The 136,665-nt window shown below is 43.1% G+C and overlaps 3 protein-coding genes across 6 annotated transcripts; 2 read left to right on the top strand and 1 right to left on the bottom strand.

Annotated features, from left to right (window-relative positions):
* The first annotated feature begins 7,410 nt into the window (after nt 1–7,410).
* LOC307207676 (START domain-containing protein 10-like) lies at nt 7,411–26,459 on the top strand. Its single transcript, XM_079961771.1, has 7 exons — nt 7,411–7,606; nt 7,720–7,880; nt 17,413–17,560; nt 20,226–20,329; nt 21,198–21,315; nt 22,942–22,994; nt 25,677–26,459. The coding sequence occupies exons 2-7, from the start codon at nt 7,725–7,727 to the stop codon at nt 25,893–25,895; spliced, it is 798 nt and encodes a 265-aa protein (XP_079817897.1). The 5' UTR covers nt 7,411–7,606; nt 7,720–7,724; the 3' UTR covers nt 25,896–26,459.
* A 6,989-nt stretch (nt 26,460–33,448) lies between these two features.
* Nucleotides 33,449–112,059, top strand: LOC307207660 (growth hormone secretagogue receptor type 1-like; the record flags this gene model as incomplete). 2 transcript variants are annotated; one of them, XM_079961737.1, is made up of 2 exons in its annotated part: nt 33,449–34,202; nt 35,717–36,009. In XM_079961737.1, the coding sequence occupies 2 exons, from the start codon at nt 33,449–33,451 to the stop codon at nt 36,007–36,009; spliced, it is 1,047 nt and encodes a 348-aa protein (XP_079817863.1). The 2 variants fall into 2 exon arrangements, 1 of the variants encoding a protein (XP_079817863.1); XR_013834760.1 differs by lacking the exon at nt 35,717–36,009 and adding an exon at nt 111,794–112,059 and having other exon boundaries at nt 34,110–34,202.
* Nucleotides 45,398–99,436, bottom strand: FNDC3A (fibronectin type III domain containing 3A). 3 transcript variants are annotated; one of them, XM_079961617.1, is made up of 27 exons: nt 99,278–99,436; nt 91,528–91,593; nt 82,810–82,934; nt 79,458–79,533; nt 76,713–76,789; nt 73,748–73,982; nt 72,352–72,630; nt 70,086–70,141; nt 68,206–68,357; nt 67,644–67,703; nt 67,099–67,237; nt 65,105–65,158; nt 63,592–63,713; nt 63,329–63,503; nt 62,528–62,614; nt 61,458–61,596; nt 60,815–60,883; nt 60,261–60,379; nt 59,525–59,630; nt 58,477–58,652; nt 56,458–56,571; nt 55,100–55,249; nt 53,313–53,593; nt 51,923–52,135; nt 50,935–51,101; nt 50,020–50,141; nt 45,398–48,228 (listed from the first exon to the last, which is right to left on the bottom strand). In XM_079961617.1, the coding sequence occupies exons 3-27, from the start codon at nt 82,900–82,902 to the stop codon at nt 47,908–47,910; spliced, it is 3,582 nt and encodes a 1,193-aa protein (XP_079817743.1). In that variant the 5' UTR covers nt 82,903–82,934; nt 91,528–91,593; nt 99,278–99,436; the 3' UTR covers nt 45,398–47,907. The 3 variants fall into 3 exon arrangements, with proteins under 3 accessions (XP_079817743.1, XP_079817741.1, XP_079817742.1); XM_079961615.1 differs by having other exon boundaries at nt 82,810–82,950; XM_079961616.1 differs by lacking the exon at nt 91,528–91,593 and having other exon boundaries at nt 82,810–82,950.
* Nucleotides 112,060–136,665: the final 24,606 nt, after the last annotated feature.

The raw sequence follows: 136,665 nt of genomic DNA on the forward strand, positions 1-136,665 counted from the left end.
GCAGCACTACCGTGAGGATTGGGGCTCCAACCTAGATGCTGCCGTGCAAAGATTGAGAAAGGGCATGAGAGGAATCGGAGCCTTGTACTTCCCTTCTGCCACACAGCCAGGCTCAACCGTTTTTGCTCCATGGTCACAAGCTGCTCTTACATCAAGGAAATACCCTTTCACTCACTTGTGTGTTCTCTGAGTGGCCTTGATGATCTAATTCTCTACACTGCTGATAGAGAGGATGAGCAAGCAGGCAGAGATAGCTCAGTCTTTTCTACTGCACCAGGCTCAGTTTTTCTACTGCAATACCAAAGGTGAGAAAGAGCTCGTGCTCTTCTTCCTCTCCAGGGAGACAAGGAATCGGTGAACGATTTGAGAAATCGTGAACCAGGGGTCAAGTAAGGCTTACCTTAATGACAGATTAGCTACCACTCGACACGCTTTGCTTACTGTGGAACAGAATTTAACGTACATTTGCAATTCAGCTGATCAGTTTATTTGGGCAGATCCACCAATTTTTTAAAAAAGCTTAACCAAGCATAGTTTAAACCTGTTGCAGAAAAGAAGCGAGAGTAGAGGCAAACCCCTCCCCGCCATTTGTGTTCAATTGACTCTCATGTGACTGCGTATACGTGCAGTGCCAGGAAATAATTAAATAAGAATAATAATAATTAATAATTAATAATAATAGTTAAATAATACAACCCATATCCAGAAATGATGTATATATGTGTGCCACTGTTGCAGCAAGATCAAATGCAGGAGAAACTTCCTGCCGTCCTTGCATCGCAGCACAAAGGTGTGTGAATTTTTTCACCCATCGCTCGTCGCCCTTCCTTTGGATGCTTTGAGTGCTTAGTTTGTGTAAAATGTAGAAAATTCTAATGTGGCTATTGTGGTTAACTGCTTTTAATTGTTTTGGGGAGTGGAATGCCAATATAACTCATTGCTAAGGGTGCAAGTGACCCTAGGTACAACTCTGTATACGATAGGAATGAACGAGAAGTACAATTCAAATACAGTGGTATCTCTGGATACAAACGGGATCTGTTCCAGATCCCCATTCGCATCCTGAAGCGAACGTAACCCGCGCCTGCAAGTCTCTGCGTGCACGGGTTGCAATTTGCTGCTTCCGCGCATGCACATGACGTCATTTTGACCGTCTGCGCATGCACAATCAGCAAAACCTGGAAGTAATGCGTTCCGTTACTTCTGGGTCGCCACAGAGCGCAACCCGAAAGCACTCAACCTGAAGCATATTTAACCCGAGGTATGACTGTACATACAGTACATACATACTGCAAATTAAAATGCAAACCTCAAATAGCAACAGCCTATTTAAATAAATGGTAAAATCAAACCTGTCAAATGCTTACCTTAGCAGTTAAGGAGCTTGGGAAAACAGATATGTTTTTGCCTGTTGCCTTAATGATAGTAATAAGGTCTCCAGGTAAGCCTTTTTTCAGGGTGACATTCCAAAGAAGAGTTTTATCACCTGTGACTGCCTGCTGTTGTTAAAGGTTGCTGTATGTATATATTCTAGCTCTCACTGAGTTGCCCCCACCTTCCCTTCTAAAGTTTCCTTTCCCTCTGCTTTCACAATCATGTGCAAGCAGGAATTACTCTTCAAGCATCTTAGGTCCAAGCTATCTGAAAGCCCATATTTCCTCACAAGAACCTGCTCGGGTTCTGAGATTTTTAGGAGAGGCCCTTCTCTCAGTCCCACCACTTTCACAGGCACACTTGGTAGGGACATGGGAGAGGGCCTTCTCAGTGGCTGCTCCCCAACTTTGGAACTCCCTCCCTAGAGAAGCTAGATTGGCTCCCTCCTTGCTGTCCTTCTGCTGGCAGGTGAAGACTTTTTTGTTCCCACAGAAACTTTAGTAATTGACTTCTTTTAATGAAAGGGCTGGCTATTTTTATACCATTGGTCAGCCCATACACTGAGGTCCAGCACCGAGGGCCTTCTGGTGGTTCCCCCACTGCAAGAAGTGAGGTTACAGGGAACTAGGCAGAGGGCCTTCTCTGTAGTGGCTCCCACCCTGAGGAACGCCCTCCCATCAGATATCAAGGAAATACACAACTATCTGACTTTTAGAAGACATCTGTTTAGGGAAGGTTTTTTTTATGATAGACGTTTTATCGTGTGTGTGTTTTTAATAATTTTTTAATTTGTTTCCAATTACAATCCAATAATAGCCTTATTACAACAATACCAATTCATAGTAAAGGTAAAGGGACCCCTGACCGTTAAGTTCAGTCGTGATGCGGCACTCATCTCGCTTTATTGGCCGAGGGAGCCGGCATTTGTCCGCAGACAGCTTCCGGGTCATGTGGCCAGCATGACTAAGCCGCTTCTGGTGAACCAGAGCAGCGCACAGAAACGCCATTTACCTTCCCGCCGCAGCGCTACCTATTTATCTACTTGCACTTTGAGGTGCTTTTGAACTGCTAGGTTGGCAGGAGCAGGGACTGAGCAACGGGAGCTCACCCCGTCGTGAGGATTCAAACCGCCAACCTTCTGATCAGCGAGTCCTAGGCTCTGTGGTTTAACCCACAGCGCCACCCGTGTCCCTATAATAATAGCCTTATTACAACAATACCAATTCATAATGCAATTATTAATACCAATCATTCAAATACCGAATTATATAATTTAGATAAAGTGCCCCCTGCATGCTATATTTGATGATTTGATTAAATTCCAAGTCCTCTTAGTGTTATTCAGTTCACTTCATAAATAATAAAGGATGGGAAAGAGTCAGATCTTAGTTTCCATTGTAAACCTTTTACAAAATAGAGCTTCCCTCTGATAACAATAATGGTGCATTTGACGGCCTCTTGTCCACTTAAAAAGTTATACTATAATAAAAGTTTGGTTGCGAGGGTGCCACAAGACTTTATTGCATGTTCTAGGGATAAATTTTCCTTGCATTCTCTTTTTTCTCTCACCTGCACCCCATTTTCATGAAACAAACAAGCACCTGTATTTTGTAGTTGAGTAAGGGACACGGGTGGCGCTGTGGGTAAAACCTCAGCGCCAAGAACTTGCCAATCGTATGGTCAGCGGTTCGAATCCCCGCGGTGGAGTGAGCTCCCGTCATTCGGTCCCAGCTCCTGCCCACCTAGCAGTTTGAAAGCACCCTTAAGTGCAAGTAGATAAATAGGTACCGCTTTATATTGGGAAGGTAAACGGCGTTTCCGTGTGCTGCGCTGGTGCAGGCTCGCCAGAGCAGCTTCATCACGCTGGCCACGTGACCCGGAAGTGTCTCCGGACAACGCTGGCCCCCGGCCTCTTAAGCGAGATGGGCACGCAACCCTATAGTCAGACATGACTGGCCCGTACGGGCAGGGGTACCTTTACCTTTACCTTTAAGGGGGGCTTAGGGACGTGGGTGGCGCTGTGGGTTAAACCACAGAGCCTAGGACTTGCAGATCAGAAGGTCGGTGGTTCGAATCCCCGCAACGGGAAGAGCTCCTGTTGCTAGGTCCCTGCTCCTGCCAACCTAGCATTTCAAAAGCACGTCAAAGTGCAAGTAGATAAATAGGTACCGCTCCGGCGGGAAGGTAAACGGCGTTTCCGTGCACTGCTCTGGTTCGCCAGAAGCGACTTAGTCATGCTGGCCACATGACCCGGAAGCCGTACGCCGGCTCCCTCGGCCAATAAAGCGAGATGAGCGCCGCAACCCCAGAGTCGGTCACGACTGGACCTAGTGGTCAGGGGTCCCTTTACCTTTACCTATTTTGTTTGAGAGAGTGAAGTTGATGTTGTTCCATCTGTTTAGGTCTTTGTTAATTTGCTGCCAACAAGGGGTTGTAGTTGTGGCCCCTTTACCTTTAAGAGGGGCTTAAAGAAGTAAAAGTAGCAGGGTTAAGTCCCGGGAAACTGATAAATGCAAATGTTTACCGTATTTTTCACCCTATAGGACGCACTTTTCCCCCTCCAAAAATGAAGGGGAAATGTGTGTGCGTCCTATGGGGCGAATGCAGGCTTTCGCTGAAGCGACTTCGTGCTGGGCTCCCACGGCTTGCGGAGAGCTGCCTGTTCTGGGGGCTGGGGTCGGGGGAAGCTTGGGCTTCCCCTGCCCCAGCCCCGCATCTGAGGGGGAATAATTTTTTTCCCTTTATTCCCCCCCCCCCCAAAAAAAACTAGGTGCGCTCTAAGGACCGGTGCGCCCAATCGGGTGAAAAATACAGTACTTTTGCTTAAATTTGGGGTGGGTGGGTAAATTTCATGAAGAAAGGGGGGCTTTGGTGCCCCTCACCTCAACTCACTTTTTTTTTTGAAAGGGAAGAAAGGGAAGAAAAGCCTTTTATAGCAAGAACTCTTCAAGATACGAATCTCAGTTGGAGATTTAAAGGATGGATTGATTTCCCATATAAGGACTCAACAGCAAATGTTTTTGTTAACAATTAATTATCAATGTGGGACGCAGGTGGCGCTGTGGGTTAAAGCCTCAGCGCCTAGGACTTGCCGATCGAAAGGTCGGCGGTTCGAATCCCTGCGGCGGGGTGCGCTCCCGCTGCTCGGTCCCAGCGCCTGCCAACCTAGCAGTTCGAAAGCACCTCCGGGTGCAAGTAGATAAATAGGGACCGCTTACCAGCGGGAAGGTAAACGGCGTTTCCGTGTGCGGCTCTGGCTCGCCAGAGCAGCGATGTCACGCTGGCCACGTGACCCGGAAGTGTCTCCGGACAGCGCTGGCCCCTGGCCTCTTAAGTGAGATGGGCGCACAACCCCAGAGTCTGTCAAGACTGGCCCGTACGGGCAGGGGTACCTTTACCTTACCTTTAATTATCAATACCATTAAGAATCCAGCATGGCAGATGCCAAGGGTCCACATTATCTCTGCTTTGTTCTCGATTTTTTAGTCCCATTAGCAAGTTTGTTATGAACCAATGGAATTAACTTTGGCTTGCAAGAATTTAAAATTTCACTGTATGAAGATGATAATAGCATTACAGTGGTACCTCGGGTTACATACGCTTCAGGTTACATATGCTTCAGGTTACAGACTCCGCTAACCCAGAAAGAGTGCTTCAGGTTAAGAACTTTGCTTCAGGATAAGAACAGAAATCAGGCTCCGGCGGTGCGGCAGCAGCAGGAGGCCCCATTAGCTAAAGTGGTGCTTCAGGTTAAGAGCAGTTTCAGGTTAAGAACGGACCTCCGGAACGAATTAAGTACTTAACCTGAGGTACCACTGTATCTTTTACAAAACCAGAAACATCAATACAAAAAAAATGGCCTCTGGGAAAGCATCCGGTTACAAGATCCATACTACTAAATCAATTGGTTTCAGAATAAATATTGGCAACTCAGTTGATAAATACCTTCTACAAAGATTTTGGGTTTCAATTTAAAAATAGCCCAACAGAGTACTTAGGAACCAGATTCACAAACAACTGTCAATCATAACTGCAGAAACATAAGCACACAAAAAGATGAAGATACTAAAAAGTGGCAGACCCTACAACTTTCTTGGGTGGGTTAAAATATAAGCTATTTCTATGGTGTCTTTATTCAAAAATAGTATTTCCAGCATTTTCTCCAGGGACCTTGGAAATGGTTTTGCAGACAACCAATTTTGACAATGTATAGTTTTTTTTAAATTGAACACTTTGTTAAACTATAGCAGCTGATTTGTGCCAGCATCAAATTATTTCATATGAACAGGCAGCAATAATAATCATGTATGCCCACTATAATTCTTTTCCAACTGAGACATATAGGATAACAGTTCAAAGCTAAATAATCATGTTACCACATTAAAGACTTTTGAGCAAAATTATAAAACTTAAGTAATAACAAATATCTATTTAATATTTTTGATAAATGCAAAATTATCTCCCTGTCTTTCATTTGAACAGGACTTAGCAAATATTGGGTCAACAATCTTTGAAACAGAATGGACATGGGCATTTAAAAAATACTGGAGAAAAGTTTATTAGTGTGAGCCTGAAGGAGAATTATCTTAAGACAAATTTTCAATGGTACTTAGTTCTGCACAACATTAGTGATATCTTTGGCTGAAACATGCATTGTTGGAGGTATAGCAGAATTAAGATAGATTAGTACATATCTGCTGGAGTTGTAAACACACACACACACACACACACCTTTCAGGACAGAAGTACCCATACAAACAAGTACAGGCTACAATCTTCAAATAAATCCTAAAACGACTCTGCTTTTGATACAACTGATTAGTACACTGCTAACAGTGGCAAAACAGTATATTGCACGAAAATGGAAAAATGAAGGACCCTCCCCCACCATAACTGATTGGTTAAAGAGAAGCTGGTGAGCTATCTTGATGATAAAATTTACATGGGAGAAACCCAATACACAATGATAAAATTTTACTTCTCCCCATGTGACCCAACCCAGACATGTGATCATCACCCCAGGCCGCTCTATTTGCAGAATGGTCTCCCTAGGGAGACACTTCTGATGCCTTCGTTGCATGTATTTAGGTCCCAGGCAAATTTTTTCCAATATAACCAGGCCTTTAGCCTTTAACTACCCGTGTCCTTTTAGACGTGTGTGTGTGTGCATGCACGCTTTTAATGTATTTCTCTTTCCTCTTGGTTTTAATCTAGGGGTTTATCGCCTGTTTGTTGGGTTGTAAATCACTTTGGATTGCCCAGAGCAAAGTAAAGCTACTGACAAATTCAACAAATATTTATTTATTATTAATTTCATTTCTATACCGCTTTATATTTTTAAGAAAAATCTCAAAGCAGTATACAGCTTATTAAAACATCAATAAAACAGTCCAGAATCAAACATTTCTGAAGAAAGTCAAATATAGAGTATACGGTCAAAGAAACGTAATTAATAGAAAACTAAAGTATTAGCTTAAAGATTTCGAAATAAAACGTTACAAAGAAGGTCAACTACAGAATACATATTTAACACAAAGTTAACAACAAAAATATTAAATATTTCCAAAAAAACCCCAAAACTGCTAAGTGAAGTCAAATATAAAATACACATTTAAAACAGCGTAATTAACAAGAGAATAAAATATCCTAAGCATAGACTAATGATAACGAAGGAAACGAATTTATTGAGGGGTGGTGGGTGCTGGCTTTTTTGTGTGTTTTTTTGAATAATGTAAACGATGATTCCCCCCCCCAACCCCATTTTAAAGCTCTTCACCGCACTTTTAAGAGTTTTGTGTTAGATTTCTTGCTGCTGCGCTGCTGCCCTTTCCCCTTATTCATATTTTCTCCCCCCCTCCTCTTCCTCTCTTGACTAGTCAGCTTGTTTGACGCTCCAAGGCCTCGGCTGCAAAAGTGCAATAAAACGGTGCCGATTAAAAGTTAAATAAATAAAACAAGTAGTCTAAACAAGCCGACCCAACTTCGCCAATCGCTAGCTGGACACGGAGCGCTCCGAGCAAGCCGGCCACCTTCGTCCAATAGCAGCGTTGGGAAAGGGGACCGGTTGCCGGCCCCGGCCAATCAGCGCCCGCGAAAAGCAATTTAGAGCCGCTCACATACCCGCGACTCCGAGGGCTCTTCTCTTTCTTGCCGTGACTTTGCTTGCGACGACTTCTGAACGGGACACACTCCCCGAAGGCGCAGCAGTAACGCTTGACCATTGTGAACGCAGGTGAGTGGAGGGGGAGAGGGGAGCCGGGAGGGACCTTGGCTTAGCTGGGGATGGGGGGACCCCTACCTGCCGCGCCACCGCCGCCACCTGTTCTTTTTCCCCGTTCTGTTTAGGCAGGATGGAGCCCGTGACCCTCCCGGACGATGCAGCCTTTCGGGATTTCGTGGCGGAATGCGAGTCGCAAGACGGGTGGCTGAGCTGGTACGACCGCTCTGGGGTCTCCGTCTGGGAGCAGGTGGTTCCTCATGCGGACCTGGCGGTGTACCGCCTCAAGGTAGGGTGGACACGGAGTTGGGTATGGAAGGAACGATTCGGGACAGGGAGCGGACGGAGGCTCCTGGTCCCGGGAGTGGAGTTCTTTTCTCTCTCCCCCCTGCCCCTCTTCTACCTCTTTGCGCCACATGTGAATATTAAAATACGTGACTGCGGACCGTCGGGAAAGAGGTGCGCATTGGCCGGCGGGTGCTGGCCGGTGCAGAGAGAGAGAGAGAGAGAGAGAGAGAGAAGTTTTTTAGTACTGGGTTCTTGCACCTTTTAAGAATTGGGAAGAAGGGGTTTCGGAGGTGCAATCTCTGCGCCACATGTGAATGTTAAAATACGTGACTGCGGACCGTCGGGAAAGAGGTGCGCATTGGCCGGCGGGTGCTGGCCGGTGCAGAGAGAGAGAGAAGTTTTTTAGTACGGGGTTCTTGCACCTTTTAAGAATTGGGAAGAAGGGGTTTCGGAGGTGCAATCTCTGCGCCACATGTGAATGTTAAAATACGTGACTGCGGACCGTCGGGAAAGAGGTGCGCATTGGCCGGCGGGTGCTGGCCGGTGCAGAGAGAGAGAGAAGTTTTTTAGTACGGGGTTCTTGCACCTTTTAAGAATTGGGAAGAAGGGGTTTCGGAGGTGCAATCTCTGCGCCACATGTGAATGTTAAAATACGTGACTGCGGACCGTCGGGAAAGAGGTGCGCATTGGCGGCAGGTGCTTGCCGGTGCAGAGAGAGAGAGAGAGAGAGAGAGAGAAGTTTGTTAGTATGGGGTTCTTGCACCTTTTAAGAATTGGGAAGAAGGAGTTTCGGAGGTGCAATCTCTGCGCCACATATGAATGTTAAAATACGTGACTGCGGACCGTCGGGAAAGAGGTGCGCATTGGGGGCAGGTGCTTGCCGGTGCAGAGAGAGAGAGAGAGAGAGAGAGAGAAGTTTGTTAGTATGGGGTTCTTGCACCTTTTAAGAATTGGGAAGAAGGAGTTTCGGAGGTGCAATCTCTGCGCCACATGTGAATGTTAAAATACGTGACTGCGGACCGTCGGGAAAGAGGTGCGCATTGGCCGGCGGGTGCTGGCCGGTGCAGAGAGAGAGAGAAGTTTTTTAGTACGGGGTTCTTGCACCTTTTAAGAATTGGGAAGAAGGGGTTTCGGAGGTGCAATCTCTGCGCCACATGTGAATGTTAAAATACGTGACTGCGGACCGTCGGGAAAGAGGTGCGCATTGGCGGCAGGTGCTTGCCGGTGCAGAGAGAGAGAGAGAGAGAGAGAGAGAAGTTTTTTAGTACGGGGTTCTTGCACCTTTTAAGAATTGGGAAGAAGGAGTTTCGGAGAGAGAGAAGTTTTGAGAGAGAGAGAGAGATTTTTTAAAAACGGGGTTCTTGCACTTTTTAAGAATTGGGAAGAAGGAGTTTCGGAGGTGCAATCTTGATTTATATATGAAATGCCCAAAGCCTTAGAAGTGTGATTGACCTGCAGCAGGGAGGAAATAGTTAAATTTCTCCCTGCGGAGCTCCTCCGCACCACCACAAAAAAAAATAAATAAAAAAAAATTGCGTGGTATCTAGCTGAGCCATTTTGCACAAACTACTTCCCACAATTTATTTAAAGCACACTCCACCCGTCTCAAAACGAAAACTCTAGAATCCCAGGAATTGTAATTTACCTTTCACAAAGCCGCAGCTCCCAGCACCCTTAACAAACTACAGCTCCCGGAATTACTTTGAAGGTGGGGGAAGCGTGGTTTGAATGTATGGTGTTTACACAGCCTCACTTGAGGTTCCAGGTTCGTTGGTAAATATATTTTAATTCTGCTGTAAGTCTGTTATAATTTGGGTGTAGACCAGCAACCAAAATTCTAGTAGGGAAGAGCCACAGTTCAATGGTAGAGAATTTGCTTTGCATGCAGAAGGTTTTAGGCAGTGCTTTTTTTCCCTAATAAAATGTTTAGGGGTACTCTTATTTTCCTTCTCGTATTGAAATAATGCCCCTCAATGAGGCCAAAGTTAAGTTCACAAAATGTTTAGGGGTATTCATGTCCCTGCGTACCCCCAGAAAAAAAGCACTGGTTTTAGGTTCAATCCTCAGCATCTCTAGAAACTCTGGCAACTCGCTGCTCATCAGTGCGGACAACATTGAGTTAAGTGGACAAATTGTCTGGGTTTGGAGCAACTAGAGCAGGAGGTGGGGAAGAGCTTGATCCAGTCAAGATTAAGTACTCTTAGGTTTTTACTGGTTGCAACAAGATAAACTTCCTTTCTTTGGCCTTTGGTGATTTCTCCCTGCAGCAATGGTGTGGACACATTTCACAGAATCACAGACTTATTGAGTTGGAAGGGACCATGAGGGTCATCTAGCCCAACCCCCAGATATCTATTAAGCTTTCTTTATTTTATTTTTTATTGGCAGTAGTTCTATATGTATGCACTTTCCTTGTAGCTTTTTCTGCGTCGTCTTTCGTTTAAATGCATGCTGGGAGGGGGAGGGGGGAACAGGCTATAAATCGTTACTTTAAAAAGTAATAAAAAACATGTCCTTAATTCAGCAGGGCTGAAAAGTGACTGAGTCTTGATTAAAGTCATATAATGCTTAAATGTACATAAGCTTTTGCAGCGCTGTTTGTTGAATGCCACAGGCTTTTTCCAACGTTCCTGGGAGTTATTTGGGTTCAGGAGTTGACTCTGAGGATGTGTTGCCATTTGAGAGCTGGTCAAGAGTGGGGAATCTTTTTCAACCCAGGAAACCTTTTGAGGTCCACATGCCAGTGCCAGGTGGAGGCAGAGGCAAAAGTGGGTAGAGCAATGGTGCTGTAGAATAGATCACGTTGCTTTCTCTGTTCTCCATTCACACAACCAAGAGGCACCATCATCTCAATTCCAAGGCACACCCCATTCATGCAGGAAACACCCAGGATGTGAAGTGGCCAGTGAGGGGGTCAGCCCTGGGAAGAAGAGTGTGCGGCCAGGGCCTGAGGTCACCTAGCTAGCAGTGTGCATACAGTGGTACCTCGGCTTACATATGCTTCAGACTACATACGCTTCAGGTTACAGACTCCGCTAACCCAGAAATAGTGCTTCAGGTTAAGAACTTTGCTTCAGGATGAGAACAGAAATCGTGCTCCGGCAGCACAGCAGCAGCAGGAAGCCCCATTAGCTAAAGTGGTGCTTCATGTTGAGAACAGTTTCAGGTTAAGAACAGACCTCCAGAACAAATTAAGTACTTAACCCAAGGTACCACTGTACATGGTAACAACAAGGATGGAAAACTTGTGACCTTCCAGATGTTCTGGACTCCATCATCCTGGATCATTGGTTAGCTGGGGTGATGAAAGCTGGAGCCCAGCGACATCTGGAAGGCCAGGGGTATGCGGTCTTGGGTCCTGGTTCAAGTCTCCACCTGGCCATGAAGCTCACCTGTTGCATCACAGGAATTTTGTTGTGTTAAAGTGGGGGCAGGGAGGAGAACCACATACATATTATTATTTTTAAAACTGGGTACTCTCTTGTTAAAGATTAAAAAAAGAAGACTCTGGGCAATGCACAACATATTTAAGAGCCCAGGTTATAAACCCCATAAAAATACACAAAGCAACCCCCAACACCAGCAGGAAAGAACTTCAGCAGCATAGTTAGCAGCAGCCAACATCATTGACATCTGAAAAAGGCTCAACAAAAACAGTACCTTTTTGCAGGCATTCAGGAGTGACAAACAGGGAAACACAACTCCCTTGGTAAGAAATAAATCATGTACCCTTCCTGTATGCAGCTTTGTTTACAGGAAAGAGAGAGTGTATCCAAAAGGTGTTAATCAACGAGAGAAATGAAGGCTGGTATCTGGAATTGATGGAGATGAGGGGCCTGGAATGCTGTTTAATATGGCAGAAAACTTGGTAGGGGCTAAGCTCGATTGGAACTATTTTTCAGTTAGGATGTATAATCCAACTGCTGCCTGCGTAGCTGATAACTGAATTGCAGGATGCGATGAACTTTAGCATAGCTTGCGAAAGCTGCCTTCTCTTACAGATGTAATAACGGGCAGAGACTAAACAATAATAATGCCAATGTTTCATGACGTCTTGACCAAGTGTCAAAGATACATCAGCCCAGTAGCTGATGCGCTGATGCACCACTGTTTGCTCTTCTAGGAGAATAGCAATTTTCACAAGTGCTGCTTAATTCAGCTTTTGCCTTCCATGTAGGGCTGTGCACTGAATTCAGTAGGAAACCAAACTGAATCGGGTCCACCTGGAGTGATCTAGGGTTGTCACAAGAGGTTTGGTGGCAGGGAGGAGGGGGAGAAGGACACACACAAGTAGCCTGCATCATAGCTGCCAATGTTTCCCTTTTTAAAAGGGAAATTCCCTTATTCCAAATAGGATTCCTCGCAAGAAAAGGGAAAAGTTGGCAGCTATGACCTGCATGTCTTGCCTTCCCTCCCTGGCCAGATGCTTACACGTGGTTTAAAACTCTGACTAAGCATACAGTGTGTGGGGGAGGTGTGGTACTTCTTCCCCATCTCCACTTGACTTTGCATGGCCCCCAGATCAGTTCCAGGCTGGATTGGGCCCTTACTCAGATCCCAGAGAGGCCATGTACAGCCCTAATCTCTTGGATCTGCAGTAATTCCATTGTAAACTTTGAAAGGTTCGTATGAAGAGCAAAACAAAGTGTGGCTTGGAGACACAAGTCCATAGAGGAGAAAGTAAGACTTGGGTATGCTTAGCCTGGAGAAGTGATGTAATAGCATCAAATATTTGAAGGACTGTTATATAGAAGATGAAGCTGGTTTGCTTTCTGCTCCTGAAGGGTAGGACCCAAGCCAGTGATTCATGCATGGCCTGCTTTTGTGCTTCCCAAAGGAATCCATTGGGTCACTGTGAGAACAGGATGCTGGCCTATTGACCTGATCCTGCAGGCTGTTTTCATGTTTTTTTAGGGAGATTGTCCCAAGGGTGTGTACTGAAGATCACTTAATGTCTTGTATCTAGGACTTAATTTGCACTGGAGGATCAGCCCTGGACTCATGAAGCAGCAGTAAAATGAGTTTAGCTGAGTGCAGAGGTGCCATCTTACGAGGGTGACTCTGCACTCAGAGGAGGAGAAGGAGCCTTTACACATTTTGGACAGTGGCCCTCACCAGCCCAACCCCCCAAAACATAGTGAGGCCCCAAAACGGCTTGCCCCCCTGGAGCTGGTGCCCCTGGCTGAGTGTGTGCTCCCTTGCAACATTCAGCCTGCTGGAATTGTGATATGGAACTTTTGGTTGTTGCATTTTAACCCTGCTGCCCTTTTAAAGCAGAGGTGGGGAGTCTGTAACCCTCCAGGTGTTGTTGGACTCTTATCCAACATGGCCTGGGTTGGTGGAAGTTCTGGTCCAACAATATCTGGAGGGCCACAGTTTCCCATCCCTGCTTTTTAAAGGATGGCTGCTCCCCCTTCTTCTTCCAGCCTCACCAAAGGCCCTGTGAAGTAGTTAGGCTGAGAGGTGTAGACATCTGGCTCCTTTCACAGTTAGAGAACTCTTTGATAGAAGTCCTCCTCTTGATTTTTAGAAGACCAGAAGAGAGAGCGTATTATAGAATATCTGCTGAACTTCATCCCACTCACAGCAAATGCCCTGAGCTTTTTTGAGTACTAGTGTCAGATTCCGGTCCTATTGAGCTTGTGCATTTTTCAAATGTATTTATTTATTATGTTTATATGACATCTTTATCTTCTGAAGATCTCAAGGTGGTGTATATGGTTCTTCTGCTCCTCATTTCACCCTCACAACAACCCTGTGAGGTAGGTTAGGCTGAGAGACAATTGTTGGGCCATGATCACCTAGTGAGCTTCATGGCTGAGTGAGGATTTGAACCCTGGTCTCTCATTTCCTAGTCTGACACTCTAACCACTACACCATACTGCCTTACAGTTGAAAGTGCATTCCTTCAGGGCCTGTTGTGTTCAGGCAGGCAGCTACAGTGATCATAGGACAATTTTCATGCCTGTGGTGAACATTGTGTGGTGTGCACTGGGGAAGGTAGGCCAAGTAGAATGAACAAGTGTACCGTATTTTTCGCTCTATTGGACACACCGGACCACAGGACGCACCTAGTTTTTAGAGGGGGAAATCAAGGAAAAAAATATTATTTCCCCACCCCCCCCCCAGCCCCAAAGAGCAACGGACAGGCTGCGTGCTTCCTCTTTAGTCTTGAGCAGCATCTTTAGCCTTGCACAAAGGGAGGATGACCATGGAGCCCAAAAGAAAAAAGATAAATAAAGGCTGCCCACTTCCATGATGTCATTGTTTGTCTCTTTCTCATTTTTAACTGGGTGACAACAACAGGAAACCTCCTTTACATGGGATGTCAGACCAAAGAGCTTTTCAAATAATTGGTGGAGAATGTAGCAGTTACTCCCCACGTTCAGTTTGGCTGTTAATTTGCTAGCCAATGAAGAAGTTGGAGAATGACTCAGTGATTTACAAAGCAACCATGCCAGACTAGTGCTGGGCTCTGGTTTAATGCATTTGAAGGATGGGAAATAGGAAATAGTTGGCTTCTCACACTTTTTCCAAAAGCCAGCTAGAAGGGGGCATGGTAGGGAAATGGGGTTAAATGTGGCCCTCAATACCTCTGTATATTGCCCCCAGACTTTTTCCAGGTCATACCCCCTACATCTGTGTTTTGTTTCCTGACTGGAACCTGTCATTGATTGGCAATAATTTCTCTTGCTTGCAATAATGCCTCTTGCGTTTACATTAAATGGATGTAAAAACTTCTGACTTTCACTGTGCAAAGGAAAGCTGCCCCCTTTTGCTTCTGGCATGCAGCCCCTAGACGGTTGCTGGAAATTAGTATGGACCATACTGTGTAAGAGATATCTGCTTCCCACTTCCTTGCCTGCCTGAGTTAAAATGTCAGATGAAGACAAGGCAGATCTGGTTAAAATCTCTCCACACACCCCTAAAATACCCATTTGGTGACCACAGGTTTGTTGTTCTTCTCTCTGCTTGAGCTTGGTGGCTCTTTCAACAATTTGTGGAGGCTACCTCACAGGGTTGCTGTGTGGATTTTTTAAAAAAAGTCATGTATACATGTGCCCACTGGACCAGACGGGGGCAGAAGATAAATGGGTCCAGTGGGTGCATGTATACATGACTAACTTTTTTTTAAAAATCCACATAGCAACCCTGTGAGGTAGGCTCCACAAATTGCTCTTGGGCATTGCATTGAGGCATCTGGTTAGCCACTGTGGGACCAAGATGGTGTGCTACATGTACCTTTGGCCTGATCCAGGGGATTCTTCTTAATACATATACATGAACTTATGCAAATATTATGCAAATTGATCTCCACTTTAGCAAATGCACTTCCTCTTTTGGGGTGATGCCTGATTGGTCATTGACCTTCTAGTGGTGAGGGAAGAGCATACAAAATAATCAATAGTTTGCTGCCTTTTCATGACAAAGCCAGATCAGTGGCCAGAAGCAACTACCTACTCTCCCTAGTGCAGTGGTGGTGAACCTATGGCACTTCTGCCAGAGTGGGCACTCAGAGCCCTCTCTGTTGGCACATGCACCTTCGGCCCATCAGTGCTGTTGCTGTGTGTTGGCAAAGTGTGCAGCCGCTCCCCCCCCCCTAGTGTGTGTGTGAAATGCTCCTCAAGTGTGCGGTGACCGCATCAGCATCGGGGGGGGGGGAGTTTTGTAGGCGCCAGCATGCTGGTATGTGGCCATGCGGCCCCACCCCCTATGCTGGGTTTGGTTTAGTTGATGCCACAAGCAGCAGATAGTCAGCGGCGGAAGTGCCTTGTATTGTGTGGGCAGTCCAATACCAGAAAAATACAGTATATTTATTTGTATGTGTGCAAGCAGGCAGTCATTATTATGATTGGCACTTTGCAATAAATAAGTAGGTTTTGGGTTGCAGTTTGGGCACTTGGTCTCTAAAAGGTTCGCCACCAATTCCCTAGTGATAGAGCCGGTCTGGTAACAACTCTTCACCAAACTAGGCACTTTAATTTAATTTAATTTAATTTAATTTTAGCAGAGTGTGTGGGGGGGTGGATGACTAGGTGATTCCTGCCCTCTCCCCGCCCCCCATCTCTGGTAGTATTTGGTCATTGCATGATTATCTGATGTGTTAATGAGCATGTATTATCCTATTAGTGCAAAGGACCATAGCTCAGTTGTAAACAGTGTGCTTTACACGGAGAAAGTCCTTGGAACTTTTTGCAGTTAAAATAGTTGTCTATTTTAATATTTAGTATTTTTATTTTAAATAGTTGCCTACCTCATACACCTGTATAGTAGTGAGTTCATTCAGGTGCAGCAGAAGACAAAAGTGGTGTGTGTGTGTGTGTGTGTGTGTGTGTGTGTGTGCCCGTGTGCGCATCAGCATGTCTTATTGGGAGCCAGATGAGTAAAGCTTCTTACCAGGCACACTAGCTCTTGACAATTCATTTCAGTGGGTTTGTGAATGTGCAACGTCACGCACACATGTCCTAGTTCTTTGCCATGATGCTCATACCAAATAATCGCTTGCACACTGTGAAATTTGTATTTGCTTGATTGCAATTTAGTGGCAGATCTGTAATTGTAATGATAGAGATCAACTGATTGACAAAGGTTTTTGCCACCTCCCTGGAACTAGATGCAGGAGGCCTGCTGAGCCTCTTTCGGCAGGCGAAAAAGACAGTCGATGAGTGCCCTGTCTAAACCTACTGTAGCTCTTGTGCCCCACCAAATGCACCTTGTGAAAGGCGATGGAAGATGATGGAGGATAGGCTTCGGGTATTAAGCACTGGATCTGAGCTGCTTCATGTGGTTGAATGTTTGGAGGTTCTGATGTTGGCCTGCCTACTTAGATCAGGGGTGAAGGAACTATTTGCAGCCCAGCTTCTTCGAGTGAAAGGTGGGTGTGCTTCTGGTCCATCCCAGCCAGTTGAGACTACCTAGTTATGAGAACGACAGAGAAGCTGCTGTTCACAGCTGCTGCATCTGCTGTACTTCGCAGACATCCCAAAGAGTGTGGACCACCTGAGTGAAGCCTACAAACCACAATTTGGGTAACTGTGCTTTAGAACATTTTGCACCCAGGGTTCACCAGCTTTCACAGCTTCCCTAAATTGCTGGACAAACTATTCAAGCAGTAGAGTGGACTTCATTGACTAGGTGAGGTTGAGAAGCTTCTACCTCCTGAAACCAAGGTTCGTTCCTTGGTCCAGTGGTCATGTAAACACTACAACAGGTTTTATTTATATAAGCATGATTTCCCTTCTTTCTTCCTTGACAGGGTTCAAGGTGGTGTATGCAAAGCTCCCCGGTTGATATTCCATTCAAACACTGACCAAGCTGGTCTATCAAGCTCAGTATGGTCTACACTGAATGGCAGCATCTCTCCGGGGCTTCAGATGGGAGGCATTCCCAGCCTTACCTGGAGAGGCCAGGGACTGAACCTGTGACCTTTTGCACCCAAAGCAGACACTCGGCAAGATTGTTCCATTTTACACCATGATCTGAGGTTGTTCACTACTCTGGTGTTTTGACAGTGTTCTTCTTTCCATCTGCAGGGCATGATTGACATGCCAGGGGTCACCGCAGAGACCGTCTATGATGTCCTACATGACACCGAGTACCGCAGCATGTGGGACATAAACCTTGTTGAGACGCATCAGATCGCTCGTCTCACAGACAATGCTGATATTAGCTACTATGAATGTAAGTAAGGATGGGCACCCTAATACCACCACCAAACCACACAAACTAGTGCAGGTGTGGCCCACATTGCCATCTGGGCAATCTTCCAGAGGTCATGTGCCCATGAGGGTCACGGCCAGGGGCAAAATGGAGTGGAAGAGCAAATGTAAATTTCCCCTTTGCACAATAGGCTACTTCCTTCATATTTGCACTTCCCTCTTCTCCATCCAGCCAAGGAAGAGGCATTGCATTCCAGCCATGCAAACACACTCAAGGGGGTGTTGAAGTGACAAGGGTGAGGAGTGTGTCCCAGGGAGAATCATGGGGGCCTGTTAGAGGGGCCTAAAGGGCCACTGTTGGCATCTGGGCCTGGTGTTTCCCACCACTGAGTTATGGGGGTACCTGGCAAACACAATGAAGATTTGGTACCAAACTCAGAAAAAAATGCTGGTGGGTTCCTAAGCTTTAAAGTTCCTGGCTCCAAGGACCACAAACACCCACCCTCCTCCATCACTTGCCATGCTGTCTGCGGCTGGTGGGACAACATCTGGGCAGGCACAAGTCCCCCATCCCTGTTCCTACCTCTTCAGCAGCGAAAGTCTTGTGGCACATTTCTGATGGCATGGACTTATGTGGATCAGGAATTGTGGAATATCAGCCTGAGAAATGATAGCAGAGGAGTTCAGAGGGAAATGGAAACAGGATGATAACGCTGACGCTTAGGTGTATGTAAAATAATGGCACTGACCGTTGTGAAAGTAGTGTTTATAAAAACATCCTGGCATCAGATCAACCCTACTTTGTGAATTATCCCTGTAATTAAGGTGCCACAAACCTCTCTTTGCTGTTTCCACTGCAACAGATTAACCCTCTAGTTATGAGGTTTGCAAAGGTAATCTTGCAGGTATGTAAGCAGTGTGTGATGAAATTTCAAGACACTGGGAGGATTAGTAGTCTGGGGTGTGGGGTGCCTTCCTTTTCTGGGGCAGTACCTCATTCAGCCTCATGGACCAGCCTCCACTGCTTAAAGATCCACCTCAACTATGTTATGTGTTCATGATCCAGCTACCTTCCACCTGCTGTTGATTTGGTGGTGTTCTCTCTCTCTAAAAAAACCATCTATGGAACACCACACTACATGATAATAACCACATCCCGTGTGGTCCTTAGCCAGCAGCAAAACTATATCTGCTGAGCCGCTCTAGGTTGTTGTAATGAGAGTGTTATGGAGAGGACTATACAGCTTTGTCCAGGGCTGCGAAACCGTTTTCCACCCAAAGGACACATTCCCCTCCTGGAGAGCCTGCCCAGGGCTGAATGCAAGTGGTGGCTGAGGCCAGAGGCAAAATAAATGCAAAGGCAAAATTCACAAGGTAAGCTAGTTTCTTCGCACACACACTTCCCTTTCTATCCTCATCCCATCCAGGTAAGCAATAATCACGATCTGGGTTCAGGGACAGAAAAGAAGTCACAGAAGAATGCAAAGCCAGAGTGCTGAGTCAGAATGGGTGTGTGGCCTTTGGGGACTCCTGAGGTTCTCCATCCATGATTCAGTCTTTTAGCTCGTTAGTACTACCACCCTCATCATTGCCAGGCAGCCTAACTTGATAGGCTGATGAGACAACAATATCTGTGGACTCAAGGTGGTGGAAGAGAGCTGTGTTAGATGGATTGATCAGAAACATTCTGGCAGTGTTATGGCAGGCCCCTGGCTTGAGAGTTGGTCAGCGTTTGAAACAGGTATTCTGTTTTCTGTAAGAGAGAGAATGCCTTCCCCCGACGGTGCCTGATTTTTAGCTACCTGGCTGCCTTCTTTCTGGAGGTTAAATAGCCTTGGGGAGTAGCAATGGACACTGCTAAAAAAAACAACACAACTTGGTGGAAAGGAAGGTTCAGGCTCATAGAGCGGTATAGTCCACAACATATAGGGGTGTGAGAGATGCATTTGCCTTGCATCTCTCCCTGGGTCACCATTATAAGCTGGACCTGTTAAGACATAGTTGTAGCATAAAGAATTCCTGTTAAGGTTTCCAGCCAGCCATGCCTGATTTCAGGATACCCTGTTCCATTTCCCCTCTCCCTCCAACAGACTCTCAAGAGTCAGTACAGTATGCTCAGTCCTCAAAAGGCATTTGGCTTGCTTGTCCTTCTCCTTTCCCCTCTTCCTCCTGCCCCCCACTTTACTATTTCTGCAAATGTTGCCTGCTTCTGATACCTTCCTTTCATGCATAGGTGGTGTACTTTTTCCTCCAGGGGGCTCTGTGCTTGGATGAGGGGAATAGGATCTGTGTGCAAGGCCTCTTTTACTTGAGACAACCTGCTTGGACCTTTGACACATTCCCTGTGTTGCTTTGCCAAAGCAAATTAAGCTCTCACTTTTGTTTATGCGACACGGGTGTTCCCCCCCCCCCGCCATTCTAATTAAAAAGCTAAGGTGCCTGGGACTTGTAATTGCAACGGCAACAAATCACTCGCCTTACTGCTATTCAAAGCTTAATAGAAATTTAAAATGGAAATCTTATGAAATAGATTTATGAATGATATACAATGAATATGGAAAATGGAATATATAGGAATGAGTCCAGATTTAGATGAAATCATTAGCAACTGAATGTGAACAGCATGTTGTAGATGCAATGTTGAGCTGCCTTTCTCTCCCTACTCCCTACCATCTCCCTTGGATTAGGGAAATGCCCAAAGCCCTTGAGGAACAGAGATGTGGTGACTCTGAGATCGTGGAAAGTCCTGGATAAGGATTATATTATCATGAACTTCTCTGTTAAACATCCGGTAAGTGAGCAGGGGGGAAACTATGGGATTCAGGTGGGTAATGGATTGGGGGGTGGGTCTCCTCTCAGAGACCCACCATAGCATTTCATTAGGGAAATGGAGCTTCATCCACCTGCTTGATAAGTACGCCATGAGACCCACAATGGCTGAATATACTGTCATATACTAAGGGCTTGTTCACACTTCCACACTTGTCCCTTGCCTAGAAAGTGATTTTTTTATTCCACTTGTCCCATGCTTTTTAGGCACAGGGCTGAGTGGTTTTCTGTTTGCTCTCCCCGGGAAAACCCACTCTTTTGCGGTGAATCGGAGCAGGCATCAATCTTGTGGAAAACCCAGTTGCCATTTGTTCTGATTCAGTGCTAAACCATGAGTTTTCCCCAGGGGAAAGCAGTGGGTTAAATGGAAGTGTGGCTGAGCCCTGAGTCAGACCATTAGCTCCATTTAGCTCAATGACTACTAGCAGCAGCTCTTTGGGGTTTCAGGCAGGGCTTTCTCCCAGGCTCACCCTGGTGAGATTGAACCTGTGGCCTTCTGCTTTATTACAACGCTTAGTTCTCTGGATGATGGAGCTGAGACCCTTCACACGACTGACCTGTTGGTGGTAAAGTTGGCAGCCTCTTGGGATTTAGGGTCCAGTCCTTTGAAGCCTACCTTCTGTTATTGATGTGTTGATGTATATTATTGCTACTTCTGTATTTTGGTGTATTACAATGCACTTTCCATGGGCTTTGGCTGGCACACTAAACTGATTGTTGACTACCCCTTAGTTACCTGAGGGGAACTCAGTCTCAGGGAGGAGGGGAAGGGGAGGCCTCTATACCAGGAATTGGTCCATCAGCTGATTGCCTGGCTTTTTACTGTGCAGAAATACCCTCCACGCAAGGACACGGTGCGGGCTGCCTCGCGTTTGGCTGGATACCTGGTGCAACCAACTGGACACGACAGTTGCAAGCTGACTTACCTAGCACTGCTTGACCCTAAAGGTGAGACTATTTTAGAAGAGTCTAAAAAGCCTAGGACACAAATGTTCAAGGCCCTCTAGCAATTACGGTGGCTCCTTTGTCAGAAGTAATGTATTTCATGTTGACTCTGGAAGGGAATACTCAATTCTGACCAAACTAAGCCGCCTAGTTCCGGAGGCTTAGTTCCGGAAAGCTAAGGAACCAAGAAGACCAAAATTTCAATAAAGAATGGGAAAATTTTATAATCTATCTTGGAGACCACTGTAAACAGATGGAAACAGTAGCAGGAAAAGGTTTAATAAAAGGACCCATGGAGGGGAGGTGGGAAGTCTAGAGATTCAGAGGAATCTGTAAATGTGGATGTGAATGGTAGCATTGTTATAATATAACATACTTGTAAAATCAAATAAAAACTATTTCAAAAAATAGAGCAAAATATACATTTTGAATCTTCTAATACCTTTGCCATAGTAAGTTGTGCTGCAGTCATCAGGTGAGTAATAGGATCCTTTTGGGAAAGTTGTTGATTAATTTGAGTATTATTTTAACTTTTACCTTTACTATGATAGAAATGCTGTTTTAGGATCAAAGGAAGTACTGTATCTTGCTTTGTTATCAAACCTGCTTCATGAAAAGCATATATGCTTCACAAGGCATATAACTCTTTAAAGCTGAATTTGAATAAAAAAGAAGAAGAGAACTAATATTCTCTAGTCACAGTGAGCAACCTGATTTCTCAGTGGTGGCCAAAGTGTTAAGTGAGAAAAAACAAGTAGATTAAAAAAGAATAAAGGCTCTGTGTAGGAAATACAGTTAACTCGCATCTTCCAGGTTTGTGATTCTATGATTCTATCCTACACTTATTTTACTTACATGAATTCAGCTTTGTGTGGGTGCGCGAATAAATAAACAAATAGAGAGTGGAGGAAACCCACTCTCCATTTATTCCCCCCACAATGCAATGCTGTAATTGCAGGCTTACCCAGCTTTCAGAAGGTGGCGCAGGGGCTCTGGCAGCCCAGAGCCCTTGTGACGCCTTTCCAAAGCTGGGTAAGGGAGATGGCTGGGTTTGGGAAGGAGGCGTGAGGGTCCTGGCATGGTCCTAAAGCCATCCTACCTCCTTCCCAAAGCTCTGCAAGTGCTTACTAGGCTTTCAGAAGCAGGAGGGAGGACTCTAGGACCCACCCTGCCAGAGCCCTAGCTGCTGCTTCCCAGAGATAGGTAAACAGCCCTCCAAATTGGCGCTTCTGGGGTTACTGGCTTTAGTATTTTTTTGCATATACACATGGACCCCCAGAACCGAACCCTCACATAAAATGTGAGTTACCTGTTAACCATTTAAAAATGAATTGCAAACACTAGACAGGCTAGATGATTTTTCATCTACTGCAAATCAGTTTCCAAAATCTGCATTATGGGAGATTTGTTTGCCGCAGTCCATTGTCAGTAGCAATCATGTACCCGCTCATCTATCAAATAATCCTGGGAACCATTGTTAAGGGAACTGTAACCTCTCTGAGGAGAAAACTACAGTTCCCATGATTCTTTTTTTTTTTGTCGGGGGCATGTGCTTTAAATGTATGCTGTGTATGTGACCAAGATTAATTCCCCCCCATCTTTCCTGCCTCTCCCCCCTTTCCAAACTAGGATTTCTGCCCAAGTGGATTGTGAACAAAGCTGTTCAATTCCTGGGACCACAGGTGAGTGAGGCAGATTCATAGCTGAAGAGTTGGAAGGGACCACAAGGGTCATCTAGTCCAACCCCTTGCAGTGCAGGAATCTTTGGCCCAACCATGGGGCTCGAACCCACCACCTGAAATTAAGAGTCTCATGCTCTCCCATCTGAGCTATCTTGGGCCTCTAGTGATCTGGTTCCTCTTGCGAGGAGCATCAGTTGAGCTAGTGTAATACTAAGTGAGATGGATTTGCAGAAAGCCCTTTTTCTCTGCCCAGAGAGGGGTGTTCCCCCTGCATTGTTGGTTATGGAGCACAGTGGGCTAAGAGGCTGTGTAGTGGTTAAGAGCGATAGACTCGTAATCTGGGGAACCGGGTTCGCATCTCCACTCCTCCACATGCAGCTGCTGGGTGACCTAGGGCCAGTCACACTTCTCTGAAGTCTCTCAGCCCCGCTCACCTCACAGTGTTTGTTGTGGGGGAGGAAGGGAAAGGAGAATGTTAGCCACTTTGAGACTCCTTAAAGGGGGTGAAAGGCAGGATATCAAATCCAAACTCCCCTTCTTCTTCTTCTTCTTCTTCTTCTTCTTCTTCTTCTTCTTCTTCTTCTTCTTCTCCTCCTTCTCCTTCTTCTTCTTCTTCTTCTTCTTCTTCTTCTTCTTCTTCTTCTTCTTCTTCTTCTTGAGCTGTGAATCAGAAAGTCCTCAGTCTGAATGTTTCCTCTACCCTGATGAACCCACTAGGTGGTCTTAAGCAAGCCCCTGTTTTTCTGCCCTTCAACTGCCATATAGGAATAGTGATTTGGACCCACTTTTGTAGTAGAAGTGGAGGACCTTTTTTCAGCCTCAGGACCAGGTGCCCATGGTGGGCAGGTTCAGAGGCCAAAGGGGGTGGAGCAGTGAATGCAGATTTTAGCTTTGTATAGCAGGCTAGTTTACATAAACTCCCACTGCATTCTCCATCCAGGCAAGCAAGAGGCATTACCAAAGTTCAAAAACACAGGCAGAGGGCCTACCCGGTAGTGGTGCCCACCCTGTGGAACGCCCTCCCATCACATGTCAAGGAGATGAGCAAATAGACAACGTTTAGAAGACATCTGAAGGCAGCCCTGTATAGGGAAGCTTTTTAATGTGTAATGTTTTATGAAGTTCTATGTTGGAAGCCGCCTAGAGTGGCAACTCATTCAGATGGGTGGGGTACAGATAATAAATTAGTAGTAGTAGTAGCCATGCAAAAACATCCAAGGAGGGTACAGATCAGGGCTGGTGAAGGGTCTGAGCAGAGTCCCAAGGGCTTGGAGGGGAGGGACTGTGCCTGGCCCCCCAGGCCTGGGGTTTACCACCCCTGCTTTATAAGGTTATGTTAGGCAGGCTTAGCCAACATGGTGGCCTCCAGATGTTCTTGACTACAGCTCCCATTATCCCTGACCATTGGCCATGTTGGGTGGAGATGATAGGGCTTGGAGCCCAACAACTTCTGCAAGCCACTATGTTAGCTGCTCCTGTTGTAAGGATGCCAACCAGATAAGAGCTGTGTAGAACACTGCTGGAAAAACCCTCTTGCATTTGCTTCTGAGACATTTCCCATACCCTTCAAATTCTTGCTCTTGCAGACTCAAAAGGCTACAGTCTTCCTTTCTTTTCCTTTTTTGGCAGAAGGAAGGAGGATGGAAACAGATGGAAACTGAGTGTCTCAAGATACTAGATTTTTTATTTATTGCCCATCACCAGTTTACACACACCTTCGGGTATAGGGCAGCATAGAAATTAAATGAATAAATATTGTTTAGTTTTGTACTTTGTAGGTGACACAGTTTGGGTGCTGCCAAAGGTTGCTGTAAGAAGGGTGTAGCACACCTGGACAGCAGCTGGGCCCATTTCCCTGGCTATAGGGTAGCCTGCCTCTCCAGTGTTGCCCAGGTACTTGACTGGAGGCAAAACTACCCCAGAAGCCCAGGGGTTGCACACATTTCAAACTGGAATGGCATTCAGACCATCAATTTGTAGAAGAGCACATGATTTGCATGTCAAAGTTCAGAGGTTCAGTTCCAGGTGTCTCCAGGTAGAAAGATGCCTGCCCAGAGCGCTGGAGAGCCACTTCCAGTCATCGTCTACAATACTGAGCTTAGATGGACCAGCAATGTGATTATGTAGAAGACGGCTTTCTACATCCTTATTTAAATCTTCCATTAGTTCAGAACCAGGAAGGACTGGAACCTTGCTTTATTTTTAAGGGAAGGGTTTCCCAAACTTGGGTCTCCAGCTGTTTTTGGACTACAGTTCCCATCATCCTTAGCTAGCATGGCCAGTGATCAGGGAGGATGATAATCTTCAGCTGTTTTTGGACTACAGTTCCCATCATCCCTAGCTAGCATGACCAGTGGTTAGGGAGGATGGTAATTTTAGTCCCAACAGCAGCTAGAGACCCAAGTTTGGGGGAGCATTGCTCTAATTCCAGTGTTGTGTTGTGGATGGATGCCTCTTTAAGTCCTGAGTAGGGATTTGAGGCAGGTGATCTCACTCGGTACCTTTTAGTTGTCCAACTTGGTTCATGAACCTTCCTGTCCAGAGCACTTTGGGTGGGTTCCAGGTTCATGTGGGATTCTCTTGCCGTTGCTCTCATCACACAGAGAAGTCCAATGTGGGCATGTTTTGACCTTCTCTCTTCTCTCCACGCCCCCCCCCCCCCGTCCCGGCTTGCGGGATCAGGTGATGAGGAAGCTGCATAAAGCTTGCATGGAATACCCTGCCTGGAAGCAGGAGCACAACATGGATGTGAAGCCTTGGCTGCACCCCGAGCAGAGCCAGCTCCCCACCATGTTGGTGTCTGAGTTGGCTATTCAGCATGCCGCCTCCCTGGAGCACTTCGATGAGAGCAGCGTTAAAGAAGTCAAGGATCAGCAGGGAGAAGCCAGCGGGTCCGACTGACTGCATCACTTTGTGCTTTTTCACAGTTTGAGGACATTCTCTAGTCCGCCACTGTGCCTTTCTGAGAAATGATAAATTATTCCAGTTTATTTCATGTAGTAGCCAGCTTTTGGGGGTTATTCTCTCTCAAGCACCTGTTGCAAACTTGTGGTCAGAGGGGCAACTCTCTGTCAAGACCACCTCCCCATGTTCTTAGCTGTTCTGCCCAAGAAGGGGAGAAGGCTTTTAGCAGTGGAGCTGCAGTATTTAATCAGTGGTTTGTTTTTAGAAGACCTTTCGAACCAGGGAAATGCTGCATATTGTGCTTATTTTAGATCAAGAGAATAATATAATAATTGATGACTGGCTGTGCCAAATCTTGGATGAGCTTCAGGAAAATGATAGATATTTTTGAGATTCTATATTTAATGGTTTTATGGGGAGCTGTTGTTTTATTTCATCAGATTTATTTGTTGCCTATGAAACTTCTCTAGGTGACTTACATAAATTTGTCTTACTGTGTGTAATGCAATGATAAAACAACTTCTTCCCCCCTAATAAACAACTGCAAATAATAAAATGCAATTTGGTGGTACATGTGTATTATTTCAAAATATGGGAAGCCAGCTGCAGTCTTTTGTGGGGTGTGTGTGTGTGTGTGTGTGTGTGCCCTGGACACCTGTCCCAAAGTCCTGTCCTGACAGAACCGCTGGTGTTTCAGGGTGGGGGAGAGAACAGATTGAACTATGCCCCCACACGCAGATGCCTGCTTAACATTGTTTTTGCGCTCAGTGAGATGCACATTCAAAAGGGCAATTAGTCAATAATGCATGTGCCAACATACTTGCTACCATGCACACTGATTTGAATATGTGCTTTTCAGAGGAAAGAGTGAGAAGCAACCTGATTGAGGGGTAATTTAGGAAAGCAAGGTTAGCCAAGCCACTTAACAGACTTTATTTAGCCAAAAGTGACTGAATTTGTTAAATGGTTTTTTGTGTGTTTCACTTTGCAAGACGGCCTAAGAGTCCTGGCTCCTGATTTAACATATATACAGAGAGATTCATGAAGCAGCTTGCAAGGTTTACAAGATGGTAATCACAGGCCAAATTGCTATTTTTGTACACCACCTAGCGATGATTTGGAGGCTAGGCAGCATACAAAAATAGAGTTCATATTTTAATAGTAAGAAAAACAAGATTTCAAAACAATGTAATATTTTAAACAGCCAGATGAAATCACTGAAGCGAAGCACGTTCAATAAAACACAATAGCACAGCCAGATGAAAAGCAGTGTTCCAGAAGAAGAAGAAGAAGAAGAAGAAGAAGAAGAAGAAGAAGAAGAAGAAGAGGAGGAGGAGGAGGAGGAGGAGGAGGAGGAAGAAGAAGAAGAGGAGGAAAGTAAATGGGGCCTGGCAAAAAGATGTGTTCTTCAGCGGCTTTGTAGAAAGTGGACCTGATTTGGGGGAGGGGGGAATTGAGAGGCAGGGTGTCACCACAGAGAAGGCCGCCTCCTGAAACAAAATATACACCGGGAAGCTTAGTTTGGTTAGGATAGAACCCACACAAGCGACGCTGACACAAAACAAGTATTGCCACCCGACCTGACCCCCACTCACCACGCCCCCTCCACTTCTTCCCCCCTTTCTTCCTAATGTAACACTAATGTCTCAACAAGTGAAACTGATCTGTAGAAAATGTAACTTGAAAAAAGAGACATTGCACATACATTTGTAAACCAAGAAATCTTTAATAAAAATTTTTTAAAAAAAGAAAGAAAGAATTGGGTACAGTGGTACCTTGGTTCTCAAACTTAATCCGTTCCAGAAGTCCGTTGCAAAACCAAAGCATTCCAAAATCAAGGTTCATTTTCCCACAGAAAGTAATGCAAAATGGATTACCATAATCAGTTCTAGACTTTTAAAAACAACCCCTAAAACAGCAATGTAATATGAATTTTACTATCTAACGAGACCATTGATCCATAAAGTGAAAGCAATAAAGAATGTACTACAGTCACACAATCAGTAGCTGAACTGGGTTCCACACAGTCACAAAAACAAAACAAAAAGCGCCCACAAAAAGGTAAAATAAATAGCAAAAACAGACAGACCTCAGCGTAACACTAAAAACGGAAGTGTGGCCCTCAAAACGGAAGTGTGGCACTCAAAACAGAGGACGTTCAGCTTCCGAAAAAAGTTTGCAAACCAGAACACTTACTTCCAGTTTTGCAGTGTTTGGTTTCCAAGTTGTTTGAGTACCAAGGCGCTTGAGAACTAAGGTACCACTGTATACACTTCCTGAGTTATGAGCCACCATTGCCACTAGAGGGCTGTGAAAAATTATGTCCTAGGGTTTTTAGACTTTTGTACTACAGTGGTACCTCGGGTTACAGACGCTTCAGGTTACAGACTCCGCTAACCCAGAAATAGTACCTTGGGTTAAGAACTTTGCTTCAGGATGAGAACAGAAATCATGTGGTGGCAGCGTGGCGGCAGCGGGAGGCCCCATAAGCTAAAGTGGTACCTCAGGCTAAGAACAGACCTCTGGAACAAATTAAGTTCTTAACTACAATGAGGTAACACTGTATTTGAAACAAGAGGGGTGTGTTGGTTGCCAGATGTGAAATATATTGGCATTATTTTCAGCTCTCCCACTCAACTACTGGGTTAGGTGGTGGAGGTGATGCCACCTGTTTCGGAAAGAACTACCGTATTTTTTGCTCTATAAGACTCACTTTTTCTCTCCTAAAAAGTAAGAGGAAATGTGTGTGCATCTTATGGAGCAAATGCAGGCTGCGCAGCTATCACAGAAGCCAGAACAGCAAGAGGGATTGCTGCATTCACTGCGCAGCGATCCCTCTTGCTTTTCTGGCTTCTGAGATTCAGAATATTTTTTTTCTTGTTTTCCTGCTCCAAAAACTAGGTGCGTCTTGTCGTCTGGTGCGTCTTATAGAGCGAAAAATATGGTAATTCTTCTCACACACGACCTTTGTCTAGATGCCCACCTGCTCCCTCACGTTCAATATGTTTCCAAATTAACAAATTCCAAAAGATACCATAGGTCTCCAGAAGGCCCACCTCAAGAAAAACTAAGCCTGCAGTAGCTACCCCGGAAACTTCCTAATGCTTGGGGAAGTGGGAACGACACAGTAGTACTGCATGCTCCTGAAGTTAGTGTTATCTCCAGTTACGACTAGGGCTAAGTTCCCAACGAACATCAGGCAAGTACCTACAAGTACTGAAATACAGGAGCATGCTTAGAACTCATTGGTTCACTCAAGCTTTCCTTGAAGGGTAATCCAGCTAGATTCAGAAAAGGGCAACCAAAGCAATCAAGTGTGCGGAGTAACTCCTCAGTAGAGAGGCTGAAATATTTGGGCCTTTCCCTCCTATATGTAGTGCTTTTTTTGTGGGGGGACACAGGGGTATGCATCCCCCTAAACATTTTGTGAATCTAAGTTTGGCTTTATTGAGGGGCAGTTTCACAATATGAGTAGGAAAATGAGAGTACCCCTAAACATTTTTTTAGGGGAAAAAAGCACTGCCTATATGCATTGAAACGTAAGAATGTTGTCATGCTGCAGGTCACTTGGTCACAGACAGGTGACGCAGGAAGCATGATGATGTGGCATGATGAGAGGCTGGCGCAGACACTGGCCATCTTCCTCCATCCCTGGGGAAAGGGGAAGGTCTAAATCTTTCTCTCCTTTATCCCCCCCCCCCTTCCACTGCTACATAGCAGGTGAAGACATAGAAAGAAAGTCTTTCCCCACATTGTCCCACTGTTGCTGCTTCTGCTACCACCATTGCCAAAAGGGGATAAAGAAGATTAGGCTGTTGCTGCTGGTGGTGTAAAGGTAAAGGTAAAGGGACCCCTGACCATTAGGTCCAGTCGTGACTGACTCTGGGGTTGCGGCACTCATCTCCCTTTACTGGCCGAGGGAGCCGGTGTACAGCTTCCGGGTCATGTGGCCAGCATGACTAAGCAAGCCGCTTCTGGCGAACCAGAGCAGCACACGGAAACACCATTTACCTTCCCGCCGGAGCGGTACCTATTTATCTACTTGTACTTTGACGTGCTTTCGGACTGCTAGGTTGGCAGGAGCAGGGACCGAGCAACGGGAGCTCACCCCGTCGCGGGGATTCGAACCGCCGACCTTCTGATCAGCAAATCCTAGTGTCAGAGCTGCCTCCAGGTCCCAGCTCACAGAGGACCAACGCTAGGCTGTAGTTATGTACAAAAGTCTTTATTGAGATTCAGTCTCCATTTTAAAGCCGCAGCGTGCAGCTCTACGTCCCGACCTTAGACCGGCGAAGTCCTGTCTGAGTCTCCTCCCCCTCCACACCAGTTTAAGACTCTCGCTTTGCTCCACCTCTTCCTAAGTTCCTTTCTCCTCTGGGCCCTCCTGCCCGCTAGGGTCTCATCCTTCCTGGACTCCTCTGACGCTGACCCTGACGATTCTTGCCCCTCCTTCCGGCGGGCTTTAGGACCTGGTTCCCTATCCGGGCTACCTTCTGTGCCGCTTGCCTGTACCTTTGAACTTGGCGCGCGCGCCCAGCCTGCAACTTTCCTCTTAACCGTTAACTCGCTCTCCGATGGAGGCGTGGTCAACCCTGACTCATCTTCTCTCGCTGGTGGTGCATATGTGGGCTCTGACACCTGGGACTCCTCCCCCCCACTACGCTCTGGTGGGGAAGCTGGTCCTGACTTCCAACTGCTGCTCTGGGAGTCCCCGCTGGCCCCTTGCTTCTGGGGTGTCCCCCTTGGGTCGCCCCTTGCCCTGCCCATCGGCGCCCCCTTCTGTGAATCTTCCGATTCGCTGGAGAGGCTCATGGAATCTATCGGGCTGCTGTCATATTCTCCTACGCTGCCCTCGGATTGCTCCCCCTCGCTCTCCATCTCTTCTCCTCCCTGCGCTCCTGCTGAGTCCCTGACACCTAGGCTCTGTGGTTTAACACACAGCGCCACCCACATCCCCTGTTGCTGCTGCTGGAGTAGAAAGGAGCAGAACAAGGGGGCGGGAATCCCTCCCCTTTGTTCTTCCCCACTGCTGCTGCCACTTGCAAGAAAAAAGCATGCTTCCTTCTGGTCTAAGAGGGCTCTTTGACAAGGTCTATGGAAGGATTGTGAGGTCTAAAAGGAAGGGTTTTTTTTAGGTGAGCTGCAAGCTGAAGAGAGGGGTGGCCAAGCATAATTGGGGTGGGCAGTGGCAAGGAGCAAGGGGACGGGGTAAACTTAGCATGGGGAAAATGGTTTGAGGTGTGTAAGATTATGTACGCCTTGGAGAAAGTTAGGGAGACAATTTATCCTTGTCTCATAATGCTGGACCTTGAGGCCACCCAGTGAAGTTCAGTGTAGGATGATTCAATTCTGAATTAACACAGCACATCATTAAAACATGGGATTTGTTCCCATGAGATGTAGCGGTGGTCATTAACTTGGATGGCTTTAAAAGAGGACTGGAGAAATTCATAGAGGCTAAGGCTATCAGTGACTACTTTGGATACCACGGCTGATCATCACAAGTGGGGAAACTGCTGTTGCTGTTGGTTTCTGCTTGTGGACTTCCTGAAGGCATCTGGTTGGTGACTGTGAGAGCAGAGTGCTGGATGAGATGGGTCTCTGATTTGATCCAGCAGGACTCTTTAATGCATCAACACAAGAAGAGTCTGGTCTGCTGATTTGTGGTGGATTTTGTACTTCTTTCATACATGTACAGTACTTTGATTGTTGATTGTATTCTGTCCATCACTAATATATCCCCCCCCCTTTACTACTGGTGGTGTATAGACATATGTTTTTTGCAAATAAGTAAACAAACAAATCAGAGACCATCCAGTTTCCTCGTGTCTTGTGGAACTTGGATGTTCTGCATGAAAGGTGAACGAAACGCCTTTAGGATGTGTGTGATGTCAAGCTGACCTTTCAGGTGTAGCAAATGAGGCTTTGCATAAAGAGTGGGTGCCCATTAAAGCTGTTTAGACAGGCTTGGTTAATGATCAAATAAATGGAAAGCTAAGTGAAAGAGGCCTCTTGACCAATGTATTAAAAATGCACTTGGTAAAAATCTTTCCACACACTGGCATCTGTTGCATAGGATCCTCAGTCCATCAGGAAAGAAGAGCCTCTCTCCTAGTTTGCTGTCCTTGCTTGCTGAAGCCAAACCTAGAAAAAATAATTGATTCGGGCATTCTAATTGGATTTGCAGTATCAAACTGCTGTCTGGTCCTTCCAGGTAATGGTGAATGTGTTCCACTTTAGATGATAGATTAAGGAGAAACGGAGAGGTAGGCCCAGCTGTTTAATGTTCCCTTGTTTAAATGGCGGAGGATGTTGATGGATGGCTTCAAAATGTTGCCTTGTTTGCCATGCTCCACATGGGAAGGGCAGGTGGGTGAAGGGTGGGAGAGGAAAGCACTCAAAAAATCAAACTTTCCCAACTGATTCCCAAGAGACGTAGCACTTAATCAGGGTTTTATGCATGGCTGCTGCCCCAACCAGGCAAAGGGATGTGGCCTTTGCTCCTTGCTGCTGATGACTTTAAAAACAAACAACTATTCCCAAGCTGCAGATAATGTAAATGTAGCAGAAGCTTTGGTGATGTGCAGTGGGGAAGCAAGAGCTGCAGACACTGAATTTATGAAAGAGCCTGGCAAACATTTTGCAGAAGGAGAAGGTATATTTCTCAGCTCTGTTGACTTTGCTTGTTCATCCCAGCAGCAGTGCATGTTTGCCTTTCTAGTGATTTGTTCAAGCTGTGAATATGTTGTTAATAGTTTTGATGCTGTTTTTATTGTTGCTCCTTACATTTTAAAAACAATCCTGTTCCTTCCTCCAAGGAGCTCAGGAAAACAAACAGCAGGCATGGAGAACCCGTGGTCCTTCAGAGGCTGTTGGAGTATGAACTCTTACCAGCTCTTACGATCGATCATTGGCCATGCTGGATACAACTAATGTGAGGTGAAGCCCAGGGAAATACAGGAGGCATTTTGCATGAAGGCATTCCAGAAAGCAGCTCCAGGTGTAAGAGGCAGCAAGAGAAAACGGGCAGAGTCATTTCAGAGAGCAGGAGGGGTGAATGAACTACATAGGGCTTTGGAGGTGAGAAACAATATCTGGGAGCAGATGGGAAGCCAGTGAAGGGATTTAAGGAAGAGTGTCACATGGTTAGAGAGAAAAAAGAGGTAAATAATTTTGGCAGCAGAGTTCTGGACAGAGATGTGTGCGCATGGTGGCCTCCATACAACTGACCTTCATGGGCTGTTTAATTCAACTACGTCTCAACTGTATAAGCTGAATTTCTTTCTCTTCTCTTGCTTCTGGCAGAGATCTCTTCTAAAATCCCAACACTATTTCTAGCTTCAGAGACTGATTAACGCTGGACACCTGCCTCTTCAAGTTCTGTAGGCTGTTGGTCTGTATAAGCAGCCCGCAGTCCTGGACGGAAATGAGATTGAACTTGTTGATGGGGGAATTCTCAACACATTTGGAAACTTCACTTTGAAGCAAAGAGCACTGACGGAGGAGGGTGAGCAAGTCCCTAGGCAAGTAGGGATCAACATTAATCAGAAATGGATTTTTTTTCATTGAATGGTTCCATTGGAAATAATACAGAGTATTATGAAGACCCTTCTTCCTTGTTTGACATGCCTGTCTTAGTGCCAGTGACAATTATTTGCATTCTCTTGTTCTTCTTGGGCATCACTGGGAACATGACCATTATATTAATTTTTAAGCGATACAAGGAAATGCAGACAACGGTTAATATGTATTTATCCAGCATGGCATTGTCTGACAGTCTGATCTTCCTTGGCTTGCCTTCTGATTTGTATAGAATCTGGAAGTATAAGCCGTACATCTTTGGCAATTTCCTCTGCAAGTTTAATGTCTACCTCAACGAAACCTGCACTTACTGCACCATACTCCACATAACCACCTTGAGTGTCGAGAGATATTTTGCAATCTGCTTCCCTTTGAAAGCCAAAGCAACCATCACTAAAAGGCGAGTCAAAGGCATTATCCTCCTGATATGGGTTTGCTCTGCGGTGACTGCCATCCCAATCCTGTTTCTCTTCGGCGTAGAACACCGCAACGGAAGCCTCCCAGAGGAAACCAATGAATGCAAATACATCGAGCAAGCAGCCCGTTCGGGACTTCTAGAAACAATGGCATGGCTCTCCACCCTGTATTTTTTCCTACCTGTGGTTTGCTTAGTTCTCCTCTATGGGCTGATCTGTCGAAAGCTCTGGAGAACTGCACAGAACCTGGAGGGGCACCATGCTGCAACGAGGGAGAGGCACCACCAACAAACTGTCAAAATGCTAGGTAAGTAGCATTCCACTGTGAAGAGCATGACTCAAATGTGTCAGAGTGGAAGGAGAGACATAGAAAGCAAAGTTAAAGAAAGACAGGAACAGCCTTAAGAGTAATGTGTTTATTCCATAATGTGATCAGACAAGACTGTTCTCAACATGTGGCTGCATCCACACTTCCACCGAATAATTCTGGGAACAGTAGTTTGTTAATGGTGTTTGGAACTGTAGCTCTGTGAGGAGTAAACTACAGCTCCTAGGATTCTTTGGGAGAAGAATCACAATAAATGGATGTGACTTGTATTGACACTTGTACTTGCCAGATACTGGGAATTTAGCTTGTTTGAACAGGGTGGGGATGGTCCTTTTAGACCAGTGATGAGGAACCTGTGGCCCTCTAGATGTTGTAGGGTTACAGCTCCTATTAACCCCAGGTCAGCACAGCCAATGGTCAGGAATGATAGGCACTGTAGCTCAACAACATATGGAGGACCACAGGTTCTTCATCCCTGATCTAAAGAGGTTGAACCAGTATTAGGTAACCTGTGGTCCTCCAAGTGTTGTTGATTGGAGCTGATGGAAGGTGGGGACCAACAATATCTGGAGCACTTCCTGGTTTCCAGGTAGGCAAGACTGCCTTTAATTTTTGTTGTTGCTAAGAAAACTGCATGCAGCTTGCAAATTTCAGCCTGACAAGAGCTAGCAGAAAATTATTGCATAGCCACTCTGAGGGTGGGCGTAGGGGTGTCCTGGTCAACTCTTCCAGTTAACCTCTGTCTCCAAGGTCCATCCCATGACATCACCTGGTTTGGGCCATGAAATTTCAGGAGCTGGGATGCTCTTGGCCTGGCAACCCTAGCTGAAGTACAAATTGTCAGGGGGAAAGAGCCTCCCCCATAAGTTTTGAACAGCTCCTAGATATGACATTTCAACGGTCTCCTACTTTCCCAATGTCTTCCATGGAGACCTGTGAGGGTTCATTCCTTCCAGCTAGCCTTTGCATATGCTTTAATTCTCCCACTGCTATGTTTTAGTTTGTTGCTCTGGACTGTTGGTTTTAGAATGGATTTTTTTAAAAAAAATTTGACCTCCATAGTTGAAAAGCAGTCTTTATGTACCACCAAGTACACTGATTAAAAGGCCCACTTGTTCAAAGATGGTAAAATCTACTTTGAAAGCAGGGGTGGAGAACATTGAGCCCAGGGCATCAAAGCATCTCTATCTGACTGTCTATCTCCTTAAGGAACTTCCCTAGTGTTTATCACTGGCTGGAATGCGCCCTTGGACACTGATAATTCCTTTTGCTTTGCTGGGTAGAGGATAAAGAGGGGAGTTGTGTATAGAAACTAGACTAGTAGTCAAAGGTGAAGTAAATTCTTTGCTGCACCCACTAATCCTGGCAACACTCACCACTAGCATGTGGCTCTTCAGGGAGGTCTGCCCAGAAAGCTTTGGGCTATTTTAAAGAGAGGGAAGGACTTAGTGCCTGGGATTGACATGCGGAAATATATTCTCACCCTCATGTAGCAGTCGTGGTCGTGGCCTTTGTGCTCTGCTGGCTTCCCTTACACGTCGGCCGAATCCTCTTCGCCCAGGGAAGCACAGTCCTCTATGAGATAAGCCAGTACTTCAACCTCATCTCAATGCTGCTGTTTTACTTTGGAGCCTCTGTGAATCCAATCCTTTACAACGTCATGTCACAAAAGTACAGAAAAGCTGTGTGCAAGTTTCTGAACCAGAACCAGGCTTGGCAGCAGAGGAACTTAAGCAGGAGTGGCAAGACTTCTGTTGAAGGTGTGGAAATCAGTTCTTTCCTGTAAAATAATTTTGAAATATGCTACTAGAAATGTAAGTGCTTTGCTTGCAAGATCTCCCCCAACCACCCACATCCCTTCTTTCCGCTCCCAGATAGATAGATAGATAGATAGATAGATAGATAGATGATAGATAGATAGATGATAGATAGATAGATAGATAGATAGATAGATAGATAGATAGATAGATAGATAGACAGATAGACAGATAGATAGTGATAGATAGATATAGATAGATAGATGATAGATAGATAGATAGATAGATGATAGATAGATAGATAGATAGATAGATAGATAGATATAGATAGATATAGATAGATATAGATAGATAGATGATAGATGATAGATGATAGATAGATGATAGATAGACAGATGATAGATAGATAGATAGATGATAGATAGATACATAGATAGATAGATGATAGATGATAGATAGCTATAGATAGATAGATGATAGATAGATGTTAGATACAGCAATTCAAGAGCTCAGCTTCATTTAGAGATGGATAAAGGTGTCTGTTTCAGTTTCTCTTGGTTTCATTTTTCCAATACAGTTCTCTGAATTTCTGCTGCAATTTTACTTTAGAAAGAAAATCTTTCTTAAAATTCATCAGATTTTTTTGTGCTAATCTTTCCTAATAAGCACATTTTTGTCTAATGTGCATATTTCAACAAGCTGCTATCCCTGATATAATACACCTTTGTGTGTTATTTTGCACTAACATATGCATTTTCCCCTAATATATGCATTTTAATGGTTAGAGAACTGCATGGCAAAATCTACTGCTTGCTCACATACCCTCCCCCCTGACCCTGCCACACCTTGTGAATGTGAAAAATATGCTACATATCCGTTCAATGTGAAAGCATTAAAAGCAAATGGGGGAGAAAATCATGACATTACAATTTCATTCTTTTAATTTCCGCATTCATCTTATTTATTTATTTTAAAGTAGATCTATGGGGTGCATTCATTTTGTGTTTTGTTTTCAAAATGAGTGGCCCCTCACTCCTAGTCTAATCTGTAGCATTATTTTTAAATACCAAGTCACAGACAGTTGAAGTAGATATTTCACACACAAACTAAGCTTTAAAAGGAATTGGTTTTTTGTTGTTGTTTTTTTAAATCAAACCATGCCACCAATAAACAAATGTAATAGAATATTTTGTATACCTCAATTTCCCAGTGATGCAAGATTCCAGAGGTTCCAGATGCTCACCCAGGGTTCATGCATCCTTTTGGAAATGAGGCACAGCAGAGACTGCGGTGTCTTTAGGATATATATTTTATTTACATGTATATTCAACCTGAGTTTATGATGGATGGCTTCACAGCATAACACCCCAATAAGGTCCTGCTTCTCCTGTAGCTGCAGCCTTGGATTCTAGAGATTCAGCATGGCGCTCTCTCTCCTTGCTGCTTTGCTTCTAGGTCACATCACTGCAGTTCAACTTTAAACTCTGCAAAGAGCCTGCTTCCTCCCCACAAAAACTCATATCTATCTACTATCTATCTATCATCTATCTATCTATCTATCTATCTATCTATCTATCTATCTATCTATCATCTATCATCTATCTATCTATCTATCTATCTATCTATCTATCTATCTATCTATCATCTATCATCATCTATAATCTATCTATCATCTATCTATCATCTATCTATCTATAATCTATCTATCATCTATCTATCATCTATCATCTATCCATCCATCCATCCATCCATCTATAAATCTATAATACAGGCAGCGACTATTTTGCATGTGTCTGATTTACACACAACCACCAACGTGCAGGTCTTTTTTTTTGTTCCAGGTACACAGGTCTCTCTCCATTCCCATCTACTTGGGCTGGAAGGATGCACCTGTTGAACACTGTCATTGTGTAATCTAAATAGAAAAATGCTCCAGTGGGGAATATTCACATTTAAGCTATGTACAAATTAATGGCTTAAAACACAGCGAGGTCATTTCTCCCCTTGCTGCATACCCAGTCATATTTGTGTGCTGCTGTACCAGAGAATGGTTGGGAATGTCGTCACCCTGAGTGAGTCAGGTCTTTGGTTTCCTTGCCCCTGCAGCCCCAACCATCCCAAACTCCTATTCATGAAGCAGAGATGCACACATGATTGGTGGCTGTCTCAAATATACACACCTCATCTGAACTGCAAAGAGAATGTGGCTTAGGTTTTCCCTTCCCCTTAAAGCTCATTTGAGAGGAAAAGCACCAAACAGCAGTAATTCTCCAGAAACTAAAGGATAGCTCTTCATCGGGGGGGGGGGGGGGGAGAGACACTGTGTGCACACAGATTCAAAATTGGTGGTGAGAGTGCAGGTACAGCCATAAACAGGCAGGTAGTGCCTTTTATTTAGAGCCCCAAAGTCCTGCCCCCCCCCCAAAAAAACAAGCAAGCTTTTGAGTTTTGATAAAGTCTTCATTGGGCTGGATCATGCTTGAATGTGTCACTTACAGCCTTTGGTGCTAAAGGAAATCAGTTTGCACCAATCAAGCTAAGCTTGTTAGCACTGTCCTATACTATACTATACTATACCCCATAGAGCTGGCTTTGTCAAAACTGCTCTGTTTTACAAGTACAGTGGTACCTCGGGTTAAGTACTTAATTTGTTCCGGAGGTCCGTTCTTAACCTGAAACTGTTCTTAACCTGAAGCACCACTTTAGCTAATGGGGCCTCCTGCTGCTGCTGTTCTCATCCTGAAGCAAAGTTCTTAACTTGAGGTACTATTTCTGGGTTAATGGAGTCTGTAACCTGAAGCGTATGTAACCCAAGGTACCACTATAGTGGGAAAGACAAAACACTTATTGTCAGCCACACAAACTGCAGAGTGTGACAACATTTTACATTCTTATGTGTATAGGAAACAAAATATGAAAGAGGTGGCTAGTGTGTGTGCACACACCGACCCACCCACCCACACCTCTTGGACCTAGTGAATGAGATCTTATTGAAACGGCTTACTTTTCCATGGCTTCTCCATCCCTACCCTGTCAAATCATAGATAGCATCTGCCTCCATTGACTGAATCATTAAAAACTATTTAAAAAACCCCTGATCAGCACAATGCAATGCAAGAGCACCACTTATCACAGGCACAAATCCTTATGGAGTCCTCATGCTTTTTACGTGTGATCGCCTTGAAACCATCAGCAAACTGTAGCTCACCCCTGAATCCACAGGTGTGTCCTGCGATTTATTGTTGACTTTGTCATCTACCCATGTGAAGATCCATGAGGAACTGTGCTTTGGATCAGTGTTTTTGTGGCAAGTATCAGATCAGCCTTAATTTAATGAGTTTTTCTTTTGGGTGGACCCCCACGTAACATAATGTAAATTCAAGAAGATCTTTTTTTAAATTTTACCCTAAAGAAAAGCAAGGAATCTGTGTGTGGACTTTTGTTGTGTGCACTGCACGTAGATAAACCATGGATGACAAGTGAGCAGAGGAGGTAGTGCCCACAGCATGCTCTCAAAACCCCAAATGCACACATGGGGCCTGATCTGCAGTGACTGGCAGTGGCTCAACAGGCATTGCCCCTACTTGGAGATTCCAAAAACCGAAAAACAGGCCTTCTGCATGCAAAGATCATATGCTTGATGTGGCTTAATTACGGAAAGTCTTGATTTCTAGGCTTTGTTTCCTCCTCACAGTGGTACCGCCACCAAGCTTGGGGAGGAGGATGAACAGGTGTTTGTTCTGAGCAATGGTGACAGCATGCAAGGAAGCATCCTGTTGACTTTTCATGGCTGCTGCTGCCAACCTCCTCTCATAGACAGCTTGTCCTGCAGCAGCTGTTGGAGAGCAGGAGGAGGAGAAGGAGATGCTCCTACTGTTGAGGCCTTGTGTGGCATACCAGCTCTGAGGGGTAAGCAGAGGGCAGGGCCACCTTGGACAGGAAGAAAGTGGGAGAGGAGCAGAGAAGATCACAAGTCCTGGCAGAGCATCCTCCTCAGCTGCACCTTGCCCCATTTGGGTTCAATGAGTCTTACTCCCAACTGTGTACAATCTTATAATCAACCCTGGGAAACTATTCAGAGATGATAAAGGCATTCTACCTTATCTTGAGCCTTGCATTTTCTCATTTCCTTGCATCCCACTGTTTTATTTAGTTCAGTCCACTTCCCCTCATTAATTTTCTTAGGTATTCTTTCATTTTCTGATCTCCTGCCTTGTATTTCATTTTCCTATGTCTTCTCCCAAAAGATTTAAAATTGGGGAGGGAACGCTATGATAAAAAGCTTGGGGATAAGGATTGCTGGGGTGACGCCTTCAGAATCAAGCAGCACAGCTTAAACATAGGAGTGAATTAGACATAGAGATGTTAGGGAATATTGTTAAAAGAAGAGCATTATTTGTTTATCTGATTGTTTGCCTGAATGGCAATTCAAATTTTGCTGTGCCAAATAACATTTTGATAAGCTTATGAAAACAGGAAAGTGCCAGAGAAAATGCTTCAGTCTAAAGTTAATTAAAGCTGTAATATCACTTGAGAATGTAGATCTGTTGACTGGTTTTTCTGGCCAGATTTCAACGAACTTCACACAAAATAATCACTTCCTGGGGTAGTACGGCATCTCGCATTATCAGGAAGATTATGGATGACAGCTGGGCTGGTTGATGATAGCGGGGGAAAAACAAGTTTTGCTAGCTGGAGAGATTATAACTATGCTTCCCAGTAGTGTAGATGGTTAAAATAATAATCACCACCATCAAATGTAGACTATATATTTAGCAATCTGAGCTGAAATTCAGATGATCTGGAAATCTACATATGGAAAAATGCATATGGAACCTGATCATTTAATTTCATTAGTTCTTTCTTTCTAATTCTGAACGCTGATCCCAAAATAATCTTTTTATGCACGAGGGGTTAATAATTGATGGAAAATTTGTGGTTTTTGTTTTATTTTGTGCCTTGCTGGAATAATAGAAGAAGATGTCAGTGACAATGGATGGAATGTTATGTACCATCTCATATGTGGATTTATTAGCGATGCTTAAAAAATTGCTAACAGGCTGATGTTATGTACCCATTATATGTATTGTATACATCCATATGTATGTATTTTAGCTGCTGTGCTGCCGGCAGCAGTTTCTGGTGTAAAAACTGAAGAGGAACACATTGTACTCTGCCTAACTTGCATAATAATCGCTTGTAGCTGTGCTTCCTGGCTCCTAAACTCTAAAAAAACCTACCTATATATATATTTGTTTCACCCTTCTTTCAAGGAGCTCAGCATAGATCTTCTCCCCCCTCCCTGCCCCCTCCCCCCTGTGAGGTTAGCATAGGTTGAAGGGCAGCATCTAGCTTACATTCCTATTTGTTTACATTCTAACCATTAGGCCACATTGCCTCTCAATATATAGATAGTGCTTGTGGGATGCAAGTAGGTACCCAGGCAGATAGTGCTTGGTCCTGATGCATTTTTGTCCTACCTTGCTCAAATGCATCTCTGTTTCTTTGTTGTAGGTTGCTTTGAGCATGATTTGTGTGTGTGTGTGTCTGTGGAAAAGTGTCATACAAATAAAATGAATGAATGAAGGTGGCATACATGCTACTCTCCTGCTATTGTACCCTCACAGAGGTAGATTAAACTGAGCTATAGTAACTGGTTCAAAGGCACCCAGGGATCTTCATGACAGTGGTGACTTGAACCTGGGTCTCCCAAGTCCTAACATACACCCTAAAAAGCATGCCACTCTGGCCCTTTGACTGCCCCACAGAACTAGAGCAGCAGGAACCAGAAAAGGACATGATAACCCAGAGATTGAGCCTGAATGATCTCTACATCAAGGGTGGATCCAGGATATAATTTGGTGGGAAGCCAATGTAAGCTGGCACATCAGGAATAAAACCAAGTTAGAACCTAGTGAGTTATGAGAATAGCCTGCTAGAAGTTGGAAAGCAATGTATGGAACTCTGGTACAAGCAAGACATGGGTGCAACAGCACTCTCCTCTTGTACAGTTTTTAGCACCTCGTATTCAGAAGCATAGGGACACGGGTGGCACTGTGGGTTAAACCACAGTGCCTAGGACTTGCCGATCAGAAGGTCTGTGGTTTGAATCCCCGTGACGGGGTGAGCTCCCACTGCTCGGTTTGAGCTCCTGCCAACTTAGCAGTTCAAAAGCACATTAAAGTTCAAGTAGATAAATAGGTATCCTCCTCCGGTGGGAAGATAAACTGCGTTTCTGTGCGCTGCTCTGGTTCACCAGAAGTGGCTTAGTCATGCTGGCCACATGACCTGGAAGCTGTACGCCAGCTCCCTCGGCCAATAAAGCGAGATGAGCGAGTAACCCCAGAGTCGGTCATGATTGGACCTAATGGTCAGGGGTCCCTTTACCTTTACCTTTATTCAGAAGCATGCTGCCTCCGACCATAGAGAGAGAATATAGCTCTCAGGGTTAGTAGTCCTTGACAGCGTTATCTTCCATGAATCCGTCCAATCCTCTTTTAAAGCCGCCACTCCTTCTTGTGCATGAAATTCCATAATTTAACTGTATACCACAACTAGGCTCTTGCAACCCTGAATCTTCCAACGTGCAGCTTTTTCTTGGGGTGGGGATAATGCCCATGAGTTCTAGTATTACAAGGGAGGAAAACTTTTCTCTGTCCACTTTCTCCACACCATGTATAATTGTATACACACCTCTGGGTGGTCAATGTATACACTTGGGGTGGCCTCATGGATGCTTTAGTTGAGATTCCAGCATTGAAAGGAGATTGGGCTGGATGACTCTCAAGGTCCCTTCCAGCTCTACGGTTCCATGTTTGTCTCCTCTTACTCTTTTCTCTAAACTAAAACAGCCCAAATGCTGTAATCTTTTGACACTGCCTTTTCAGACCATAATAATTATAGCTTGATAGAACTATTTTTGCTGGGCAGACCATTAAAATATATTCAGAGGCAAGGGCTTCTTCCTCCTGCCTTGCCCAACCAGTAGCACAGACGGCAGTCACTATGCTGTCATTTTGCAGTAGGCTGTTAACTGTCGCCCTTCCCACTTGCATTACCTTCAGCAATGCTGCCTGCATTATGGACACTTGCCATCCCTAAAACCACCACTTCGCAGTAGGCCGCCTACCTTTCAGCACTCTCCAGCCTTGTCCACAAGCTGTTGTGTTTGTGTGTGTGCTTCTTTTTAAAATTAATACCTGCTCTGAATTGATAATACCTGCTCTTCAGATGACTTAAAATTTTAAAAATAAAAGTGTTTTTTTAAATAAATAAATAAATCAATGGCACGTTGAAGCAATATAGCCATCTAAAAGCAAGTTTAAGACCACAGATCTAGAAAGGCGCGAGAAAGAATAATTTCATTTATACTTAGGTCTCAGCTGGAAGAAACTGAAGCGGTTGCGTGCCTAGCCAGAGAATGCCTTCGTTGACAGCAATGGGGTTCTGAAGCACCTCTAAAGGTACAGGGAGGAACAAACGAAAGTAGTCATTCAGGTACTCAGTGCCATTAAATGATTTTAACAATGAAACCTTATGCATCAGAGTAAAGCCCGTTGAGTTCAATGGGGCTTATTCCTTAGTATGTTTAAAATTTCAGCATTAACAGGTCCCTCTGAACCATGGGTAGGCAAACTAAGGCCTGGGGACTGGATCCAGCCCAATCGGCTTCTAAATCCGGCCAATGGATGGTCCAGGAATCTCTGTGTTTTTACATGAGTAGAATGTGTCCTTTTATTTAAAATGCATCTCTGGGTTATTTGTGGGGGCTGCCTGGTGTTTTTACATGAGTAGAAGGTGTGCTTTTATTTAAAATGCATCTCTGGGTGATTTGTGGGGTATAGGAATTCGTTCATTTTTCTTTTCAAAATATAGTCCGGCTCCCCACAAGGTCTGAGGGACAGTGGATTGGAACCCTGCTGAAAAAGTTTGCTGACCCCTGCTGTGCCCAGAAACAGACTAAAAGGGTGTAAAATAGCTGCAACATGTTTAAGGTAGCAATCTAGCCATTGTATTTTTGAATTAGCTGCAGTTTCTGAACTGCTTTCAAGGCAGTCCCACACTTAAATTACAGTAATCCAGTTAGGATGGTTCTAGGGCAAGCCTTTGTCTGTGCAGAATGAGTTGCAGCTAGTGAAAAGGTGCTGTACATTTACAGAGGCTACCTAAGCCATCAAGCCATCAAAGACAAAGCTGAATCTAACAGTACCCTCCTTGTTCTCCTAGTTGTTGGGTTTTTTTGTTGTTTTTTTTTGAGGGGGTGCAGGGTTGCACTCCACCTAAACAAGTTGAACTGTCAACCCAGGAATTCATATGGCTGCAGTGCCTGTCGCAGGTGAGAAGCTGAAATAAATTGCCAGAAAATGCCCTGAGCATGAGGAATCTGGAAAAAATTCCAGAGCACGGCCCAAGAAGGGTACATGGCAAAAAGTGTAGAAGCTTGAGATTTCTACTTTTAAAATTGAGGTTTCTATTCCTTATAGGATAGAAGCTTAGAAATTTATCCATGTCTTCTTGCTACTTTTTTCCATTAAAATTATTGGAATTAGGCAGAATTGGGGAAGTAGCTCAGTGGTAGAGCATATCCTATCTTGAACGCAGAAGGTTCTACCAACTCCCAATAGGGCAAGGAAAGAACCTTCTGTCACACCATGGAGGACCCTCATCAATCAATGAGGACAGGTAAAAAGGTAAAGGACTCCTGGATGGTTATGTCCTGTCAAAGGCGACTCTGGGGTTGTGGCACTCATCTCGCTTTCAGGCCGAGGGAACAGGCATTTGTCCACAGACAGCTTTCTGGGTCATATGGCCAGCATGACTAAACCTCTTCTGGTGCAATGGAACACTGTGACGAAAACCAGAGTGAGCGCACAGAAACCCCATTTACTTTCCCGCTGCAGCGGTACCTATTTATCATGTTGCACTAGTATGCTTTTGAACTGCTAGGTTGGCAGGAGCTGAGACAAAGCAATGGGAGCTCACCCCATTGCGAGGAATCGAACCGCTGATCTTCTGATTGGCAAGCCCAAGAGGCTCAGTGGTTTAGACCATAGCACGACCCGCCAATGTGGACAATACTAAGCTAGATGGACCATTGGTGTAAGGAAGTTTCTATGTTTGAGAGAGATGCATTATGCATGTTAAATTTCCTGCCTTTTTCATTTAAAAAAAAACATGATACGAAACATCCCTTTGAAATTGGCCATAACATGAAAATAAAGCTAGAACCAAGAATGAGAAAGTCTGGCCAAAGTGTGACTGGACATGGAATTTTACCTGTAGTGGTTAGTGCCTCAACAGTTCTTTTTATATGCCCTTGAGGTCTGTCTCTTGCAACTATATATAAACAAGGGTCTGTGGCCCCTCCCTTCTTCATGCATCACCATACACAACACATAATAATTCCACAAACCCAATGGGAAAAAATTGTATCTTTATTGGCCATATTAAATATATTATCTATTTGATAGTTACAATTTAGTAATACGATGCCTGGCAGGTTTAACATAAGTATGAAATACAGCAAAAAAAATAAAAATAAAAATACAAGAGAAAAGGGGATCTAATACATTAATGCCACTAGAGTACATCAGCCTGGAATGTATAGTCGTAAATATAAAATTCTACCATTATGTTCTCCAGTAAATCATCTGGACATATAAACATTTGGTGGCAAATACAAATACAAATTAAACTTTTAACTTTCCAGGAAGTCATAATTTTGGTTAGTATTTATTCAAAAAAACCTAATTTTTTTTTAAAAAACATTGTATCTGACATACTATTGCCAATTAAATAAGACTCTGTATTCCCTCCCAATCATTTTTGTCAGAGAGTTCAGCGAAAACACACCCTTTGGCAACAGAAATCTGCTGACAATCTATTGTTTTATATAAAAAGTGAAGTATGAAAGAAAATCAGGTTGTAAACGTTCCTGTGAACTAAAAGACACTAACGTTTGTATAAAACTCTTTTGAACATTGAAGAGAGGCTTCCATTACAATATATGATAAACTTAAAAGTTCTTCTACAAGTAGAACAATACATTCAAACATAGTTTCCAGAATTTTTTTAAAAAATCAAAATAAATAGATCACAAAAAGGAGAGTACATTTTTTTTTTGAAAAAGATTAATTTCAGATTGCACCATATATCTACTTTTAAGATAGTTAAGTGATATGTGTGTCTGTGTGTATGTGTCTGTGTTTCCACCCAGGTGTGAAATGCATACGCAATGCCACAAATCTTAAGTTACCATTATGAACTAACAGCCAGTTGAGAAACACTTTTATGATGTTCTGTTGTCTGAAACAGAGGCATCTCAAGCTAAACTGACTTACACATTACATCCACTGTCCCACGTACAAGTGCAAATGCTCTGATGTTTCATAAAGTATAACTGTTAGGTTTCTCTTATTAGTTAAACGGAACAAACTTATTAGTTTGAACTTGGATTTATTTGTCCAAAATGAAATAGGTTGATTCCAGCTTTCGAAGGAGCGTGAACGTAAAGACAACATTTAATTACTTATACTTCACAGGTACCTGCTGCAGAGGCTTGACAAAGAACAGTCTTATGTAGTGCATGATATTCACCCCCCTGTCCCCCCAAAACAAAACAACAACAACACTATTCCACCCAAAGCCAGACCTGCCACTGAAGATTTCATCACATAACTGAAAAGACTTTGGAACCACAAAAACAATGGAATATGAAACTGCTACCAAGGAGACAGCAATTCCCTTTAAAAAATTTAAAACTTTTTTAAAAGCAAGGTTCATTTTCACATGTGACTTGATCAGTTGGATTACATTGGAGAGAATCCCAAGAACTTAAAAAAAGTGAAAAGAACCGACCACAGTTTGAATCTTTTTTTAAAAAAATTATGTTAAGAATAGTACAAAAAGCATTTGCTCAGTTTGAGCCAAATAGTGGAACATTTATCATAAATGCACTTTTTGTTCTCATTAAAGACAAAAAAAATTCTGTGCTTTTCCTCTGAAAAAAAACACGCCGCAGTGGTGTTCAATCAGAAGCACAGGGCGTTACTGTTCTCTCAGAGAGTGAACTCTGGTTGGGCCTACAAGTTGCTTACCAACGAGAGAGAAAGCATTTCATTCAGAAATGTTACAGTATAGAAGGGGGAGTATTTTGCCACGTTACATACCAATGCAAATCCTTCTGTACTTAGGTGAATCTTGGTGCCTTGAGGTGCTTTTGATAAAAAAAAAACCCTCCTAAGAATGCAGACACCTTCTATGACCCTTGGCTCTTGAAGTGATAAATCTAACTACTAGAATCCCAAAGATTAAAATGATCAGAAAAATAAAAGTATCACTAAAGTAGAAGTTGCTAAGATTTTGGTTTCGTTTCTGTCTACAGTATATATCTGTTGTGGTATGCTCTAGCAATGTTCTTTAATACAGTACTGTTCTAAGCCGAACCATCTTTGCTGCTGTATATCTCCCATGTGCAGAGACTTGGGCTGAAGAGACTGAGCTCCCCCCACCACACCAATCCTTTCTTGGCTTTGAATAAAAATTTTACTGTGAGAATTTTCCAGCTCTCTGAGAATCACAAGTGCATATTAAGGCAGCTTGCTTGCTTTATTTATTTATTTTGCTGTTTTCAACAGCTAACCCTGATTAGAAGATGCATAACTATGTAGTAATAGGGATTTTCTTCTGCTCATTTCCTCTTACCCCTCCACCCCTGGGAAGGAAGAGTTTGTGGTGGAGGGGGGGTGGGAGGGGGAGAAGTTCTACCTTCCCAGCCTCACTGTTAAAAGTCCAGCAGCAAAAATGGAAACGTGGGTCTTATACAATCATTCCCAGTTAGCATTTTAGTTGGAATTTACATAAATACCCAAGGCATAAAACTTCTGTATGAAAAATAACAAGCCGAGTATTGAAGTCGATCCGCAAGCTCACTCGCTTACGATCACAAAGTACTGAATGAGAACAGCAAATGAAATGGCAACTATTGCAAAGATGACGAGAAGCAGGAAGGCAAACTGTTCGTCGCTGAGCGCCTTCTTGCGTTTCGTGAGGTCGGGGCCGGCATCTGTGTTTGGTGCTGCTGATGCCTGTTTCTGAGATGAGAACACTGCGTAAGGACTATATGGTCCAAAGAGTTCCTGGGATCCAGTGCCATCATTATGCTGGCGTCCAGCACACACCCTGAATCGGTATTCACAGTTATTCTGAATGTTGGTAACACGGAATGAAGTCTCTGGTCCCTTGTATACCTAAGGAAGGAACAAATACATATGCATCAAATTTAAAACACATTCAAGTAAGTTCTAAGTGCTACTGAATAGGAATGTACGAGGCTGTCAAATATAGACTGTCAGATCACAAGCCCATCTAGGTCAGCAAGGATGGCCAGCAGCTCTCCAGTGTTTCAGACAGTGGTCTTTCTCAGCCCTACCTGGAGGTGCTGGAGTTTAACATGGGACAAAGAGAAGGTTGTAGATCACTTGGCACTTCAGACTAGAATAGCTGGATCTGCCTGCTCCAACCTATTGCTTTTTATATGTTTTGGACTACAACTCCCATAAAAAACCATCTGGAAGGCAACAGGTTGGGGCAGGCTGGCCCAGTTCATTTCTCAACCCTACTCATCCACAAAGTACAATGTTTTGGAGTTTAAAATAATCACAACCAACGGGGCTTGTTTGATAGGAACATGATAAATGTAGAATTTACAGTCACATTACTAGAGACTTAAGTCTTTAGAAACAGGGGCGTCAACCTGAATAAAATATTGAGGGCGCAGGTAAGCCCCACCCCACAAAATTAATTGCAAGATGCAGCATGCACACAAGGACATAATCCGAATGGGAATGTTCATCAATATTTTATTAGGGGGTGCAAAGGGACCTTAAAGGTAAAGGTAAAGGTACCCCTGCCCGTACGGGCCAGTCTTGACAGACTCTGGGGTTGTGCGCCCATCTCACTTAAGAGGCCAGGGACCAGCGCTGTCCGGAGACACTTCCGGGTCACGTGGCCAGCGTGACATCGCTGCTCTGGCGAGCGAGAGCCGCACACGGAAACGCCGTTTACCTTCCCGCTGGTAAGCGGTCCCTATTTATCTACTTGCACCCGGAGGTGCTTTCAAACTGCTAGGTTGGCAGGCGCTGGGACCGAGCAGCGGGAGCGCACCCCGCCGCAGGGATTCGAACCGCCGACCTTTCGATCGGCAAGTCCTAGGCGCTGAGGCTTTAACCCACAGCGCCACCTGCGTCCCGTTACAAAGGGACCTTGGCCGCTAGTAATTGGCTCCTACATTTAGAAATGTCTTCTATATGGTAAAACATTTCCAAAGTGCAAGGACTTCTACACTTCTTTGCTACTGAAAAAAGAAAAGGAGGTGGATGGTGGAGCAGGATGTGATTTTGCAGTTGCAAAGAAATGGGTATGGGAAGTTAGGGATAGACTGGTGCAGTTAGTAGCACTGATGATACCATTTGGGACTGCAGCCCAAATTATCACCTCAGTGAGAACTAGGCCAGTGTCCAATAATGGACCTGGGTTAGTCATGTCCATTCACTCTGGTGGGTGTACGCTGAGTAGAATCGAGCACTGGCTACAACCTAGAGTCTTGAAACAATGGTATGGAACCTGTGGCCTTTCAAGTATTGTTGGGACTCCTATCAGGCCTTGCCAATGTGGTCAAGTATCAGGTGTGACAGAGTTGAAGTCCTCAATAACTAGAGGGTCATTGGTCCCCTCTCCCCTGCTTGGCAGTTTCATTAATTCTGCTACCACAAATAACCACAATAATGTTATTTTCTTCATGAGTTGGATTTCCCGCTCAAGAGAATTGAGGACACGTATGAGAATAATGCTCAGGACCACCACCTAAGGGCACATGCTTCTTCCCTTCTTCAGGAAATACCCTACACAACACCAGGCTTCTGAACACACAGTATTTTGATCTTGCAGTTCAAAGAAATACATATAATAAAAATGACCTTTTGCCACAAGTTAAAAAAATTACGTAAGAATCAAGACTTTTCAAACAGAAGAGAGATTACCTGATCAACTTCCCTCCCACAGGCAAGTTGTAAAATGTAAACAATGGCATCACGTTTCATTGGCTGTAAAGTCTCCCATGTGACCTCACAGGCGTTATCTCCCACTTGTTGCACTTTGGGTGCTGAAAAGAGGAAATTCATAACTCAGATCTTAGAAATCCATTTAAAATGTTGTGCATATTCTCAGCTTGCAATGTAAAACAGCATATGCATACCTGTGGTCCTTTCCATTTAATTAGAAGTTTGGCCCCAGGAAGAAGGAGGAGGAGGAGGAGGAGGAGGAGGAGGAGGAGGAGGAGGAGGAGGAGGAGGAGAAGGCCCAGGGGTGGCTTCTTGGTACTGAATTTTAAAACCCTTGCAAGACAGAACAAGTCCTCAACTGGTGGCAATATGACCTTAATATGGGAGCCAGATAAGCCTTTATGGGAAGATTCAATCACTGGAGCACTACAACCAAAAAGGCCCTGTCTTTAGTAGCTACCTGTTGTCACACCTGCAACACACCTCATTTAGTGGGGGGTTTGTTTCAGTTTCTTGTTTTATATTTCTTGTCTGTGAGCCATGCCGGCAACCCAAAATAGAACAAAACTGGTGTGTGCATAGAACTTGTGCACATTTCCAAAGTGTAAGCAAAACACAGTAAATGTGACACTTTAAGGCAGCCTAAGCTAAGGTCCATCTCACCAAGATGTTTCTCCCAGCGATAAGGAACGTACATGTAGAAGATTCTGGTTTCATTCCCAATGACTACAAATCACAGGCACACTACCTTTCTACATGGAGGCTTATTACATTCTGTGCCAGCACTGTGTTACCACTCTTTGAATGGAGGTATTGCCCTGCATTGCCTCTAACACTGGAATCCCCACTTCCAAGTTTCCCTTGCTTAAATAACATATGATAAAATGTCCTCACCTTTCAGAGCAGGTGGTGTAGATTTGGTTGTGGTGAACGCGTAAACTTTAGAAAATTCTCCATTACCAGCATCGTTGCATGCTTGGATTCTAAAGTAATATTTAGTGGATTCGCTAAGCCGCTGCACTTTGTACGTGTGACAAGGTCCACTGTAGATAGTAACGAATCTGCAGGGTTGGGGAAAATAGATGTATGTTATAGACTCCAAAGCACAGCTAATTATGGCTGTTTGCTTCTTTTCAAGATACACAGTCTTCTTTTCAAGATGCACATTCTGATAAGTTGGTCTCTTCTGCTCTTTATTTCCTTGATTCCTGTAGCTATGTTAATCTCCAGAAGAGGAGAAACACTGTCAAGTGGCAACTACTGAACAACATTTGAGGGCATTTTTTAAAAAAGGCTTATCTATGCTTCTACATGATCCAAGTGGCATGATGTTTTGGAGTGCTCCAACTACCAACAACTACTGGTCCAATTACAGGAAGGAGGCTTCTTTTTCATTCAGATCAGATTCATTCATTTCATTCATTCATTCTCTTTATGTGGTAGACAGTGAGACTATGCCTTCCATCCTCATCCACTCAGTACATACGCTCTTCTGCAGACGCCACTGGTTAGCTATGTGCAACTGTAATGATCTATTACTGTTAATTTATATGCCAATATAGGCTTCGGGGCAGTTTACAAGTATGAAAAGCAATCTGGATTCTTACATTCTACCTAGAATAGTGTTGGCATGATGAGAGACCTACACACAAATGTTTTTGAATGTTAAGCCTATGAAGAATAACCCCCCCCCCAGTGGCAGACACCATCAAGAGGGGTGGGGAGGTGATCTCTCGTTCTCCACTATGGGTAAGTAGGAGAGTGATCTGGGTATGCATGTTGTCCAATCTGGCATCTTCTGAAACCTTGAAGGGCTCCTGAATATTAAAAACAAAACAAAAACTCACTTGATCATGAGAACCAAGACACAGGCAGCTCTCACCTGCCAGCTTTAACTTCCATCTCGAGGTTGAAATGTGTTGTACTGGTGGCTACAGCTCTGCCAGGGCCGTCACCCCATTTCAGCTTAAGGCTCTGGTAACTAAAGACCGCGCATTCCATTTGTGGGGGTTGCGGAGGTAAAGGCTTTGTTTTTGCTTTAATGTGGGAGCTGAAGGGACCAGTTCCGAGATTGTTAAAGGCTTGGATTCGGATTCTAAGAGAGAATGAAGGGAAGAAAACTTGTCATTAAGATAAAATTATTGCTTAGTTGTTGTTGTTTTTTTAACCACAACTCATTGCAGAGGTGGGTTTTTAAAAACATTTTCAAAGCCACAGGACTACAATGATAAACAGAAAATGGTTTCCTGCCAACATCCACTTTGTAGCATCCATCTGCTAGGGATGCTAGAAAGACAGAAGGACTCATGTACCTTAAGAACAGAAAAAAAAGAGAGAAGTTTTAACAGGTACATTTACCCCAATCACAACTGTGCACTGTGGAGTCATCTCTTCTACACATCACGCTCAATGATGTGCTTCAGATATCACATTAAATCAGGATCAGCCCTATACAAAACTCTGTGCTTGCACAGCATTGTGCAAGGCAGTGTTTTGAAAAGGGCTTCTGAAGACCACTGTGGGCAAAAAGGGTTACATCAGGTGACTGATCCACCTGTCAAATACATCCCCATGAGGGATGGTTCACCACTCTTCTAGTGTCGGTCAATAAAGTAAAGTATATTATGCACAGCGTGATGTTATGCTTTGCATTTCGATTACTTCGTGTTACAAGGGAGGGGGCGCTCAAACATGGAGTTGCCCCTTTCAGCACCTGCCAGTCATCTTGCTTAATTTCTGCCTAAAGTGAAACTGAGGCAAGCGAAACAGCCACAGGGTGCCTCCTGTATTTCAGCCCCTGTAACTGCACCTGATAAATGCATATTAGATTTTCAACATTAAGGGAGCTTGAAACCTACTTTTAAGGAGAAAGGTTAGGCCCAAGTGACATAGAAATCTGGATATCTGTGAGCAATTCAAAACTTGACAGGTAGCTACAGGGACTGCAAATATACTCTGAGCTGTGTCTAGATAAGGAATCCCCTTTGTCCTCTTGGGTTGCTTTCCCAACCAAAATATTGCTCCCTTCCACCTCAGCAGCTTTCCCAGCCACAGCAGAGCAAGGAAGCGGACAGAAAAGCAACCAGGAATTTTTATTGGGAAGATGGGCTGTTGAAAAAGTATTAAGCAGAACCACTGCATTGTTTAAACCCACAGCCCCTGCGTCATAATGAGGCTGTTTGTGTGCCCCCTGAATCTAATTTAGCTTGACTGTTGCATTAAGTGTGTGCCTGATGAAGCTATGTTAATCTGAAACTGAACTGTCTAATCACCTGTATAAAGTGTCAGGTTGCAGGTTCTCCAGAACATGGCTTGTAACTTTGTTGACAGTTGAGACTTGTCTTTCCCCATACTCTATATTGTAGCCAAGGATCTCTGCCCCATGGCAATTGGGCTCCTCCCACTGAAGAGCAAGGCACTTTGAGAGAGGAAGGCAGGCTTCCATCTGGTCTTCTTTGAGCAAGTGCAATACTGTCACTGCAGCTGGCACGGAAGCCGGGGTTGTGACCATGCTAGTCTCCCCAAACAATCCAGCACCAGCTATATTCGCGGCCTGAAGGAAGATGAAGGAAAGGTGTTAAAATAAGAGCAATAGCTAATTCAACAATTCAGTCGTTGACACAGAATTCTGCTCTGAAGTTGGAAATGTTATTATACAAAATAATAAGAAGAAATGACCACTTGTGTTGGAGAGAGCTTCCTTATTTGGAAGAACTCTAGATCTTGCAAACAAGGGCTTGGTTACAAAGGTTGAAGCTTTTTTTAGCTTGGGGAAAAAAGGTATGTGTTGGGAACATGGCAGAGACAGGGGGGTGGGGGATTGAATGGTGCAGACAAAGTGGACGATTTTACTTCCCCTGTTACTGGGGCTGCCAACCTTTCTGGACCAGATGGCACTTTTTGAATTTTGAGAGTGTGCTCTGTGGGTGCCAGTCACAAAATAGCTGCTAGGGGAGAAGGAGGGGCATAAGAAAAATGGCTGCCATTGGGAGCAAGGCCTAACACAAAATTAGAGAGGCAGTCGCTTCTGAAAACCTCATGGTTTATTGAAAGTTCAAAAAGTACATAATCATATGTGCATTAAATATGATGTGACGTAAATAAAAGAGAGAAAAAGAAAAAGAGAATCAGCACCTCCGCAGAAGGGAAAATAAAGGGTGGGAGGGGTAACCCCCCCAAAACTATATACTTTACAGTGGTACCTCGGGTTAAGTACTTAACTTGTTCTGGAGGTCTGTTCTTAACCTGAAACTGTTCTTAACTTGAAGAACCACTTTAGCTAATGGGGCCTCCTGCTGCTGCTGTGCCGCCAGAGCACGATTTCTGTTCTCATCCTGAAGCAAAGTTCTTAACCTGAGGTACTATTTCTGGGTTAGCGGAGTCTGTAACCTGAAGCGTATGTAACCTGAAGCGTATGTTACCCGAGGTACCACTGTACTAAATTGTTATTGTACTTCACCAGATCTTAACCTATTACTATTGTGAGAATGGATTCCAAATATAATTGAATTTGTCCATGGCAAGTCTGTGTTTATATGCAAGTTGTTGATATGTTGCGAGTTGGATTGAACTCACAGTTTATTTGTAAGTTTGATTTATACATCCTCTCATTCTGTAATTTTAGCTTCTTCTTCTTCTTCTTCTTCTTCTTCTTCTTCTTCTTCTTCTTCTTCTTCTTGTAAATACTCTCAACCATTTTTAACTGACCTTTATATTGTTTCCAATTTTCCAAAGATGCAACAGACAGCTTGTTTTCAGAACGAGCAGTTGCATTTTTGCTGCATTTTTTGCATCCAGACTAGTGGAAGAATCAAATTGTGCCTCATGATGCAATAAGACAGAATCACCTACTTCTAGCAGAGAGGGGTGGATAAAGTGAGAGCCATGGGCCATTGAGGATGCTCTGGGGTCAGAAGAGTCTTGAATAGTTTAAAAAAAAAAAAAAAAAATCTTTCACGCAACACAGCTCTGGAATTACTGAGCTAACTTCCTGTTTAAGATCTCATTAGAACAAATAGCTCTTGAGCAAAAAAAGGTGGATGCATCCAGATTTACTTACCTGAACTCTGCAATAATATGTAGTTGCAGGTGAAAGCCCTCTCACTTCATAGGTCAGAAGAGGGCCGCTGTATATTATCTGCATGGATCCTTCTACTTGGCCCCATTCTAATTTGTATTCAATAACATCTGCACCATTGCCTGCTGGAATCTGAAGGAAATAAAACCAAAAAGTGAAAATTCAAAATTTCTCATCGATTGCAAACATAATCCATGTATATTCCTGTAGCACAGGAGAAACTTACTGAAAATAAGACTGCTGGTTTCTAACCTAATCCTTCCATTAGGACACTCCGTTATTTAAATATGTATACGCCACCTTTCTGCCTGATGACTGGATGATAGGTAAGGAAAAGCTGACGATAGGGAAGGAACATTAAGACACAACACTGTTTTTTTAAAGGCATCAGCTGATTAACACATTGACTACATAATAATGGCTTCCATCCAGTTCTTGGTGCTGCTCTTAATCTTTGCCTTTTAATCAAAATCATGGCCTACATGCAGTTGCACGGAGCCTCCCCATAGCTTTTAGGGCTGCATTTAGAATGAGAAGCAATCAAATGTGAAAGAGGATCCCCAGGGTTCTCTGTGCTCTGCTCAGCCCCTGCTACAACAGTAGGAAGCCAAAGCTGATTGAGTTAGTTCAACCAACCAGTGGAAATGCAATTCTGCAAAGTCCCTTTGAAGGTGGCTACACCTGCTTTTCTCTAGACCAGGGTTCATGAACTGCTACAAAGAAAAGCACTCACAAGCAATGAACTGCATCAGACAGTCCAGATACGATACAGGAATGGGTTTGGCTAGTGCCAAATTAGAGGGGGGGAAATCAGTCATAGTGCTCTATGGATGATATTCAATGAAGTTTTACACAGAGCACACCTGCTGAAATTAATGGACCTAACTTAGACATGTTTATTTCAATGAGTCTCCTCTAAGGAAAAAATAGTTTACAAATCTATTTGGTTTACAAAAATGGCAAAGCAATATATAGTTGAACGCCAACTATATAAAGAATTTAACAAAAGAAACAATTCCTACAAATTCCTTCTCTCTACCATCTTCTGCTTTCCAAGATGAAAATGCAAGCATCTAAACAAGTAAGGGCTGTTTTAGTTAGTAAAAGAGAGGCTACCAAACAGAATTATTCACAAAATCCTGCATTTATGTGAAATGCTCAAGAATCTGAAGTGCCATACTGAAACAGTTAGTGTGCCCTATTGGATTCATTGCTTATGCACACAAAGGCTTTTTATTATTAACAATTGTAAACGGAGAGTTTTGCAATTCACGTTTATTTCAATGGGGCTTGAATAACAGCCATGGAGTAGATGAATTATATGTAAATAAACAACATACCTCCCATGTCGCTACTACGCAAGTAGCTGTCTTACAAGTTAGCACAGGGGCGCGACATGGTTCTGGGGGCCCTGGAGCTGTAGAAAGCTCTGCCTTTTCTGAGGAAGGACCAAGCTGTAGGGAAAGAGGACCCCAAGATTAGAAAAGACCAAAGAGATAGACCAATTCAATATTCTTACAGACTTCCAATGGTGTACAACTGTCAAACTGGGAATGTTCTTTCTCTGGCTACTGAACTGTTGAGTCTATTTCAGTAGCATCCCTTACAAAACTGGTCTTCTGACTATTAGCCCTCCAAACTTTGGATCTGAAGCAGAACCCTTAGTAGTTTACTTTTGACATGCTGGCTTTTATGTGATTTTATTTATTATAATTTAAGACATTTCTAGACCACTTAATTGTAGAGTTGGAATTGGAATGGACCCTGAGGACCATCTAGTTCAACTTCCTGCAAAGCAGGAATATACAGCTGTCCCACACAGGGATCGAACCTGCAACCTTAAGTATTATTAGCAGTACAGTCTAACCAACTGAGCTATCCTGTTCTATTCTCATTTATAAGAGGTGGTTGACATATTAGCAATGTAGCACGGCGGCATCTTATACTGATCTGTTAAGTTTGCATGAAGGTACACATACATCTTTTAGTACGATTCCATCAGGCATATAATTTGAATACAGTCGTACCTTGGTTGTTGAATGCCTTGGTACTCATCTGGTACTCCAGAACGCTGCAAACCCGGAAGTGAGTGTTCCGGTTTGCAAACGTTCTTTTGGAACCTGAACGTCCAACACAACTTCCCTACACAGCTACAGGAGCTTCCAATCGGAAGCCACGCCTTGGTTAATGAACGTTTTGGAACTTCTGGAACGGATTCCGTTCGACTTCTGAGGTACCACTGTACATGGGAAGAGGCAGCCATTATAGAGCAGCGACACCTGAAAACCTACTGGTTTCTTTATGTTCTGCCCTTCAGGTTTACTCAAGGAAAGGGATTCAGGATTCCTACAGCCTGAGACTAGAGCTCCCCTTAGGCCAATTTGGCTCTTGGGAACCTCCAATCTGCTAGGGCAGGAGGGGGGGAAGCCTGCAAGTGATCAGTTGGAAAGGCTGAGTGAAAGACTGGAGAGGCAAGCCTCTAGAATCTTCCCTTCTCACAAGCTACTTTCCATCTAGTTCTCCATTTATTTCTCCTTCACTTTAAAAGGGAAAACCAAGAAAGTTCTCAGGTGCATTCAAGAATGGGAAAAGAGGCTTTAATATACTCAGGCTGAAATTATTTTAAAATCAGTGAATAAATAAAAATTTAGTAACTGACACAGACTGTCCTTCTAGATTGAAATAAATCTCTGCAGAAAACAAACAAACAAACAAACAAACAAACAAACAAACAAACAAACTGAAAAGGGCACCAGTCCTTTAACCAGTGGCAATTGTTTCTGCTTTGAGATCAGCATGGTATATAGTCATTTGCCTGGATTAAAAATCACCACCAGAAGACCAGGCAGGTAAGAACATTTACAAACTCCATTCCCCAGGCATATTTTAGGCAGATGCAGATGTGTGGGGGCAACAAGACAAGCAACGCTTGCCAAGGCTGTTTGGGATCTCTCAGATTCCATTTCAAATTCAAAATGACCCAACTAGTGGCGGCAGCTGAAGTAAATTGGAAATGGAGGTCAGAACAAATAGAGGCATTGCCAGGGTGCATCAGATAAAAGGGCAAGCTAAGCTCTTTATTAAGCCTGAAATATGGTGTGGGAGGATGACAGTAACATGTGCTGCCTAAATAGTTGTGGCCAGGTCATCATGCTTGCATGGGGAAAATATTTAAACACTGGCTAAAATTCAACCTTTCCAGACAAGTTTTCAAAACTATATGAAACTTAGATTTAAAGGCATGAAAAAATGATAACAATGCATACCCTGATCTGGATTTCCTGCTTCTACAACCTACCCACCCACAGATAAATTCTATAAGAAATTTGTTGTTATGAAAAAAGAATTTGATGAGATACCCCAGCTTTGTTGGCCGCTTGTGTCCAGAAACAGTATGTCCTCCCAGGAATGAGACCATTCACTGTGCATTCTGGCATCTCGCCCCGGTATATTTGCCTGCGTTCATCTCTGTCACCTTCTGCTATTTCCAGAATGTACTCTGTTATCTCTGAACCCCCATCCATGGCAGGGGGATCTGTAAAATAGGAATACAAGTCATGTTTTTGGAGAAAATGTAACCTCAACTATGAGTGGATGTTAGTTACTTTTATTGCCTTATGATTGCCACTGCCACCACCTTTAACAATGCTTGCCAGGGAAAGTTGGTGAGGCTGCTGGAAAGAAGTCTTCTCTTAGGACAAAGGTCCAGAGACCACAGCACCACCCAGGCTGAGCTCAGCCCAGCCCACTTTGTATGGTTTTGTGCACAAGATATTTATGGTGTGATACTGGTTTTTTAAAAATAAAAATATATATTTGATGTTTAGAATGCAATTTTTATTTTATTGGCTCCTTCCAGCCTTGTGAGCCCCTTGGGCAGGGCCAGTGCCAACTTCAGGTGGCCCTTGGCATGGTGCTGTTAACCCCTCCCAATCCAAATTATGGCTGTTAAATATACTTTTCCTCTGTTACGACTGTGACAGCAACACTGCTCACTGCCCTCTCTGCAGGACCCTGAGGCAGCATTTTAGTGATGAGCAGGCAATGGCAGTGCAACTTTTAAATGGGAGCCAAACTACCTGCAGAAGCTGTTCACCACCTTCATCTACCCAAAGTACAATGCCTTGACCTATGATTTTAAATCTATTGAGTTTGTAGAGCTATAGGCTGGGTTACTGGATTTGGGGGATCAGGCTGGTGATGGGCTTCTGGCCATGTTTGAGCTGGTTGGCCTCTGGCTCTGCATTCTAAATAATTAATATTTAGAAAAACTAGTATATGTCTCTCTGAGCCCCTGGGGTAGATGAAGGTATATAATAATAATAATAATAATAATAATATCATCTATGCCTCTTTTGCTGATCCAACTTGCAAGTGAATGCCCCCCCATTTCCTGCCAGATCTTACCCCAAATAAGACTGAGTTCCTTGGTCTTGGGTCTTGCAGCCAAATATGGAGAATTACATGGCCCAGGAGGAACAGCTGGTGTCTGAACAACGAGTATATCAGAGGCCTAGAAATGAAGACACATATTGGCTTACAGGTGTCGAAATACAAAACATCCATTTCACATACACTTCCAACATGTTCTTTCAAGCAGTGCTCTGTGTGTGTGTGTTAACTCTGCCTTCAGAACATGGCAAGTCTGCACCAAGCTAAACCCAAGTTCTGTGCCTTCACTAAACCTCCGTTTTTGTTGTTATCGTGATGTATTCTGCATGTGGAAGGACTGTGAAATAGGGCGGGTCCTATACTCCAGTAGGTAGCAATCCTTCTTAACTGTGACGATTTCAACCATGGACCCAGGGGCACAGTCTTGAAGGCAGATGATGCAACAAAGCTGCTGACACCCAGCAGGTCTGACCCATGTGAATGTCACCTTGAGTTCCTTTGTGTGCAATAAGTAAGATAAGACACTGCTCATCTACTTTTAAAGTCCATATTTTGCAGCCCTGAGAGACCATAAACCTGTTTTTTTTAATATTTAATTAAAATGACTAGATGAAAATGGATATTCTAAGGATATTGAATTCTATGGATAACAACAAATTTTGCAGCTTTCGGTGCACTTGCTGTGTATGGTGAAATACACACATCCTCCTCCCCCCCCCCAAGTGTTTTTTAAAGGGACTTCCTTGCTCACCTGGCTTTGGCCACCTCTACCAATACAGAAGACCCTCAGTCTGTATGACGTACCAGGGCTGAGCTGAGTGCATACATGTTCTCTCATGGAACCACTACATGCTACTTCCCATTTACTCCCTAAGAGAAAAATGAAATATCAATCAACAGTCAGGGGGTGGGGAGAAAGAGGGAAATGGACTTTCGCAACATTACAAATAGCAGTGTGGCAATTGGAACACCAAGAGGACCAAGGAGAGGACATGGATAGGGCTGCACCTCAGTGAGTCCCTGGGAGTGGATTCTCATTCCAGGCAAAGGAAAGTCCTTCCCACAGATGACAAATATTTGTTGCTTTCAGGCTTGTGCTTAGCAGCACACGATGAATATAAATGGTTAAGAAGTCACTCGAGGATCCAATCTTGGCTAAAAAGTGAGTGCAAATATATCAAAACAAAATTACTATCTCTTAAGTTTTAAGTTAGACAAATCCAGGAGTGATCCCTGTCACGTACAGAAGTGAAACACAGACATGATCGTAACTAAGCAAATCATTTAACATGTTCGGTCACTTACCAACTGATGCTTCTGAAATTTCTAAAACATACACGGAGATGTCTGACCCTCCATTATCCTTTGGTGGATCTATAGAAAAGGCAGAATTCAGAAATGGAAAGAAGCTCATGGTTTAAAATAAACACAACTAGTTCCATCACAAATGGAATTTTGGTCAAAATAAAGACCTGTGCTCAGAAAAAGGAGTCAGAGCTGGAAAATGACCCACTGTTTGTTTGATCCCGAGCCCTCCACCAGGTAACTATAGAGCTTTTCCAAGTTAAAATATCTGTACTGTTTTGAAAATTTGGCATGGAGTGACAAATGGCCATGCACCAGATGAGCTGCAGTGTATGCAGGACCTAGGTCCCCCCCACCTTCTTTCCATGTGGGAAGCAAAGAAAAAATGAATTATGAGCAATACTGCACATCTATACATGCATGCTAAACAGGCAGCGATCCAGGCAATCGCAAAATGCATCAGCCCAGACTAACGAGCCTCTTGCTCATTACTTCTGTGCAGTTAATTACATGCTCATACAGAATCAGCAAAGGCAGAGAGTTGAAGTGTAGCCAGTGTCTTTTGTTTTTATGCAACGGTGCAGATGGAGTGGGTGGTAGGGGAAGAGAGAGACCTGACTGCATAAAGTTATAGTTCACTTACCCCAGGTAACTTTCACATTATGTGAATGGATTCTTCCCTTTACAGCTGGTTTACTTGGAGGTCCAGGTTTGTCGGGGATTGTGCTGAATTCTACTACCTCACTGGGGGCACTTTTACCTTCACTGTTGTGAGCAAACACCTGTCACATCACAAACAGAACAAACATCAGCTTAAAAACAAACAAGCTTGCATTCAAATGCCTCTATAAAAAGATCGCCAAGAGAGCCCTGTTGGAGCATAGCAGGTGATCCATCTTGTCTAGCATCCTGCTTCTCAGAATGGGCTGCCACATGCCTCTGGGAAGCCTGCAAGCAGAAAATCATGGCAAAGGCTGCTTCTCCCTAGCACTTTCAGTCACCTAGAAGCCTACTCTCTTTTTAAAAGGAAGACAATAACATTACTATTTGAGGAAAGGGATTTGTGAATGGTCCTGGTAGTTACGTGGGTGGGCAGAAGGATGAGACGCGAAGGATGACTTGGTAGGAAACGGAAGTGTTCAAAGGGAAGCTTGGCAAACAGGCCTTGGGGTTCTCACCATTTTCTGCCCCCACGCTCCCAAAAAAGCCAGGGGGTGTTATCCAGCGTAGCGCTGGGTTAAAATCACTTAGTGATATGCTTGTTGCGCTGTTGTTGCACAAGGGAAAACACTAATAAGAGCACCAAATAATGTTGCACAACAAGTTTCTGCTGGCACTATGCTGTGTCGGGATTCCTTTGCTGCGCAACCTTTAAACTCTGCCATCTGCTAGTGCTCTTGTGGGGCTCTTGCGCTAGCAAACAGAAAACATTAGATAGGCTGTTGGATCTCCTATGAAGTGAAGAATCTGCCAGCACAGAGGAAGGTATTTCAAGGTTTTAAGAGCATTTCAAGTTATCTTCGTATTTTTTCTTATAACTAAATGAAGTCAGTTATCTGGACTACACTGAAGGGTTCCTTCTAAAAACCCCAGGAGATGCTGCATTTTCTCATAGCGGATGTTTGGCTTTCCTGGTTTCTGCATATAAATATGCATATAAATATAAGAAATATGATTAAGTACTACTTAATAATGCTTGAATTTGGTACATACTCTGAATTTATAAGAAGTGCTCCTTGTAAGGTCTTCTAAAGTGCAAGAAAGTTCATCTCCGTTGTACCCTGCTTGAAAACCATAGTTCTGGGGTGGGGAGAAGATGAAGAAAGGAGACATTTGTATGTGCACATGCAATAACCACATTTTTCTTACACTGAGGATGTTAAACATTCCTGAAGTCACTAAAACTGTAACAGAGAATATCCAGTGAATGAATTATATTTGCATAAAGCCAACTATGACAATTGTGGTTTTTAATGTCAGCAGGTAAAATCCTTGTACCCAGGGTATATAGATGCATTAGCCCCACAGATAGAGTTATATGCTATCATAACAGGAAACCCCCCCACACACACACAAGGTAAGTGATATCTAAGGAATCATCTCAAATAAAGAAGCAGATCAGGTTAGCCCCAGTTCATGTCAGTCTATGTCCCACTCTGAGCCATTGGCTATGCTTGCTGGCACTGATAGGAGTTGTAGCTCAGAAACTACAACCCACATAGGCTGTACAAGATCACAGCGACTACAAAGTCTATGACAGCCTTTAGGTGTACTTCAGTATTAGATGTTTACCTACTCATTGGACTTTGCCCCTACCTTCTATAGGTTGGACCCCTGAGCAACAACAACCCAGCATTAAATTAGTCCTGAAAGATTCAGGGATAGTCTACTACCAACTCCACTGGGATGTCTGAACGAGAGAGCATGTAATTATTTGCTAGGCAACATTCTAATCTGCACCAGAGGGAAGCTGCTCCTTTCTATTCTCCCCGCTTCCAAGCACCAGAAGCTTACCGAACCATCTTCTTCCATTTCTAAAACGTAGGTCAGAGAGTCATCTGTGGATACTCCAGCCGGAGGACTCCATTCAAGTGATAACCAAGTTACCCCTGCTTCTTTTAGCTTAGGAGGCAGAGGTGGTGGGGGGACAATTCCAAGTGTGTAACATACCAATGTTTCGCTGAACTCACTGCGGGGAGGAGTCAAAAGATTAGCAAGAACTTGCATTGTTAAGAATGGAATGGAAACTGCAAAAAAATTGCACAACCTGTTATTACCTTATCCCGATGTCATTTCTGGCTGCCAACCTGAATCTAAATTTTGTGGAGGGGGTCAGCTTGGTCATTTTGTGCTGCTTCAGGTGACCATAATAGCATTCCTTGTATGCGTTGTTCTTCCCCTTTTCAGAGAAACAAACATGAAATCAGCCCATTAAGGCAAGGCCTAACTAGCTCTGTGAGAACTCTTGGCTATACATGACAAAAAAAATTCTCCTTCATTTACAAAACAAAATCCTTTAACATAGAAAAGGTGCATCGAGGGAACAGATTGGCTAAAACTGCCCCAAGGGAATGGTTTGGAGCAAATGTGTTGTTGTTTTGTACAGGAACATTCCATCATGTTACATGAGTGCGTAAGGGCAGCCCTGCTAATGGCCCAGCGAATAAACGGTCCACCTAGTCCATTCTCCTGTTTCCCACAATAACTACCCCAATGGTTATAGGAAGCAGAAAAAAAAAGGCAGGGTATGGAAGCAATGGTTAGAATGGCTGCCTGTGACATACTGAAATTAATCCAATGATGCAGAAGGATTTGGATGATTTTTTAAAACCTGTTGCTATTATAGTGTTCTATATCAATATGGTTTCAAATAATACAAGCCACTGTGGGAAGATACTATGTTTAGAACAGCAGCTATTATATTTATTAACAGATAGCTTTTTGTTTGCTGTGGTTTCTCTGTGACTAGTATGCAGTGGCATGGCTGATGCCTACAAACCAAAATTGTGAAAATTGTTTAAACACCTAATTGAGCTCTTTGCTCTTGGCCTCTGGAAAGAAAAATGTCGAGATTCCTGACTAAAGGAACCAAGGTTCTATGATCCTATAACAACTGCTAATATTTATAAATTTGCTTTGTAGGCATACTTGAATTCTGATTCTAATTTTCAGGGTTTTTTTTTTTTTTTTTGGTGAAATTCAGGAAACCTGTTGCCTGGGCCATATTCACATGCACTTCAAAGTATCATGGGATTTACTTCCCTGGGGCAGTAACCATATGACAACAGGTAGAACTGAATGAGTAGGGATCAAATAAATCTTTTCTATCTAACTAGGGGGCCTGCTAGCCTTTGCCAGATTTCTGCAGGTTTACAATGATTCTGAAGTGCTTAGTTATTCTATTAATTCTTTACGTGGCACTTTCCAAGGCACCAAGGGCAACACAATCCTTAATTTGTTCATAAAAAAATCTGAAGCAGTTGATTCATGGGTATTAACACTCAAACAAAGGTGCTAACAAGTTTTTTCTCCCTCCAGTAGCCCTGGTTCAACATACCATAAAAATGGTTAAAACAGCTTCCTTGACAAGATGGCAACCTTATAGGACTCTCACCCCTACTTGCAATATTTCCAATTATAGAGGATCTCTCAGTGCTATACTGAAGACTGTTATTAATCTTACACAAATACAGAGCAATCCATTAGCCAGTACAAAAAAGAGAAGACTTGAGCAACATACAATTTCAGTTTGACAAGATTAGGATGTTGATTCTGAAATAAGGAACTCACCTCATCCCACTCTAAAAGGTAGTTAGTTATTTTGGAGCCATTGTCATTGGAGGTCTAAAAGGGGGAAAAGGAAAAGCTTTATTTTGCCTAGCTACTGAAAGAGGCAAATTTCTAGCTCTCTATCCTAATAAGTAATAGGTCTGCCAATCCTGAATCGATAACATAACATAAACCTATTGCATGCATGCATATGTACATTTATAACCAGTATATTGAAAACTAGTATTTTTTTCAAGCAGAAGAATGTATGCTCCCAGTTGCTATTGGACGCACTGCCCCACATCCCCAGTAACGTAGTTTATGTAGCTCAATATTCTATCCTATGTTCAGTTTGTGGCTTGTTCTGCAATGGAGTGTTGGCCTCTGTTAGAAGGTAGGTTTGCTGCCTACAGTTCTGTCTACTAGATTCACTAGTAATTAAGTGTGTCTTGACCTACAGAGGCACCCAGTTTCAGATTTCTGAATGTAACGGAACCATTTTGGGATACACTTTCAGAGTCAACAGCAATGGTCTTAAGTGCTGTCTCGGAAAATGAACATTCAGAAACAAGCAGCAACTACTTATTCTGAAGAGGACTGTGTACTCTGAATGTGGCAAGCAAGAAATGTGAGTGATTTTCTTTAGCGCACGCGCACACACACACACACACAGAGAGAGAGAGAGAGAGAGAGAGAGCTTTTTCTGGGGGGACGCAGGGGTACACATACCCCTAAACATTTTGTGAATCTAAGTTTGGCCTCATTGAGAGGCAGTATTTCAATATGAGTAGGAAAATGAGAGTACCCCTAAACATTTTTTAAGAAAAAAGAGGAACATACATACATGTGTATATAACACCTTACCCCCCCCCCAAAAGGACTGCAAGATGATTCACAAGGAAACCTTTTTAGGTTATACTTTAAGCCCCGTGTTTTGAATGAGAAGTCTACAGTAATGCTGAACATCTGATTTTTCTAGGAACTGTTATGTCCTGATCTACCTGTGCATCAAGTTTCATTAGGATGTACTAAAAAATTTCCATACTGTCAGTTAATCAGTGAGGCCTATGCATGCTTGCATGTACTTACGCTTTGCTCAGAGGGGAGGGGAGGAGGGTTCCAGTCCTTCTTCACACACTCCTTGTCATTCATCATTGAGGTTAACGCCTCAGGTAGAACAACACCTTATCCTACTGAACTTAACATGCAGTATGTTTGTTTGTTTAAACGAGATTCAGTTGAAATAAGTAGGACATGCAATGTTGCTGCGAATCCTTATCCGCTAATGTGAGTGTTCCTGCGCAGTGAGCCAGCTAGCCAGTCTCCTCCTGGATACTACAAACCGAGGTGAGCAAACTCAAACTCAGGAAGCTTCTTATCTGGCCCTCAGGACTTTTTTCAGGCCGTTCCTCTCACTAGCCCTGCTCCAAGCCCTCCTCTAGTGACTTTGCCTGAACGCAATATGTCCTTGGACTAAGTTAATGCCTCTTACTTGCCTGGATGGAAGATAGAAGGGGGTGTGTGCATGTTTGCATGTAGAAGCTTTTGGCTTTTGCATGGCCGAAATGTAGCCTACAGTCCAAATGTAATAGTTGCAACTGCTGCTAAACCCACTTTTGCCTTTGGCTCACTTGCCCATCACTGAAATGTTGCTCTCAGGGTGAAAGCTGTCCCTCACCCATGCTGTAAGCTGTAAGCAAAGGATTTGAAGCAGGTCACTTCACTTCCCCAGTGTTTTCTTTTCCAATTGACACCCAGCATTATATGTTCCTGAGCATGCTCAATCCTAACTGCGCACACACAAACTCACTCCCTTTTTTGTACTTCTGCATACCACAGGGTTGTCCTAAGCATGGCAATACCTCCCTCTCATTTGTCTTGTTTCAGCTCCATTTCTGTCTGCACTATATCACAGAATTCACAATTAGAGGAACAATGGATTCACTTAAGATACACTATAAATCTTGCTATTAAAAAATACCCTGGTTTAAAATCCATTTTGGCTTATCAGTTACCTTCCACTGTAAATTCAGGCTGTTTTTGGTTCTGTTGATTACTTTCGGTGCAGCTGGAGGGTCTGGCTCACAACTATCTGTAGTAAAAGTCACCAGCTCTGAAACGGCTTCCTTTGTGGTACTACTTGAGGCTATAACTCTGTATGATTTAAAAAAAAAAAAAGTTAAGGAAGTTTTCCTAATGGAACTGAGATCTGAAAGTTGAGACTGTGGTTGGTCATAATGATTTGAGTCACAGTCACTTGTAGGATTGCATTTGGCAAACATAACATTCCTGCCATATTACAGGTCTGCATACTGTTAAAGGGCGCCCTGTTCTAGTATTTTGATGCAACTCCAGAAGCATTATTAAAAACAGTAAAGAAAAAGATCTATTGCACCATTTGTATGCCTACGCTTTTCAGTTTTATCACCTGCCTTCCCCCCACCTTCTCCAAACCCTTATATCTTTAAGCAACTTCAAACAAGGGAGGTATCTGCAGGGCAATTCAGCTACTTTTAACAACAACTGCTGTGTTCTCAAGTCTTTTGTTCTTTGTGCCCACCTGACATGGTAATCGGTTGCTGGTCTGAGATCATTAAGAGTAAAAGTCATCTCTTCTTCCCTGCAAAAGGAAGAACCCATTATGATAGTGAGAATTAGATAGTTTCCACAACAACAACACCCTATGCAAACAACAATGCCATTTTTCTTTCAAGCATATCCTACGTAGTTTCCCACAATGTTGGATTAGTATCTCAAAACTTCTATCTCCCGGGACATCACAATTTAGCATTTGTCTGCATGCAATTCCTCATTGCCCAGGTATATAAGGAATTGTAGGAGCAGAATTCCATGAAGGTGAGTGAACTGGCTGGCAAAGGAGAGATTAGGTGCTCCATTCCTCATCTGCACCCTGCACAGGAATTATATTTTGGTTGGGAGGGGGGCAGGCTAACTTATGTGGGCCTATTTACAAAGCTCCCTTAGATTCTGCCTCCAGGCTGTCCTTAGAAAAACAGCATTGGAAAAAAATCCATCAACTCCATCTAAAATATTTTCTATGGAAAGTGAGCAAGGTGTCAGCTGAGATAAGTTGTGTGGTAAAATAAAGAAACTGGACTTACACATAAAATGATTTAAATTTTCCATTTCTACCACCCTTCGTGATTGCCACTTCGTATCTGAACTTTGTAGAGGTGAGCTGTGTTTCGCCATTTTGCACCACAAAAGGAGGAGCCCAAGCCACGACTGCTGACCTAGCTTGTATTTCAGAGACCTATTAAAAAAAAAGGGGGGGGGAATAATATGACTTTCTAGAATATTCAAGAAGTATTGGGGGGAAATGCAGGTGGGTGCATTCTTCCCCTAAACAAGTTGACATGCTGGGTCTGGTTGCATTTTTTGCCCCACTTTTTATAGTTCTTTAGGTCAATGCATGGTGGTGGTTTAACATACATTTGTGTCGAAGTACTCTGTCTAAAATACTTCCAAGTCTGGTGCATGCATTAACAGTTTCATTTCACAATAGCAGACAAGACCCAATACTGTCCTTTGTACAGCAAACCCTTTAACTGTTCTATAATTGTGTAGCTAGAAAAAGTAAGCCAGCCAGCATGGTCAATGGTGAGGAACGATGGGAGACGCAGTCCAGCAACATCTGGAGGCCCACATGTCCCCTGACCTGTCTTAGACTCTCTAAGATTCCTATAGCATTGTCATTATATACAAGAAAAAGTACATCCATTCTTTTCTTAATCAAATCACTGTAAAACATGGTTTATTTTACATCATGTCAACAACAACAATATTCAATAAAAGTCCTTAAAACAATACGATATGTTGGCCATTATAAAATGAACAGGAAAGCAGAAATCCTATCTAAATAAAAGTTTTAAGCAGGTGGTGAATGACAGGAGGAATAAATGAGCCTTCCAAAGAACACTCCACAATTTAGGTAGGTGCAGTCATTGAAAATTCCAACCAGCCCCTCCACCCCCAGCTACAGTCAGGATGTAGAGACCATCATCCATGTCAAATCTTAGGGAACAGGCAGGACACTTCAGAAGGAAGTGGTTGTTTATGCAAATGAGTTCCAAGGTTTAAAGCTGACACAACTATACTGAACAATTTTTTTTAATGCATCCCATTATTCTTGTATAGTTTATGTGTTGACAGTACTGATGATTCAGAGAAGAAAGCCCACCACAGATCAGGAGGGGGGAACCTGTGCCCCTCTAGATGTTGCTGAACTACAACTCCCATCATCCCTGGCTATTACTCAAGTTTACTGGAGCTGATGGGAGATCAACAAAATTTGGAGGTTGAAAGTTTTCCCATCCCTGCTGTATATACTCTTAGATGCATCCAAATTCAAAACTACTGAATCAGTTTAAATACCATGGATTGGAAAAAGGAACAAAAAGAAGAGAGAGAGAGAGAGAGAGAGAGAGAGAGAGAGAGAGATCGATCCAGGCAGTCAAGTAAAACATTTGGTCACCTATTTTGGTCTGGTGATTGTCCTAGTTATGTAACCTTTCTCATTCTCCTCTTTCCCCAGCTGTGAAGTTGGTTCAAAATTCACACACAAAAAAACCTAAGTTAAGCAGGCTTTGTGTAAAACACCATAATTGTCATACCAAGGATTTCAAAATATTTTCAACTTGAATGTTGCCCAACTTCAAACCCCTTAAACTGGGTGTCTTATATTCAGAGAACAGCTATGGCTGACTTTTCCCTAGATGCCCCACTGCAATATCAAAGATCAGAAAACACCCATTTGCTTCTTCCACCTATTCACTAGAGTTTGCATAGCAAAGTCATACAGAATGTCATTTTCCACAGTTACTTATCAACTATGAAAACTCCATTTCCTTCTGAGGATCCTGCCATATTCTCAAGTATTGTAAACAACTCTTGCTTGAGCCAGGTTTTGTAAACAGGTATGTCTGTTTTGAAAAGATATGCCACATGCTTATTATAATGTCTAAAATATATCACTACTTACTGTAGGCTTACTGATGCTTAAGGGTTCTTGGGATTTTCTAGATTCTGTGTCAGATTCTAAAGAAAACAAAACAATAAACATACACCACATTGTGAGATGGAGAGGAAATGAAAACCCCCATCAAAACATTTCTTATTTAACTGCGAACCAATTTGGGACACTTATTAGAACAACAGTAAATGCTGTGCAAAGTTCATTGCCCTTATTTGTTTTGACCACTGAATCAGCTACATATTCAAAGTGTGCAGAAGTAACAGAGTTGCACAGACTTCCTTTGAATTTGACTCACACCATCAAGAATCTGTGCATATCTTGCTTTTCCTTTGACTAATGGAATTTGAAAATTCTACTGTGCTAAAAGTCTTAACAGTAACCTTGTTCATCAGCTACGTTATTTTGGGAAGACAGTTTGAAGGAATGATACGATGAGATTTTATGCATTCAATAATTAAGACTAAAGTATCAGCAAGGAACATTTAAACGATTGAAAGCAAAACCCATGCATATACATACTCATGTTTTCAGATAAATTTCATGTTAGTTTTTCTAGTTATCCTGCCAAGGCTCAAGATTCAGGATACATGAATATGCAGAGGAATGAGTAAGTCAACAGGAGCAGGGAAGCCTCATAAGTACTGAGGTTCAGGTTTGAATGTAGATGAAGTACCTTTTTCTTTCGGCTTGCCAATGAGGTCTATCTATTTTTATTGTAAATACAGTACACAGTTTCCAAATGATTCCTGTTTGCACTTCATTTCTTCCTTCCATGATAGGCCAAACTACAATTCTGGCAATGAGACTATACTGCAAGAATTACAGTGCATTTGCTCCTATGCTCTCAAGCAGCAGTAGTTTATTTTAATAGTAAGCCATTTCACCCTCTGAAATGCCCACATTGCCAATTCTGTGCAAAGTCAACCAAGCTGGCAGAGATGCACTGTACTGCTGAAAGTACTGCTGTTCAAGAGCGTAGGTGCAAATGTATGCTTCAGCTGGTCTGCAGCAACATCCAGAGAGGCACACATGCATTTATTACTCAGGTAACAGATTTACCGTATGTGCACATTCTGGCTTGGATCCAAATAACCCCTAATGCAAAGAGAATACAGTTTTTCTCATAGAAGGTGGACCCCACACCACACTGCATACTGTTAAAGGGCTCCCTGACCCCCAGCAGCAGCTTCTCAGAAGCACAAACAGCTACAAAAGGAAGAGGATGTGGGAAACTCCACTGCATGGGGAACTTGGCTCATGGTACTTTGGATGCGAACCTTTGCTCTTCAGCAGTACACAATACAGTATTGTTAAATAAGTCCCCTTTGTGAAGTCCACTGAAATCCAGAAGGTATAACTGAATTTTGTGATTGATTGTATGGGTAAATTCACCAAGAACTTAGGTCCAAATAGGCATACCTGTCATTGGCTGTGTATGAATGCACACAAACATCAGATTTCAGCCATAGCTAGTCCAGCAAATGTAGTTCTACATCAAGCTTCTAAGTTCTAATAATTAACTTCCTCATACAAGAAACACCTCTTCACCTAGGCTTTCTCCACTGTCCCTCAAGGGGGAAAAAATCACTTCTCACTGGCAAGAATCAAGGCAAAGAGGAAGATTAGGAGGTGGGATTGGGAGGGGAGGACTAAGAATGGAAAGGTGGTCTAAGGAAACCTGAATCTTTTATCCAACCAGTGGCTTAATTATTTCATATTGCATATTGTACAGAATTTTGAAATGTGGTACTTTTATTTGCTTTTAGATTGCTATGTATACTTTATTTTTAGTATATGCATCCTGACTTCTCGTGCTCTCATGTTACACCAGGGATGGGGGAACCAGTGTCGTCCCCCAGGTCCTGTTGCCCTGAAATGCCCACCATCCCTGGCCATTTGCCACAGAAACAGAAGGATTTTTCCAAAGGAAGAGTGCAAATAGGAAGATGCCAACAACAGTAGAAGAAAACATTTTCTATGGCATGCTTTTCATTTGAGTGAAAACATTAGGATCTAGCTCCCCTCTCTTGCAAGTCGGTCACCTACGTTCATAATGAACACACTGCCACACACTGTACAGATGTGCTGCATCGTGTCTGACATTCTCTACTGTCGACATTGCTGACATGTATACTTTTAAACCCTAAAGGAACACAGATAGGTAGTTCCTCCTTTGTGTCATAAGAATGCTTTGCCATTTGATTTTATTCGCAATGCAGAATACACATACTACACGAAACGCACATTATGTTCCTAAAAAGTTCCAACTTACCTCCCTTTCCTGAATTGGCTGCTTGGCTTTCCCTGGCTTTCCCTGCTTGCCTCTGCTTGCCTTGCCCTCCTGACCCTTGCTGTCCCTTTCCATGTCCATTCTGAACGCCAGCGCTGGACGAACTGTTAACTTTCTGAGGTGAGGAAGGAGGGCTGTTTGGTTTATTATTTGTGTTTCCACTAGTCTGTCGGTCTCTTATCCGTTTCTTCAAATGCTCCTGCATTTTGAGAGTTCTTTCATCTCGCGGAGGAAAATTAGCTCTGCCATGGGAACGAGTCTCTATAGGGGCACCAGCAAAGAGAACCCATTAGATGGGACACAGAAACGGCAAGACTTTCATTTTCATTGATCCGGTTTCCCCCTCCCACCAAATGTAAAAGCCTTCAAGGCTTAGCCAGATTAAACAACCAATATATATAAAAAGAAACAAATACAGTTATTGTAGCTACTAATTATTCTTGGAAACTAATTTTATAACTGTAACATAGATAGCATATGTGCACATGTGTATAAGAGAAAGAATGGCTGCAGTTTTCTACCGTAATACTGTGTATTGCACAGAGGCAAGTGCCATGATATCTTTTCTCTTTTTTTTTTATAAGAAAGAAATACTGCAAGCTTCAACTTTCTAACTCTCACTAGTCCACTTGGTTGTGATTTGCAAGGACCAACTCCACCTGCCAGGGGAATGGGGCAAGATAAGAGCCAGCTATGGCAATTAAGTCTGAAATTCTAAGCCCACTTACTTCATAGGATTTGCTCAATTCAACAAGCATGGTGGGATTGAGCAGTAAACCAAGTAAAAAGCTCCCACCAACAATTGGAGCTTTATGCCTAATTGTTATGGGGAGGTGGCAACTGTCCTTAGGATGGAAGTCCTTCCCCACCCTGCATAATTAGGCTTAGGAAATGAAAGCTAAGTTTTGACACAACTAGGAGCACTTTTTAAAGCCTTATTTCCTGTGAACAGCTCGGAGGGAGCAAGGAAGACAGGCTGCAGGCTGGTTCCAAAAGCACAACAGGCCAGCAAACCCCTGCCCTACAAAAATGAGATCAATAGTAATGGGGAAGCTGCTAAGAATGCGTCTCTGCATGTTCTTGCTGCTTGGCCTTTGTATATGGCAATGAAGAAAACACTTGTGATTCTTAAATGTTGTGAAGGAAGGTAAATTAGAAAGCCACATCTAGGCTATATAGGACCCAAACCATTTGGGAGTTTGTGCCTAAAAGTGAGTGGGAAGACACTGCACACAGAGCACTGTTTTTGTTGTGGATTTATCCCACTTGGAAACAGACTTGCTGCAATCTGCATCAGCTGCAAAGGCATATAAGCAACCCCAAAGAAAGCATCAGACCTTCTAAATACAGGCAAGCTAATAACGGCACTACTTCTTACCCTGTTCTTGATAAAGATGCTGCGGTGGTGTATGCTGATGAACGAACTGTGGTGGTATTTCCCCTCCCGGAACTGGAGGATACACTGCATGAGCTGGATGGGGTATCATAGCAGGATGAGGGTGCATATAATGCGTCACATGTGGGGGAGGAGGCGGAGGAGGGTGAATGGGAGGGTGGTATTCAGTAGAATGTGGCAGAACTACAACCTTCCGGACTCCATTTTCTTCCACCATCTGTAATGCAAAACAAGTATGTTGTATGTATGTGTGTGTTTTAAAATACAAATACATTAATTTTTAAAGAAATCTAACCAAAGAAAATGGGCATATCCATCTTGAATCACATTGTTAGTCAACTTCTCAGACTGGCTTGCAGATCTAACAAACAAGATCCATACCACCACCACCCCACCACTCACTCTATTACAGTGATGTTCAGGAAGATTTAAGGTAGTACCAGCTCTTCAGCCCAATTGCTGAATATCAGCAAAACCAGCCACAAGCTAAAATCCAGTAGCTAACATGCTGAACAGATACTAAATGTATACACTTCCAGGCATGTAAGTCAAACAAAAGTGACTGTCTCTTTGGCCTCTTTCTCTAAACCATGATAGTAATGGATTGATAGATTCTAATGCAGGCTTCCTCAAACTCGGCCCTCCACATTTTTTGGCCTACAACTCCCATGATCCCTAGCTAGCAGGACCAGTGGTCAGGGATGATGGGAATTGTCTCAAAACATCTGGAGGGCCGAGTTTGAGGAAACCTGTTCTAATGTGTATTGGTACTACAGCGAAGATCTTGAAATTCAAGGCCTTCTCAAAGATTCCCTTTCAGAGTCAAAAGGAAATGATAAGCATACTCCAGGAAGTACCTGACTCAGCTCCATGAATCAAGAGTGCTATAAGGGTTCTCTCCTAGGATGGGCTCAACACTCAGAGCAAAGTGCTCCTGAGTCATTTAAGCTAATGAGAATGGATGCCACAGCTGCAGTGTTAAGGAACCATATATATTCCCTGTACATATATACCCTCCAAGATAAGAGTCTTAGGTTCTTAATGGAATCTGAGAGTTTGTAGTGATCCCAATCCCCAATTCCAGACAACGGCAAGCACCAACTCATCCATGAAATTCTTTTAAGTTACAGCAACCCCCTCTCCACAAACTCTTGCTTCTAGGTCACCTTGTTCTCTTGGAGAAATAATGAAGGACCTGTTCTAGAGGAACTATTCCCTCACCTGAAGTGGGAAGGATCGTGCTGTGTTTAAAGATGTTAACACTGCTCACAGTGTTTTTAAAATAAGTAACTGAATGTTACTTTTAAGCAACCTTGCTAAGATTTATACCCTGATAGGCAGAATATAAATTAATAATAATGAGAATGTCGTCATCATTAAAGACTTGTAGAGGAGGAATAGCATGCTACTTGTGTTGCTATACTTTCAGTCTGGAACCATGGGTGAAATAAGGCTCAGTCAATCATTGTTCAATGTAGTTTCTTGCCTGTTTCATTTGACTGGCTGCCAAACAAAGTATGGAAACCATACACACTGAAACCCTGGCCTAAACCAAGACCATAGAAGGTGCAACTGTCTCAAACACATGCAAGATGAATACTGGTTTTCATTAACTGTGTCTCCTGGTTCAGGTCCTGACCAAGTTCCTCTTCAAAGAACCTGCCTTGTAATGGACAGAGCAGGGAGCATAAACTGTTTAGACCACTAGGAAGCAACAAATGGGGGGGGGGGACAACTATGTTTCAGGATGTTAGAGCCATGCTGGATCAGGTCAAAGGCCCATGTAGTCCAACATCCGGTTCTCAGTGGCCAATAAGATGCCTATGGGAAGCCCATAAGCAGCACATGAGCCCAGCAGCACTCTTCCCACCCGCATTCTCAAGCAACTAGTATTCAGATATCAGAGTTAGTAACCATGAATAACGTTATTCCTCATTAAATATGCCTAATCCCCTTTTACAGTTGTTCAAGTTGGCAGTCACCCTTACATCTTGTACAGAATTCCATAGTTTAACTATTTGCTTGGTGAAGCACTTCCTTCTGTCTTTCCTTATTTTCCCAAAATTCAGCTTCACTGCATGGCGTAGGTTCTAGTTTCTACTCTCTACGCGCTTTCTCCATTTCATGCTCAAGTTTATACACCGTTGTCATGTCCCCCTTATTCATTTTTCTAAACTATTATGATATTTCTAAACTATTATGACCTGGAATGTGCTTCTTTCATAGCTGCTGCACACTGGGTCAACATTTTCACTACGCTACCCACCAATATCTGTTTCCTGGTCAGTCACCATCAGTTCAGACCCCATTAGAGTATATGTAAAGCTAGGGTGTATTTTATACTTTCTTACATGAATTCCATTCACCATTTTAATGCCCATTCAACCCAGTCTGGAAAGCTTATTTTGGAGTTCCCTGGAATCTCTTTGTGTTTTATCACTCAGAACAAGTGGGTGTCATCAGTTTCCTAATCTCAACTCATGGATGTGACATGGACTCCAGCACCCTCCCCTTTTAGCATTAACTGAAGTAAAGTGTTTCACCTGCACTTAAATAAATGCACCAGTAGTTTCAAAACCTGATTTCAAATTATGCTAAAAGCAAACCACAGACAGCATTAAGCACAGTGCAGATAACAACACTTTTGTTTAAAGAAAGAAGATAATTTACATAGTAAAGTGGGGAGGGTGAGAAAGAGGGCAGGTAGCTTGCAAGGTGCACCTGATTTCCTAACCATGGTAAAAAGACTAGGAAACGATGCACCAGGTCCATAGCAAGAGCAGCAGTCTTAATGTGGCAAGGAAGCGAGAGGAGAGATAAGATCTGCTTCCATCACACTTTCCATTTAACACCTTTTTAAAGCATTGTTAAGTGGGAAATCATCTTCTTTTTTCTTGGGAAATCTCTCTCTCTTTTGCAAAACCATCAAAAGACTCTTACTGTTTACCTGAGATACATAACCAGGAGGCACATAGATTGGAGGCACAGAACCATTTGTTGACATCATAGGAACATGTGCTGGACCTAAAAGGAAACCAAGCAACAGAGTGTTCACGTCTGCATACTGTACTGAAGTGTGTGTAGTCATGGTTCATTTGACAATCTGATAACCTAAATGGTGATCATGCATATGCATACACATTTCATTCTTATGTAAAAGGTTTTCAAAGCAATTTTCAAGCCTCTTCAAAGCTTCAAAATGCTGCAGGATTTTTGACCAAACCAGGTTGAGTAAGAAACTGTATAGCTAGAGTGGTTGATGGACATAAGAAGTGGAAACACAAAGGGATGTATCAGAGATGGCCTTCATGTCTCAGAAAATTAACACATTAAATTACTGATGAAAAGGGAGAAAATGAAGGATAAAGTGCGAGACTGGTTACACTACGCTCAGATTAAAGAAGTTTTTAAAAATGACAAAAAGTTAGGGTTCCAGGTGGAGAAATCGAAGTTGGAAACAGAACTGTTAGAGCCTAAGACTAAGGTACTCTCAAGAATGTATAACTTGCTGTTAAAATGGAATACACAAGACGAAATGGTTAAATCGGCTATGATAAAGTGGGCACAGGACATTGGGCACAACATTATGTTTGAGGACTGGGAAAGGTTGTGGACCATTGGGTTGAACTTCACTGCATGTAATGCTTTGAAGGAAAATGTAATGAAAATGATATATAGATGGTACATGACCCCAGTTAAACTTGCCAAAATATACCATTTGTCTGATAATAAATGTTGGAAATGTAAAGAAAATGAAGGAACATTCTTTCACCTCTGGTGGACTTGCCCTAGAGTGAAGGCTTTCTGGGAAATGATATATAATGAGCTGAAAAAGGTATTTAAGTATACCTTCACTAAGAAACCAGAGGCCTTCCTTTTGGGTATTGTCGGCCAGAAGGTGTTAAGGAAGGACCGAACATTTTTTATGTATGCAACAACAGCAGCAAGGATACTTATCGCTAAGCACTGGAAAACCCAAGATCTACCCACACTGGAAGAGTGGCAGATGCAGCTGATAGACTATATGGAACTAGCCGAGATGACCGGCAGAATCCGAGACCTGGGAGAAGAGAAAGTTGAAGAAGACTGGAAGAAATTTAAGATTTATTTTAAAAAGCATTGTAATTTGGTTGAATGTTAAGAAGGATGCTAGATCATAAATAATTGAGCACCACTAAACTAGATGGAATTAGGATGACAAGTGAGATTGAGGAAAAAACATAAACCTTTGGGAGAAATATTAGATTATATTTTAAATGAATGGGATACAAGAATGTAAACAAGATGATAAATTGCGGGTAAGAATTGACAATGATGCAAGTGGGAGCGGGAGACGTGAGGGAGTCCAATGAAGCTAAGAAAATATGTTATGATATATGTTTCATTGTTTTTTATTTCTGCATTTATGTTTAAAAATTTTAATAAATATATATATATATATATATATATAAATTACTGATGAGAAGACCTGAAGCAGATTTTCAAGAACACTAATGATACATCAATGCTAGCAATGGATGATTGTATTACAACTTATGTGGATTTATATTGGTAGCATATTTTATGAATACTTTTAAGTGGCAGTAAACCACCCCCCCCCCCAATGTACACCAACTTAATGGCCACCCCAACAATGATTTTTTTAAAAAACAACTTATATGTAAATATGTTTAAATCAATGTGCTTAACCTTGGCCTACCACCCTGCATGGACCAACTGTAATCAAGAATGCCTCCCCAGCACCCTGCTCTGTGCACCAGCAAGCCATACTATGGCTTGTTGGGTCATTTGAATCCAAATAGTTGGAAGTAAATTGGCAAAGCCCATGCTTGGAGAAATTAGTCCAATGGCTACTGCTAAACCTACATGTTCTACAATATGTCAAACAAAAAAATACAGTGATGATGTGGGTGTGTGATAATATATATGGGTGATCTAATGAATGGCCTGTTTTGCTTCCCACACGGTGAAGACTGTTCCAGAAACAAAATAATGCTTAATTAGTATCGCTTTCTACTACTGAAGGGAAATTAAACTAATGCAGTGAAAAGACAGCAAGTAGCTTTGTCAAATATTAAGTTCCTTTATGCACTTTCAGATCTTTGTCACATCCCACAGGAATTAAGGAACATCTCTCCCTCCACCCCCAAACTTCTACTTCCTCCAAAGCACCAGAAACTGACACAGAGACAGATTGCTGGGTGCACGGAAATATGCCCAGTGAAAATTCCCTTATGAAGTCAGACTGGATGAGTTCTGCTCACACTCAGGATCTGACTGTTTATTGTGTTTCAGCTGAGAAAGGTTTCCACCAGATCAAACTAGCAGCATGACCTTGGATTACACCCACCGTGAGACACTTGGCTTCTCTGCATTAGCCACTTCAATTTATTTGCTCCATTAGGAACCTTGTGTGTTCTCTGCTTGTGGACTGGATGATTTAATTATGGACAGGGTGTGTGAGTGTGAGGAATGCATGCTGGTAGAAGAGTGACCCTGACTTGTAGCAGGTAATCAACCAAGATGAAAGTTTGGTCCCTCTGAATAAAAACTCTATTTTGTCGCAAAATCATAAACATTGGATAGTATGTCCCAATCACAAGTATTTAATGTACGGACACAAGAAGGCATGCAAAATCAAATAAAAGCAGTTTCAGGTGACAAATGATATAAATACATATGAATTCATCACCTGGGATACACTGAATGTGTCCATCATCAGTTCTAATTGTGAAAGTCTCTCCTGGATTTACCTGTACAAGAATAACCTAAGAACAAACAAGACAAACAATACTTTCAATCACATCTGGAAGCAACACCGTTTCCCAGAACACACACACATGCGAAAATATTGGCAATACAATATTAGTTCTAAACTGTTTCTACACTTAACTATTTTGTAACCAGGGATGTAACCTAAGAACAAACAAGACAAACAATACTTTCAATCACATCTGGAAGCAACACCGTTTCCCAGAACACACACACATGCGAAAATATTGGCAATACAATATTAGTTCTAAACTGTTTCTACACTTAACTATTTTGTAACCAGGGATGTAAATATTAGTTGTAGCAGCCTTGTAAATAATCCCATAATTATTTTTGTAGTAGACTTTATCTACCTGCCTGCTCTGTACATCTTTTAGTCATTTATTGTGCGGGGGGGGGGGGGAGGTAAATGCTTCTGAACAGCTTTCCTGGCCACATTGAAGCAATTCTTTTGTGCCATACACCAATTTTCTATTGCTTTGTGTCTAAGTGACTTAAGACCATTTACACAAAAAACAAACATTTCTATCCCAATTTTAGCTGCTTTCAAAAATTTAGGACTGGGATTATATTTCGGCTGCTCAACCTGTTGAAAGGCCACAGGCAACATATGAAATCTGCAATGGTCTGTTTGCAGTGGATGCCTGTTTGCTCCTGAGATAGTTCAAGGTGTACACTGTTATCTTCAAAGCCCTCAATGACCCTGTGCTCAGAGTATCTGTGGGAGTATTTCCTCCAATATACTCAAGGAGATGTACCACATTTGCTTTAACTTTAAATCATTTATATCTGTAGACTTTTTCTGGTACACTGGACAATTTAATCACTTTGGGACAGCTGTCAATCACCTGAAGCTACAATGACATCAGGTGAGCTGCTTTCCTTTGCCCATACAAACCGAAAAGGCTTAGAAAGCATGGGGTTTTGTAGGCACCACCAATCAGCTGATCAGCAATGAGTCACATCTGATTTGTCATATATGATATCAGCTTGTGGGGCAGGTGGGTATGACTTTGCTGAAACAGACTTGCTGATCCAACAGAAATGTCTGGTGGTCCTAATTAGGTCCATGGGCTAGAAGTTAGGGAGTGAAGTAGGAGGTGATATGGATCAGGCAGCAGTTGAGGCCCAGAAGAGCTTCTGCCAGTCAGAATAGATAATGTTGCACTAAATGGGCAAATAGTCTTCCCTAGTATAAGGCAGCTTCCCATATAGGTTAAAATATTTGAAAGAAAGCAGCATCCTGAACTTAACAGTATCCATTCAGCAAAACTGTGTGGATCAATCATTTTTTAAAATCAATTGACAGTAAACTAACTAAGCCTTTCTTCTACACACACTTACATTGTGACCAGAGAAGTATAGTGGCAAATTGCATTGTTTCCCAAGAATGTTGCCTCAAGCCAGAAATATAGCTGAAAGTCTAGTACCCAAGAATGATGCCCTGTACTTGTTTGATGTGCCCAAAAAATGTGAAAACATATGCTGGAATTAGCCAAGGATAGCCAAGGATGTAGAAGGTGATTTATTGCAATATGCAGAAGTGGGAAGGGTTGTAAAGCATATTTTGCATCCGAAAGGTCCCAGGTTTAATCCTTGGCATCTTCCGCTAAGGCTGGGGAAAACTTCTGCATGAGAGTCTGGAGGGCTCTTAGTGTACTCAACTAGATGGATCAATGTTCTGATTTGACAATGCCAATTCCTATGTGCCTATGATTTTCAAAACATCAGCCACAGTTGTCTTCCTTTTCTACAAGCGTTTGTAGCCTGCAGCTTTCTGAATAGCTAATTAAATACTTTTCAAGCTCAGAATCAAGCATTTTGCCATTATTTTTGGAAAACAACATTCTTAAGGTTTGCTTCTCCCCACAGTGATTCTACAAAGTATGCTTTGTACCATGTTTATAGAACTAAAAGTCAAAATGAGCAGCTTCTCATAGAATTTAGAAATAGTTTTGCTAGCTTGTGCTTTGATTTTAAGCTTAATTTCTCTAAATATAGAAATGCTCTTTTTTCAGCGTGTTTTGTCTAGAAATGTTACAACCAAAGACAGAAAATGTACACTCAGAAAAGAGCCAAGTCCACACATATGTTGATCATATAATATGGACAGGAAAGGTCAGTGATGACCTAACGCCACCAGAAAAATAATTACTGTCAAAATATGTTGTTCATACTGAACAAGCTTTTTTCCCACAAGAACTAAAAGACCAGAAGCCTTTGGATTATATCCAAATTAATAGTCACATTGAGAGCCTTTTCTGATTACAGAGCAGGGTAAAAATATTTTAAATAATATAAACTTTCTCCTGCATGAATTTCATTGAAACAAATGCACAGACATTCCGAGGACACCAGGCTCTAAGACTATACAAAGGGTACAATAAATAAAACATTTGATTTATTAAAACGTTCGGCTTTGGAGTCTTCCCTGGGTTCCCAAAGCTACTTATAATGTGTCATTGGTGGCTGCTTTGGAGAAACTTAAGTCCAACTCCCAATACTAGCTCTCCACCCTCGGTTGCATAGAACTGGCTGTACAGAGAGGAAAGGCATCTTCAAGGTAGTGAAGAGAACCATGGCAGAAAACAATGTTGATGGATTTCTGTTCCATGAACCCAAGAGCCAATATTCCATGACTGTGTGTCACCATCTTAAAGATTATCCCATATACAGATCGAGACAGATCCAGATTTTAAATCTGCACCTGCAGTTACGTGTTCACACAAGCCCCGAAGAATAAACTTAAGTTAAGGATAATTAACATAAGACAGGCCATAATGTAATCCATTCACCTCTTGCAATACAGGCACAAAATTAAACCCTCAACGCATAAGTAAAGCCAAGCTGAAACCAAGCCAAGGGCATGGATTTTATGGCACTTGCTGAATTTACAAAACATATATGTATACATGTCAAATCCATTCTTGAACATTAGCATGGACTTATTTTACTACATTGAAGATCCTTTTCCTCATTCAGTGTACCATTTTTTATTTATGGAAGTCTCATCATCTTTATTTTAATGTTGGGTAACTCTGCCATCCAGTGAAGTTTTCAAAGACAACCAGCCACACAAAAGAGGAGAACTGGCACAATTAAGATAGCCATACAAACTGATATTGCTACAGGAGCTGTGTTATACTATTCCCTTGGTATATCTGTAATTACAGAGGGCATGCTCTGAAGACAATAAATCTAAGTGTTTACAGAGTAGAATGTCACCTCTACCAAACATTTTGGCCATTTTCATATCATGCTGGTCCACTTGCCTGTTGTGTGTTGTCCCCATTGACCATATGAGGTAGAAGTGGCACTTCATTCAAAGCGGGTGTGGCTTCTAATGGAGGAGGCTGCTCTGCCATTACAGCGAGAAATGATCATTCGTTGACAGTTCCTTTAAAAAAAATCACCTGGTGAAACAAAAAAACAGTTCCAGCATCAGCAAGTTCTGATATTTTGGTTCTGAATCAGAGTCCCCTGATCAGAAAAGCTCAAGCACAACAATTCAAAATGTCTGTGCAAGTGGAAATAAGGGGACACATCTTACCAAAAGTGCCCACCTTAGAACTATAACCAGCAGTTTTAAAAAGTTGCATGCAAGTGCGACACGGGGTAATGTAACTAATTTTAGTGTTTGGATTACATTATGTCTGCTTCTGTTCTCTATTAACACATCTCAACACAGAAAAACATTGCAAGAAAGGAAGAGCCCTCTGGGACAGAGTAGCATTGCTCAACAAGTATTCAAATTATTACCGGTAGTTTAAAAATATAACTGGTTGTGAAAAACATGCTTAAAACATATTTAGTTGCAGGTGGCAACTTGTGGGAGAACAGAACACATGGGTAGCATATTAGGCCTCTTTGCCCAATTCTGGTTTCTAGCACAATGCGAGATTAACATTGTATTCCGGTATTATGAATGACTTGTGAGATTCAGTAATAAATTTCTTAGCCCATCCCAAAGGCTCTGTCTGGGCAAATAAGAATCCACAAACAGCACATTCCAACTAAAACATTTTAAAATTCAACCAGATTAAAATACCATTTAAAAAGTCCCCCACAGCCTGCCAATTTAACCTTCATCCCTGACAGATAGCCCAGTTGGATACAGTCTTCCAAGCTTCTAAAAAGCCATCACATTTGGGCCTTTGAGCATAAGTGGATGGCCTCCCATGGATGCTAACTTTCCAAGTGTAGGGAGTTTCTTTTACACAGGAGGCATGTAAATATATGATCCCCTACTTGCAATCTAAAGTGACACAGTCTTGGGAATGTATTGTGTGTTTTTCTGTCACATTTCAATCAACCTTCAAGTTGAAGCTGAAGAACTGCCTTCAAAAAGTGCCATTTAATAGCTAATGTCAAAAGTCTATTTGGATACAGTTAATATTGAATAATAATAATAATAATAATAATAATAATAATAATAATAATAATTTATTATTTATACCCCGCCCATCTGGCTGGGCCTCCCCAGCCATTCTGGGCGGCTTCCATAGAAACCAAAAATACAGTAAGATATCACGTTAAAAACTTCCTTGAACAGGGCTGCCTTAAGATGTCTTCTGAATGTCAGGTAGTTGTTTATCGCTTTGACATCTGCTGGAAGGGCGTTCCACAGGGTGGGCGCCACTACCGAGAAGGCCCTCTGCCTGGTTCCCTGTAGCTTTGCTTCTCGCAATGAGGGAACCGCCAGAAGGGCCTCGGCGCTGGACCTCAGCGTCCGGGCAGAATGATGGGGGTGGAGACGCTCCTTCAGGTATACTGGACCGAGGCCGTCTAGGGCTTTAAAGGTCAGCACTAACACTTTGAATTGTGCTCGGAAACGTACTGGGAGGCAATGTAGGTCTTTCAAGACCGGTGTTATATGGTCTCGGCGGCCGCCCCCAGTCACCAGTCTAGCTGCCGCATTCTGGATTAGTTATAGTTTCTGAGTCACCTTCAAAGGTAGCCCCACGTAGAGTGCATTGCAGTAGTCCAAGCGGGAGATAACCAGAGCATGCACCACTCTGGCGAGACAGTCCGCAGGCAGATAGGGTCTCAGCCTACGTACCAGATGGAGCTGGTAAACAGCTGCCCTGGACACAGATTTGACCTGTGCCTCCATGGACAGCTGTGAGTCCAAAATGACTCCCAGGCTGCACACCTGGTCCTTCAGGGGCGCAGTTACCCCATTCAGGACCAGGGAATCCTCCACACCTGCCCGCCTCCTGTCCCCCAAAAACAGTACTTCTGTCTTGTCAGGATTCAACATCAATCTGTTAGCCGCCATCCATCCTCCAACCGCCTCCAGACACTCACACAGGACCTTCACCGCCTTCACTGGTTCTGATTTAAAAGAGAGGTAGAGCTGGGTATCATCCGCATACTGATGAACACCCAGCCCAAACCTCCTGATGATCTCTCCCAGCGGCTGCATGTAAATGTTGAAAAGCATGGGGGAGAGGACAGAACCCTGAGGCACCCCACAAGCGAGAGCCCAGGGGTCTGAACACTCATCCCCCACCACCACTTTCTGAACACGGCCCAGGAGGAATAGGGCTGCAAGACTAACATTATAAGACACTGAGATACTGAGGTGTACAATTTAAATATTTGGAAAGATTATGACCTAGTGACTTCCAAACCTACAGGGCAAAATCTGCTCTGCATAAGGATTCCACCCCTTCCCATCCCTGTCTGTACCCACTAAATCCACTATGAAAGCTGGTGTAGCATAATGACTAACAGCTTCTAAAGAAAAACAGAAAAATAGGAACCTTCTTTTATTCTGAGAGAAACCCTGCTCCATCTACTTCTACAGGATTTCAGAAAGATCTTTCATTTTCATTTCTTCATATCATTTACATTTGTTTTTCTACCTTTCCGCACTGCTGAACACAAGACGATTTAAAGCCGTAGAAATAACAAAATATACAACAAAGATTACACATCCTATGACAGTCCAGAGCAAATGAAGTCATAATAAAAATATGACTTTAAGATAAATAACTTATACAAAATTTCATAATCCATTTAGAATATATTACACAATAAAATTTACTCTAAAAATAGCAGCACGTGATAATTAAACAGAAATTCACTCTCAACAATTACAATAAACCATTACTAGACTATAATCAATAAAAACTAACAGCAAAGTCACAATACATTAAAAGCCACATAAAAAGATTGAATTGAGCAACGAAGTCACATAACTTTTTATTTGGAGGTATCCAGGGTGAGATCGAACCTAGAACTTCTGCATGTAAAGAATGCATGCAAAGAGACCAGCAAACAACAGTCTCTAGTGCAAATCTTACCCCAACCACAAATTTACTAGCTAGTTTTAGCCCCCAACACAGGGATAATAATACCATTACAGAGTGGTTGCAAAGGTTATAATGATTACCTGTGTGAAGCACTTTGAACACTAGTAATAAGCTAAATCATGGTACAGTAGTACCTCAGGTTAAGAACTTAATTCGTTCTGGAGGTCTGTTCTTAACCTGAAACTGTTCTTAACCTGAAGCACCACTTTAACTAATGGGGCCTCCTGCTGCCGCTGCACCGATTTCTGTTCTCATCCTGAAGCAAAGTTCTTAACCCAAGGTAATATTACTGGGTTAGTGGAGTCTGTAACCTGAAGTGTATGTAACCTGAAGCGTATGTAACCCAAGGTACCACTGTATTGCCCTTTACACCCAGAACACAAACACTGGCCTGATTCAGACAAAACAATCTCAGTCAACTGGTTTATTGGACTGGGAATAAATGTTCCTTCTCCCTCTTCTATCCTCCATCCTCCTGTGTACCATAATCCAAAATTTCCAGGGTTTGTTAAGTCACAGCTTCCTGTAATGCCCCAAACAGGAAACTGTAGTTTAATTGCTGATTAGAAAGCATGATATGAAACCAGGAACACATCTAGGGAGAAAGAGAAAGCTAGAGGCAGCTGGAGTGGGTGGGGAGAAGGCAAAAGATTTGAGACCAGGTTCCTGTGCAGACATTCCCCTACTTGCTTCACACATGCTATAGCCAGGTCTGGGAAACTCCCAGGACCTAGAATGTGAGACAGCTAGGATAATAGCTGGCTTTTATTTCTTATATTAACTGAAGAAGCAGGTCCACTTCTTCCTCCATGTGATCTAATACCTTAGTATGTACATACTTCAAAGCTTAAATAGAGTATTGGTTTTATGTTATTATGCCATTTACTGGGGCTATTGTTTTCTTGTGTTTGCTATGTCTGTTGACAGCTCTTGATCTGACATGATTTAAAACATGTGATTTGCATTGAGAGATCGGGTTTTTTGAGTAAACATCAGAAATCCATTATTAAAAGGGTGAATTTTTAAGAGGCACATGTTACGATGTTAATATACAACACGGAGCTGCCCACAGCCTCATCAGCTGGTGCGACCACTACAGTTCTCATAAAACCAAAGACCTGCCAGCTTTACTTAACAGAAAAGTCTCCAAGAGCCTCAATTGCAAAGCCTACTCAGAAGTACCAAACACCCTTAGTGCAGACATTTCCAAACTGTGTATCGTGACACGTTTGTGTGTCGGCTGCAGTGTGAAGGTGCGTCATGTGAATGCTTCCTGCACTCCTCCTGTGGCTAGAAAGGGGTTAGTTTAACCTCCAGTTTGCTAGTAAAATTACTGTATCGCAAAATGATGTATGTCTAAAAATGTGTGTCACCAACATGGGAAAGCTCTGCTCTAGTGAGTAATATTTATAGATAATCTGGGCAATCACCATTCAGAGTAGCCCTGATGAGTTTTTAAGAAGTAGTCTTTTAAAAAGCCATACTGTGTTTTCCAGGTTTTCGCATCACAAATGTAAAAGTATATATTCTACTGTCAGAGGCAGAGCCCTTCTGCATACCAATTGCTGAAGCCGCTGTTACACTCAGGTCCTGTGGGCAGATTTCCCATGGGCAAAAAGTTGGCCCTTCTGAAAACTGGATAGGAACTGGATAGGAAGTAGGAAAATGGCATAGGGCATACTGCTCTCTCAATTGAATTTGGAGCCTTTGGTTTGATCCAGCAAGGCTCTTATGATTTAAACATTTTCCACACTGAAATCAAGATTCTTAACTTTAGCTGGATTGCTCCCCAAATGTTTCAAAAAAATAACGGACACCAGAAGCTCATAATTCAGAACTACTGATTGTTCCTACAGGTGTTCTAATCTATAGATAGGCAGCACACATATAGGAAAGATCTCAATCACTGTGTCACGGAGGTGCTCAGACCACCTACCCACTCTTCTCTAAACAAGACCCTGCTTACTTCCCTCCAGCTGTAATATTGGAGCCAAGCACTGGGGTGACCAGGAATCACTGTTCTCCATACATCTCAACTTTGACATGGGAAGAGGGGGAATGGGAAAGGGGGGCTGTGCTGAGACATGGGTCAAGTAGAAGGGGAGCAGCAGGACTCAGGTAAACTAAAGTTTTGGCATGGCCAAAATATGTGAATCCCAATGGAAGCTATTTGGTCTTTCCTGGAAAAGGGCATATAACTTAAGTATAATGGTCTTAATGCTTTCTTGTATCTTGTGGCTCACAGTTATCAAAGCTAATATCACATTGAGATCTGGCTGTTCTGAGAACAAAGGAGGTTTACAAACAACAACATTAAATGAACTGTAGTCCAGTCTGGCAATCTCAGAGGAGGAACACTTCAGGGAACAGTAATGTCCTGTTCCTGTCCACCCCAACCCCCCTTCATGAAGCATGACTATGCCTTGAAATATGGATTTTTAAAATACCCCATACTTCTTTTAAGAACGTATTTTCAGGTTGCTGAAAGATGCAGCTAGTACTGCATTTGAAGCTACAAACAAGTCCAGCATAATTTTTAATTAAAAAACACACTGTTAAAAAGGTACCAAACTTTAAGAAAGGTTTGCATGTGAAGTAAGATGCCTAGAGTTGGATCATTCCTGCAAGAAAAAAAAACCTTAGTAGTTTCTTTTGGGCTTCTGACTCATTAACCCCAATATTGAACTTTGGGAAACATACAATTCAGTTTAACTCATGTTTGTTTGGCCCTGCAAATGCAAAGACAAAAATCCCCACAGGCAGGTATTTTTGAATAATCTTTAATATGAAAGCAGTCATAGAAATAAGTCCCCATAACTGAAGACAAAGCCCTCTACAAACCTGAAATTTCTAGACCGCCGCTCCTTTGCTATTTTCCCCAGTTAAACACATCTGTAACACCTTGTTAGATTGCTTTTGAAAGGGCTTCTCTCCACTACAGCAGGACCACACACGAACATTTCAGGCAAATTGGTTTCCATATTGCAAAATTCAAGGGAGGTTGGAAAAAAAGAGACTTTTGACAGAAACCCCGTTATAACTTAATTTCGGGAAGGAGGGGGTGGCATGGACCATCACCTCTCCATAATACCAATCTGTTCATAAACTAAATATATGTTTTTATTAAATCTTTAGAAATAATGTTAAATGTTTCCCAAGGGAGCTTATATGCACCCCTCTTTTGCGTATAATATTTGGCTTCCATCCAGAAAAGTACCACAGGTTATGTTGAGACACTGGACATGTTTCTTAGGTATTGCTCAACAAGTACACATAGTCAAACATTTTCTGTGCTCACAGATGGAAAATAGCCACATAATTAATATGTGAAACAGCTTTGGCTGTGGCAGGGATAAACCACTGCAGGGTTTTTTGAAGAAACAAAACAAAACATACAATTCCTGAAACACTCTGAAGTACAAGAGACTTCCTTGTAGATTTCCTCATGAACTATGCTATCACTCCCATATATATATATATAATCATTCACAAAGATAGCAGTCTGCAGAAGTGTCTGAAGCAAAATTATTAGCTCCGTATTAGCATTAGGAGATTCATTTACCACATTATTATGAAGATCTGTATAGGCTTAAACTTGCCGCAAGCAAACTTAACTTTCCAAAGCAATCATCTAGGATGAGTCCACCTTGCAGTTGAGAATCCTGCACTTCATTTCCTCTATGCCCCATAAGCTAAGAGGAACGGAGTGTAATGGAGCCATGGGTGAATAAGACTGGCTGTCATTTATCCAGATCCCACCAATAGTTCTCTTTCATATACACCACAATCACATTGAAGGGGGAGAGAAAAAGTGGACCATTTGCTTTGCGGGAAGCTCAATAGGTTTACTAGAATGGGAGATGCACCATGTCAGCCACACCCCCTGATATTGCTTGGCTACAGTTATAACTGCAAGTAGTAACAGTAAAACAAATAAACAGCTGGTTTCATTTGAAAGCAAAAAATCAAGAACCATTCAGGACAGGACTTCTACAATGGCTCTAGCATTGTGGGTATCATCTCATAGTACCATGACCCAATATTCCAGGTGTGGGGAACCTTTGGCTCTCCATATATTGCTAAACTACAAATCCCATAATCACTAGCCACTGACTATCTTTGCTGGGGCTGATGGGAGTTGTATTTCAGCAACACCTGGAGGGCCAAAAGTTCCTCACCCCTGAAATATTCTCTCAAATCATCGGGTAGGCTTTTAATAATGCAAGGAGGGGAGGGAAGAGAGCAAGCTACCTCGAGATCTTGAAGAGCTGCTGCCAGTCAATTGGCAATACTAGGGCAGGTACACTAATGATCTGACAGTGTAAGACATAGCACTGCATTCAATATTTCTATTCAGAGCAGACCCACTGAAATTTTTGGTCATGAGTAACTTGGATCTATTTATTTCAATATGTTGGGGGGTTATTGGGTTGTTTTTGTTTTGATTATGTATTTTGTGGTTTTATATTCTGATTTTATCCTGAGACCTGCGGTTATAGGGCGGTATACAAATTTAAATAATAATAATAATAGTTCTACTCTAAGTAGAAATGAGTTAACTACAACCAATAGCTCTTTATTCCCTAGCAAAAATATTATTATTCAAAACAAAATGCACCAATTTACACAGTCCAGCACTTTTTCGATGAATAATTTTGACGTCCTGAAAAATGGTACTTCAATTTTACAAGGAATATACAAATCCCTTAGTTCAGGGAAGTGATGGTCAGGATGATAATCCAATATGGAAGATTTGTTCATCTCACTTTTCCCAAGAGTGAAAGAATATATGTACTCTGCCTCATTTTTTTAATATCTGGATTCAATTTTAAAGGGCATTTTAATGTATCAAGAAGTCTCATGCTTATCTTTCAAAAATTATCTGACTCAGCAGGAGATCCATACTTTAGCAGAACTGATTTAAGCTTAAGAGTATGGGACACATCTTCACCCTATTTATATATAGTGTACTGTACTTATGGAGACCCTCACAGCAGCAACTTGTCTCTCTTTCTCTTCATTTTACAACTTCTGTGCCAGAACTGTTAGTGACTCATGGCCACATCCTGTAGTGCCTAACAAATCCTCCCCCAGATAATCCTCTGTGAATTCTTCAGAGAGCAAGGGACCTGAGGCTTAGGGGAACCCTACATGCTGAACACAGACACTACCAAAGTTTAAAATAATAAGACCGGGTTATTAATTTTCCCAGCTTGTAATGTCCACATGCAGTCCAAGGAAAACTCACTTGACTTTAAATACTTTTTCTGCTTATAATTGACACTGACGTTATGATTTTGGTCTAGCTGCTCAAATATAGCAGCAGCCACTGCTACATACTTAGATTATTATTCTCAGTAAAACTGTAGCTATAAAATGAAATTTTTAAAAAATGAAAATCTAGTTATAGGGCAATACCAACACTCCATCTCAATCAATTGGATTGGGAGTTTCCAAGCAGAAAGGCTCAAGAGCATGCAGCATCCAATATACAGCCAAACTCTGGTGAAATGTGGTTGGTTGGCTGCAAGGGACAGCCAACTGAATCCTGATCTAAATGAACGACAACCCAATATTGGGTCATACCATTTGAGGGGAGGGGAAAGAAGAAAGATGAACTCTCTAAGTCTTCTGTGGGAATGATTCCTGGGTGGTTGTTCCATGGCTGCTTACCTGCTCCCTTTGCCTGGGTGGAGTAGAGCTTCACTGTTTGGTGCTTTGGTGCTGAATGATCCTTGCCTACAGTTGTGACATAAGAACAAAATAACATAAGAAAATGGCCCATCTTTTCCAGCAACCTGTTCTCACAGTGGCCAACCAGATGCCCCAGGACACCTCTATCTTCCTTTCCCCACAAAGTATCGTTTCCCCAAGGTACCAGGTAGAATGGATCAGAACTAGACAGGCAGGCATTCGTGCATCCAACTGCAAAAGCCAAAGATGTAGGAAGGGAAAGCAACCTATTTTCCCCACTCTCAAACTTTCTAGCTCAGAATATAAGGTGGAAAAGAAATGGAGGAAAGGGAAAGAGGAAAAATAATGGGCATTATGTTAAAAATATCGTTTTGTATATACAAAGCAATGTATTTAGGGGGGAAAGTGGGTACTTTTCTTAAATAGAAAACTGGAGAAAATCCTGAGCTATTAAAATGACTCTGGCATCCAGGACTTCTAAATACTCTCCCTTTTCCTTGTTTTATTTTGTCATCTGGGGCTGTGTGGGGAGTGCCAACCAACATTATCTCTGCGTATAACCAAGTGCCAAAGAGAAGTGTTGATAAAAACTCAAGTTATCAAATAAAACACTCTTCCTAAGCTGCAATTCTCATTACCAAAGCAAAGGCTCATTTACAAACACTAGCCTGCCAGCTGTAAGCTAGACTCCCCCATCCCAACTTCTAAGGCAAATGAACTTTGCTTATCGGAGAAAAAGTACATTAAAGCCAAATGCATGTTACATTTGAATGAGATCATTTATAAGAACAATACTTTTTCTACATCTAACACACCCACATCCATGCAGTGTGTACTAAAGTAAAATAGTGCGCAAAATGGTTCGAAGACCCCACTTAGATAATATGTTTCTTAGGACATTTGCTAGTCTTTAGTCCTCTTTGTGCTTTATTGCAGTGAACTAAGACAGCTACCCTTCCAGAAATCAACATTTTAACAGCTGTAGCATCCATGGGAGTGTGATGAAACTGTGTTTAATTATAATTTCATTTTAAAATATAGTTCACATTATTTAGGCAAAAGAGAAATGGATGTTAATGGGGCTTTTATTTTTTATTTTTTTAAATTGATAGTAAATAAAAGCAAATTGACCTTCATTTCAATCTCAATAAAGCACCCAAAGTGAATTATAACATTATATTAAAGCAGTCATGCAAAATCTGTAATTGAAACAGAACAGGCACTAAATGTGAAATGAGTCAACAAAGCACTGGCAAAAAAAGTCAACACAACCTAGTTAAATGCCAGCAAGTTCATTTTAAAACAAAACTAAATTTAAAAAAGAAAGAAAATTAAGTTGTGGTAGCTGGTAGGCATTATATAGAGAAGGAGCCAATCAAATCTTCCACAGAAGCCATCCAACCAAGTAGGTGCTGAATCGAAGTAAGCTGGTGAGTTCACCAATTCCAAAGTTAAATTATGGAACAAATTAAAGCAGTAATTCCCAAAATGTGTGTTACAATAAATGCTTAATTAAATATGCACTGAAAAATCAAAACCATAATTTGAGATACAACCAGTGTCTGTATCTTGATTGGGGAGGACTTATACAGCACTGGCACCACTTCTCTGTTAATATAGTACTAACGCAATCCAGAGGACAGAAGGATTATAGTTAACCCTATTAATCTAACTAGTACTCAGTCAAGAAAGGGGATATGTATCTTTTTAGGGGCAGAACAGTTAGCCTCTAATGTTAACCCCAAAAATTAATGTGCCATCAGAAGTTGGGAAACATTGCTTTAAAGGGATCATATGGGGGGAAGATTTGACAAGTCGTTCTTATGCTCATCCATGCCCATCTATTTCAGATTTCTCAAGCAGTTATTTCAAAGAGAACAAACATTACTATACATGTTATCATATATACTTTTGAATACTGCCAAATATATATAAATAGATAGAACTGCCCTACACATTTTCACCCAGAAATACAAAATACTATGTCAAATGAATATAAAAAGTATGACTCTCAAGTTTCTACTAGCTATTTCTAAACTGCTAATGGAATAACTAGACTCCCAAATTCTTAGGAATAAGCATCAGATTTCTAGACTGTAGGCAAACAGTGGTGTTTTATTTGAGGCTTGATTGTAATTTATTTTCAAAATAATGAGAAATTCATTGAAAAATGTAGAGTGAAATATTTAAACATATAGTAAGTAAGTCACATGTACACAGCTGTTCTTTACACTGAAATGGAACCAGAGATTAACTGAGCTTACAAAGAATGGAAAGTTTGATTGGCAATGGGAACATTCAGTAAGGTTACACTGTTAACTAGACTGAATGATTCTTTCAATAAAATAAAATAAATATTTGATCTGGCATTGAACTTCAGAGTTCAACCCATTCACATTGCAACATTCAGCATATGGCTGCCAAAATAGATCTTCTTTACCATCATCAACTTCAAAGTACATCAATTAGAGTCCAATACAGCTTGGGAAAAGATTAAGGATGGGGTTTTCAAATACCAAGGAAACTAGTACAGTATGGCAGGACCCAATTCAGAAAGCCAGGACATTTTTATTTGCAATTGGCTGCAGCTATCAGACATGATAGCTAAATGGAACCTGGGGATCAGAGGTGGCATTTCCTCAAATATCAGCTGAAGGGGCAGGGGCAGGAAAAGTACAGGGAATATTGTTGTGTTCATGCCCTGCTCTGGGCTTCCCATTCCCACAGGATGTTAGAATATACTATTTTGTCTAATTTATCCAGTATACATAGTGCTTTTCAGAGTACAAAATGACAGGTCCCTCGCCAAGGAGCTTAAAATTCAACATAGGGGATAAAGTGTGTGCAGTGGGTTGGGGGTGGAGGCAGCAGTTCACAAGGAAATAATTTGTTTTTGCTGTAGGCCCATGTACAAGGAAACATGAGAATTAGGGGTGAGTGCCAAAGGATTCATGGAAAGAAGATGCACCCTTTGTTTGCTCAAGCAGGGTTGTTTTACCATTCTGACCATCCAGGCTACTTACAGAAAGGTTTGCCTGTAAGACCACACATTTCTAGATCTTCTGGTCACTTCAGGGGCACCAATGGAAGGGGAGACAACATTTTGCAAGTCTCTGCCACCCTCAAGCAAGTGTGCTTACCAAGCAGTGCATCCCTAACCCCTCCCTCACTATTCTGTCTACCCACCTCTCAGTTCAACCTTCCGACCTGTCCATCCATTTGCCAAAGTAAATGTTTGTGCTGATGCAGTGGAAGGACCCTGATCTGCGTGAGATCATTTGTGTGCAACATCTGTGCAAATCTGAGGATCCTGGGAGCTCCCATGGTGCAGCCTTTTCAAGCAATCAGATTGCAGAATCACTAAGAAATGGTGTGTCCACACTGATCAATTTACACAGAAAGGCTTGTGTTAACACGAGTGAGGGAATAAATTATGGCTGCCTCCACAATAAGCTCTTCCAGAATGTAATAAAGAGTTCAGTGTGTGTTCCTCACCAAGGAATCCCAACCTTTTCATTTAAAGTCTGGTTTGCAGAAGAGATAACAGCTGAAAACTAACCATCTTGACCTTGGCAAACTTAATCACAACATGTCTTTTGAAGCATTCTCCAAAGCAGGTGAAGGGAGGAGAGTAAAAAAGCTTGTTTCAGGGGGAAGTCTATGTGCAATGACAAATTCCTTTGATAAATCGCTAACGTCATTTTAATTAGGATACACAGCAGGCTTTAAAATAAATAAAAAAATGTATTCCTAAAGGCCACCTGAAACCAATATTGGGGTGTGTGTAGAATGGTTCCTAACACTTTGCACCAAATGATCAATTATGCATAAGAAAGTTCAGAATACATACTGGTTATAATCAAGTCTTGGGCTGCAATATCATACAGCTTGGAACCAGAGCCACATTTACACCATACAGAGTTAGAAACTCAGATATATAAGCTAGGTGCCAGCTGGCTCATTAAACCAAGGTTGCAGTCACCAAAATGGAATGTCCATTTGCCATTTTGGGGTAAGACAGCTTGAAAGTCTTATTTTTCAAATGATGGACTGACTATGATTGATTCTCAGTTAAGCATCTGGCTTGTTCAGATGATAACCTTGAGCTTGCTTAAGAACCTTGAGACCTCAAAAAAGAAATGTCACTTGATCCAAGGACAGTGCACATGTATACTGGCCTATCCCGAACCCTTTCTTAATGGTGACTGCTCCTGCTCAGACTTCACAGAAAAAGCAGTTTGGTTCCAGAAATTCATTCTGATTGTGCAGATAAAATATAACAGTTAAATTTTTACAGGGTGGGATATTAGTGTGTGAAACTAGTCCAGGTCCAATGATCCTCAAATGGTGGAGATGTCAGGCGTCATCCTGGCACCAAGGCATCTTCACATGGTCACAAGTGGTTGAAAGTCAAGTGCAAAATGTGCCTGGCACCTGGCTAATTTTGAACACTGATATAAGCATTGTTATATCATTTTAAACATTCATGGCTTCTACCAAATAATTATGGGAGCTGTTGTTTGTTAAAGGTGCTGAGAGTTGTTAAGAGGCCCTTATTCCCCTCACAGTGCAGCAATTCCAAAAGTAATTTTAGTATGCAATCTTAAGTGTCCTGTTCAGAGTGAGTGTGTGTGTGTGTACATGTGTGCACAAAGTAGTAGATGAACCACCTCTTCCAAAGACCTGCTGGCATGTACCACCCAAGGTGGGACTTAACTCTTTCTTTTTGCATGGCATCTTATTCTCTCTCTTCCTCCCCATCCCCACTAGTTCTACATGGGGGTGGGGAGGGAGAGAGGGAGAGAATTGAAAAATAAGACCCCACTGATTGATTTTTACTATTCTTTTATATTGTAAAGTTTAAATGTTATTGTTTTAAGTTTGTTTTGCTTTATTACATATTATTGCTATTTTAACTTTTTGTAAGTTGCCCTGGCAACATCAGTGGTCTTTGACAAATTACTAAGCTTCAGCATAACCAGCCTCACAGTGCTGTTACAAAGCTTAAGGGGTTACTCAGAGCTTCACAGAAGTGAGAAATAATAACATTTATATTTTTTTAGGTCTTTTCTTACATTAGAGGGAGTCGCAAACATCATCTCAATAATTGCCACAACACTTCCCAGCTTGTAGCTACACCAACCTCTTAATAGTGAACTCTAGTTGGGGGGAGGGGGGGCTAACACACAACTGAAGCTATCAATTTACATACCCAGATTAAAATTAAGTTGGTTTCTTCAAATGACAAGCTTGATAAATCTTGGAACAATCAGGCAATATAACAGAATCAAAGATTATACTATGCTGTTCTTCAGCGATCACAACATATCCAGTGTAAATCTTTATGGCTCAAAGAGACGCAACTATACTTGAACGCTTATTATTATTTAAACAGCTTGAAATCACAAGAGTCATGAGCCTATTGAAAAATCACTTGGATTTCAAGCTAGCGTGATGGCATATGTAGGCAGGTATTACTTTTTTAGTTTAAATTACAGTTTGCCATCCTAAGCATACATATGTATTTACCAGCATAAATGTGTGAATACTGAACAAAGCATGCATTCTTAAAAATTCGATAATAAAAAGCAAGTATGTTTTATACAGCAGTATGAAAGAAATAATATAAAGGCAAAGATATAAACATTTCTTCATTACATTTGAACACAGTAAAAGCTGGAAATGCACATGCATGCAAACAGGAAACACACACAAAGAGTATGAGTTAAGTACACCTGCCAGCTTTTGCATCATCCACAGCCAACTGGCATGATTACAGGACAACACACCACTTGCCATATGTTGAGAAAGGGGTTCTGCAAGATTGGGGGTTTCCATCAACTGAGTCACAAGCCCTACGAATTTAATAACAGAGAAAAAGAGGGCTGATGACTGCAGTTCTGTATAGCTACCTATTGAATAATCACAACAGTTTCTGCCTTGACTGCTGAACCTCTGCTACTTCAAAAGCCAGGAACAAGCATGGGGTAAAAATACTCATCTATCCAAATCTGCTGGCTACAGTAACTACCTTTTACACAAGAGAGAAGTTCAGGAAGCTGTGCACTCACTCTAGTCAAAGGGGAATAGCCAGAAGGCTACGTGGCATTCAGACACAGCAGCACCAGGGGGAGGGGGAGGGGAAGAGAAAGCTGAAGAGAAGAAAGGAAAGACATCACCTTTCCGTGCCCCCGCACTAATAATTTGCAGCAGGTAATAAAAGCAAAAGGAAATATCTGATTGCAGTGCTAGAACAAACCCTTCCAAAAAGGAGCAGTGATCAATAGAAAGGTCAGCTTTCTAACTGGGATACACCGGAGTATGCTGAGGAGGTGGGTGGAGTGAAGAGGGCACTAAAGGGGACTTCCTGCAACATAGCAGAGATTCAAGTTGACATGGCAGGTGTGCAAAGTTTAGGTCTGACTGCTGAACTCCACTACCGCAAGAGAACAATAATATGAGCTCTTTTACATTCACCTACTTCTCAGGCACTTCATTGCACCCATAAGCACAAACCCCCTCGAAAGACTAGCCTCTTTCAACTACCTGCCATTTGAAACACAAATCCGCACACCTGAAGCACAAACAGCCCCGGCATCCTGCATATGGCTCCGTGCACAAATCCAACGACTGAACATACAATACATCAGTTTTGATACCAGCATCTGAATCAAAATCAGTTTGCCGGAGCCCAGTTTCTGCACAAACCCACTCAGCAATTCTTGCAGGCCCAATATTCTCACAACTTCCAATCTTCCTTCAATTTCACCACCTAAAGCTCCACTGTATTCACACACAGAGACACACCGCTCCCCCCCCCAAAAAAAATCTCCTATATCCTTATCCAAGACTCCTACATCCAAGTCACAACACACTTGTGTCGTGTGGCCCTTTAAACATCCAATACTCCAAAGACCATCAGAATCACCAACCACCAACTTCAGTCTCCCGATTTCCTCAGAATCCATTCTTCTCCGCCCACCCCGCAAGCCCCTTCGCAGCAAACTCCCGGTTTCCGCAAACCGGTGACAGTCCCACCCACCACACTTCCACCTGGGAGAACCTGGGAAGGTGAAAGTGGGTTTGGGGGTTGTTGGTAAAGTGTTTTAAGATGACTGGAGTGGGCATGGGTGCTGGGGGTGTGTGGCGTGGGGGAAACAGCTTGAGAGAAAAGAGTGTCCTTTTTTAATTTTTTTTTAAGATAGTGGTGGTCCTCTTAGAACGGGGTGGGTTGCAAACTGAAAGCTGGACTAAGGAATGCAAGAGGGACTGGTGTGTGTGTGTGTGCAATGCAAAGGTGTGTGATGCAAAGGTTTGCAACGGGATTAAAAACTTGGGAGGCTGCAAGCGGAGATGACCTTCCGAGGAGAAAAGCAGCCTCTTTGGAGCAAGGAGGGCGGGAGAATGCATATATTTTTTTTTTTACTTGTTTCTGTTACATCGGCAGTCACGGAAGACTAAGAATCCGTGCCGGGGAGATCAGCTGGGAATGAGGCGCTGGCAGTGTCGGTGGTGCTGGGGTGGAGGGGATGAGGACTTCCTCGCGTGTGAAGCGGAGAGTGTGCCCCCCGACCCACACCAACCCCTTCCTCGCCTCCCAGCAGCCCCCCCAAACTCAAGGGACACCCCGGCTTCCAACCCACCCGACCCCTCCGCAAGCCCCACCCTGGCGGCCCGGCAGACCCCTGGAGCCCCCTCCAAGAGGAGCGGGGAAGACCCGGCCACTTACCGGCGCAGGCAGGAGCCGCTGGCAGGGAGGCGGGCGGCGGGCACCGGGGAAGCCTCAGCCGCCTCCTCAGGCTCGGCGCTGCGGGGCGTCGCAGCAGCAGCAGCAACAGACTCAGTCAGACGGCTGCGCCATGATGGAATGCAGACTCCCGCACATGCGCACTGCTGCTGCCGCCGCTGCCGCCGCTGCCGAGGAACCGAAGAGGGGACACGCGCGTCGAACCAGAGTGGGAATCGGTGCGATCGGGCTCGCCAACCACACTGCGGTCTCGAGTGCCCTCGTCTCCGAGGTTAAGAAGCAGCCTCGGGCGGGGGAAGGGGGGGGCGGGGAGGGCGTGCTCTCCGGATCCACGTGACGGGTGTTTTGGTTCTGTTTATCTTTTGTTTGCCTTGTACACGTTATCGTCGCATTACGTTTTCCGGATCCTTGTGCATTGCTCTCGAAACACCGGGAATGTAAACCCATGCTTGTGAAGTGCGCAAGGTCAGAGCGGTGGGGAGCCGCTTACCCCCCACTCCCCTTCCTCAACCCCCCGCGGGCAGCATTCTCTTAGGGTTGCATTGCCAGTGGTGAACGAGGCCAGAGGCAAAACTCGCCGGAGCAGCAAATGTAAATGTTAGCCTCGTGCAGCATTTAATTGTTTGCTGCATTTAAATGCCACTTTCCCCGTGGTTCTCCTTTCTTCTTCAATACCCCCACAACAACCCTGTGAGGTGGGCAGGGCCGGCCCCAAGACATTTCGACATCCGAGTTGGACCCCAAAATGGACCTCCCACCCTCCTTGCCAGGGAATAAGGGGATCAGGGAAGCTCTACATCAGAAACAAGGGTGGCGGGGGTGACATGGCTCTGCCATCCCTGTGGACCCTGCCGCCTGAGGCAGTCTTTTCACCTCATGGGCTCTGGAGGTAGGTTAGGCTGAGAGGCAAATGACTGGCCAAGGGTCACCCAGTGATCTTAACGGCGAGGTTGGAATCAAACCCATGTTTCCCAGATCCTAGTTCCACACTCTAACCACTAAGAAACACTGCTACACCAGTAGGCTTAGTATCTCCCCTCGCTATCCCCACCAACGCAAGGACATATTGCAGAGAGGCAAAGACATTCAGGGTGCAAAGCAGAGTTAATCAGAGGTGTTGCCTGGGAAGGTACAGCTTCTTGGCCTGTGGCTCCCCACATGTGAAGGAAGTAAAATCACATTCAGACTAGTACTGATACTAGAATTGAACATATTGCATTTCAGAGGTAGGAGGAGGGGAAAGGACTTTACTGAGGCAAAGTGAGTATAAAGCACCAGGTTTAAAGCTGACTCTACAATTTCCATATATTCAAGGAAGCAGGTGGTAATGTATTTTACAGAAGATTTGTGTTAACATAAAATAAAAACCCACCAGACTGCCTGAAATTTACCAGATTTTACACATTCATTAATAACTAGATTTCTATGTTAGTTTCTCTAGTATTGCTGAATCCCATACATTTTGTAACTAGGGGGCTAGTGTGACAGCGGTCAACGTCTTCCAATGCTGTGTAATTATGCAACAATTTACAAGAATTTAATGAAACATTGGGAAGAACTTTCTGACAGTAAGAACTGTTAGTGCAATGGACTGCCTCAGAAGGTGGTGGACTCTCCTTCATTGGAGAGTTTTAAGCAGAGGTTGGACGGACAGCTTTCAGAGATTCTTTAAATGTGATGCTTGCACAGCAGGGGGTTGGACTGCGGGGTCTCTGCCAACTATGATTCTTTTAATAAGTTCCTTGGATTTTAGTTGGATGTTATCACCCTCAAACAAGAAAGCAATGCAAGTTGCCAGGCAATCTGTATAGATTCTTTAATGATGGTGGATAGTATTCTTATTCTTATTCTTATTCTTATTTATACCCTGCCTATCTGGCTGGGTTGCCCCGACCATTCTCTTTCTGATGCCTCTTTCACTATATCAGACCAAAATCTTTGGACTGGTTGGCACTCCCAGCACAGATGGGAATCAGGATCAAGAAACCCACATCTACTCCAGCACATCAGAGTCACCTTGAGTGTAATGAGGGAAATTTGCATGGGAGTTTGGTACCATCTGTGATTCAGCTTTAGGGCCATTTTCTGTATCTTCACTGATAAACTTTGAGTTGGTTTGTTCATGGTCTATCATTGATTTCTGCATTGAACTTCATTTCCCTATTTAATGCTCATGAGGTTCCCAAACTATTCAGCAAGACCCTATTTAATGCCACCACAAGGCCATTTCCTGTTGGTCACTTAACAAGTCTAACACTTTCCATATGGATGAGGGCCCAGGTATATTGGGTTTGAATATAAGGGAATTTCAGAAGATGGACAATTGGGGTGAGATTAAGCCATTAGCCCTATATTTTTCGAAACAGAAGAGTGTTTGATTTACTATAACAATTAATTTTAGAGTAGAACTAAATAAAGGAATTAACATGTGCTTCTTGGACTGTAAAGTTTAAAAGGGAAAGGACTCCTGGATGGTTATGTCCAGTCAAAGGCAACTGTGGGGTTGCGGTGCTCATCTTTGCTTTCAGGCCAAGGGAGCCGGCGTTTGTTCACTTGACAGCTTTCTGGATCATGCGGCCAGCATGACTAAACCGCTTCTGGTGCAGTGGAACACCGTTACAGAAGTGCACAGAAACGCCATTTACTTTCCCGCCACAGTGGTACCTATTCATCTACTTGCACTGGTGTGCTTTCAAACTGCTAGGTTGGCAAGAGCTGGGACAGAGCAACAGGAGCTTACTCTGTTGCAGGGATTCAAACTGCCAATCTTTCGATCAGCAAGCCCAAGAGGCTCAGTGGTTTAGACCACAGCGCCACCCGCGTCCCTCTTGGACTGTAATAACCTGCCAGGGGATCATTGAATTCATGAAGGGTACTTTGAGCTTATTCTGAGAGACCAATGCATGCTCATTGGTAATAAGGAATGAGATGGAACAACAAATCCTAACCAAGGTGCTTCATTTTTGCATCATGGGTTCTGTAGTTTTAAAAGTGCATAAAAGCTTTGTTTCTTATTAAATATGCATATGGTCAACCTGTGTTGCATGGCTGCCATCTTACAAATCCTTTCTTGAGCATAAGCCTAGTTTGTTCTCAAGGCAGCTAATGGGGAAAGCTAAGAAGCTTTAGAGTCTGATGCTGGATACAAATGGGTCTGAGTGTGGTATAGAGATTAAGAGCCTAAACTACAAATAAGAACCTCTGCAGTTAAAAATTTGCGACTGCTGTGAACTTTAGGCAAACCACTCTCTCTCACCGTCAGGTCTATGCTTCATCTGCAATATGGGGAATACGAACACTGCCCACCTTTTATTTTGTTTAGGAGACGCCTTTCACATACGTTTTACAGTGGTACCTCGAGTTAAGTACTTAATTCGTTCCGGAGGTCCGTTCTTAACCTGAAACTGTTCTTAACCTGAAGCACCACTTTAGCTAATGGGGGCCTCCTGCTGCCGCCGTGCCACCCGAGCACAATTTCTGTTCTCCTCCTGAAGCAAAGTTCTTAATCCGAGGTAATATTTCTGGGTTAGCAGAGTCTGTAACCTGAAGCGTATGTAACCTGAAGCATATGCAACCCGAGGTACCACTGTAATTTGATTTACAACCCCACAATAAAAACAGGTAAAAATAGGTTTTTAAAATTTATTTTTAAAACAACTCAAGGTAAATTTAATAGCAATACAAATAAACATCTAGGGCAGAGACCTAAGATACTTTTTTATTTCCCCCAGCTGAATGAGACCCTTACAAGATAAAACAAAATTTAAAAAAATCCTTCCAGTAGCACCTTAGAGATCAACTATGTTAGTTATTGGTATGAGCTTTTGTGTGCACGCAAACTTCTTCAGATACATTTCAGAAGTGTGTGTGCGCATGAAAGCTTATACCAATAACCAACGTAGTTGGTCTCTAAGGGGCTACTGGAAGGAATTTTTTTATTTTGTTTCGACTATGGCAGACCAAAACGGCTACCTACCTGTAATCTTACAAGATAGTTGTAAGAACTGCAACTAGATGATGCTCATAGAATGCTCTGAATATTTGAAACCACCATACAAATATTAAGTTTTAATGTGTGCATGTAATAAAGTAAAATGTGATTTACCGTCTCTATAAGACTCACTTTTTCCCTCCTAAAAAGGGGAAATGTGTGTGCGTCTTATGCAGGCTGCACGGCTATCACAGAAGCCAGAACAGAGAGAGGGATTGCTGCTTTCACTGTGCAGCAATCCCTCTTGCAATTCTGGCTTCTGAGATTCAGAATATTTTTTTTCTTGTTTTCCTCCTCCAAAAACTAGGTGCGTCCTGTGGTCTGGTGCATTTTTAAATGAACTCAAAAGGACTTATTTTGCATGGGTGATTGGGTTGCAGGTATGCCTCAATGCCCACAATTTACAGCAAAAAAGTACCAGTAGGAGAGATGTGGGGAACCTCTGGCCCTCCAGATGTTGTGGAACTACAACTCCTATCACCTCTGGCCATTGGCCATGCTTGCTGGGGCTGATGGGAGTTGCAGTTCAGCAACATCTGGAGGCACAAATGTTCCCTGCACTTGCAGTACAAAAAGATACATCATGACACTCCATTAGACCTCCCTTGTTGCACTCTGGCTTCAGACAAGCAAGTCCACACTCAGTTCATCCAGTAGACAGGGGCAAATTCAGTGTACCATGTGATCACAGATGGCTCTACTCTACAGGCCAATTCTTCAGCACTACAACTCAAGAAACAGTCATTATGCAAGAAGCGGCAGACAGTCCCAAGACTGAGTGAGTGCTCCACAATTTCCTGCAATGTCAAGACAATCCTTGACTGTACCTTCACTTTCTCCATATAGTCCAAGAAGAAGAATAATGGCACTGGAGTTAGGAAGCTATGTGCCCTACTTTATTTCTCTATTTGAAGTGCTATCAGATGATAGTCCTCTGTTTGAAAGCATTCTCTTGGTCAGCCTTTGCCCACCTAGTGTAAGGTTACCAGATATTTTTTCAATGAATCCGGGGACACTTTTCAACTTCAATAGGAATTTATCAGAGGACTGACTTGTAAATCCGGGGACGTCTGGTAACCTTAACTGAATGCCCTCCAGATATATTGGACCACAGTCAAAATCCTGCTTAAAGATAAAGAACTCTCGGAAAGGAGACCTTGAAACTGACCACTAACAATGAGCACCAAGATAGCAGACTGAGCAGGCAAGGAGGATTCCTGGTTATTGTCTGCCCCACTGCGGTGCATTGTTTTCATATTGAAAGCATAGTAATTATTTCTATACATGCATTGATATACAAGCAATTTTCATGCAAATCTATGCCAACTTTTGCTCTCCTTTTTGGCGAAGTGTTTCCTCTTTTTTTGGCAATATTCTGAGTGGGCGGTGTGCCTTGGACTTCTGCCCCCCCCCAAAGTCTTTCCCTGGCGTCAACACTGCCCCATTTCCACAAATAGTCCAGCCTCCAGGCAATTGGAAATACACATTTCAGACTGAGCATTTCCCAACCTAAATGAACCCCAAATTGATATTACCCCCATGGTGGAAAAATAAATCAAGACACCTTATAGGTACCGTATTTTTTGCCCTATAGGACGCACCGGCCCATAAGGCGCACCTAGGTTTTTTGGGGGGAAATAAGGGGGGGGGGGGAAATTATTTTTCCCCCCAGGCGTGGGGCTGGGGCGGGGGAAGCCCGAGATTCCCCGGACCCCAGCCCCCAGAACAGGCAGCTCTCCGCAAGCCGTGGGAGCCCAGCGTGGGCTCCCACAGCTTGCGGAGAGCTGTGCAAAGCTTGAAGCCTGGGTGCGCTTCGCCATCGGTCTTGGAGCTTGCGGGGCTGGGGACGGGGGAAGCCGGAGCTTCCCCTGACCTCAGTCCCCAGAATGGGTCCGAGAGCAATAGCGAGGTTGCGTGCAACGTCGTCATCGCTCCCAGAGCTTGCCGGGCTGGGGGGATAGCTTCCTGAAGCCTAGAGAGCGAGAGGAGTCGGTGCGCACTGACCCCTCTCACTCTCCAGGCTTCAGCGAAAGCCTGCATTCGCCCCATAGGACGCACACACATTTCCCCTTCATTTTTGGAGGGGGAAAAGTGCGTCCTATAGGGCGAAAAATACGGTACATGTATTTTACCACCAACACAAGATTAATGACTGTTGAGAAATACAGTGGTACCTCGGGTTAAGTACTTAATTTGTTCCAGAGGTCCGTACTTAACCTGAAACTGTTCTTAACCTGAAGCACCACTTTATCTAATGGGGCCTCCTGCTGCTGTTGCGCCGCCGGAGCACGATTTCTGTTCTCATCCTGAAGCAAAGTTCTTAACCTGAAGCACTGTTTCTGGGTTAGCGGAGTCTGTAACCTGAAGCATATGTAATATGTAACCTGAAGCATATGTAACCTAAGGTACCACTGTGTTTGCTTTGGAAAATAGTGCAGTGAACAAGGCTTATATCCCAGACTACTGCAGGTGAAGGACTCCTGCAGATGACCTGTTTATTTGGCACTAGCAACCTTATACCTGATGTTCAGGATTCTAAGAAAGCTTCATTCCATCTTTATTCGAAAGGAAATCAGGTTGAGTGGGGTTTTCTTGAATTTTCTGGAGTATCTTGTCAGCAACATGCAATGACACACAGCTCTATTCCTCCTTTACATCTGCAGGTGAGAGCTAATAAACTGAAGCCTAATCCAGATAAAACTGGAGGCACTGTTAGACAGGATGGATGGAAGTTTGCGTGCTCATGATAGGGTTACACTCCTGAAAGAGTGGGTACACAGCTGAGGGATCCATTGCTGTCACTTGAGGCTCAGGTGGACTTGGTGGCCTTGAGTGCCTTCCATCAGCTTTGGCTGTTGGACAAGCTATGCTTCTTTCTGGCTTCTATGCTCTGGTAACCCCTAGATTAGATTAGATTAGATTACTGCAACCTGTTATACATGGGACTGCCTCTGAAGAAGGTTCAGAAACTTAAGCTGGTGCCAAATTCAGCAGCCAGGTTGCACACCAAGGTATGATGGTTTGAGAATAAGATGCCAATCTTAGCCTAGAGTTTTGACCCATAAAGCCTTAAATGGCTCAGGATCGTAATACTTCAAACCCCGCCTCTCCCCATATGAACTGACCTGGAACCTATGATCATCATCTGAGGCCCGTTCTTCATGTGCCCCCTCCATGAGAGGTCCAGAGAGTGGCAGCACAAGAACGGGCCTTTTCTGTGGTGGCTCCCCACTTGTGGAATGCTCTCCCCAGGGAGACTTGCCTGGCACCTTAGGCAACTGACAAAAACAGTCCTCTTTTCCCAGGCCTTTGACTAATTAAAAAAATCTATGGCCTTTTAAATGGGGGGGGGTGGATATTGTTTTTGATATGATGCTATGCATTTTTGCGTTTATATTGTAACCCGTCCTCAGATGAAGAGCAGTATAGAAATTAAATGGATAAATAAATAACAAAAAAAATACTTTCCAAAATAGATTCACCCTGAGTTGTTTACACAAAGCATTCAAGGAAGTTAGACTCTCTTCGGTCTCTATTCAGCATTTGCTCTGATTTTATTTGCAGGGAAACTACAGCAATTAAGTAGCAATCCTGCATTCATCATGATTTGCTTTTGTGGTGGTTATATGTCTTTCTGTTAATCATACGTTCATCCTACACTTTTCAGTGCATTTCCCCATCACTTTCCAAACTGCAAAAAGGTCATTTTTGTTGTATATATGTATGTATGTATGTTTCGTGAGGGCAACAGAGTGCTTTTAATCCATTTTAATTGCACATGTTCTTGAATCTCACCTGAGAAATATTGAGAGTCTGGAAGCAACTCAAATTGGACCACAAACCTCTTAAAGGTAAGAGGTAATGGCCAGGTGATCCAATCATGCAAGCCACATATGCATTTTTTGTAATTTTTAAAAATTGAAATTGTTGTTAATGTCAAGTTTTAAATTGTTGTAACCCTTACTGAAATCTTAGAGTGTAGAGCAGATAATAAATAATAATAATAATAATAATAATAATAATAATAATAATAATAATGGCAGCAACAACATATTTTAGCCCAAAGTGTTTGAGCTTTTATCTTTGCCCTCTTTAGGTGATGTTGGATTTACTTCAACACAGACTGGCTTTTACAAAATAACTGCTTTGTTTATTTGTGACTGGATATTTTTAGGACCTGTGGATGAAATGGACTTGGATGAATTGTTGCTTTATATATCCTCCTAAGACTAGAGCATGCAATTGCTTCCTTACTGCATGGAATTATCTGAGTTATAAATAAAAAATGACTTTATGGTACTTTCAGGTAAGCAGAAGACATGGAGGAAGGCTATGTGTACTGCTTCTAGCTCTTTTAGCTGCAGCAAATCGTTTACTACCATATAAAATTTAATTTATGCAATTTTTATCCCACCCTTCCTCCAAGATACTAAGATACCTTGAGAATATAACTTGTTCAGATATTTTTGCTAGGTGCTTAGAAGACTTGGGGTACAGGCCCTATGGCATGATTTTGCATAAAATTTGCACACGCAGGTATATATGTATAAGTGCCATTTTTAGGCCTCTAAGCAAATTAAAATGGTGTGTGGCCAGGATCTCATCAGCACTGTGCTTTGTGACATGCCCAGCTACCCTGTAGCAAAGGCACTATGTTCCTTGCAGACTGATTGACAGATGTTAAAGCACATGGTTTCCCCCAGAGAATCCTGGGAAATGTAGTTTGTTAGTGGTGCTGAGAATTGTAGTTCTGTGTGTAGCTTACCCTGCAGAGAGCTGTGTTCTGCCTTTGCAGTTGGTGGTAGCAATGCTTCTGAATGTCAGTTGCTGGAAACCACAGAAAGGGAGAGTGTTCTTGTGCTTGAATTCTGCTCTCAGGTTTCCCAAATGCCTCTGGTTGGCCACTGTGAGAACAGGATGCTGAACTAGTGTTTCCCAACCTTGTGCCTCCAGCTGTTTTTGGACTACAATTCCCATCATCCCTTGCCACTAGTCTTGCAAGTCAGGGATGATGGGAGTTGTAGTTCAAAAACAGCTGGAGGCACAAGGTTGGGAAACACTGAACTAGATGAACCATTGGCCTGATCCAGCATACTGATCTTATGTTCCTAAGCTCCCAGAATTATTTGAAGAAAGCCATGTGCTTTAAATATATGGTGTGAATGTGACCAATGTCTACTGAAAACTATTTTATTTCAGCAAGCCTACTCAAACAGATAACTTAATTACCTATATGCATTTTAAGTTTCACTGACCCTGTCTATCTATCTATCTAATCTACTATCTATCTATCATCTGTTTTCTAATAGTTTTGCAGGTTTTAGTTGTGTTTTACCTATAATTTTATTGCACAAAGACCTTGATTTCAGGGCTCTTAACACCCCTGCTCAGTCCACCTGCTTTTATTCTTTCTTTATAATTGGAGGGTTATATTGAGTGTCAGTGTCTTAAATATTTTAAAGAGAGGCCAGAAAGGAGAAAGTTCACATCACCTAATGAAGACATACTTCGCATACAGAATGTGTTTGTTGACCAGGAACAAAAAGCTGCTTAATCATTTCACCTCAGAGAGAATTCCTGGAATCTTCAGTGTTCTGTATCAGAAATCTCATAACTCCTAATGTGTTGGGGATGCGGATCTGTCTTAAAAAAACAAAAGCTCACTTTCTGGGGAATAAAATGTTTGGATTACAGTCCTTTATTTCACTGAGAAAGTATTCTTTGTGCCATAGGAGTTACTAGGGAACACTGAATTCTTTTTCTGATGTTCAGTGTATTTGAACAAAGGAAGCTGCCTTCTCTTTCATCGTACCATTGGTCCATTTAGCTCAATATTATCTGCACTGATTGGCAGTGGCTCTGCAGGGTTTCAGGCAGGTCTGTTTTCCCAATCCTACCTAGAGCCAGGATTTGAATTTGGGAGCTTCTGCATGTAAACAGCTTTCTCGCACTGAGCCATGGCTCTTCCTATTATTATTATTATTATTATTATTATTATTATTATTATTATTTTATTTATTTTCTTTTTAAAATAGAAAAGTTCAGTTAAAACTGCAAGCAGCAATAAATAAACACTATCATGCAAAATACCCCCACCCAAAAAACCCAGCTACCTTGTGGAAATGCTAATTGAACTACCTATGTTGCAGCATCCCACATTAAAAGGAAAAAAGCATAATATCTGCCAAAAGCTTTCTAGAAGAGTCTGATATTGTCCTGGTGCTTAAAGCGGCATCATAGAAACGATGTTGTATTCCTCATTGGTCCGGTCTACACATCACACTGAGCCAAGCCATGGCTTAGTGCAAATACAAGAGCTTGTGAGCTCCTAGAAAGGATATTGTGGCCACTTCTTTCTTCCTCATTCATTTTGCTGCTTCACCACACTGAACAAACCATGGTTCAGCATGGCATGTCACCCTAACCAAGGCTTGCAGTTTAGCTCTCTCTAGACCAGCCATAAGTTATATCCAAGATTCCCTCCCCTGTCTTCATAGTGGAGTTGTCCCAGCCCCGTCATCATTTTGTAGCCGTTTTCTGAATCTTTTTCCAGCTCTACAATTTCCGTTTGAGGTGTGGCGACCAGAAATGTGCATGGTATTCACATTGTATTACAAATGGAATACACTAGCAGTTTCATTCTCAGTCCCTGACCTAATGATCCATAACATGGAATTCACATATTTCACAGCTGCTGCACATTGGGTTGACATCTTCATCGATCTGTCCGCCATGACCCCAGGGTCTCTTTCCTTGTCAATCACATGAGTTCAGACCCCTTGAGAGGTTTCGCCCCAATGTGCACTACTTTAAACTTGTTTGCATTGAATTGCATTTGCTGTTTCAAAGTGCATCCATCCAGTTTGGAGAGATCCTTTTAGAGCTTTGGGTAATTTTTTATTTGTTTGTTTTTTACCACTGCAAATAATTGGTGTCATTGGCAAACGTGGCCACATTACTGCTCACTTCTACACCAGATCATGTATGAACAATTTTAAAAGCTCCCGATCCTGATCAAGTTCCTTGGTGGAACCCACATCTTGCTTGCCTCCATTGGGAGAACTGACCGTTTATTCCTACTTCCTCCTCTTTAACAAGTTAATGAACAATGAGACGATCTCACTTCTTATCCCATGATTGCTAATCTTACTCAAGAAACTTTGGTGAAGTAGTTTATCAAACACTTTTTGAAAGTTTTGGTGCAATGTCTACTGAGTCACCCCTATCCACATGCTTATTATTAACCCCCCAAACCTCTAAAAGGTTAATTAGCTAGGATGTATCCTTGCAGAAGCCATAGGAGTTGTTCTTCAGCAAGGCTTGCTCTTCCATATGCTTTGTTATTTTATCTTCGGCCATGCTTTCCACTGGTTTCCCCAGAACAGATGTTAAGCTAACCAGTTTGCCATTTCAAGGATCCCCACTCCCTTTTTTAAAAAATGATGTTGCATTGGAAACTTTCCAGCCCTCAAAAGCAGGGACTGACCTTAGGGACAAGTTACATATTTTTGTTCAAAGATCAACTATTTCACACTTGAGTTCCTTAAGAACTCGCAATGAATGCCATCTGGACCTGGAGGTCTGTTAGTTTTTAATTTGTCAATAAGGCCCAGAACTTCAACTCTTGTCATCACTGTTTGTCTCACTTCCTAAAAGGTTTCAAAATCATTGAAAAGTGGGTGGAGCAATCAATGCAAATTTTACCTTTGTTCTGTAGGCTAGTTTGCACACATGCACACAAACACACACCCCAATTTAGGCAGCCGAGAGGCATTAATAGTTCAAGCCTCACTGCAGTCAGGCAAAAGCACTTAATGGTGCAAAGCAGGACCCTTCAAGGGGGCTGGCAGGAGGAGGGCTATGACCTGGGGAAAGTGTCAAGACCTGAGGATCCATACCTCTTATTTAACCCACCATCACTTTACATTAAGAAAGCATGCTGACTGAAGGTTCACCTTCTCAATGCTGCTGGAGTTGTCAACTACCAAAGAACTCCCCTCACAATATGCTCTCTTGTGGCTTTTACATAATCTGCCATGGCTGTACAAGATCCCCATGTGAGCAGTGCCTAATAAAGCTTTCAAGGAAATGTTAGAGAAGCATTAAAGCTAAGCAGCATATAAATGACATGAACTCATAAATTTATGGGTATTATAATTGAACAGTGTGGGATTCAGCATCTGGGAAGATGGGGAAATAAATCATGCAATTTGTTTTATTGCTCCTGAATACGGTATATCTTGGTACCATTGAACAGTCTTTTGGTGTATGAACTGCAAATCTCTCTTCAGCTATGCAAGTACAAAACAAAGTGGTTTATCTTAGAACCTAGAGTTCAAATAGTTTTCATTTTCAAAAGATTGTGACTGGTGGTGCAGCCAGAGAGATTACTTCAAGATGAAAGGGATCTGAGGGCAGCAGCCCAGTAGCGGTTTTAGGGGATGAGTTTGGGTGTTTGGTGCTACATCTCTGACGCAATTTCTCTTCATTATCACCCACTCCAGTAGATGTTAATGAAGCTGACCCTGAAATATGCTATCTGAAACACTCACTGCCTCTTTACCAACCTTCAACACTACTGAGTTATTAGGAGGAAGTTCTGCTTGTGGCAACTGCACCGTACAAGGCAGTCACAGGGCTGTGACATGAAACCGGGCATTTTTTGCTGTCACCATTTGAATGCCCTTCTTTCTGTCATATTTGAAGCATCATCTATTAGTTACTTCAAACTTACATTTTTGCCCAGACTTTCCCTGACCCATAAGATTGGACTCTGTTTTATGCCCTTGAATCCTTTGAATCTTTGCTTATTTGCTTTTAAATGCTTTTATATGTTTCACACTGTTGTTTTATTGGTTTGAAATTGCATTCTTGTTTTAATTAGATCCATCCATCAATAAAGCTTTGATATTTATAAAATATTGGGTGGTTTATAAATGCTTAAAATTACTATAAGGTTTTTCTGAACAGACAAGTGGTGTAAAATCACTATGAAATGTAAAAAAAGCAAAATAAATATTTTTCTGTCAAAGGCTTCCATTCCTAGCCATGCCTTTGCTGAAGCCTAAGGAAACCAGATGGTGAAATGCCTTGCAGGTTGTTTTGGAAAAAAATCCATTTCACAAAAAAAGACAACCCTCCAAAAGGCTTAGCTTTCTCATGTGGAGCCCTGGGCTCTTCCTGTGAGCAAGAAAAGGCTCCCCCTGGTCATTTTTGCACCCTGTTCACAGCCCATAGAAGGTGGATAATTGTAGGATTATGTACTGTTCCAACTTGAAGTTTCTGAAGCTCTTTCAAGAAAGCCTGGCAGCCTACTGGATCCTGTATGAACATAAGAATAGCTTCGTTGGGTCAGAGAAAGTGTACATCCAGGCCAGTGTTCAACTGCAATGGTGTTAAACCAGATGCTCAATCTGTCATCAGAAGCAAGGTGGACCGAGATGTTTTGACCCCTGAGGCAAAATGCCCCATTGCCTCCCCTGATCCAGCCCCTGGATGCATGATGTGCAGGGGCCATGAGCCACTGCAAGGGCTTTGCCAACTTGCCTCCTAATTCCTCACAACAGTCAGGAATGATTACATTCTGGTACTGGCCAGAGTCTCAATGCGCCCGTGTCATCCCACCTCCTCTTCCCATAACCCACTCCATCATAGCACTGAAATCCTCATGTCCCAGGAGGGCCACTGTAGTGTTGCTGCACCTGAGCACAATGGTTGTGTGCTTACAGAGGTGGCAGCAGAACAAGCCTCCAAGGAGAACACCACTGCTGTTATTACCACTGTGGCAGTGATGGTCTGAGGCAATGTGTTCCTTGGAGGCCTGATCTGCCACCTCTGTGGATCATGCTGCTCAAAGTGGGTTCCCCCACCCTGATTCATGGGTGGGCCAGCCCTCATTTAAGGTTAGCACTGTCAGGGACCTTTCAAGGCCTGTGCCACAGTAGGGGCTCCCACTTATCACCATGGAACTGTGTTCCTGCCTCTGTTATGGGCCCCTTCCTGAATAGGCATTCATCTGTGGTGTGCAGTGAATTTTCTCATAGGGAAACTGTTATGGCCAGAGGCACCAGCCTGCAAGGGTGATTGAGGGGGGGGGGGTGATATCCAATGCACAAGCATCATGCCTCTCCCCCTAAGACAGGCAGAAGCTTCCAAGACTTTGGGAAGGAAATTCCAGGGCTCTGACAGGATTCCTTCCTCTCAAAGCTGGGCAGCCTTTGGGAAGGTGGTGAGAGAGCCTCTCTCCCTAAGCCATGGAGAGGCTTCTGGGCTTGGGGAAGGAGATGCCAAGGGAACATTTAGGGGACTATCCTAGTCCTCCTAGTCCATTGACCGTGCACTACTGGCATTCATCCTGATTTGCTTGTGGGTAGTTCCATGAAAATTCCATTGTTAACATGTTCTATATCATTTTCATGTACAGTTATCATTTTAAAGGTAAATTCCCAAAGTTTAATTATCCGGCAAACTGAAATGCCAATCAGTTTTCATGGGGACATTTATTTATTTTTTAATGGCAAACTGAAGTGGAAATGTGGAAAACTGAATTTCTTCCAACTGGAACAATGAGAAGCTGAGAGAAACCAGATTTGCCCCTCCTTTTCTGGGCTTAATTGAAGCAAATGCATCCAAGAAGGCCGCAGAGATTATTTGTAAAATGAACAAAAGGGCCGTCACAAATACCTTTCCCACCTTGGGGGCGGGGGGGGGGGAGGTAATTGCAACAAAAAATCTGTATCCCAGCCATGAGTATTTCTCTTTGCTTTGATGCAGTTTCAAAGGTACCATTCCCCACCACCTCAGTAATTGATAGAGAATGGTCAGGGAGGGAGATGTCCAATAATTTTTTTGGCATATCAGTAATTGCAATGTCTAGTTCTCTGTATATGGATATGGGTAGAACTGTCTTGCAGTCTTTTTACTGTGCTCTGCTTTTTCCTTTTGGATTCCAGATATGGGGAGAAACAAAAGAAAACCATACTTTCAGCCCTTGCCTATTAGCTTCCAGAGCTGGTTCATATTAGTCCGTCTGCTCCCAATGTCATCTCAGGACCTTTTGTCACTTAAAGTAAAGCAGGAATGCCATATCACTACTGCTCCAATTCATGACTGTAATCAAGGTAGGAGAATCAAGACTGCATCCAAAGCTAGTCCTAATTACAGCAGATCTACTGAAGGTAATGAATGTAACTAAGGTCCCATCTTCAGTATACATTTAAAGCTGTATGCCATCTCAGCTGCCCAGGACCTCCATACATACTGCCCAGGCTTGCACCACGGGAGGTCACTTTGGCGCTGCTAATGCAGCAGTTTTACTTCATCCCCAGAGACACACGCCATTGTCTCTTGAGACAGATGAGTGCCAACAACAACGATACCACTTTAAATGGTCATGGCTTTCCCCCATGAATGCTGGGAGCTGTAGTTTATTAACAGTGCTGAAATTTGTTTGGGGACCCTGTTAAAATCCCTGGCTTAAGGCATTATCCACTTTCCATATGTTGTATTGACCCCTGGCTTCTTTCCATCAACTTCAAAGCCAGCAAATAATTGTGTCCCCCCTACTTTTATCTTCTTCTTCTTCTTCTTCTTCTTCTTCTTCTTCAGCAATCACTCATAGCCAAGTAATATTGTCTTCCATAAACACGGTTTTAACAATAAGTCCGTAAGTGACTGTGGAGGCCAGTTCTGGATCCACATGTCCTTTCACAGTGGGGACATTGGTTTCCAGGTGGGAGTTGATCACGGTGTGGATTTGCCAAGCATGCCTTCCTCTTAGCACGTTTTTCGCTTGTGTCCTGAGTTTGAGTGTCTTCAAAGCCCATGACACCTTTGGTAAAGGCTGTTCTCCAATTAGAGCGCTCACAGGCAAGTGTTTCCCAATTGTTAGTGTTTATACTACATTTTTAAAGATTTGCCTTGAGACAGTCTTTAACTGTCTCTTTTGTTGACCACCAGCATTACGCTTCCCATTTTTAAGTTAAGAATAGAGTAGTTGCTTTGGAAGACGTTAATCAGGCACCTGCACAACATGTCCAGTCCAACAAACTTGATGTTGATGAATCATTGCTTCAACACTGGTGATCTTTGCTTCTTCCAGTACACTGGTATTAGTTTGCCTGTCTTCCCAAGTGATGTGTAAAAAATTTTCAGAGACACTGTTGATGGAATTTTTTGAGGAGTTGGAGATGACGTTTATAAGTTGTCCATGTTTCACAAGCATACAGTAAGGTTGGTGGTACAATAGTTTTGTAAACAATCATTTTGGTTACCCTTCTAATGTCCCGGTGCTGAAACACTCTGCACTTCAGTTGGGAGAAAGCCACACTCGTAGAGCTTAGGTGATACTGGATTTCAGCATCCATGTCGGCCCTTGTGGAAAAATAACTACCCAAGGAGAAGTGATCAACATTTTCCAATGTTACACCATTGAGTTGGATTTGTGGCACTGCAGAGGGGTAATTTTGTACTTGTTGGTGCAGCACTTTGGTTTTTGGGATGCTGAGCTATAGACCAAGCTTTTTGTAAGCTTCTGAGAAGACATTTAGGATGGTTTGGAGGTCCTCCTCTGAGCGTGCACACACTATGTTGTCATCAGCATACTGAAGCTCTATGACGGAAGTTACGGTAACCTTACTCTTTGCTTTCAGCCTGCTCAGATCGAAGAGTTTCCACCTGTTCGATATATGATTTCTACTGCTGTGGGGAGTTTCCCTTTGACAAAGTATAGGATCATGGCAATGAAAATAATGAATAGAGTTGAGGTAATAACACAACCCTGTTTAACACCTGATCCCACTGTGAATGGTTCATTTTGAGAGCCACTGTTATCTGCGATTGTTGCTGTCATATTATCATGGAGGAGCTGAATGATGTCCACAAATTTATCTGGGCAGCCAATTTTCAGAAGGACAGTCCACAGGGCATTACAATTTACAGTGTCAAAATCCTTAGTCAGATCAATAAACGCCATATACAGGGGTTGGTTTGGCTCTCTGCATTTTTCTTGAAGCTGTTGAGCAGTGAAAATCATGTCCACTGTCCCCCTAGAAGGCTGAAAACCATTTTGGGATTCAGGAAGGGTCACCTCCGATATTGTTAAGAGACAGTTTGCTAAGATCCTTGCAAGAATTTTGCTGGCTGCAGCTAATAGAGAGATGCCTTAATAGTTTCTGCAATCAGTTCTGTCACCTTTTTTTAAAGAGAGTGATAATTTTAGCATTCCTAAAGTCTGCTGGGATCTCTACTGTCTCCCAGATTTTTTCGATGAGCTTGTGAAATTGTTGTGTAAGTTCAATTTCATATATACTGGGGGAAAGCACATAATTGCCCTATGAATATGCAATAAATGCAGATTGAGAACTAAATGGTGGCTTGCAGGGCAATCCTGTTCACATTTACACAGAAATAGATCCCATGAACTTCAATGGCACTTATGGGGGGGGGGGAGGCAAATAAAAGAGTGGGGGAAATGATTTGCATGGTTTCGAGAAAGTGGATTGAGAAAAGTGGAGAGGTAGAACCTGGGGTTATCCATTTAACTGAGTATTGGAAGGGTCAAGATAGGCATAAGGAAGGACATGTTCACACAGGACATAGTTAAAACAATAGAATTTGCACCCACAGTATGTCATGATGACTGGCAACTTTGATGGTTTTGAAAGCTAAATAGAAAAATAATAAAGAAGAATATCAATGGCTGCAGGCAATGCTGGCTATATTTTACTTCCAGTGTTTGGAGCAGCATGTCTCTGAATACCCATTGCTGGAAACCACAGAAGGGGATTCCTTTTCTACTCTTGTCCTGTAAGTGGGCTTCCCATAGGCATCTGGTTACCCATTGTGAGAGAAGGGTGCTGGAATAGATGGGCTTCTGGCTTGATCCAGCAGGGCTATTCACACATTTTTACTCCCAACCAACTGCTTACTAATCTTACAGTGCAATCTTTTGCACTCAGAAGTAAGTTGCACAAAGTACAAATGAAACTTGTTGTTGTTTAGTCGTTTAGTTGTGTCCGACTCTTCGTGACCCCATGAACCAGAGCACGCCAGGCACTCCTTTCTTCCACTGCCTCCTGCAGTTTGGTCAAACTCATGTAGCTTCGAGAACACTGTCCAACCATCTTGTCCTCTGTTGTCCCCTTCTCCAAATGAAACTTACTCCCAGGTAAATGTGCATAAATGATTGTAGCTTCAGTGTTGGTCTTCTTCACATGTTGATGTATCCAGTACATGCTCTGAGATATAAATTCTAGAAGAAGACTTGAAGAATCCTGAAGAATGACCGCTCACAAATTTGGGAGCTTGCACTAATTTTTTTAACAATACCTTAAAAATTAGTGAAAGCTGCCCAATAGCAAGAGAATAGGAAGAGAGTAAGAAGATCCCTGCAAAGACCCATCTAAATAATAATAATAATAATAATAATAATAATAATAATAATAAACATTTAATATTAATAATATTTTAATATATCCTGCCCATCTGGCTGGGTTGCCCCAGCCACTCTGGGCGGCCTGTGATCTAGTCACAACAATGCAAGAAGTGCCCTTCTAGTCTAGCATCTTGTTTCCACAGTGGCCAGTGAGATGCTTGTGGGAAGTCTGCAAGCAGGACCTAAATGCACCTGCACTCTCCCCACTTGTGATTCTAAGAGACTAGCTTTCAGAGGCACATTGCCTCTGACAATGGAGATGGGATGTAGTCATCAGGGCCAGTAACCACTGGGGGCCTTATCCTCCACAAATACTTCTTTTGAAGCCATCCAAGTTGATAGCCATCACCACTTCCCCTGGGAGTGAATCCCATAGTTTAAGTATGTGCTGTATGAAGAAATCAGTTCTGAATCTTCCAACATTCATGATCCAGCTGCAGGCAGGGGCAAACCAAATGTCTCTAGCAGTGGCGTAGCGTGGGTTGTCAGCACCCGGGGCAAGGCAAGTAATTTGCGCCCCCTAACCCGTGGATTTGCGCCCCCTAACCCTAACCCCCAGATGTTGCGCCCGGTGTGGCCGGCCCCCCCTGCACCCCCCACACTACGCCACTGGTCTCTAGAAGCTAACAAGCAGGGCATAAAGGTTCAGTGGCCTGATGCTGTATGGTTTTGTAAACTACTTTGAGCTTTTCTACAATCAAGCAATATATACATCTTATGAAACAAACAAACAAACAAACAAACAAACAAACAGAAATAGGCAAGCGAAGGGCTGGGTGCTTCCCCACCACTGTGTCCTAGAACAAAGAGAGGATTGAAAAGGAATGACCAGAGGAAGCTTCCACTCAGGTGTGGTCTCTGACCCCTTGTGTGTAGCCGGTCGGGGCAGGGCGGGGAGCAAAGGTACATAAACCAGTAGAGGGGGAGTGCGACTGTTGCAGCAACTGTTCAGGCCTTGGAGCTCAGGCCTTGGAAAACCTGCCTAGAGGATGCTAAACTAGCGTGCATGTTATTTGGAGCCATAAAAAAATACTGTGCTAGTTTTGATCGTGAAGAGATAACTATCTCTGTAATCCTTTCATTGGGAGTGCCCTTGACATATACCTTCAGCAGCTGTGTGCAGAGGAGATTTCAGCAGGTGCAGCTTGCAGGAGCTCTGGCTTTTTCTGCATCCGGCCACATGGCATGAGAAAGATAGCCATCTCCTGCTTCGGTTCCCCAGCAACTGGTATTCAGAAAGCTGAAGCAGCTGTCATTTGGATATCATTGTGGTTGTGTCCAGATGGTTGTTTACTGTGGGATGGGTGGTCATTGTGCATGCAAAATTTGCCATGACAATTATTACAGTGAGGAAACCCCACTTTTCCTTTTTTAAAATAAATAAATAAATATGTTTAATATTTTCTTAAGTTTTTGTATATGCTGGAAGATGCCCAGAGTGGCTGGGGCAATCTGGTCAGATGTGTGGAGTACAAATAAAACAACAACAACAATAACAACAACTTCTTGGCCTTTCCTTTTTCACTTTCCACCAGTGAAACCTGCTCTATTAGGGCAAATGGGGCACTCCCCTCACCTGCCAGTCCAGGAGGCAGCACTGCCTGTCAGCTCTGTCCTCTGTAGCCTTGGTGTTACCTTACAACTCAGCAGGGAGTAGGAGAAGGAGGAGGGGCGGGGCGGGGAGCTAGTGCAAGTTGGCTCTGCCTCTTATGGCTCTGGCTCCACCTACTGTTGAGCTCCCTGTCTCCTTCCCTACTAGCCTCAGTGGGCACAAGCCACTACTGCTCTTTATAAAACCTGCATACTACTGACCTTTTAAAAATATATCCAGGAACACTTCACTGCCAGTGGCTATCTCACATCAGAGATTGAAATAAAAGATCAAGTGTTATTAAATCCTCATAAGATATCATGGTTGATATTTTCTCTCAGCAGTACAAAGAGACACCTATTCATTTTCGAAACAGGTCTGATCACATGAAATCAGAATGGACGCTATGCACAATGAGCATTCAAAATGCAACTTACTATGGTTGTATTTCCAGTTTAAACTTGACAACCCACGTTGTGACTATTATCATGGCTGAATGCAACAAAGCCGCCCCCCCCCCCCCCAGCAGGCCCCAGAACTGTGCATTTGCTTTGTGGATGTGTAGGGGGAGATGGCGAGTAAGCATACTGATATCAAGCATGGCACATCTTGGTTCAGATTGCAGCTCAGTCCAACTTAGTTAGAATTTAATGGACACAGGGAGCCAGTGGCGTAGCGTGGGTTGTCAACACCCGGGGCAAGGCAAGTAATTTGCACCCCCTAACCCGTGGATTTGCGCCCCCTAACCCGTGGATTTGCGCCCCCTAACCCGTGGATTTGCGCCCCCTAACCCTAATCCCCAGATGTTGCGCCTGGTGCGGCCGGCCCCCCCTGCACCCCCACGCTACGCCACTGCAGGGAGCTGCCTTATATCAAGTCAGACCAACTGGTCTGTCCAGCTTGGTATTACTCTGCATCAAAGACGAGGAACCTGTGGCTCTTCAGGTGCTGCACGACTACAACTCCCATAATCCCTGGCCATTGGCCATGCTTAGTGGGGCTGATAGGCAATGCAGTTTGACAACATTAGAAGGACCACTGGTTCTCCATCCCTGGTTTACATGATGTCTGGAGCAGTTCTCCAGGGCCTTAAATGGGGGTCTTTCTCAGCCTTATCTGAAGATAACAGGGATTCAATCTGGATTCTTTCACATGCAAAACATGTGCTTTACAGCCCTTCCATGGGAAACTGAATCAGATAGCTCAGTATTATCTATTCAGAGGTTGGGAATTTCAGCCTAGGAGCCAAATGCCCTGAGGACTCTTCTCAGCCACTGCTTTCTACCTAGGACAGTTCTTTCACTGGCCCTGCTCCACACCTGGCTGGAATGTGTCGATACAGAATTAAACCCTATTTGCATCATGTGAAGTCATCTGGTTGAGAGATGGGTGTGGCTTTAGGGAAATTGTCTCATGGGCCAAGATTGGCCTGCGGTCTGGAAGTTCCTCACCTCACCCTATGTAACAGTAAAGGTACCCCTGACCATTAGGTCCAGTCATGACCGACTCTGGGGTTGCGGCGCTCATCTTGCTTTACTGGCCGAGGGAGCAGGCATACAGCTTCTGGGTCATGTGGCCAGCATGACTAAGCCGCTTCTGGCAAACCAGAGCAGCACACGGAAACGCTGTTTACCTTCCCGCTGGAGCGGTACCTATTTATCTACTTGCATTTTGACGTGCTTTCGAACTGCTAGGTTGGCAGGAGCTGGGACCGAGCAATGGGAGCTCACCCCATTGCAGGGATTCAAACCGTTGACCTTCTGATCGGCAAGTCCTAGGCTCTGTTGTTTAACCCACAGCGCCACCCGCGTCCCTCACCCTATGTAGAGCAACCTTATTGTCTGCTCTGACAAAGGCTCTCCAGGGTCTTTGTCATCACCTGCTACAGATCCTTTGAAGTGGATGTACCAGGAGCTGAGCATGGGAAATAGAATTTGTACTGCCTCTGACCTATGTCCCTTCCCCATTCCCCTTATGCTGAATTAGATCGCTGGTCTATCGTGCCTGGTATTGTGTATTGACTGGCAGAGGTACTCTTGAGTTCCAAACAGAAGACCACCCCAACTCTGTGACCTGAGATCCTGTTCCTGGAGTTGGCAGGGTATAGCACCATATTGGTTTCTTTACTGAAGGAACATGGCCATAGAAGAGCAGCGGTGCTGCTAAGAACAGGTCTAGCTTAATGCTGTAGGAATGATACCAGTGTTAATATCTGCACTGCATTTACTCTACTGATAATGATGTTTCTAACTATCTTGAACAGAACTGTTGCTTGATCCAAGAGGATGTGCTACATGTGACAAGATGAAGACCAAGCAGAGCATGTTTAACATTAGTCACCATTTCTCTCTCTTCCTTCCCCTTGAAGCAAAAGTACAATCCTTGGGAGTGACATCACTGCATTTAGCCATAATAGCTGAGAGTGCAAGATTTACACTCAGATGCTGAATCAAGGGCTTTGTGTATCCTACAGTTCTATTCCAGTGCAGGAAACGTGTATAATGGAATATCAGCTGCTAAATTTAGCTTCTTGAAAATCTTCATTAAAAAAATAAAATAAAAACAAGCTTCTTGTCCTCATGACTGTGATGAGATATTTGAAAATATGAGGATTATGTTGGGTGAAATATCAGAAACCAGAGGGCTGCTTGATAATGATGTGGTGTGTACCAGTCTCTGGCTGCTGTGACTCCATATCATCCAGGGTAACCATCACACCAAGGATTAAAAAGCCACAAGAAAATACAGATTCTGTAGCTTGGTTCTGTATAGATCAATTCTGACATTGGCACAAAATTGAACTTTGATGCAGACCACGTGCGTCACTTACACATTGCCGCTAAAATGATATTTGCAAAAATCCAGGTGTGAATATAGCCTGGTATAGCTGGAAATGTGATCGCATCGATGATTGGAAGAGGAAATCCTCCTGTTATTCAACAGGATTAAGATTTATTTATTTTTTAAAAGAGCAGCAACAAACCTCAAACCCCTCAGACTGAATGAGGCTTAGTGAAGATAGCACTTACAGAAGGATATGAGTTAGGGTGTTGTTCACATATTGTGGTTGGACATCAAGGACTGACTAGTTAGTACAAAAGGAAGCAACCTGATCTATTTATTGTGATGGACATGTGTAATGCTGTGTCTCATTTCGTTTTGCCCTAAAGAGGATGCAATTGGTTGCTAAGGAAGGTGCAGATTAAAAGACGCGTATGGCTGGGAGGGATTTATTTATCATTATTTGTGACGAGCAAACTTCTCCTGGCTCTATTTAGAATGGGCCCTGGCAATCCGAGCTGCAATCTGAACTTTATTAAGTTTGGAACATATGAACTGGAGTTATACTGCACACAACCCACCTGCTCAATCTCTGTGGCTGCTACTTCCCTCATCCCCACACCTGATCTCCAATTTCAGACCTTGTGATATATCAGAACATTGTGATGTTTAGCTGCTGAAATATCATGATTTTGAAAACCAGATATCGCTCAATCTTAGTCTGTTTTTTTTTTTTTTTTTGTATACCAAAATCCTTTGCTTATTAGGGGCTGCCCCACATTTTGCTCAAAAAATTGCTTTGCAGAGATAACTACCATAGAGTTATCAAACATTTTAAAAGTGGGGGGTCTGTGCCTTGGCTTTTGAAAAATAGGGCGTTAGCTACAGTGGTACCTTGGGTTACATACGCTTCAGGTTACATACGCTTCAGGTTACACACTCCACTAAGCCAGAAATCGTGCTTCAGGTTAAGAACTTTGCTTCAGGATAAGAACAGAAATCGTGCTCCGGCAGCGCGGCGGCAGCAGGAGGCTCCATTAGCTAAAGTGGTGCTTCAGGTTAAGAACAGTTTCAGGTTAAGAACGGACCTCCGGAACAAATTAAGTACCCAAGGTACCACTGTAATTGGGAACCACTGGACTAGAGTGATACCTGCTTTTTCCTGGAACTCTTCTTGGTGTGAGACTTTCATATCGGTGAGCTGAAAATTTGTTTGGACCTAAGGCTGAGAGGGAGGGTGTGTCAGATGGAAAATGAATTGATATTGATTTATATATGTTAGTAACACTGTAATATAATATTTTTATGTGTATATTTGTAATATTTAAAGTTGCCTGTTCTTGCTTCTATTTTCTTTACACCTTTTGGAGATATTTTTAATATATCCCTGGGACACTGCAATAGCTACATGTATGGCAAATAATATACCAGCAAATCAAATAACAACATACGTAGCTTCATTGGAGAGAAAAAACTGCAGTACAGGGGTGCAGAGATGCAGGAGACTTCAGTGTGCTTTTATAAACTATAAAGTAATGTTAAGAAAAACCCTGCTGGCTCAGACCAAAAGCTTGTGTAGTCCAGCATCCTGGTCTCACAGTGGACAACCACATGCCTACGGCAGGAATTCAGAATTTGTTGATTTTAAACCACAGCACTACTTTGAAAAACATCATAAGGCTGCCTTTGAATGAAATTTGTGGAGACGCTGGTACACTTTCCCTTACTATCCTGGTAGTCTCATTTCTCATATGCATGATTAAGAACAAGCCACAATAACCAGACTCAATACTGCTGGATATATGGAAATGAACCTCTGTGTTCAGCAAGGATTCTCTGGAGAAGTGCTCCACATATGCTACCTGTTGTGATTTGGTGGGTCTGCACCTGACATCTCTCCCATAGCATGTATGGCCAAAGAATCTCTTTTTCTCCTAGCTTGAACACTGGTAGATTTGGGGGGCAATTACAGAACTGCAGCAATTTCAAAGGAAGCAGCTTATCAGAATTATCTCTCACATCAAATTGAGTGCAAGCACTGCCTTACACAGGGAACCATTAGTGTTGGCAATGTAACACTATTTCATACTTGACTTGTGTACTTTTAAGGAGTAATTTTAAGGAGAAATGAAGGGGGTTCTTTGCTGGACTTCCAACAGCCGGTGCACTGAGTCACACTACATTTCTGTCCCTCTCATACTCTTCCTTCCCAGATTATCACTATGTACACACATAGCCTTTGAAATACACAGCATTACTTTTTTCACAGTGCAGATTTGTACATGGTGTTGTTTAGTTGTGTCTGACTCTTCATGACCCCATGGACCAGAGCACACCAGGCACTCCTGTCTTCCACTGCCTCCAGTTTGGTCAAACTCATGTTGGTAGCTTCGAGAACACTGTCCAACCATCTCGTCCTCTGTCGTCCCCTTTTCCTTGTGCCCTCAATCTTTTCCAACATCAGGGTCTTTTCTAGGAAGTCTTCTCTTCTCATGAGGTGGCCAAAGTACTGGAGCCTCAGCTTCACGATCTGTCCTTCCAGTGAACACTCAGGGCTGATTTCCTAAGAATGGATTGGTTTGATCTTCTTGCAGTCCACGGGACTTTCAAGAGTCTCCTCCAGCACCATAATTCAAAAGCATCAATTCTTCAGCGATCAGCCTTCTTAATGGTCCAGCTCTCACTTCCAAACATCACTACTGGGAAAACCATAGCTTTAACTATACGGACCTATGCAGATTTGTACATATCCATTTGCAATTGTACACACCTTCATACAACAATGTTATCTGAAGCGGTAGCCACTATCTGTGTTGCACACACTGGTGGGCATGTTTTCAAATTAGAGTACAATGGTTTTCTCTATTCCCTATCTTCAATTGTTTCCACAGACCTTTTCTTAAATTTTTTTTTTAAAAAATCAGCCTTTCAAAAGAGAAGGGCTGGAAATCGGTGCATTTATATACTGCTGTATGGAGGCTATATTTTGGTGGACTTGTAAAAGGGTAAAAGAGTATTGGGAAATGATCCATAATGAATTGAAAAAAAATGTTTAAAGGTGCTTTCACCAAAAAAACAGAGTCCTCTCTGTTGGGGATAATTCAGACTGAAATTTCCAGGTATCAGGAAAGGTTATGTATGCCACTACTGCGGCCCATATTTTGTTAGCCCCAAAATGGAAAACATGTGAGTTTCCAACCAAAGAAGAATGGCAACTTAAGTTGACAGAATATGCACAACTTGCAGACTTAACATATAGAATAAGAGAACGAGAAGGACATACATTTAAAGAAGATTGGAAAATGTTTATTGAAAAATGGGAAATAATTGTGTACAGCTGAAAACGCTGGCAGCATTAAGATAAATTCAACAGTGTAAATAATGGAATACTGAATGGTATAGTGTTTGTAAAATATGCAGGAATTTATGATATGTAAAATGAATCATGGAAAGAGAAGAAGGGATGTCATTGATATCTTAAGGATGTAAAATAAGTATTTTAAATTGTAAAACAGAAAAGCTAATAAAATTATATATATAAAAACAAAAGAGAAGGGCTGGAAATGGATGTGTTGATATACTGCTGTATGGAGGCTATATTTTGGTGTACTATGTTACTGTACTGCTTTCAAGTTTGGATCCTTCAGTCCTGGGCAAGTTAAACATGGTGATGAGAAGGGGCACAGCACTGCAACATCAGTACATCTGCCCTAATGGGAGGTGACATGAGAAAGTCGTCTCTGTGTACAAATGTATGGAGCATGTGCATTCTTGGCCTAAAATGAATTGCAACCTTTCCAGTAGAATGTGCTTTAGATCCACAAATACTGTGGGACAGTGATGTTATGGGGGTGCACAACACCCCTAAAAGGTACCTGCATTCAGTAATGAATGCACATTACACACGGTGTGTACACACCCTATGTATGTGTAAACAAATTGCTGGTTTTGTTCAGAGACAGTTGTTATGAGTTAGTAGTCATGTCCTCCAGGGAAACACCAGTAAACCATAATCTACAGAAGTTTCTTCCCAGATTCATGTAGCCTAATCATGGCCTCTAATTCCACCAGCAGGCATTTAATAACCAAGTAAGGTGCACAGTTTCATTCCACATACCATAGTGTTATGAGTTTGGGGGGTTAGCCTGTATGAGGCCTGAGTCCTTTCTAATTCCTGGAGTCCTGGCTCCAGCAAGGGTTAAAATCTAATGTAGCATTCCACGCGTGTCACCTTGCCTCTGGGATAGAGGGGGCTTGGGGCTGCGTGTCATGGGCAGCTGCCACAGAAGTTGGGGTGTGGCCCTCTGACTTAGAATTATTTGGAGGCCCTGACCCCATGGCTGCCATACTTGGCACCCCTGGAGCATTCCATTGTTGAACAAGCCAGGCATCTTTCTTGGCGAGTTAATGGCCAATAACAAAGAAGGTTGCTCTGGGCCAGAGGGCGATTGGGTGGACCCTCTCCCTCACTTGGCTGGTAGTGAGAAAGAGATAAATTTGGTGTGAGCTTGAAGCAGGAAGCAGCTAGAGGGAATGAGCCATACTTGATTTCTGCTTGATTCCAAGGCTGCTATTATGGGAGGAGAAACCTTCTGGGGCTTAATGTCGTGAGCCCCCTTCTTCATAGGCTTTGGTTGTATATAAATGTGTAAATAGACCACGTATTCTACCACAGTCTCCACTTCCCCTCATTCCAGGGAAATCAACCCCTGGGTAAGTGCCTGGAACCCCTGGAATCTCATACCACTGGGAGACTGAGGTGGCATGCAACGAGAGTATGAGAATTATAAGACTTGCAAAAGGCCTCTACTTGCACAACAACTTCCAATCTCAGGGTTGTTGGTGGTTGTTTTTTTTTAAAAAAGTGGGATGAGACTCATGAATGGAATGCAGGAATTGAGGGCTATAACCTGTTCAAAAGGAATAGACCAAACAGGAAGGTAGGAGGAGTAGCATTACATGTAAAGGATGCGTACGCTTATGAAGAAATCCATGACCCCGGAGCACAGAAAGCAGATTGAGGATATATGAGTAAAAACTGCAGGAGAAATAACAATGACCTTACTGTGGGTGTCTGCTGTAGACCACCAAGCCAGACTGAAGACTTGGCTGAGGCCTTCCTAGAGCAGATTACCAAGCATGCAAAAAGGAGAGATATAATAGTCATGAGAGACTTCAGTTTTCCCGATATCTGTTGGAACTCAAACTCTGCCAAGAATGTAAGGTCCAACAAATTCTTTATTGCCTTGAGAACAAGTTCATTTCCCAGAAGGTAGAAGAAGCAACAAGGGGGTCATCTGTCTTGGACCTGGACCTCACCAACAGGGGGGAACTGATCAATGAAGTGGAAGTACTGGGAACCTTGGGAGGAAGTGATCATGTCCTCCTGGGTTTCATAATACAGAGGCAAGGGAATTATGAGTATAGTCAGACAGGCACTCCGGACTTTAAGAAGGGCAATTTCATAAACCTTAAAAGGAGTTACTGGGTGAGATCCCATGGTCAGAAATACTCAAAGAGAAGGGGATCCATGATGGCTTGGAGTTTCTTAAAGATGAAATACTGAAGGCCCAAATGCAGACAATTCCAATATGAAAGAAAAATGGGAGGCATCTAAAGAAACTAGTGTGGCTGCATAAAGAGCTTACAGATGAGCTGAGATTTAAGAAAGGCATCTATAAAAGTTGGAGGGAAGTGGGAATCTCCATGAGTATCCAACAGTTGTAGGCAGAAGGTCAGGCGGGCCAAAACTCAGGAATGAGCTCAGGCTTGCAAGAGAGGTTCAAAATAATAATAAAGATTTCTTCAGCTATGTTCAAAGCAAGAGGAAAAACAAGCAAGTGGTAGGTCCTCTGTGTGAAGATGGATAAAAGCTATTGGGTGACAGAGAGAAAGTGAAACCACTCAACACCTACTTTGCCTCTGTTTTCGCCAAAAAAGAAAGCAATGCCCAGCCTGGTGATAACATAATAAACGATGTAAGCTGCAGCCCAAGACAGGAAAAGAGGTGGTAAAGAGAACACAAAGCTACTTCCAAGGGTACTAAAGGAGCTTGCGGATGTAGTCTCAGAGCCTCTGTTTATAACCTTTGAGAATTCTTGGACAACAGGTGAGGTCCTTGCCACATCCTTTTCCCCACCCACTATTGAGAACATGCAGTCTGGCTTTGGGACAGGCTTTCCATCTAATTTCAGAGACCCCACTTAACCAGTGTGACAGGGTGCAGGTTGTGGCAGGAAGCCTAGAACTCGTGGGGTACCTCTTCTATCCACAGAGAAGAAGGGCTGGAATTGGGCAGGGGAAAGTTGCGCTTGCTCACTCAGAGAGGAGTGAATCCAGGTGTCCCTCACAATGTTGGGATTTGCTCTTCCAGAAATTGGAGCGCCAGTTTGGTGTAGTGGATAGAGTGTTGGATGAGGATTTAGGAGTTTGGAGATGGGGGTTCAAATCGCCACTCAGCCACAAAGGCCAGTGGCCCACTCAGTGACTCTCAGCCTCAGCTTTCTTCTGGGGTGGTTGAGAGGATAAAATGGAGAGGGGGAGAACCATGTACAACACTTTGAGGAACTGTGGTATATAAATGAAACAAAGCAAGAGTTTAATGATGTGCCTCCACTAATACTCAACTTGCAGTATTGTAAATAAGCACAAATATCACCAAAAGGCAATAAACCCTCACTGATCCTCTTCATTGCAAGTGAAGCCAAACCGGGTACTGCTTGACCCATTAAACCTCTTGGAGAAACAGAGCAAGCATAGAAATATTATTTCTCCAGTTCCTGCTGCTAAGAGGGTCAGGGTCTGGTCAGTTCCTGGGTGGCTAGCAAGCTAGGAATGACGTAGAAATCTTGGTGATAAGATAGCGCCTGCTTTCAGACTTTAATAGACACAACACAGAAGAAGAAAGTATGGACACTATTTCTTCACCACAGAGTTTTGTAATAAGCTGGAATTGGAATATGTAAAGCAGTAGAAAATGCCCCATGAGATGGCAAAGTGGGTTAATCTTCATGGAGAGCATGTGTTGCAGTGGGGGAAACCATGACATTCCCCTGTTGCTGGGCAGGTTAGTATGGATGGCCACGAATTTGATAGGGCACCTCCAATTGTTGCTGGGGAGAATTCAATGTTGCAAAGTTGATTGACTGTTGGGGTGCTATTTATTCCCTGCGCGCAGCATTGAGCTTCCTCTTTTCTCTGCGCGTATCGGATCACCCACCCACCCTCCTGATATTTAGGGTTGTTTGTGCTGACCTTGCTATGCCTGTCATGGGGTCATCTGCTTTGGGGCAGGGGCCTGGTAGGAATTTTTACCATTTCGCTGATTGGCTGGTGCCATTTGGTTTTTTGCCTACTGCCTAGCAAACCGTCACAACTTGTAAGGTTGTGGTTAAAAGGTAAAGGTAAAGGTACCCCTGCCCGTACGGGCCAGTCGTGTCCGACTCTAGGGTTGTGCTCCCATCTCACTTAAGAGGCCAGGGGCCAGCGCTGTCCGGAGACACTTCCGGGTCATGTGGCCAGCATGACGAAGATGCTCTGGCGAGCCAGCACCAGCGCAGCACACGGAAACGCCGTTTACCTTCCCGCTATAAAGCGGTACCTATTTATCTACTTGCACTTAAGAGTGCTTTCGAACTGCTAGGTGGGCAGGAGCTGGGACCGAACGACGGGAGCTCACCCCAGAGCGGGGATTCGAACCGCCGACCATATGATCGGCAAGTCCTAGGCGCTGAGGTTTTACCCACAGCACCACCTGCGTCCCAAGGTTGCGGTTAGGCATTGGTTAAAAAATTGGTTGGTGGAGGGGTAAGGATTGGCAGTGCCTGCCCCTCCAATGCTGCTGCTGCAAGGGAATTCCGTTAAAGGACTCCGGGGGCTCAACATGCTCTTGTCCGAACCCCCGGCAAGGGACTAGGGCCACACAATAGCCCCTGGGAGCACCTGGGGAGAGGAGAGAGCCTGGTGTCCAGCTCTATTCTCTCCCCCCAAAATATTTACCCTTCCTGACTATCGCAGGCTTGCAGTTGTCAGTTCTGTTCCTACCTCTAAGTGGGAACAGATAGTCGCTAACCAACGCCTAAGCAACTACTCACATTCTGTAATCAATAAAGTTGTGGCCAAAAAACCAAAACAAAAATTTTGTGTGAACTGTGTCTTTATTTGAGGGTGTCCCGGGGGTCCTCGACACGCAAATATGGTTTACTTTTTTCTCCCTAGCAAAGTACGGAGCAGGAGTAAGATGAAAGAGTGACATGCTTTCCCACTTCCTTTCAAATCTGTGTGCTTCTTAAGGCTGATAGTTACTCTACAGAATTGGTTCCCAATTGGTGGTCCAGGGACCCCAGGTAGTCCATGTAATCCACCAATGGGGTCCATGGAACATAACAAAAATGACCACAGAAATATCAAACTTTTCAAAAGCAGGGGTTCCATGGCTTGGCTTTTGAAAAACAAGGGTCTCAGTACTTAGCTAATTGGGAACCACTGCTCTACAGGACAGGGGCATAGCATTGGGGGGCCGGGGGGGCATAGCCCTGGGCACACAATTATGATGAGGCGTGAACTAGGCATGCCCCCCACCGGATCCCCATCACGCCCTGCCTGCTGCCGCAGTCCCTACGCCCTGGTGCCCAGCCTGACATCACTGCTGCATCCCTGCCCTCCTTGCTGAATGCCACCTGGCCAGCATCAGGCGGCGGGGGGGGGGGGAATTCACTTGCCAAGGGACTCATTGACTGGCTGGGTTCTTCTCTGTGCGGGCGGGCAGGCAGGCAGGCAGGCAGGCAGCGCAATGTGGCCCTGCTTGGCTCTGGTGGCTAGGGCTGGGCTGTCATGTTGGGCGCAGTGAGTTCTGTTCACCCTCATGCCCAGTACCCACCCAGTGTGTGCATGCACTCACACCCTGGGTGCCAACAAACAACCCAATGCTGCTGCTACAGGATACAAATGCCTTGGTAAAGCAAAGAAAGAAAGAAAGAAAGAAAGAAAGAAAGAAAGAAAGAAAGAACACACGTTCTTCTCTGTGTGTGTGGAGATCTGATCTGGGGAAAAGCAGAGAGAGAAGTGACCAGATTTGGTGGCACCTATGACACTCACTTATAAATTAAAATGTGCCCATGGGCCTAAAAAGGTGGTAGGAAGAAAAGGACATTCTAAGCACTGTATACGTCTTCTGTATTAATCAGGGAATTGCTGGTGAGTAGGCGGGTGGCGCTGTGGGTAAAAGCCTCAGCGCCTAGGGCTTGCCGATCAAAAGGTCGGCGGTTCGAATCCCCGCGGCGGGGTGCGCTCCCGCTGCTCGGTCCCAGCGCCTGCCAACCTAGCAGTTCGAAAGCACCCCCGGGTGCAAGTAGATAAATAGGGACCACTTACTGGTGGGAAGGTAAACGGCGTTTCCGTGTGCTGCGCTGGCTCGCCAGATGCAGCTTTGTCACGCTGGCCACGTGACCCGGAAGTGTCTCCGGACAGCGCTGGCCCCCGGCCTCTTGAGTGAGATGGGCGCACAACCCCAGAGTCTGTCAAGACTGGCCCGTACGGGCAGGGGTACCTTTACCTTTACCTAGGCTATCCTGGCCTGCCTCCAATCCTATTTAATATTTTGCCAACATGAAATCTTACAGTCAAGGCTTGTGTGGAGCAGGACTATCCAAAAAGACTTCTGACACATATAAGAAAATACAGTTGGTGAGATAGAAATGAAAACTTGCTATATTTGTCCGTTGGGACTCTTGAGTTTCAATGAAAAGCAACATTTTGTGGGGGAAGCTTAGTTTCTGTTTTCATTCATTTTCAACCAAGGTCATATTGGGAAACATCAGATAACTCCCTTTTCTTGAAGGGTTTGTGTGTGTTTTAAAAAAATGGAGGATTCAGGGGAGCTTATCACACAGACCTTGGGTAGGCAAACTAAGGCCTGGGGGCCGGATCCGGCCCAATCACCTTCTCAATCTGGCCCGCTGACAGTCCAGGAATCAGCATGTTTTTACATGAGTAGAATGTGTCCCTTTATTTAAAATGCATCTCTGGGTTATTTGTGGGGCCTGCCTGGTGTTTTTACATGAGTAGAATGTGTGCTTTTATTTAACATGCATCTCTGGGTTATTTGTGGGGCCTACGTGATGTTTTTACATGAGTAGAATGTGTGCTTTTATTTAAAATGCATCTCTGGGTTATTTGTGGGGCCTGCCTGGTGTTTTTACATGAGTAGAGTGTGTGCTTTTATTTAAAATGCATCTCTGGATTAATTGTGGGGCATAGGAATTCATTTTACCCCCCCCCCCAAGAACCGGCCCCCTACAAGGTCTGAAGGACAATGGACCCCTGCTGAAAAAAATTGCTGACCCCTGGTCTCATGCCATAGATTAGGTTTTTTTTTTTGCGTTTTTTGTTTAAACCTTTTGGATCAGAAGCGATGAGACAGACACATACAGTATATAGGTTAAATGGTAGTCTAAAATAAACTTTTTTTAAAAAAAATACTGAGTGATACAAAATTTATATAAAAAAGTGGAACTTTTGATAAAAGGGTTGGGACATGAAGTCTAGTGTGCTGCTATGCAAAATAAGCTGTTTTCCGATAGCAGGTGTCATTTTCACAACGTCAGGCTGAAACCAACATGTGAGTAATAGTCACGACATTTCTCAGACTGAAAAATGATCATCACAGCATCAAAAACCTAATTAAGCAGCAGTCTTTTGTGTCAGTTGGGGAACGACAACAAAACAACAACAAAAAATTATATGCTGCCCTAGCCACTCTGTGCAGCTTCCAGCAAATTAAAACAAGCACATTAAACATTAAAACATTAAAAACTTCCCTATACAGGGCTGCCTTCAGATGTTTTGATAGTTGTTTATTTCCTTGACATCTGACAACAGGGCGTTCCACAGGGTGGGAGCCACTACTGAGAAGACCCTCAGTCTGGTTCCCTGTAACCTCTCTTCTCACAGTGAGGGAACTGCCAGAAGGCCCTCGGTACTGGATCTCAGTGTCAGGCTGAATGTTGATTGTGGAGACGCTTCTTCAGGTATATATAGTAATCTCATGCATATCTTCCTCAGAAGTTCCATTGGGACTGGCAGGGCAGAAGACAAGGAGGCGAACAGTAGGTGGAGCCAAAACCATTGACAGGTGGAGCTGACTATTTCTAGTTTCCTCCTCATCCTCTTCCTCCGTGCTAAGGAGGAGGAAGCTGACCGGCAGGGTTTTTTGTCCTTTGAAGTCCCAAAGTCACGACTTCAAAGCACATAGCAGGCAGCAAGGCACTGCTAAGACCCCTATTCTGTAGAGCAGCTGCTGAAATGAAGGGGGAGAAACTGGCTGCTAGCTGTGTCTTGCTGCCTGCTTATGTGCTTTGAAAGCCCAGCTAAACTGAGTAGGTTTGGGTGGATGAGAGAGTCTCCTGCACTAAGCTCTCCCGTGCACCCGGACCAGGTCAAAGACTAGCTCACACTTGTGCTAGTGCAATTGAGCCCTGTAAACCAGTTTACTCTTGCAGACCTCAAACTTGAATCCCTCCAGAAGGATAATGGCACTATGAAGGCACCCTTAGAGTATCATAGGCAAACAAAAGGAAACAAGGTGAAATCCACCAGTACCTCTGGTGGGAGGAAGATTGGAAGAATTTTTTCTTACTTATATTGGGAATTAGTGTAAAATTAATGAGTATTAGGAAAATGTTGAAATGAAAATATTTGGCTTTAGTAGAAATGATATAAGGAATTATGTACAAATAAATATTAAGTTTTAAGCTTTAAGGTATTTTATAGAAAGATAAGGTTAAAATAAATTAAGGTAAATTGAATGACAGAATATAGTGAAAGATGGAAAGGATTTGCTGAGTTAACTAATAGGTTAGAATGTTAAGACAAATTACTCAATAAAAATTGAGAAAGATGGAAAGAATTTGCTGAAACAAATAACTAAACTAGAATACAAAAAGGGAGGTGTGAGGAGGTCAATGAAACAAGTAAATGAAGGATGGAGATATGGAATATTGGATGTGTTGTTTTTTTTATTGTTATTGGTGTATTGGTTTTTATATGTTTTTTCTTTTTTTTCCCCTTTCTTTTAATTTAATTTTTGAAACTTCTAATAAATATCATTTAAAAAAAAAAAAACCAGAAGGAGAATCCACCAGGTTTAGCACAGGGAGTAGGAAAAATGTGTGTGTGGCAAGATTAAGGAATATGTGGACCTGCAGATGTTGCTGGATTCCACCTCCCATCAGCCTCAGCATGACCAATAATGTGATGTGATGTGTAATACCTGGGTGCCCACAGATTGCCCACCCACAGGTATGGGGACAATAGTACTGGCCACTGGTTGGAGTGCTGGACCATGTTCAAATCCTGCACTTAGTCATAAAGCTCACTGAGTGATCCCGGGCCAGCCTAATCTACCTAACAGGGTTGTTGTGAAGGTAAAAATGGGGAAGAGGAGAACCATGCACACCACCTTGAAAGAAAGGTGGGATTAAAACATGACAAACACAAAAAAGCTGGGAATTATTATTCTAATGATGGATTGTAGCTTATATTTGTCAACATTGTGAATTATGCCACACTAGAGAGAAACAATGTCCATTTTCTAATATTCTTAAAAGACCTGTGATTATCCTGAGGTTTGGGAAATAGGTGAATCTAGCCAACATTAACCAAGTGATTGATAAAAAGTGGAAAGCTACAGTCTTTAAGTGATTGACAGCACACATATGCACTCCCCTTCTGCAAATTTCCTCCAACACTCCATCTGAAGGCTGAGTATAAAGGCAACTTTTGGCCCCACCTGTGGTTTTTAAAGGATGCTAGGAATTGTTAGGAGATCCCTATTCCCCTCATAGAGTTCTGATTCCTAGAGTGCCCAGAGAAGAGGGATTGACTGTTAAACCGCTCTGGGAATAGCAGCTCTGTGACAGGGTATGAGTGTGTCCTAGTATCTCTTGGCATCCTTAACAAACCACAGTTCCTAGATATTTTGTGTGGTGGGGAGCCACGACTCTTCTAAATGATGGTGCTTTAAATCTCTAGCATAGATGGGACAACACTGAGCCAAAGTCTAAGAAAGTTTTAACTGAGAATTTTGGCATATTCTGAACAGACTAACTGGTTTCTATGCTTTTCACATGCCCTTCTGAAACAGTTGGCAGTGTCATCACAAAGGATGTTGGTTATCCAACGCTGAGACTTGGGTAGATGTTCCAAGCTAACGTAACTTCTTGTTCCAAGATGTTATCCAGTCCTGAATGGCTATCAGTCAGAAATATCCTGCTTTCATGGATGTGGTCTTTCTGAATACAGTACAAACCAATACAATTAATATTTGAGGTGCAAACACCCATGTAGGGCTCGTTCAGACTTCCTTTTGCACCATGCTTTTCAAGTACAGGTCCACACTTTAAAACTCAGTGTCCAAGCAGGTTTTTTGTTGTTGTTGTTTGTCCCAGCACTTCCCCTGAATTTTATCACTGAACTGGAACAAAGGGCAATCCTTAGAAAACCCGACTGCCCTTGGGGATAAATAAACCACAATTCCAGTTACACTGCAGTGCCATCTAGCAACCAGACAGAGCATACCACTGCCTGCAGAAACCAGCAGGCCTTCACCCTAAAAGTATTCGCTCAGAATGTGTTACTAACTTTGTCTCCATTTCTAACATTAGTTTTACACATGAGCCCTGGTGCATCATGGAACTGTAGCTTTTTGATAATTTTGTTAATATTCCTGAGCATGTTAAGCTCTTTAATGAGATAAAACCTATATCGGATAACAGCAACAAAAATCACATTCCCTTACACAGAGAAGAAGTATAGCAAGTTGCTTGGAGCTTGGGCAAAAATACCTGGTTGCTTCTCATTTTCTGGTTGCAAGGGCTTTTGCAGTTGGGGAGCTTAAGCTGCTGGAACAAGATTTGATCCCAGATGAAATTCCTCAGCAGCTATCAATGAGTCAACATTTAGCTTCTGAATCCATCAGGGGAAAGTGTGCATAAAATTGCATGCATTTGTGACAATAACAGATAACATGCTAGAGGAAACTGCTTGAGAAAAATGTGCCTATTAGGAGAAGTTTCCACTAAAATGATGACACTTTTCATGAGGACTTAAAAGAATTTCAGACTGATAGAGAACTGTAGATAAATAAACTTAAGATGGGGAAAATTAGAAACTGAGAAAAATAAAAACCGTCACAGCTGCCCACTCTTAGCTCAGTTAAAGTGCTATGAATCTACTTAAAACTGTCATGGCATCCCCCCCAAAAAAAATTATAGGAGTTGTAGCTGGTTAAGGGTGCTGAGAGTTCTTAGGATGTCCCTATTCCTCTCACAGAGCTAGTTCTCAGAGTGGTTTATCAGTCAATCCCTCTTCACAGGAAACTCTTTCAGGAGAATAGCCGTCTCCTAACAACTCTCAGCACTCTTAATCAGCTCTGCTCCCATAATATACTTTTTTTTGGGGGGGAGGAGCCATGTCTGTTTAAAGTAGCACTATAGTGCCACAATGGGGACGCAGGTGGCGCTGTGGGTTAAAGCCTCAGCGCCTAGGGCTTGCCGATCAAAAGGTCGGCGGTTCGA

The sequence above is a fragment of the Podarcis cretensis genome, assembly GCF_951804945.1.
Source record: "Podarcis cretensis genome assembly, chromosome: Z".
Lineage (NCBI taxonomy): Eukaryota > Metazoa > Chordata > Lepidosauria > Squamata > Lacertidae > Podarcis > Podarcis cretensis.

Excerpts from the sequence above, each read along its gene's own strand:
- LOC307207676 (XM_079961771.1), top strand. The coding sequence starts at position 7,725 with ATGGAGCCCGTGACCCTCCCGGACGATGCAGCCTTTCGGGATTTCGTG. Across the intron at positions 7,881-17,412 it reads TGGCGGTGTACCGCCTCAAG|GGCATGATTGACATGCCAGG; the intron begins GTAGGGTGGACA and ends TTCCATCTGCAG. Across the intron at positions 20,330-21,197 it reads ACTTCTCTGTTAAACATCCG|AAATACCCTCCACGCAAGGA; the intron begins GTAAGTGAGCAG and ends TTTACTGTGCAG.
- FNDC3A (XM_079961616.1), bottom strand. The coding sequence starts at position 82,902 with ATGGCAGAGCAGCCTCCTCCATTAGAAGCCACACCCGCTTTGAATGAA. Across the intron at positions 79,534-82,809 it reads ATGGGGACAACACACAACAG|GTTATTCTTGTACAGGTAAA; the intron begins GCAAGTGGACCA and ends GTTTGTTCTTAG. Across the intron at positions 63,504-63,591 it reads AGAAATGACATCGGGATAAG|TGAGTTCAGCGAAACATTGG; the intron begins GTAATAACAGGT and ends TCCTCCCCGCAG.